The sequence below is a fragment of the Oreochromis niloticus genome, linkage group LG11, assembly GCF_001858045.2.
Source record: "Oreochromis niloticus isolate F11D_XX linkage group LG11, O_niloticus_UMD_NMBU, whole genome shotgun sequence".
NCBI lineage: Eukaryota > Metazoa > Chordata > Actinopteri > Cichliformes > Cichlidae > Oreochromis > Oreochromis niloticus.
The window spans coordinates 2,079,324-2,223,502 of NC_031976.2; the positions used below are offsets into that span (position 1 = coordinate 2,079,324).

A 144,179-nucleotide genomic window follows, 5' to 3' on the forward strand; every position below is an offset into this window, starting at 1 on the left:
GGACACACAGAGCAGCTGTTCAGTCAGTCACATTATTTTCACTTTGATCTGTGACAAATTAAAGTGATTTCCACATTTTCTTTATCAGCCTGTGGGACAGTTTAGCTTTCCATCACCTTAAAAGTAAACAGCAGCACTGAGAGCACGCTCAGTGATAAAATAATTAACTGGAATTAAAGTGTTTATTTTGCTGCTCTGTGTGCTAAATCACCAGATGAACGATTCATCTCTCGTCCTTTTAATAAACCTGTGGTGTTTTACTGGTATATTTCTTTTTGTTCTTTACAGGTGACACTCAGAGGAATCGTTTTCTGTGAAAGAAAAGTGTTATGAACTGTGAGACGCTCTTTTAGATTGGTCAGCTGTTGTCACACCAGCCCTTTCAAGCAAACATACAGGGAAAAGCCTGGGTTAACATAACAAACTGGGTACCAGCTTTTTGTAACCGTGAATCCAAGATTGATGAGGTAATATATAACAGGTGCTTCCAAACCCAGAAAAGGGAAACTCTGCCTATAAGTGGAGTCACAGACCCATCATCCAGCTGAGAAAGAGAAAAGATTATAAAATTGACTGTGTGAGAAGAAGAAAGCAGGAAAACCCCTCAAACTGGTCCAGAGTATAACAATTTGAACATCTTATGTATTTAAATGTTTATTTTATTTATCAACCACTTTCAAGATACACATCAAGATACACAGTTACAGCTGTAATATCAGTGTTTGCTTCAGCTTCACTAATCCTGCAGCCGATGATTTTCCAAATGAGCAATTCTAATACATGTGAGCTTGACTTGTCTGTGCTGGTGTCAGTAACATGTGTACTGGGATATGAACATGTGGAGGAACAGTCTGTCAGCAAGGAGTCCAGATTCTGCCTATGGCAGTTTGATCATACGGTCAAAGTGTGAGGAAGGCTCGGAGAACAACAGCTTTTGGTGGAGGCAGCGTAATAATGCAGGGTAGCATAGTCCTTACTGGAAAAATGAGGCTTGTCATTAATCTCACTCAAGAAAGATATCAGTGGAAATCTTGTGTTTCCATCGTCTGGGACCAAGCTCCATCCTCCAAGATGGCAACACTTGCCCCACAGAGGGTTTGATCCCCTGGGTAGCAAACACCCAGGGGTCATGCTGCACTTTGCTTGATGCAGCAGTGGTGCCTTTATTGCATTCTTTACATTCTTGCATTAGTAAATTATGTTAGCACGCTGAAACGTTTATTATGGTCCTAAAATAGTGCAAAAGTTATTATTGGTAATGCAGATAAAATATGTAGACTGATTAAACGACACATTATGTAGTACAACAAACTAATGTCTTGGGTCAAAATGTAGCAGTAGTATTAAAATGTCAAATGTTAAAGCTTCAATTTTAAAACTATTTATTATTTTGAATACATAAATTTCAAGTTAGCAACACGTTTCAGAAATGTTAGGACAGAAGCCTGTGGGCAGCTGGGAGCTGAGGAGACCAACTACTGTAGCTGTTCAAACAAAATGTTGACGTTCTGGTGGCTGTGGCTCCGTGGCAGAGCTGGTGGTCTACCAGGTCGGCGGCTTGATGCCTGGCTCCACCTGTCCATGTGTCAAAGTATCCTTCAAGAAGATAATGAACACCGAGGTCCCCTCATGGATCTCCCATCAAAGTGTGTGCGATTGTTATGTAAATAAAGGTATTGTGCATGACTGGGTAAATGAAACGTGTAGAAAAAGTGCTTTGACAGCTCACATTGAGTAGTCCATTTACCATAATGTGCTAATACTTTTATTTATTCTTTTCCAAGATACAGTAAGAGAATTAGCAAGCAAGAAGAAAATAAACAGACAAAAAGCAAACAATGAATAAACTGAAACCTAGCAGCTTTTAACCTTTACCACTTCTGTGTTACCAATATACAATCCACTTTATAGTGCATCAGCCAGTATCATGACTTCCAGTTTATTTTATCTTCAGCAATGACAACAGTACAGAACATGTACTGTCTAACAAGGAAACCCGTCATCACGCTCTGCCACTATCCATCCATTCGCTTCCGCTTATCCTTTTCAGGGTCGCGGGGGGCGCTGGAGCCTATCCCAGCTGTCATAGGGCGCTCTGCCACTATTCAACACAATAAAAGCTTTTAAAAACATTTCTGTACTTGTCATCATAAAATCTTAGTATACATAACAGTGAGTGTATTCATGTTTGGATACTGTTTAAAAATTAATGCTTTAGAAGGATTCTAGAGCTGAACCTGGTCTTGATGGCTGAGGTAGTAGGCTTGGCCTGGAGAAGCCCCTCTTTGGCAGTGCTACAGTGACTGATAGTAAGTGCACCATCCTTGCATGTGTCCTTTGTGGTGCTCATTGAAGATCGTTTTGTAGCACTTTTGGATTCATGGGCACTGTTGGTGCCGGCTCGTAAACTACTCTTCTTAATTTTCTTGCTGTTATTAGTACCCTTGGCACTGTGCCTGGAAAAGGAATTGGCTGGTGGGTCAGATGTAACTGAGTTAATAGCAGCTGTAGTTACACTAGTCCTAGTGGCAGCAGCCCTGGACTCATTAGCCCTGGTAGGTGGCTTTAAGATTGTAGTGTTCTGATGTTTTTGGAGCGTTTTCTCTCTCGGGTGTTTCCATACAACCTCACTAGCAGTCATGAGGTTATAGCTAGTGCTGACATTAGTAAGGCTTTCCCTTTGATCAGAGGCCTCCAAAGCAGCTGTGTTTGCCACAGGCAGTTTTCCTTCTCCCCTCTCAAGTTTCACATCTCCAACATGCCCGTATCTTTTTTCTACAACTTTCATATCGTGGTTATCAGAGTGTTTACACATGTTCACATAATCCTCTCTAGCATTGTCCCCTTTCTGCTGAATCTCATAAATATTACTCTCCTGTGAGACATGAGCATCTTTGTCCTGAAATGTCTGGCACTCATTTGATGAGTTTTTGTCCAAGGGAACCCGATTCGGAAGGACAGGACTGGTGTCTGGTGGAAGGCCTCTCCTCCGTCTGGATAACCTCAGGACCACAGGGTTCTCATTCAGCCGTCTATAAACTGAACGTTTATTTAAACAAGGAGTTTGGTATGAATTTCTTCCTGAATTGTGGAGAATACTGAAGGTCGTGTGGATGCTATAGTATTTAGAAAGTGTTGGGTGGTGAAGGTGCTGATTGTTAGCCCGATGGTGGTTGTGATGTAGGGGGTGGTACCTGTTGCTGCTTTCCTGGGCTCTGCTTTGGGGATGGCACCTTGATTTGTATGTATTGCTTGGCCTTGTGCCTTGTTTGTTACCAACACCAGTTCTCTGCGTTAAAGGAATGACTGACGCTACACAGGAGGTTCTTTGCTCAGAGATTTTAGTTACCATGGCAACCTGCAACAGAAAGAAATTGTGATAGTCTGCATACTTCTGTGGATAATCATTTTTGTAGTCCTGAAGTTAGCATCACCCTGGTTTATGATGCTTAGATGTTTTGGTAAGCACAGTAACCATGCAATTTTTGTTTAAATGCATTTGGGAATATATGAAGTCAACGACGCATCCAAAGGAACAACGCCATCATCACATGACTTTAGTGTTGGCATCGCTGTGATGACATACAGCCCAGAGATTAAAACTAAATACGTTCACACACACAGACAAGGTGAGAGGATTTCAGTCTCATCATTCATTACATTAACTCACTTAAATTTTTAAAGTTTTAGTCACTTTCTGGACTGTTTTTTGTTTATGAGAGATCAGTGTATAAGATAATGAAAGTAGGTGTCATCACTACCTGTAGGTAGATACCTTCAGTGTTTGGGATTCCTGTGTCTCAGTCCATTTATTTTAAGTGCTGATCCAACTATAGCCAACTATGGGGGGGTACACAACAGATAGTTCCCACGTCCATCGGAGGACTAACCCATGGAGAAAAACATCCATCCTATCGACAATTTACATTAATTAGTGATCGTAATTCCATCAAACTAACACTGATGTCCTTGGATTGTGGGAGGAAATCAGAGCGTCTGGGGAGAATTATTCAACATCTGTGACAATGGGGGGAGGACGCTAAGGTGGCACCGAAGGACGGAGAGCTGGTAGGGCACGCCCACAGAGGCAACTTCAGGAGGAGGCCCTGCTAGGGCCGTAACACCCACCAAAACCTCCACAGTCTGTCTTGGGGATTTTTTTTTTTTTAACAAATGCTAATCTCAAATCCAAAAGGGTGCACACACACACGGGTGAAAAACTACTCCGATTGCCTTTGACATATAAGCTGTAGCAAAAATATACAAACACTAACACCAAATTTTACTCATTCCATTGTGCACAAAAATAATGCCATGTTGGTGTATGATAACAACAAACAAAAAGCAAAACAAACAAACAAATAAATACATCATTTGTGTACACTGAAGCTGATTCATATCTTCGTTTCTATGCTGCAGGCCCAGTGTTTGGACTGTTTGTATCACTCACCAGCAACTTTAACTTTAGCTCTAGATGTCATCAGAGAGGCGACAGCATTTGTATTTAATATTGCATTTGTCAAGTTTTGTAAAATGTCACTGTGACTGTTTTAGCTGTTTGGCAGCATTGAAAGCAGTGATGCGAGTGTCAAAGAGGAGCTTTATTAATCCACACACACTCCAGTCAGTAGTCCTCTTCAGCCACCATCATGTGATACTGACATGCACAATGTGTCCAAGACCTTTTACTCTTGTCATTGAACTTAGTTAAAAACTGTTGACAAGGCCCGAAAGGAACAACCCCGAGTGTTAACAGGACGTGTATGTTTATTAGTGTTTGGTTTCCATGCCGATGATACAACAACACACTTTTCACACAAGCAAACGTGTAGTAAAGCATGACCAGACCTTGTTAGCCCTCTTGACATGAAGTAAGTGCTGGCAAGGTCTCAGGAGGTGTATCTGAGCCCCCTCTCGCCTGTCCTCCTCCACTTCCTTCTTCTGTTGCTTCCCTTCTCTTTCATCCCTGTCCATCCTTTTCTGTGTTCGAGCTGTTAAAGGGCAGGTGGACCTGACCACAGCAGGGCTGGCAGGCCTCCTCCTCAGAGACCTGGAGTCTCTGTGCACTGCAGGACAGGTACAGGAAGTGAAACTATCATTTCAAATAGCAGCTAGAGTTTAAGGAGGAATAATATACGTGCAAAGAAAGATGCAATAGTTTACAAAAACATTCCCAGCAGGCGAGTACCTGTTCTTCTACATAACATCCTGATTTTCTTCTCCTCAGTTGTGGCCTTGTGACAGGAAGGCAAATGCTGACTGTCACCTGGCTCCCTGTCTCGCTTACTTGTTAAGAATGCCATGTTGTGTGGCAATGCTGCTGAACCTGAAGTGAAAGAGGAAATGTCATCATCGAGTGTGCGTGTCATGTCCCTTTTTTATTTGTAATCTCTGTAGTCTCTCACAGAGTTAAAGCTACTTCACCAAAACAGTTTAAAGAGGCAAAAAAATGCTCCGAGAAACACTGTACAGCCTGACTCTGGGCTATCAACGCAGTCTAAACAACTACGAGCTAACTTCACTGTTACACTTAACAGTGAGACTGATGTTCCACTAACTGCTTTAGCAACATAATGTAACATCTCTTCCAGCACTAGAGCTGGGCGATAAAACGATAACGATATGTATTGCGAAATAACTTTTTCTCGATAGAAAAATTAAACTATTGCGATAGACCTCATCTCTCTTGTCCTCTTAAAAAAAAAAAAAAAAGAACAGCCAATCCAAATTAAGTAGCGCAGAGCCGAACCAATCACAGCCGCAGCGTCACGTCACATGACTTGTTACGTACAGCACAAGTGCCAAGGCGCACATGTGTATTTGTTTTTGCAGCCGGGCCGCCCAGGTAATGAAGGAAGTGAGTTTGCCGACTACAGAAAAATCAACCGAGAGCGTGAGCGAAGGTTACCGAAGAAAAAACAGATGATGGTTCCAATGCTGGAGAGATTGTCAAACGGAAGGGCCACAGAAGTTCCGTAGTGTGAAGGTATTTCGGCTATTTCAAGTCTGACAAAAAACAGAGTAGTGCGCACTGTAAATTGTGCCGAAAGCAAGTCTGGATATACAATAAAGCGGTGCATGCTCAATCTCTGACTGAAAGCGCTAATTCGTCATTCGGCTTTTGTCAGACTAAAGTAACTGTTAAAACTGTTTGAAAAGCTAAGCTATACAACAAGGAGAGATTGATGCTACGTCCACACGTACCCGGGTATTTTTGAAAACGCAGATTTTTCTATGCGTTTGCACCTTTCGTCCACACGTAAACGGCGTTTTCAGTCACTGAAAACGGAGATTTCTAAAAACGCCTGCCAGGGTGGATATTTTCGAAAACTCCGTTTTTCCATTTACGTGTGGACAAGAAAAACGGAGAAAACGCAGCGTCAAAGGTGTGCGCCTTTTTTGACGTCACACTGTGCGCCACGTTATTGTTTCGGTGAAATGAATTTCTACAATACTGTTACTGTTAATTGTACTCTCTGCAGTGTTTAAATGCTTACATATACACACACAGTTACTGTCCCTCCACACATACGACTCGGTTCTGTTTCTATGCCCCATCTTTGTTTACTATTTCCTACCGAGGCTTCTAGACTTCTGATTGGCCAACATTTCTACACGGTTAGGAATATATCGCCACCTGTTGCTTTGGCATGTTCCTAGCAGCGTTTTCCTTCATTTCTGCGTTTACGTGTGGACGGGATTATTTTTTAAAACGAAAACGGAAAATCTCCGTTTTCAAAAATACCCGTGTACGTGTGGACATAGCCTGAGAATTTCCTTTTAGTTCTCAGTTTATTTGATATTGACAAAAGTTAGTCAATTTTGTCTGTTCTTCTGTAAAACAAACTAAGATTTATTTTTAGAATTAATATTTTGTTTCTAAGTGGAATTGACAATTTAGTCTGTTTTGTTTTTTCTGTTTTGAAACTTAAACGCTTTAGCGGCTGCCTTTTGTGTAGTTTACAATATTTGCCTTTATCTGAAACTGAAGTCTCATGTTCCTTAAGTACATCTACCCTGTTGAACTTATTATGGGAAATAAATATTTTAATTAAAACAAGCTGCTAATTATTTCACATTTTACTTGTGAGCAATGGCACATTTAAATCTTACAAATATAGTTATTTGGCTTATATCGTGATATATATCGTTATCGCCTGAGATGAAAAAAACATATCGTGATATGAAAAAATCTTATATCGCCCAGCTCTATCCAGCACTCATGCTCAACATGTGCTATGTGCATGAATACCAGCTGTTGTGATCATCACATGAGACATGTGATGACATTCTCTGATAAATCCATCAGAGGGAAACTTGGGGTTAGTATCTTGTCCAAGGGTATTTGGCATGCAGGCCGGAGCAGCCAGGGATCGGACCATCAACCCTCCAGTTAGTAGATGAGCTGTACAGGCCGGATAAAAGTTTTAAAACAATTTCATTTCCTGCATCCATTTTTTAAAATGTCAAACAGGGAACTCGGCGGAGCGGCAAAGGCAGGACAAACCAAGGATAGGCTGGAAATTACTACAACTGCAACAACATCAGGTTGTGTTGCTCGCAATAAATTAGAATATATTCTGTATGTTGGCAAATTATGTGAGTAGCGGATTTTTCTGTTAAAAGTGTGGAAAAAGACGAGGAAGCAGAGAGAGCTGAAAACTGGCAGTGTGCCCTCTCTCTCTGCTGATATGAGTGAATAGAGCTTAGTCTCAGTTTTTTCCTCACTTTCTCTCATGATGGTAATTATTCAAGTAACATATCTGCGTATTATTTATATGATGATTATATGAATAATATACAATATTTATGTGATTAATGTGTAATGAATAGAAGCAGAAGTATCAAACATTCATGCTGTAATTACAAGGCCCAGCCCAAATGAGGGGAAAATGGGAATCCTTGCCTAGAAGCAGCTATATTCCCTTGCACTGATTTATTTGGCACCACTGACAAGAAATGAGGTTACACTCTTTGTTGATGGCTTAAGCTAATGAAAGAGGGTTCACAGAGGGAATGTCAACAGATACAATTAACACCCACAAGCTGCCACACACAGCCCATCTTAATTGAATACCAAAATAAACCCATCAGAGAGTTACCAAAGAGCTTAGGAGCAGTCAGATCTACATTCTCAAAAAGGTGAATCCTGGCCCCCTCAGCAACATCAAAAGGCTTGGAAACCACAGAAAAAACCAAAGTGGATGATACAGAGACACAAATATACTACTAGGCTCTGAGAGTTCGAACAACCCATCGTCCAATTAGTAGATGACATCCTGAGCTACAGCCACCCCTGTGCACAGCCTGGTCACGTATGAGCAGCTTCCGTGTTTTCAGCTTACCTCTTAAACAGAGAAAAGACAAAAAGTCCTCAGTCTTAGGGCGACGTTTGGTCAGACAGGTGACTACAGCCAGGCTGTGGGAGTGGGTACTCTGTGCCGACGTCATCAGCACTAATGGTCCTGGAGAGCTGGGTGGGGACTGAGCAAACTTTCTCTGTGCGTGCAGCCGTGGTCTGCATACATACATCAAGTCAACTGAGCTCAGTGCATTTATTAATAATGCAACAAACATTTAATCTTAATATCTAGTAAGCCACAGTTCAGTGATGACAGAGACTTTAAATGAATTTAGTTCTCAAAGTTAAGGAACTGACCTCCCAGCCCATTGTTCCTTCAGTGGGCTGGTTTCAGTCATTATGCAAATGTCCTGTTTATAAGATTGTGGAAACCCGCAGTCAGCTGAGACTGAAGAAGTCACTTGGATGAGTGACGAAAAGTTTCTCCCACAAAACGCTTTTGGAGGTTCTCAAAGTGAATTTCATTTTCTTGATGAAACACAATGAGAGGATTAGTTTTAGAAACGGTTGTGTTGTTGAACACATACTTGGGAGCAAATCACAAAGTAGAAATAAATATTCATCTGTTGCACCAACTCACGTTCAGTGAGTGATATAGCATCACTGGAGTTGATATGCATGTCATGCGAAGGCAGATGAGTGTATACTTTTGGCAACACGGTGTTTATTAAAATCTATTCAAACCTCTTTGGATGTGATTTTTGTTTAAAAATCAGCTTCTGATGTCGGAACATGACAAGTTTGAGAAGCACTGCTGTATGACAGTACGAGCATTTTGTCCATCACAGGAATAATCACAACACACACAAAAACACACTTGTGCCTACCTGTTTTTGGCACAATCATCTTCATCACCACGATTGCTGGTAGGATGGCGTTGTCGAGGTCGCGTCTGTAAGGACCAACTCCATTTTGGACCAGCTGCCCGATGCTTGATCATAGTGTTAACTACAGAGCCTTAAGAGAACAGGCACAAGCCCAGCTGTGTGAGAACTGACCTCCACCCACAGTGTCATGACAATCAAAGTAATAACACGTGATGACCTAGACAATCGTGCTGCTAGTCGTGGCTAAAATTTGGGACCAAAATGGTGTGTTTACTTCCAGCGAGACTCCAAATAACCCAAAAAAACAATATTAGATACACATGCGTGCTTTTTACAGGTTTAGTAAACAATCCTGCAGAAGCAAACGTATTTGCAGTGTTAGAGTCATACGCCTGTTGTGTTACTCACCACAGACACTTGTTGGGGTGTGCGACCTCAGAGTCCTGGCTGAGAGAGCAGCTCTCAGTGGCGTCTTTGTGTTCTTAGATCTGCACATGCTGTTCAGTGAGTGTGTGTGCTGAGCAGTGTGTGTATGTTTTGCAGGTTTTGTGTATTTTGAGTTCCGCAGCGACAGCGTGTTTTGTGTTTTATTTGAGCGCAGTGTCCTGGTGGAAGACCTCTTCTGGTCCGTGCAAGTACGCTGCAGAGTGTGTGCAACTTTGCTTTTACACATTTTCGTCTGAGTTTGTGTGTTCCGTAGTATCCGAGTAGATTTACTGTCTGGAGATTGCGAGACCCGAGTCAAGTCAGTTGTCTGCCGTTTGTTTGTGTGTTCAGTGTGTAGGCGCTTTGAAACGTGCATGTTTTGTGCAGTATGTGTGTTCTCCTGTGTGGATGTATTAAGTGGTCTGCATGTGAGTCTTTGTTGTTGTGTGCGCATGTTTTTTCTTGCTTGTGTTTTCTTGTGTGTATTAGGTTTTGTCAGTGTCTTTTGCAGAGCATGTGAGTGTGTATTTTTTGACTTGCGTTTATGTGGACACTTGTGTGAGTGAATGTGTGCAGCACGGTGTTTGTCTCTGAATTCCCTGAGAGAAAGGAAGAGAACTTTGCGGACCAGACGTTCTTCACACCACGGCATCCCGTCACTGATGTCCTACACCACAAAAACAGTGTCTTCACATTTAGTTCCACATAGTTTGGGGCATCAACACAATTTTTATTTTATCTGTTTACTAAAACGTTTTGATGTTACAGGTACAAGTGAAATGTTTGATGAACCATCCTGAAATCTGAAACATACTTGGCCAGTGGGGAACATTCTGCCAACAGTGACTTCTCTGACTAGTCTGAAACTGAGTTATGTGGGGATTTACTTAAATACACTTTTCAATTCAGTTTTATTTATATAGCACCAAATCACAACAACAGTCGCCTCAAGGTGCTTTATATTGTACAGTAGATCCTACAATAATACATACAGAGAAAAACCCAACAATCATATGACCCCCTATGAACAAGCACTTTGGCGACAGTGGGAAGGAAAAACTCCCTTTTAACAGGAAGAAACCTCCAGCAGAACCAGGCTCAGGGAGGGGCGGGGCCATCTGCTGTGATTGGTTGGGGTGAGAATCCGATAATCTGAACATACCAGCAAGTCTACCTCTGAAAAGCTCAGAAAGTGGCCTTAAATCAAATTGAGATGCTTCGGTATGACCTTAAACAGGGCGTTCATGCCGAAAAAGCCCTCCAGTGAAGAGGCCCACAATCCTTCCACAGCCATGTGAAAAGACTCATTGTCTACGTTCACACTGCAGGTCTTAATGTTCAATTCCGATTTTTTGATCAAATCAGATTTTTTTGTCTGCTTGTTCACACTACAAATAAAATGCGTCAGCAAACGCGCTCTAGTGTGAACGCTCAAAGCGGCCCGCATGCGCAAAAGCAGATGTCACACACAACGTGCTCTGTTTAGACCCAGAGCAAACAGTATTGTTTGACTGTTGGCCCTTAATATAAAGACTTCGGACTTTACGTTTCCCAATTTTTGCTTTAAGTTATTTTGTTATTTACATAATAATGTAAATAACCTAATAATGATCCTTATTGCTGTTTTAGAGGAGCGGTGCTTCAAAGGATAATCTACAGATTTCTGTCAGAATCTGCAGATTATACAGTACAAATAAAATGTTCACGTTTCTCCAACGTTGTCTTCCCAACAGTTTCACTAACATCTACACTGGATGGCCAGGAAGCGTTCGCGATGTCTTCTCCGGCGCTGATAATTGGCGTCTGTCTCGTGTCAGTGACGTAAAAGACGGATTTAATGCGACATGACCGTTCACACAGCAGTCGCTTTCTAAAACATCGGATATGTATCGGATTCAGTACCACATACGAAAGTGACCCAGATCGGATTTGAAAATATCGGATTTGTGCCGTTCACACTGTCATACCATGATCGGATATGGGTCGCATAGGGTCAAAAAAGTCGGATTTGATGCGCTTTCGCCTGCAGTGTGAATGTAACCATTGCCTCAGACCTGATTGCAGTTCTTGCTGCTGAGGATGGCACAACCAATGTTTAGGTTTCAGGTGCAATGACTTTTTCCTCCATTAATAAATCAAATTATTATTTAAAAACTGCATTTCGGATTTACTTATATTATCTTTGTCTAATATTAAAATTCTTTGATGATCTGAAACAAAAAAAGTAATCAGGACGAGGCCACATATGCTGCACGTACACTTTAAAGAGGAAAGACATTTTACTTACATATCTTTTTCTGATGATATTCCGTTTGGGTCTGTCTGTACTCATACTGCCCAGCAGAAAGTCTCTGTGTTTTGCCTGTGCTATGTTTTCACTGCAGGTGCTGGAATAAACATTCGTCTGCTTCTTTCTAGATGAGAAGAATTAACAAATGCTCCAATTAAAAAAAGCCATTGGACAGGACAGCAGTAGAGAGCCACAGCATTCAATATGACTTCAAGTCATTTTAAAATCAGTCCATTTTGTGGCACAAAGTCACTTATGGTGTGCAAAACCACCAGAAGTTAGTCAAGAAACAGTCGTCTAAAGGAGCAGTGAATCTCACTGGAGACACAGCAGTACTGCATCTATCTGATGACACAGGTGAGCCAGCAAAAGCACACCGATTACTCTTCAATACCTCCAGGTTAAAGATTTAATTAGGATAAATTAGACAGCCTTGTTCAAATATAATTCCTAATGCAGTTTGCGTGGAATAAGACATGCAATTGCCACGGACACAGCCAATTCTTCAATAGACTTGTAGTCAAGACCGCCTAAACCAAGACCAAGACAAGACCAAGACAGACCGAGTCAAGACCAAGACAAAGTCGAGACGAGACAGAGACAAAAAAGTCTTTAAACTGCAGCCAGATGCTGTTTCGTTTACGGGTGTCAGGCATATTTATGTGTTTTTGCGATGCACGTCTCACCCTCTCTGTTTTTCACATAATGATATTATCCTATATCCTGGCATGTGATTGGCCACAATATGGAGGGATTGGAGCACAGCTGAGCCACTGTGTGAGAGCTGAGCAGCCAAAGGAAATTAAGTGAGGAGCCGGCTCTCGCTCAATGGGAGTCGACTCGTCCGATTCACTACAAAGCGCTCTCTAAGCACGGCTCTTAGAGCTGATGCTTTTGCGCATGACACATTATTGAAAGTTACGTTGTGTGTCATGGATACTGTTGACTCCAAATCTCCCGACCACTATGTCGATCTGAGACAGCAAGACCGAGACAGTGAGACCAAGACAAGACCAAGACCACATAAAAGTGGTCTCGAGACCGGTCTCGAGACATCCAACTCTACTGTGAAGATGAACATCTGTCTGATCAAGCCATCCTAATCATAAGGATTAGGTGACAATTACTACCCTAATTGTCACACGTCCGTTTTCCCGTGTAGGTCAAATTGACAAATAAATGTATCAATCATGATGAAGTTATCAAAAACACCAGGGTGACAGGCTGTAAACATGAAATCATGCAGCTGCTCAGAGTGTTGTCAAGCTGCAGGACGGTCGCTCTCCATTTCTCCTCTCACATGGTCTACTTCTGACAGGAAGTAACCATGGTTACAGGAGGATGCTCTCAAACCCTCGTGATCTAAAAGATCTAAGGTTATTGATGCAAAATCAAACTGTACCCCAGTAATAAAACCTCGTAAAAGAAGTATACTGTATCAGGGGCATAATTTCCAGGGGGCTTAGGGGGGTTATGACCCCCCCCCAATAATTAGACCCAACCAATATACGCCCCCCCCTCCCCAATAAAATCATGAAATATTTTGCATAAATAGGCTGTTGATTTTCTTTACTCTTTTCAGTTATTGCCAGCAAAATAGTTGCATGTTTAATCATCTGGGAATTTACCCAGATTTATTTGTTTATTTAGACAGAGATCTTGACCCCCCCCAATGTTCAGCACAAAGTTACGCCGATGTACTGTATGCATGTATTACTGCAGTAACCTTAATAATACTGGCTTTTTTAACGAGGTCAATCGATCATAATGTGTGCACTATGTCACTGATGTTAATGTACTACAGAGGTTCCCAAAGTGTGGGGCCCGCCCCCTAGGGGGGGCGCAGAGCCATTGCAGGGGGCGGTATGAAAACGAAAAAAAAAAAAAAAAGAGCGCTTGGACACTGTGGACAGGTTTTTGACGGGGCTCCCACATAAACGCAAAGCAGGAGATGAAGCATCGCCAAATATGTCTCCAAACCAACTTCCTTCCAAGCCAAAGACTAGAAAATATGGTGAAGCATATCTTCCCTTTGGCTTCACCTGCACAAGTGCCAAGGTAGGTCTCCCCTGCAAAATTAGTTTCCCTGCGTCGGGAGCAGCGCTGGGCTCTCCAAATCACGGACAAACAGTATCCAACAATGTTGATTTTTAGTTCACAAACACTTCTTGTAATAACTACTCCTGACATTTTGGACATGTTAGCTCTTTATGCAGTAAAGTTACAGCGGGATACAAATAATATCAGGCTGATCCTGCCGTAATTTGTTCCCCCGGTTCAAATCACGGACAAACAGGATCCCACAGCTGTTTATGTGTTTAAACCCATTTTGCACAGAGAGGCATTTTTTGAAAAATGTATTGACAGCAATGTTGAATATTATTACACAGTACATCTTTTTGTAGCCTAAGCCTGCTTTAAATTTCTCAATAACTTTATCCCTGACCTGTCTGGTGTGTTCTTTGGACTTCATGGTGTTGTTGCTCCCAATATTCTCTTAGACAACCTCTGAGGCCCTCACAGAGCAGCGGTATTTGTACTGACATTAGATTACACACAGGTGCACTCTATTTAGTCATTAGCACTCATCAGGCAATGTCTATGGGCAACTGACTGCACTCAGACCAAAGGGGGCTGAATAATTACGCCCACCCCACTTTGCAGTTATTTATTTGTAAAAAATGTTTGGAATCATGTATGATTTTCGTTCCACTTCTCACGTGTACACCACTTTGTGTTGGTCTTTCACCTGGAATTCCAATAAAATTGATTCATGTTTGTGGCTGTAATGTGACAAAATGTGGAAAAGTTCAAGGGGGCCGAATACTTTTGCAAGCCACTGTAGAGTACAAACAAAGCTCCATTCAGCTGACTTTCATTGTTTTGTCAGCGTTTTATGTGGGTTATAGCATACTGTTCAATTTAGAAAGCATATTTATACTGCCAAGTCAGTACATTAATTTAAACTCAATAGCTTACAGTGGGAAATATGAAATATGAATCAAATAATATCTCCCAACCCACTACTGCAACATCTCACTAAACCTCTGTCCTCGCTTAACACAAGAGCCCAGTTATACTGTACAAGAGTACAAATGCATTCAGCCAGATTTACAGCAACCATTACCCCAGGCTCAAGTTTGTTTCTTATAATGGAGGTAGCAAACCTACACTGTAAAATCTAATACTGTGTTTATTTAAAAACATTAAGTAGGCTGAACTCAATTTTTATCAATTTGTTATTAGAACTCAATTTAAATAAGTTACCAGTACTTCTTATGCAAAACCGCTGATCAACTCAATTTATTTGAGTTGTCTTAACTTAGAAAAACTAAGTAAGCTGGAAGTTTTGCTTCTCAGTGCGGAAGGATGAAAGATGTGTTTTGAAAATGCCACGTGACTACCGTCCTCCTCCCTCTCGGATCAGTCCGCATTTGTTATGGAATATGTTGAGCAAACCTGGAGAAGCTCAGCTCAAGATATTATTGTTGTCATTGCTGTGGATCTTTACCTGATACACTGACTTGGTGAGTAAATGTTTACTCTTATTCAAACTGATTTTGTGGCTTCTCTTAGTTTAGCACCAGGTTTATAATCTTGCTAGCTAGTTAGTGTTAGCCTAGCGTTGCTGCTACCGCTGGGCTCATGTTACTTAAAAATTAACACCACAGCCTTAAAAACCTTACATAAAACTATGTCTGTGAAATTTTCTGTTGATTGTTTGAAATAAAAAAAGTGAGAGAAGAGCCCAGACAAAATTCTTCGGGAGGTGCAGCCGTTAGGGGTGGGGTGTGGGGGGTATTTTCAATCCATAGCCATAACTAACTAACTAACTAACTAACTAGATATATCATGTTTAACCTGAGTAGCAGTAGACCGCAGGGGGGTTGAAAACGATATGCCAGGAGTTAGCTGTGCTCGCCGGCTCTATCGAGCCTTGACCTCCCGGTCAGCTATCTTTTAAATATTACTTTTTCTGGCTCACAAAATAAACTTTTAAGATATTTTCAGGCGAGAATGTAGCTGTGTAAAGTTCAAATATCTGCTCGATTTATCAAGACATCACATATTTGCAAAAATGCTCCGACGTTTTCGGAGACGTCTATTTTTTTTTCCAGTGCTTTGTGTCAGCTTTTGCCCATGTGTGGCATCTATTAATGTCAAATCTAGCCTTTCTTTAACAACATAAGCAAACTGCTTTTATATTTAACCGACTTTTCTGTTTAATTACATTTTAAATAATAATAATAATAATAATAATAATAACAATAGTATTTATTTTGTTAAAAAATGTGTTTAAAAACAAGTTTTGTTGTGAAAGCTATAATCCAGGTTAGTGGCCTGTTAAATGGTTAAAGTCTAGGTTGGCTTTATAGTTGAGAATAAAGTAATATAGCTTGTCCTTCTAAGGAATTCCACAGTTGAATCATAAGAAACATTATGTTACATATAAACCCTGCCATATGTTAGATCTGGTCATTTTGCTTATTAGAAACTTTATATATTGGAAGTTAACTTTTAACAAGCATGTAATGATTATATTTAAATTAGGTGGTCTTTTTTTAAACACATGGGGCGATCGTGGCTCAAGAGTTGGGAGTTCGCCTTGTAATCGGAAGGTTGCCGGTTCGAGCCCCAGCTTGGACAGTCTCGGTCGTTGTGTCCTTGGGCAAGACACTTCACCCGTTGCCTACTGGTGGTGGTCAGAGGGCCCGGTGGCGCCAGTGTCCGGCAGCCTCGCCTCTGTCAGTACGCCCCAGGGTGGCTGTGGCTACAACGTAGCTTGCCATCACCAGTGTGTGAATGTGTGCGTGAATGGGTGAATGACTGGATATGTAAAGCGCTTTGGGGTCCTTAGGGACTAGTAAGGCGCTATATAAATACAGGCCATTTACCATTTTATTTACATGTCTCTTTAGGCCTAAACTGACAGTGCCAATACCACACATTCAGACACAGTAGTAGATGGTGTTTTTAATACTATATGTGTTAGTCTAATTTGGTTGTATGGGGTCTACATTGACCTTCTGTGTTGTAAGTTATAATGATTGCACAGCCATTAAGGATCAAATCAGTTTCTGAAAAATGTTCTGTTTTTTCTCCCTCTGCTGGCTTCTTACTGTCTTTGAGGCTCGGGACCAGCACTCCTGTTGTTGGACAGAAAGACATCAGTAAGTATTTTGGTTTTCCAATATATTTGCAACTGTCAGTGACATTTATATTAATCAGGCTGAACTTTAATCATACTTTAGATCAGCCTGTTTTACTTATTGTTTTATTTGTGCTTTGGTTTGGGGAAGTTGTTTCTTTACTGATCTTTTCCTGTCTTCTGTTATTAGACTTGAGATATGACTGCACTATGCTGTTGCTGGTGACCACAGTTAATTCTACAAGACATGCTGTGTAAGTAAACAAACAACAACAGTTTGGTCTGCAAAGATCATATCCCACAGACTTATATACTGAAGTCTGCAAGTTTCTGAAAGTGAAATTTGTTTTGTGCACAAATCATTTTGCACATCATTAGAATGAAAGTTATTGGCCATGTTTGCATAGCCCTTTTTAAAATGATGCTTTCATGACATTATTGTGTGTTGGGTGGTGGTCACAGCTATCCAGACTGACAAGTGGGACATTGAATGTCACCTCTCCGGTGGGGAGGGGGCCTGAGATCGTCTAAAGTGGAGTCTGTTCTATACCAAATGCAGAAAAAAATGTTTTAAGAAAGCAATTAAGTTCATGTTCCAAAAAATATTATTGTTTGCTTGCAGGACACCAGGAGAGACGAGTCCTCCGTCACAGATGGTGTGGTCAGTGAAGATGGTCGCCTGCAGGTTCAAGCTCATTGCATCTCCAACCCACATCCACTGCCACTGTACTTAAGGGAAGTTAAAGACTTTCTTCTGCACCTACATTTGGATCACCTCGATCCATGACAGTCATTCAGGCAGTAATGCCTGGACTGGAAACAAGCATCCTTAAAATAATACAACATTCCAGCTCCTGTGTTGGAATGGAAAACAAATGTGTTGTTTAAATTAGAGACTGCACTTGTGACAGAACAATAAATATATTTTATTTTGATTATATAAGTAATGTAAGTACAAAACAAACTGTGGTAGACCTAAACTTATTTTCAGAATAATTACATCTGAGACTTTGTTTCATTGTAAGATTATAATTGTTTGTTGTTCAGCAGAACAGTGTCCAGTATGTTGGCAGTTATACTTTGTTGTGTTTGAAAATAAAAGTTGGGCTGATTTTAACATCATTACAAAAAGTGTTGTTAATTATTTTTAATCATATTCAGGTTACCACAAATTGTTTTTTCATTTAGTTGAACTTGAAATGTTTGTCAGTAGGTAAACAATTAGTTAGGGCTGCACGATTTTGCATAAAATGAGAATCACGATTTTTTTGCTTAGAATTGAGATCACGATTCTCTCACGATTTTCTTTTCCAATATAAATATTTATTGCACTTATTAACTGCACATCAACTTCGTAACAGTTGAGACTGAACATAAAAACAATAGATGTCTCACATTTTGTCGTTGCCGCAAAATGTTGTACTGCTTGTAATTCCGTCTCCATGTTGCTCGACACTGCGTGTATAGAGCAGGTAGTGCAACAATAGAAAAATAGTTGCGGGACGGCACTGTGTAGCGTTTGTCTAGGGTGTTGATCATTTTCCTAAATCCCTCGTTTTGCACAGTGTTGATATATCTTTAGCCAGGTGATAAGTGATAGCCTCCGTAATTTCTTTGTGCCTGCAGGAGTTTGACGGGTATGGGGAAGCGCTGTATAAAGTTCCCGTTATTGATGTTTGGGTGGTTGACCGGGACGGATTTTCTCCTGTCACTTTCTTGGCCTTTACAGCTTCGTCATCTCTCACGTGCTCTCCGTTGTTTTTTCCCTGCCAGCTGGCTTCGGTATCACGTGGTATAAGGCTCCGCCCTTGTCATTTGTTGAGCAGGAAGAGTGAGCGCTTGTTTTCATGCAGATTATGTCCCGGATCAAAATGCGGTACAATCGTCATCTTTTTTTTCTTTCTTTTCTTTTTTTTTAAATCGTTGTCATTTGGAAATGAGATCGCACATAAGTATGAATTGAGATCGCGATTTTCTAACGATTAATTGTGCAGCCCTACAATTAGTATTGTACAGTCAGAAATATCAAGTTATTCTTAATACTGCAGACTTGCAAATAATAAGTTGTCCTAACAGTCGTCTTAAGTAAGCTTTACTTAGTTTTTTTGAGGCAACGAGTTTGCATATTTTTTTCGAGTTCTGGAAACTAAATAGGTTTTTACTCTGTACTCAAAGTGAATAAGTTGCCTTAACTTAGTCACCTTAAGTAAACTTTACTCAATTTTTTTGAGGCAATGAGTTTGCATAGTTTTTTTGAGTTCTGTGAAGTAATTAGATTTTACAGTGTAAGGCAGTTAAACCATCATGAGATTATGCTGTGATTAATTCTCTCATTAGCAGCAATAATGCCAGGCACTCCTCTAGAATCCCCGTGGAAAGGACTAGAGATGGCATGATACCACTTTTCTTTATGTCCGATACCGATATCATAAATTTGCATATCTGTCAATACTGATATGAATCCGATATGGTTCATTTTATAATCAATAAAACTGTTTTTTTAATATCTTGCTGCATTTTGTATAAGTTCATACTCAAGTTTAAATAAACAACAACACTAAAGCTATTCTGTTATACCTGTGTGTAAAAAATACACTGCACCCAAAATATTTAATAGTTCAGCAACACTGATCAATCTAATAAACTTAAACCTGCTCCATCCTCCCTATTCTGGTATTTTAAAGAGTACTTAGTAGAAAAATTAAACAACCTAACTAATAGGGTTGCAAACTCCCTACAAAAAAAATAGGGAACCACCCCCCACCCTCCACCTGATGATGCTTAATCGATGTAATCAACTTTAATTTAATGCACGTGTAAAAAAAAAAAAATGCACAGAAATCAATTATTTTTCTACAATAATTAAATAGATTCAACATCTTTCTTCAACAGAATTGCAGACTGCACAGATGGTACCTTCCCAAAGGAAAAAGTACTATAGCTTACTAGGGTATATTAGACTTAACAGTTACTATATACAGTAATGGACTTCTATACATTTTAAATCAGATTCAAACTTTGGTTGTAAGATTCAGATAATTATTTATTAAAAGCTAGACATTTAAAATGAGAATACGAAAGGAAAGTATGTCTTTGTGCCCCCTTTTCCCTGTTCATGCCCTATCGGCCCCCCTGGCTAAACTTTGCTAGATCCGCCCCTGCACAGTTACCAGCCGTCAGCTACGTAGAAAAGGATCCTGGTGTAGAAAGTAATATTAAATACATTCTAACAACAGCTTATCAAGCTTAAACGTGCTGCTGTTGTTCAGCCGCTGGTTTCCTCTTTCTGGTGCAAAGTGGGCCAAAAACAAAGAAGAGAGACGGACTCGCGACAGAAAAGCCGATCAGCTGATCATTGATCAGTTTCATGACTGAAGTAGCGGCAGCAGAGGGAGAGAGAGAGGCAGTCGCTCCATATATCGGTTGTTAAGCTTAACGTGGGAACGCTTTACAAACATTCAGAGATGAACTTACACACTTGCTTTACTTCTCTCTGGGATAACTTCCTCGGAGATGAAATGCTGGTTTGGTAGCGAGGCTACAAATGCTCAACCAGACCGCGGAGAGGTCTCGCACGCCACAGCCGCTCTATCACGCATACTGCTCCGACGTACTAAGGTTATGAGCTGAGTTATGTCGCAAGTTTTGTGAGGCGCTTTTGTAATATTTAATGGATATCCGATCCAGTAATTTAGGTCAGTATCGGACTGATACCAATACGTAATATCGGATCGGTCCATCCCTAGAAAGGACCACGCTTTGTGTCTCTCACTGTGACTCACTGATTTTGCACTTCATGTAATCCTACCACCTACACTCACTCAGCACCTGTAACAAACCACACATGCAGTGTGCAGTACAACATGCTGCAAATAGCCGAGTACCGGCCTGCAGTCCTCTGGCTTCTCCCACACCCTGACGCGGACACTCCCGTGCCGCTACAGCGGGAACTAACATGCGCGGGTGGATGGATTTATTTCTGCGGCGCTTCCAGCCCTGACGACTGAGCAGTCTGCGGATCATTAAACAAACGCAGATGACCGAACAATACACAATGTGTCTTCCACTGAGCATGTTCCCTTTAACAAAGCAGGCATTAATAAAAGAGACCACGCACCCCATCCAGGATCCCCGGCCTGCAGTATGGACACATCTAGGACCTGAAAGAACGGGACACTGACCAGCATACAGCTTCACCGACTAACAGCAGCTCATGTCAACTGTCCCCCCGGTCCCCTGGGCTGTTATTCCCGTAGAGCTGGTGCTTGGAGCCCCTGCACGGCTCCTCAGCGCAGTGAGGAAGCACCGACTGCGGTCATATAAGCCGCAGTTACCAGACAGGCTAGAGCCGCTGAACTGAGAGTCGCGTCAGCAGACGCTCAGAACGCAGAGTCGTCACGTGGTTCACCCCTCTGAGAGGGCTAACGGTTAGTCACTAAGTATATCTACAAAATATTTTTATACCACACTGAAGTGCATGTAGTTAATCTTTGTAAAACTCAGGATCAACAAGAAAGACTTACTAGCCTTCTTGATATAGTTCCATTTGTATTACAGTCAGAGATGCTGCTGTTGTTGTTTTATTATTTGCAACACTGTGATTTTTTATTGGTTGATTAAAAATAACAAACTTGGGGGAGTTCGTTTTGGGGTGTCTTCTTACTGCAGGGAGTCTTCAGGTTGAATCCTCCTTTCAGGTTCCTGAACTCACAGTTAGAAATACCTGTTCAGGTTTGGACAGGTAAATGCATCAGAAGATCAGGAATGGTTTTTATTATTAAAAATATGTAACTTAATTAGCTGCTGATTTTGAACAGTGACACAAATGCCATCAGTTCCTTTGAATTTATGCTGTCAATATATACAAATACTGTAACACAGGATTAGTGTGGTAATATACATAAGTGTACATGATTATTTTTTCAGAGCTGGTGTCAGATAGGTTGGCTGTAGCTCAGGAGGTAGAGGAGGTCATCTACTAACTGTGTAACACAAATATAGCTAGTTTCCTTGATTGTTGTGCAGTTATCATACCAGGTCATAGAGTGGATAGATTTTAAACAGAACACACAGCTACACATCAGTGTTACATGAAGAACCTTGAAGTCATTCTGTTGTTGCCAAAGAACTGATGAGAAAGATGTTTGACGAGCTTAATCTATGTGTTAGGCAATAGTTTGGATATAGCGAATGTTGGTGGCATGAATTAAAATTTTTGTAGCTTCGTCCAGCGATGAAATTGAAATCATAATAGGGAGGGATTCTTCTATCAGATGGAAAGATGAATTAATGTAAGTGGCTTTATACGTTACTTTGAATTTAAAGATCTCAAATAGCTCTTTCACACTACATATGACCATTTCACATTTGTACATGTATATTTTGGTGATCTCTTTCTCAGTATGTTTTTCTTCTTATGTTAGCTTGGAAATAAGCTAAGATTAAACCAGTTAATGTTAGGCTCCAGTGTCCTAAAAATCACACTTTGCCCCGATAAACAAATTGATTGTATTCTCGCATTGTGTGGGAATTTATTTTCAATTACAACTTCGATGAGCCACTTCAAAGAAAGTTTCACCTACGTGGGCAGCAACAGAAAAGTCCAGTGCATAATAACAGCTGACCTCAGTATTGCTGCCAGTGGACAGAATTGAGTGTCACTGACTCGTGGGGCGATCGTGGCTCAAGAGTTGGCAGTTTGTCTTGTAATCGGAAGGTTGCCGGTTCGAGCCCCGGCTCTGACAGTCTCGGTCGTTGTGTCCTTGGGCAAGACACTTCACCTGTTGCCTACTGGTGGTGGTCAGAGGGCCCGGTGGCGCCAGTGTCTGGCAGCCTCGCCTCTGTCAGTGGGCAGCTGTGGCTGCAATGTAGCTGCCATCACCAGTGTGTGAATGTGTGTGTGGATGGGTGGATGACTGAATGTAGTGTAAAGCGCTTTGGGGTCCTTAGGGACTAAGTAAAGCGCTATACAAATACAGGCCATTTACCATTCATATCAGACTCCTTTTATGGTTCCTTCAAATCCCAAGAAACAAAGGACACATTTTCGGGATGCATTTGGAGGGTTCTTTGAATCTGGACAGTATTCATTGTAACCATGTCGTTTAAATGATACCCTTGAATTTGGACACAGTCCTAGAGTTTTAAATAAGAAGGCTTCTGACACAGTCTACATAACTTGTGCAGTGAACAGATTAGCCATATAACTTTAACATGGTAATTCAAGCCTGTTGGGTGACTGATGCTTCACCTTGGAAACTCTTTTATTCCTTAGCATTTTAAGGACTACCCCACACCCAGGCAGCTGCTTGCTAAATGTGAAAGAGCTCCTGGGCAGGGGGTTTCCATGGTGACTGCCTCAACTTTTTGTGTGTCACTACACAAACACATACACCTACCACACAGGTGTCACAATGTACAGTGCAGGGAGAGCAATGACAAACAGCATTGATGTCTGCCCTGAGTAACTCCTTCACTTTACTGGTAAAAATAAGCGCTCCATTAGAGTGGAGGGATGGTGCAGAAAACAACGTCACAACAATCCTGCCGACACACACACAAACACACTTCTGCCATTAGCACACACAGATGTTAGAGGTGGGGCTGTTGGGAGTCACTGAATTTATTTGGAGGTGTTTTCACAGCGTGCATATGAAGTTTGTAGGCTGCATGATTAATGCAGGAATCCCTCACATAGAAGAAAAAGAGAGAAAGATTTGCATACAGCATAAATTTGATACTGGACATAATAATATAACACATGTCAACAATACTGAGAGACGTTGCACTGTGGTGAAACTATAAATACGTGTAACACTGTATAATGCCGTTTCAGATCATACCTGTACTATAAGTGCGCTGCATCAGTTCTGCAGAACATTTAAGCAAAAATATTTCAAGACACTACAAAAGAAGCTCGAGTAGCTGTATCATGTGGCTGTAGCCTATCACAAGCAGGCTCAAAGCCAGTACAACCAAACGTGATCACACGTCAGGCCAAGCTGGAACTGATTCCCATCTTCTGTAACTTCTACAACACTGTTCAATAGAGACACATGAATGAAATGCAGTGTCATTAAAAACACTGATGATTTTTTTCATATTCTTCAGTGATCTTTATTTAAAAATGTCATCTGAATAAACTTTCAGGCATTACGCTGACTGATGGATGGACTGCATGAATGCTTTCTCATCCTTCTTGGAAGTGTCTGAGGGGCTTTTCCACTTGGAATCGGGATTCTGTGTCCACACTTCAGAGGTGGAGTTTCCAGCATCTCACCTGGGCCTGCAAACAATCAGCAGGAGGGCTTCTTAAACCAGCGCTGCCTGCTACTCCTCGCCAGTTTGTTCTGCCATCTCCAGTGGTAACTAGGCTTCACCTCTGCTCCAGTTCTGGCTTGCTCCTTCCTTGTGTTTAACCTTGTTTTCCCTGTGTTTAGATCTGCCGACATACTCATCCTACCCTCAAACTCCCCTACCCGTCCAGCAACTTCTTCTCCCTCTGTTGCAGAATTCCCGTTGGATTGTTCCCATCAGGACCCAGGTGATCAGTCTCTCGATAGCTTTTCCTCTGGTTCCTGCTCTCTGCTGACACTCCTAGCTCGAGCCACGTTCTCCATTCCCTCTCTTTAAACAAAGTCTTATAAATAGTTTAACCATGTGCATTGAATCTGCATTTGGGTCTAAGCCTTCTATGGAGGGAATATCTCTTCACAGTGACATCTATTCAATTTTCAATTCAATTCAATTTTATTTATAGAGCGCCAACTGACAGCAACAGTCACCTCAAGGCGCTTTATATTGTAAGGTATACTTACAGAGAAAAACCCAACAATCATATGACCCCCTATGAGCAAGCACTTTGGCGACAGTGGGAAGGAAAAACTCCCTTTTAACAGGAAGAAACCTTCAGCAGAACCAGGCTCAGGGAGGGGCGGCCATCTGCTGCGACCGGTTGGGGAGGAGCAAGGAAAACAGGATAAAGACATGCTGTGGAAGAGAGACAGACATGAATAATAACAAGTACAATTCAGCAGAGAGGTCTGTTAACACATAGTGGGTGAAGAAGAAACACCCAGTGCATGATGGGAATCCCCCGGCAGCCTAATGCTGGGCATACACTGTGCGATTTTTGGCCCATTTTGAGCCGATTTTTCAGTCGTGCGACCGTTTTGGGGATCAGCCCGAGTTTGGCCTTAATCGTGTGCGGTGCATCGTATACATGGGATAACGAGAAGCGATTAACACCTCACGACCAGCTCCCGATCATCAATCGTTTGGTCGTAAGAAAATCAAACCCGTTTGAAATCCTGTCGACCGTTGTGAGGGTGTCAACGCAGCGTCTCACACTGCGCACGCGCAAACACAAATGAAAGTGAAAAGATGGAGCAGCACAGCAGTGCAGCGTGTGATCTGGAAGCAATGGAGGCACAACTTGTAGGACTTTGGCAAGCTCATCCGAGCCTCTTCGATGTGGCTTCACGAAATTATCACGACCGCAACAACCGTGAAAAGAGTGTAAAATTTTGTGTTATAATCTTCATGCTATGGACGCACAGTGTGAGCACTCAGGTCACACAGAGCATCGGGCCGTATAGTGTGAGACTCTGCATCGTACCTACAAACTTCAATCGTGCAGTTTGAGCAGGAGCTGAATAACGCGACTGAAACATCGCACAGTGTATGTCCAGCTTATTGCAGCATAACCAAGGAAGGATTCAGGGTCAGCTGAGTAGGCCATCAGCCTACGAAAAGGATACTGAAAAAACCTGTCGAAATAGTGTTAGTCGTCATCACTGGTGCTGGTGGACTCATTTGAACACCTCTGAAATTTGCAAACACGCCAGAATTCCTCTTCTTCCTCAAAATCCTCTCAGGACCGCTTCCTCGAGCCTCCAGTTTCATGGTTGTCAAGCTCTTCAAGTGCATCTTCAAAAAGGTCATCACTCCTGCTCTCAGAGTGATCATACACAGCTGAGCTAGTCCCCGAATCAGAGTTTGCAAGCCTGGATTTTTGCTATTACGCTCTTCTTCATCTACATCTTCCTCTCTGGACCTTTTCGTGGATCCACCAGGCAGCAGTTCTTCTTCTGTTACCTGCTGAGGGCTGTCCTCATCAGCAATATTACCAACATGAGGACAGCCCTCGCTATCAGTGTCACAAGCAGAGAAGAAGTCAGAGTCATCATCAGAAAACTCCTCGCTCCATCTGATTCTTTTGTTTGGTTCCACATCTTCTTCATCCATCTCTCTACACCTCCTCCTGGATACACCTGGCTGAGGGTCCTCTTCTGGGATGTACTGGTGAACATCCACACACTCTTCAAATGCCTCATCAGAATCATCATTTTCAATGCCAACAACAACAGCAGCATTGTGATCATCGTGCTGTTCATTGTTGTCAGCATTGGCATTATTGTCCCTCACAATAATATTGTGAATGTCATCATATCGTTCCTCTAATTCATCTATTAGCTCATCCATCCTCCAAAAAATATTATAGAGACCAAGATAAAGATTGTTCAGGAAGCCCCGGAGTCCACCAATAGGTTCAGTAGCTGGTTCATAAGCTGATTCCTGATCTCCACTTGGAAAGATTTCTGGGTTAACCTGTCGGCCTGCAAGATCATTTTATCTTTTAATTAGCATTCATAACTATCTGCTGAAAATCAGTTTTTCATCAATTTCAAGACTGAGTACATGTGCTTACCATTACGGTTATTTTGTGATTCATCTCCTCTTCCACTCATTTTGACTACAAGGAACACAAAACAACAATGATCACAACCTCAACTCAGAATGTTCAGCGAATTTGCTTTTTTTGTGATAACTTTGGGCTGCGTCCACACGTACACGGCTATTTTTGAAAACGGAAATTTTCCTTTTTCGTTTAAAAAAAAAATCCCATCCACGTGTGCAGTTTTGAAAAAATATCTCCTTCCACATGTAAACGCTAAAAACAAAGTCAAACGCTGTCAAGAACATGCCAAATCCTAACCGTGTAGAAATGCTGGCCAATCAGAAGTCTAGAAGCCTGGGAGGAAAACCTCACAAAACCTTACGTACTTCTGAAAAGTTTTTGTCTTTCTCTGGAAAGGCAGCTCATTTTGTGTTACTTTCAAGTGCCTTCATCATTTCCAATGTTAATAACTAAAGACAGCATTTTGGCTGGAACAGACTCACAACTTTGGAATGGACAAAATGCATACAGCATACATAAATGTAATTTTTTTAAATTACATTTATTCCAAACCGACGTCAGGATTTGGGTTGTGAGAGCGTCTGTGTTGAATGTAGAAGCCACGTCTGATGCTCACTCTGATGCCTCTGTCTTTCTAACTGTGTGTATATGTAAGTGTGTAAAAACTGCAGATACTAAGATTAACAGCAACAGTATTTTGTCTACATCTGCCATTGTGGAAACTGATCTCACGTAAACAATAACGTGGCCACAGCGCACACTTTTGACATTGCCTGAGTAAATCTCTGTTTTCCTCGTCCACACCTAAACAAAAAAACCTAGTTTTCAAAAATCTCCACCCTGGCAGACTTTTTAAAAATCTCACCTTTCAGTGACTCAATATGCTGTTTAGGTGTGGACGAAAGGCCCAAATGCATAGAAAAAGCTGTGTTTTCAAAAATACCTGCGTACACGTGGACGTAGCCTCAGTTTCTCAAAAAATGCTCTCAGAAATTCTGTTTGTTTGAGACAAAAATTAAGTGTTCTCTATTTTCCTAAATGAACAAGATAATCTCAGAAATAATCATGTTAAAAAGAGCTTCTGTCACTCTAAGATATGATTAACAACATTTTCTACTTTATGTATAATTTGTCAAATATTACAACAGCTGACAAATAGTTAAGTCTTCATTTGTTTCCCTGAATAACAGATCCACATCATCCTCTCTATGATGGAAAATATAGTCTAGACTTGCACAATGTAAAGTACATAAATACTGTCCTGGCAGGCAGGAAAATCGGGCTTTATATTTAAGTAAATGATCTTAAGTTTATAAACTGAAATTTGAGCTTACTTTAGTTCTTGGTAAATTACAGAGCAGTTAATCCTCAGTGAAACGTAGAAATGTCACTAAATAGTCGTCTGCTTTCATACGCTTGCAGTGTCTCTTCAGTTTTGTGTTCATATGCTGATGTTTTCATTCAAAACATGTTTAAATGCTGTGATGTCATTTTAGCATCAAAGACTGCAGAATGTACAGAGATTCTTTTTACATCAACTTGTTTGCTCAGATTTTCATATCTTTTATATGGAGACAGAAAAATACTCAAGACAGAAGTGAATCTAAAAAACTAAATCAGTCAGTGTGTCATTTTTTTATTTATTCTAATAGTTACTGTAAAGTTCTCCTCTAAGAGCTTCATCTTGGCCTTCATGCAGGATTAAGGCTCAATAATGAGCACACACACAAAATATAATACATTTCTTTATGATTGTTAGGCAAAAACAAAGAGAACCCAAAGTTATCAAAACATATATCCACTAATATGGTCTCATTCTTGCTCTGCTCCCTAATTTTCCCTGGAGGCATCACTATGGCAACAAAACAACAAGCATTAAATGACGTTTCAAACAACAACAACCAAGCTGTTTTCAGTGCTTAATATTTAACATGTCTTTGTTATAAACTTTGTTTGTACAAATGTGTGATGTTGATGTGCACAACCTGGGATTCTGGTGTGAGTGGCAAGATGAAACAATCCACTCCTGACGATTACAAGTCAGCCTTCTGAAAGTGGAAAATGCACATAGACACAACTTGGCACATATGAGACCGGTCTGATAAAAACTCGTGTTTTTGCAAAAGTGATAATGGAGAATTTATGTCCCGAATGGACTTCAGTGTAGCTTAGCAGATTCTCTTAATAACCTGTTGTGACAGGTGAGACCTGAGACTGGGACCTGCCCCTGGTAGGCGGGGCTGGGTTTTGTCCCTTTTATAAGCACAGGTGCAGGCAGGGATTCTCTCCAGCAAACCTGAAGCTGTGAGTGCCTGGTCCAAGCTGTGCTATTTGGTACTTTGAACTGTTTTTATGACAGGCAGTCCCTGAAGATGAAGGAGATTGCCCCCTGCTGCAATCTCCTTCATCTTCAGGGACTGCCTGTCCTTCATCTCAGGACTTCACACCTCTCAGCTTCACACCTCCCAGCTCCCAGTCATCACACCCTCCCCCGGCTTCTGTGGACTCCAACATACACCCCCCTCCCCCAAAATCCACTCTTTCTATCTCAGCACTTCAAGTGAGGAATGAGCTTCGCAAGATCAAGGTGTGGAAGGCTGCAGGTCCAGATGGCATCAGCTCCAGGCTCCTGAGATGCTGCGCAGATGAACTGTGTGGCATCCTAGGTTATCTGTTCAACCTGAGCCTGTCACTGGCACCGTTCCTCTTCACCCTCTACACTGCAGACTTCTCCATCAACTCCCCACGCTGCCTCCTACAGAAGTTCTCTGACGACTCTGCCATAGTCGGCCTCATCACAGGTGAGGACGACTCAGAGTACAGACAGTGGACTCCAAGGAGTTGGTGGTGGACTTCCGGAGACGCAGACCCACCACACTGACACCGGTGAACATCCAGGGAGTGGACATTGAGATAGTGGACTCTTATAGGTACCTGGGTGTTCACCTGAATAATAGTTGCTGTCGATATTGTTGTCTTGTTTATTTTTATTTTACTGTATCAGCAGGCACCTCATGCATTGATTGGATTTGAGAGTGGTTTACCCTTTTTTTAAATATATAGTTGCAGACAGTAAAGGCGCTGCGTGGAAAACTCATCTTTTTTTCTTGCTGCTTTTTGCATGCACCGCGGTGAGCTTGAGTGGAGAGGGCACTGAAGATTTTCCTTTGTATAGTGTTTTGCCCAGTTGGAGTTCAGTGTGAGTTGCCGTCCCTTTTTAACGTGGGTCATATGTTGATTTGTTTTTAACAGGTTCCTCGCCGCGCTTATCCTGTCTCCCACGTACAGTCATACAATTTTATAGTTTTAACCGTATTTAATAAAGGAAAGCTTTTAATTGTTTTTAGGTGCTACTGTTACATGTTTAATTTTATTTTGTATTAACATTAAACCCATTTTAACTGGCTGTATGCCTACGGCTCTGTCCTATTGATATAGGTACCTACCACGGGTCACACTGTGGTTATTAAGACAAATGTGATGAGCATTTTGGCATGTGTGCTGAGATGCTGCATATATTTTATCACACTGTGGTGGGCAGTGCTCTCTATTATACTGCTGTGTGTTGGTGGTGCAGCGTGACAAAAACACCAAGCAGCTGGGCAAGCTGGTGAAAAACGCCAGCTCAGTGCTTGGCAGGAGGCTTGCTGGTCTTACAAAGGACTGTGGTGGAGACCCCCAAAGCCCCAAACCTCAGATGAAGTCCCTCTATCTTAAAAAAAATGGGGTTTTTTTTCTGTTCATCTTGTATTTATTGCATTTTTTCCCCCCAATTTCATGGTTTTATTATATTTTCTTCAAGGAGTTAAGCAGAAACTATCTTTTTTTAAGTAAGTAAAATTATATTTATTTAGCAGCTTTCAAGACAGAGATCACAAGTGCTTCACAAAAAATACCAGAGCATTTAAAACAAAGCAAACAAAAGAAAGTTAACCAAATGCAACTCCAGAAGATGATTTTTTTTAGTTGAGACCATCCAGCAAACAGTATACAGAGGCTAAGACAAACCAAAAAGAATCGGGTGTTGAACAGAGATAAAAATGTCCTCAAAATAAATAGAAACAATATTTAAATCCAAAGTAAAAACAAGGTCCTGTGTGTGTCCTTTGCGTTGTGTGGGGCTGGACACATGCTGGCCAAAATGAACAGAATCCATAATGCTGATAAAACCTCTGGCAAAGGGGTTGGCGTCATCATCAACGTGTATGATTAAAATATAAGTAATACATTCAATATAAACAACTATAAGCAGTCTGGAGGATTCATAGTGGAGGATAAGAAGTCAGTGAACTCCAAAAAAAGCTACTTGGGCCGAGTGGACGATACACCACAGCATAATAAAAAGGATCCTTATTCTTGACTTTAATCAGCTCTAGTTCAAATGAAAGAAAATGTTTCGTTTCGCTGAACGGCAGGAGAAACGGCCGTGAAAAAAACCACAGCAAGACCTCCTCCATGACCAGACACCCGAGGCTTGCTGATGAAGAAATAGCTATCTGGGCAAAGTTCAATGAGGGACAAATAGTCTAAGTCACCCTGCCAGTGCTCACTCAGAAATAAATAATGATTTTTTTGGGAAAAATATCAAATAATTCAGCAAGAAAGATTTATTAGTTATGCATAGAGCATTAAAAAGCACCATGGTGTGCGAGGTAGAAGCCTCATTATTAGCAGGATCTGGAGTTAGGGTGTGTAAATACTCAGAGTTTGGGCTCATAGATTCCACTCACCAAGGGGATAAAAGGCCAGCCAGGAGGAGAGCCTGTATGTACCCTCTTGAGGCAGCAGGATCCCAGAGACCCGAGCCCTGTGTATCCAAGCAGGGGCGTGAAAGACAAATTCCCCTCCACGAAAATTTTCTGAGTACAGGTAACAAGACACGCTCGATGTTGCGTATCAGCCACACCCTGCTGCCAGAACAGGCTGAGGTTCACATGGACACCTGCTCTTCTCCCTCTCCATGGTCTGAGGACACCGCTGAGGTCACCGGACAAGGATCCAGCCACCGGCAGAGGATGGAAAATGCTGACACCAGAGGATGAGACCCATCATTGAAGATCGGATAGATAACAGCGTCTATCGGAGGCAGCCAATACATCATACATATATACACATATATATACACACACATATATACATACATATATATATACACATATATACATATATATATATATATATATATATATATATATACATATATACACATATATACATATATATATATAGACATATATATGTATATATGTATATATATACATATATATACATATACATATATATGTATATATATGTGTATATATACATATATATACACTATCGAGAGGAGAAATATTTTACTGCTATTATTTGCTGCTATTTTTATAATCATCATTACCATTTCCTGTTAATAGTGATGTTGCATTTAGATGCATTCAGATGTTCAAATATATGGTTATAGTCTTTATTACAGGTTGTTATAACCACTTCAAACTGTGGAGTTGAATCTATAATTTAAAGGTTTTTGAATGTTTTTATATTCTTATACTGAAGTCTTCAGTGGGTGAGAAACTGACTGCAGGGACAGGAAATACACGCTGTGCCAAAATGAGACAGGAAACACGTCTGCAGGGCATGCTTTTGCAGAAGTGAAACCGAAAGCAGAGTGAGTGCAAGCCAAAGAGTAGGGTGTTTATTATGCATTTATTGCGGATTAAGCCTTAAGTAGTTGTGTTAGATTGAAACAGTTGTTTTATATATTTTACATAAGTCAAGATCATTACACACAGGATGGCCTTAGCCTGGTTGCTTGAGTTGAGGTTGTGGTGGATTTTTGTTTGATATGTATAACTATGTAACTATATACACTATATATCTATGCACACTGAACATGTATATTTTAACTTTCATGTAGAGTCTTAAGCACAAGACATTTTGCTTCACCGAGGTTTATTAAGTTGGTACAGTAACAGGGCAGTTAATGTAGGGGGAGAGTTCTCTTGAATAATTTACTTAATAATTAATTAATTTAACGTCTTTAATGCAGCACAACCAAAACAGTAACATTGTAATAGAGATCCTGAACACATCACGATAAAATATCATTCAAAATACACACACACACACACACACACACACACACACACACACACACACACTTTGAACCCACACTGAAGTGTTTTTAAGCATGTAACCTGTGTATTATATAAGATTGTGCCACTTGCTGTATAAGATTTAATAATTAGGATTAATGTGTGACCTTTGACCATGTTGTGACCTATTGTCAGAGGGTAAAGCAAAGGGTTAACCTATTGGTGTCACTTTGGACCGGGCCCTCAGCCAGCGCCAGGTGTGAACTCTGGCCGCTATCTGACCCCAGCAGCTGTGCTGGGCGTGTGGGAAAGTTACCCAGCAGCAGGGGGCGGCGATACTGGTCCCTATATTAGGGGACCAGAGGACGCCCCCAGAGCTCTTTTCCTCCTGCTGCTGCTACCTGTACGTCTCTGTGTTGCTCTGTCTGTGCTTAAGGCTGTACACCCCGGGATTTTGCTTTGCTTGCTTTCTGCTTTGTAATTTTCTTGCTAAATGTCTGTATGTATTTTTCCTGCTGTTCATATGATTCAGTGTATTAAACTCTGTTCCAAGAATTCTACTCTTTTACAGAGCATCTTTTTGAGTGTCTTGGTTTTAATTGGATTTGGATCTCCACATCGTTGGTGGAAGAAGGTTATCAGAATGGCTTCAAAATTTGCGACCACAAGGTCAACTAAGGTGCAGAGAGCATCTGCGCACAGACAGACGAGACATACACACACATACAGACACGAACAGTGAGAGAGGTCACGACACGTATGCAGTACACAGCACGCACGCGCCCCCGCACGTGCACGCACACACCTATTAGATAGACTCATTTAGGTAAGAGTTTATAACTGCAAAGTTTGGGTGCGTACGTGGTAGTCTGTTCCAGGAAGTACACCAGATGTCCCAGAAGATAAGCGATAGTGAAGGCGGGCTGAGAGGAAGCACCTGGCTTCGACCCGAAGAAGATGTTCTGTTTTAAACTATGTTAAAAGTCATTGTGGTTTTGGAGTGACGTATGCTTTGTTTAAGTCTGCCTGGTAACAGGAAGACTGCCAACCCTATAAAACCTTTGTCTAATTATTGTAAGTTCAGTTCGACGCTGAAATCTGCACAGCGTTCGGACTCACACATGTGTATTCATTAAAATGCCGTCTAATTGCACACGCCCGGATCAGTGCTTATTTATGGATTCCTCCTCAACATTTTTGAACCTTAATATTTGGGGGCATCGTCCGGTGAGAGAGAGGGATGGTTTTGGTGTAGACGGAGAGATCCGGGGTCCGTGGTGATTAGACGGGCAGATACGAGTCAGTGGTGGAAAGTGAGTGACAAGCCGGCTTATACAAAGGTAAGGCACATACCTGTTGAATTTTCCAAAGTGTGCCAAATTGAATATGACAAATTAAAGTCTACTCACTGGAAACTACTGGTGAATGTCTGTTTTGATTTTGATGGTAATCTTATGAGCATGCTGGTTGAAGTAATGATGAGTTAAAAGTAAAAGTACTGGGTTCAAGTCCCAAAGAAAAGGAAAAGAATTAAAGTGAGTTCGAGTCTCACGTAGAAAGTAGGGAAATTGGTCATTTCTGTGGGTTCAAGTCCCGCTGGACATTGGGTCTATCTTGTGATGGTCATTTTGTGGGTTCAAGTCCCCTATGTCCACAAAGGTAGATCTGCCTCAATCTTAATCCTGTTTTGGGCTTAGATTGTTGTTTCAAATTATTCTAAATTTTTCTAGAACGACAGCGGCGTCTGTTAAGAAGTGCATTTTTCTCCTTGGTAACGCTTGCGCCTGGGCAGGACGCTGACCCTTGACCTACCGGCGAGTAGGGATAGTACCGTCGACAGCGGGGAAGAACTTGGGAAACTTCGAAATTGCTAGAGGTTCAAGTCCTCTATCTGCGCTTTTTTGGCTACTGGTAAATTGAGTTAGGTTTAGAAAATCTGGACAGAGCAGTTCGAGTCTGGTCTGGTGAATTGGTCGCAAAAAACCTGGGGTTTGCCCGTTCGAGTCGGTTATGGTAAATTTATTGAAATTGGTAGGAGCTACAAGGCCTAAAAAATCTGTGCAGTTGTAATTAATAAGACGTCCGTAATATAAAATATGAGATCTATGAGTAAGATCAGTCTCTGTGTCAGCAATGCACGGCTGGATGTGCACTGATGGTGTGTAAATGCAAATGAGGAGCGGTGACGCGCAGAGAGGGTGGTTTCAGTTTCGAGAGTATTGAGCTTTATGACTATTGTTTGCCAATTTTGCTAAATGCCTGTATATAAGAGGTTGGTTTTGCTTATTACGAGAGTATAAATACAGTTTGAATATATTAGTGTGGATGTATAGTAATTGACTGAATTTTGATAGATGTATATATCTTGAGCCATAAATGCTGGTGTGTTTTATTTTTTCAGTTATGTGTGTGTGGTGAGAAGCTGTGAGAGTGATGAGAGGTTTCAGTTTCTTTTTCTTTTGACTTGCTCTTTCTGATTATGGAAGGCATGTCCAAAATACGCATAGGAAAGTGTATTTTGAGTGATTTTAACTGTGTGAATGCTGTCAGTATTTGATTTGAGTGACTCTGCATGATTTGTCTGAGTGAGTGAAAAAGGGAGAAGTTTGAGAGAAAAGGCAGTGTGTGTGAGACGATTCATGGCGTCTGAAAGAGGTTAGAACATTTAAAAAAGTGTGTATGAAAGAAAGGAGTGTGAAATATATTTCTTTTGTGATGTAAAGTAGGATGTTTTAAAGTTTGAAAGTGCTTTAATTCAAGAAACGCATGAGTGATGTTATGAGAGGTTGAGTTTATTTTTCTGATTGAAAACACATAAGTGTATACGCTACAAACTGACCTAAAGAATGGTGATGTGTGTGGAGAAGTGTTAGTTGTCCTGATGTTGGAAAGAGCTCTATTTAAAAAGTGCGTGAGTGAAATGAAGGTGTATTGTTTTTAAATCAAGATTTAGGAGAATTACTGATTGTTTGTAGACTGTGAAATTTAAGGGGAGATAGAGTCTGCCTGTTGCCTGCAGAGTCTGCACAAACAGGAAGTGTGTGTGTGTGTGGGACAGGAAACGCATGCCCATAAAAGGTAACTGAGTGTGTAAAGAGAGAACACAGAGAGACAGATGAGTTAAACTCGAGGGAGATGAAGCAAATGCAGGTTTTAAGATAAAAATGAATATGATACTAATTATATGCTTTAGTGTGCCAATACAGGTGGACTTCTCTCAACATTGGAACCTTGAGTACAGCGGCAGAACAATAGATTAACAGAATTGGGAGAAAATAAGCCAGTCTTTGGCTCGAAATTGTGCAGCTTGATCTCTCACTTTGTCCCTGAAACTGAGAAGAAACTCAAAGGACAGTCAAGGACAGTCAATTTCCTGATGAAGACCGACAGAACATCGTGGACTTGAAGAATTAACTGAAGCTAAAAGCAGTGCAAGCGAAAGCAGTAACACTGACGACGACTGATGAGTCCAGCAGTATGAAAGAAAGCACGTGATGTGACATGCATGCTGGTGAAGAACAGTGTGATGTGTCTGCTTGAAGGCACTGACTCTCATATTTGCTATGCTTGGAGCAATCTTGGAAGAGAAGACTGAAAGGATGAATGGAGAAGAAAACAGAGCAAATGAAAATAAGACTGAAGGCACTGAATGTGATATTTTGCCATGCTGGGACTTAACTTAAAAGAAAGACTGTAAAGAAACAGAGAAGAAGACAACAGCTGAGTTGAGACTGTGTTTGTTGGAGCTTTGAAGCCCGAATGGGACACTGTGAATGAAAAAGGGACCGGTGAGAGATGAAGCTGGACGAGTTAGACTGCGAGAATATAGGATATAATTGGATTGGAAAAATTGAAGCCTGAACTCATGATTGTTTAGGGATGTCCACCACATCACAACAAAGAGGTAAACAATACAAAAGGTAAAAATAATGAAAGAAAATAACTGACAACTATATTAATGAATCGAAAACACACACACACAAGTTGTTACATGTGAGATTATTTTTGAAATGAATCAGAAGTGAGATAGTTTGAATCTAAAGCTCAGTGAAAAATGCATGAAGTAAAACTGATTATAATTTAAGATGCAATGAAGAAACAGCTTACACGTAGAGTACATTAACATGAATACATAGAAATGCAACGAAGAACTCAATGAATTAATTCAATGAAGAAGCAGTTTACACTCAATTAACATAAAATGCAAGGAAGAACACGTTTACATGCATGGCATAATTGGTATTTCTGACCAGAGACAGAGAAATGGGTCATTTAAGCACTTGTGATAATCATGAAAATGTCTTAGTTTTGTTATTTTCAGGAGTAAAGCAGAACCGGATCAACTTTCCACGGCCGCAGTCGGAAGAAAATTATAGGTTAACATCACTGGATATGTTAAGGCAAGTTTCTGGTTGAATTGTTCACAGAATGATGTGTCCATGAACCTGAAAAGCAAGCCCTAACACCTGGCTGAAGACCAGGAGGGCTGTTATTTAAGGTGGGAAATCAAAAATTTGGGTTAGTAATTCGGGAAAGAGAAAACTGACTGTTTAAGTGGGGAATTGTCAAGGAGTCTGAAGACTGTAAAGCAACATATGCAAAACCACACACACAAACAGAGAATGCATTAACCTTACAAAGACAAGCTCATGAAGATTAATGAATAGATATTGAATAAACCTGGCTAAGAACACAAGCATACGCAATGAAGATCAGCTTGCTACTTGTATGAGTGATAGAATGGTGTGAATGTTTAATAAAATAGACTTAAAGCTTGAAGTTGAAGTTGACTCAGAGGAGTTATATGACAGGGGAGTGAGTTATGGAAATTAACAGAAGAAAAGGGATTAAAGCAGTTTTAAAAGAGTGACTTAGGAGTGCTCTCGTACTGAGTGATCAAAACCAGTGATTATTATAGAGAGAAAATGAAAATAATTCAATAATGTGATAAGGTTTAAACATGTATTTCTCTTGTCAAGTTGGCTGTTGAGCTGTGAGTCACTATGCAAATTAGCTGGAGTGAGTGAGTGACAAAGACACTTCCTGTGTCTGTGTCTCGGAGGCTTTCAGTTCAAGAGAGAGCGGTGGCTGTTGTGTTGAGGATTATTGGGCGAAATATATAATGGTGAAGTATCAGGATATTTGATTACGGTGGTCAGGTCTGTTCAGAGGTGCAGATTTGGACAAGAAATTTATAATTTAGGGATGATACGTTGTTGAAATCGGTTTATATTTTATGCTGAATGAAAACATGGCAAAGTGAGGAAGGGTGACATTGTGCAAACGGTCTTTGATCTTTTGACGAGGTTTTCGGTGTGTTGAAAGGGTGAACTTTGAGATTGTTTCTGATTTTGGAGGCTGTTGTTTTATTTCAAGAGAGGGAGTTTGATTAAGACATGGATATGTCTGAGAGGGGCCCGAGAAATTTTGTAGTAGTGCACTCAGAAAAAACCTGTCAGGTGATTTTGTTTGGTACTTTGATGAGCTAATAATCAGCTCTCTTTTTTCATTTTTGTTCTAAGCAGGCCTGGAAGAGAGTGAACTGACAGCGCTGACAAAATTACCAAGTACGAAAATCAGGTGGGCTTTACAGATTATAATTGATTACAATCAGAGACTGATTGGCGGCGAGTCTCTGTCTAAAAAGGATTGCAGCGAGTCAATCCAGTCAAAAGTATAGAGAACTATTTTCCTAAAAAGTATAACGAAATAAAATAAATGATTGAGCTCATTTTGCTGATGTGGAGCATTTCATTAGGCTGCAGTATCAGCAAAAATATCATGTGTGAATGCATGTGAGTGAATGTGAGTGACTGGACTAAGGTGGGGATGAATAAATGTGGACAAATGTACCATGTGAGGAAAAGAAAGGGGATGCTTTGTTTTGCTTTTGCCATAAGCAGGACAAGTGGGAGACTTAAATCAGGGGATGCTGATGTTCCTTTGAGTGAATTTCTGTTTTATTGATTTGGGTTAGACCATATTATTACATTATAAAATGCTAAAAGGGAAACATTGTTTGATGAAATTCAAGTTACCATTAACTGAGGTAACTCATGATTAATAACTGTTCTGTTTAAGTTTATTTTTGTCATGACACAGACTGGATCATATAGGGGGAGAGTTGAGTAAAGGTTTTGTTTCCAGGAAATTCCAAGGATCCTTCGAAGGGAGCAGGAGTTCAAGAAGATTTGACATGATGATTAAATTGATTTTATTCCTTAAACACAGGTTTTCAGGTCTGGAGCAAAATACCGGAGAGGAGGATGGCTGAAGTGTTCTGAGAAATGATATGATATGACTAACCTTTTTTCCCTTTTAATTTCCTAACCTTGGGTGAAGCATTTTGAGTTTTTTGCCACATGAGATGTGTCAAAAAAGAGAGGGGTTTAAGATTTAATTTGTTTAATTTGAAATGGGTTTTAGTATGATTTTATAACTATTGGGGTTTTGTTTGATAATTTAGAGATGGTAAAATTCTTTAAATTCTTTAAAGAAAGGATTAAAATGAACTTTTATGAGTAGAAAATGTGTGATTTCTTTTTGATTTTTAGGATAAGTTGGCACAGTGACATAATGTTATAATGTTATAATGTTGTTATAATGTAGGCTTTAGAAACAGAAATTAAATAGATTTACACATTGCATTCTGTGCCTTTAACGGAGTTGTGGCTCAGAGAGTCGTCTCTTGAGGGTCACAAACTTTTGGTTAGCGTTATGATTAGCCAATCTACTGTGAGAATGACCTGAGTTATTGAAGGATTGCACACGCTTACAGACATATAGAGTTCATCAACACACAGGACAGTATTGATTTGAGGCCTAGGGCCTGAAATTCATTTAGCTTTTAACTGAATTTGAGTTGGCCCTGTAACAAGTGACAGACAAGAGGAACTGAATAGGAGTTTGGTTGTGACTAAACTGTGTGACATGTAAAATATTGGGATAACACATGCAGCTCTAAATTAGTCTTATTACATAAAATGCAGTTACAGAATACCAAATGCTGGTTGAAGTGACCAAGTTTTTTGTTTAAAACAGAAGCAAATGGGAGAAAGTTTATATATTTTGGTTAAGTCTGATAAAGTATAAATTAGAATGTATCATAACATTAAGAGCAGCAAAAATGAAATAAAATGGTATACCAAGAACAGGGTATAACACGGGAAATGTGGGTTCTGAAATGCAGTTAGAGTTCAGCTTTTAGCTATGATGAAATTTACTTAGGAGCAATTAACTATGTGCTTACACTTAGTGATTAAAGTGGTTGTTTTTTCTTTGATCCTTTAGTAGAATAAGCAGTTATAATGATTTTCTATACATTTTCTTGTGATAGGTGACTTTAGATGAGAGTTAGGCACTTGCAGCAGCGACAGTTTGTGCACAGGATGTTGGTGATCAGATAAGGAACAACAGGAAGCACATGCAGAGACGTGCTTCCTTTGATCCTCTTAAAGGCAGTGCGTTTAAGAGTTTTACAAATGCTGAGTACGGTTGAATGAGATATAAAAATAAAAGTCAAAAACCAAATACGAAATTAGGTTCATGTTTTGAGTAATATTAGGTTGAATCAGGTTCGAATAAAGAGAACTAGAGAGGGTCAGAGTGGGAAAAGTGATCCTAATGTACATGACGTCAGGGGTGGACAGGGAAGCAGCTGAAGGGGCCAAGGAGTGACCCAACATAATGTATGGCGACCTCTGGTGGTCCAGAGGTCGAGAGAGGGAGTATCGAGAGGAGAAATATTTTACTGCTATTATTTGCTGCTATTTTTATAATCATCATTACCATTTCCTGTTAATAGTGATGTTGCATTTAGATGCATTCAGATGTTCAAATATATGGTTATAGTCTTTATTACAGGTTGTTATAACCACTTCAAACTGTGGAGTTGAATCTATAATTTAAAGGTTTTTGAATGTTTTTATATTCTTATACTGAAGTCCTCAGTGGGTGAGAAACTGACTGCAGGGACAGGAAATACACGCTGTGCCAAAATGAGACAGGAAACACGTCTGCAGGGCATGCTTTTGCAGAAGTGAAACCGAAAGCAGAGTGAGTGCAAGCCAAAGAGTAGGGTGTTTATTATGCATTTATTGCGGATTAAGCCTTAAGTAGTTGTGTTAGATTGAAACAGTTGTTTTATATATTTTACATAAGTCAAGATCATTACACACAGGATGGCCTTAGCCTGGTTGCTTGAGTTGAGGTCAACTAAGGTGCAGAGAGCATCTGCGCACAGACAGACAAGACATACACACACATACAGACACGAACAGTGAGAGAGGTCACGACACGTATGCAGTACACAGCACGCACGCGCCCCCGCACGTGCACGCACACACCTATTAGATAGACTCATTTAGGTAAGAGTTTATAACTGCAAAGTTTGGGTGCGTACGTGGTAGTCTGTTCCAGGAAGTACACCAGATGTCCCAGAAGATAAGCGATAGCGAAGGCGGGCTGAGAGGAAGCACCTGGCTTCGACCTGAAGAAGATGTTCTGTTTTAAACTATGTTAAAAGTCATTGTGGTTTTGGAGTGACGTATGCTTTGTTTAAGTCTGCCTGGTAACAGGAAGACTGCCAACCCTATAAAACCTTTGTCTAATTATTGTAAGTTCAGTTCGACGCTGAAATCTGCACAGCGTTCGGACTCACACATGTGTATTCATTAAAATGCCGTCTAATTGCACACGCCCGGATCAGTGCTTATTTATGGATTCCTCCACAACATTTTTGAACCTTAATAACACTTATATATGTATATATATACACACACATATATACATATATGTATATATATGTGTATATATATGTATACATGTGTGTATATATATACACACATATATACATATATATATATGTATATATATACACATATATATAACGGTCTTTTGGATTTGATGTTTGTTAAGCTGTATGTCTGGATTTTGTTCTTTGCGCCCTCTGGTGGTGAGCTGTGTAGGGTACAGTTGGGTCTCCTCCCAGTCCCTTTTTTGTTAGCGCACATGGTGTCTGCATTCTGCAACTCACGGTTAGCTCCACACATGGAGAAAGTAATGTTTAAAGTTAGAGAAAGAGAAGAAATAAGTGAGAAAGAAGATGGAGAATAAGGCCATAAAGGACTATTTAGGACCTCCTGGATGTCAGCTCGCAAGGTTTGTGTATTTTAAATGTGTTATTTTCTGGACTTTTGATTGATTGACACTAAGTACAAGAGCGCATTTTGATGTGATGTTTTTGTTTTATTGTTATCGTGAGCAGTTCTCACGGGTTGTCAAGACCAGAATAAACCCTGTTTTACAATTCTACATCGTGCCTATGTCAATTCTTGAGGGTGCTACAAGCATTGTTAATGTTATTTCTTTAAGTATTCCTCAGGAATAGCTCTCCTGGCTTCTTCAAGGACAGTCTGAGCTTTTCTCTGGATATTGGCTGCCTTTTTTCTGTTCCCTGTCAAGATGATACCACACTGCTTCAAAACTGTTGAGGTGCAACAAAGAGTGAAGATAAACAGATAAATAGACAATAGATTGTTTAAATTTAGCATAATATATGAATCATTTATTTGAATAATCCAAGTATGCAAACTAAAAATCCCGGGAGAGCTTATGAGACCACAAACACTGTTGAGGTGCACTTCACAGACACAGGTTTGCAGAGGTGAAGCCTAGAGGACAGCTGGCAGCTACTCCCATGTATGTCAGCACCCACCTGTCACACAGTGTCACGGCTGGGGCAGCAGTCATGTAGTGAAGTGAAGGAGGACCCAAGTTGCAGACAGCGGCGGTGATGCGAGTGAGTTTATTTACAGTGAACACTAAATAACAAAGGTGAGAGCAGAACTAAACATAAACCTAAACTGGGGAAAACTAATAATAAACAAAACCCGAAACCACAAAATCACATGTAGGGGAAAACATAAGGAGGTTACGCGGCGGATGAAGAGCAGGGAATGGAGAGCAGAATGAGGAGCAGAGAGATGCAGAGACGACCAAATAACACAGACGAACCGACGATGAACACAGGTAACCAGACACTATATATACACACCGAGGAACACAAAATGGCAAACTGGAGGTGTCACGGCGAGTAGAGTGAGCCGTGTAGAAATAGTAAGGAGGATCCAAACGCAGGCAGTCGTGAAGGTGTGAAGGTGATTTATTGAATACACGGCACAGGGAAGAAATGGCAAATGGAGACAAACTAAACTATACTGGAAACAACTAAACTTACAGAGCAGAAACCAGAACATGAATGAGGGCGAGCAGTGGCGGACGACGATTGATAGCAGGGATAACACACAGAAGGAGCACGGTGGACACACAGACGGACCAGCAACTACAAAGACAGAAGACGCGACTTAAATACACACAGAGAAACACAGGGAGATTACACACAGGTGGGGGACACAGCTGGGAGTAATCAACAGCAGAGGTAAAACTGAACACACGAGACGCAGACCTTCACAATAAAACAGGAAACAAGAAACCATCACACAAAGACGCAGACTCGACACTGAGGGACAGACAGAAAATGACACATGGAACTAGACCTATACCAAGCAGACACGACCGAAGAACAAATCCTTAAACATGAACAAACAGAAACATGGAACTCTAATAATACTCTATCATCATCATAATCATCACCACCACCACCAGTATACAGGAATAATCCATCATTCAAAACCAAAACATAACATGCTGGGTTGAACCGACCCAGAACCGTGACAGGAGGGAGGCACAGCTGATCAGACCAGACAGGGAGAGCACAAAACTGAACACAGTAAGGTCACACATGGATCTACAAAGTAAAACAAGAAGTATACACTGACGAAACAAAGAACACGAAACTGACCGGGAGCATAAACTATAACCAAAGAACTAGAACATCCAACCTCAAATATATATAGTCAGAATACCCCAGAACATAAGATAATACTACTACTATTAATAATAATAATAATAAGCACAAAATGCTGGGTCAACCACCCAGGACCATGACACAAAGAGCAGCCTTTCATGCCTAACTCTGCATAACTGTAAGAACCGAAGCATTTTAATTGAAGAGTCATCTAAAGAAATCATCCTGTGCACAGTGGCTATGAAGGGAAAAATAAACGCTGGTGATTTGCTGATCTGCTTTTCCCCCACAGTTTCAACATTATGAGTAAACTAATGCAGGTATGAGAATCAGGCTGTTGTTGTCTCATACTGTTGCGTCCCTGCCTGTTAGCCGGTGGATCTTTTTCCTTTTTCTTGCTTTTTGATTGTTGTTGCCTCTAAGCTGTTTTATCCAGACTTATTTATGTTTTAATTTGCTTGTATGGAGTACTTGAGTATTTTTGAAAGGTGTCAATTAAAAACTGTATTAAATGTATGTATTACAATTTTTAAAATTAGAATACAAATTTCATGCCACAAACTTGAGTTGTCATATTAAACATCTGTGAGTTTATGTGCACAACATTATGCACATGTGGTCTGTGCATGTACACACATGAAGAGTTTGACATAACAGCATCTATAAAAGTGTTGTAGAAGTCACAACCCAAACCTCGACTAGAAAACTGTCTGAAAGAGTGTCTCAGACTAGACACTCAATATTTAAACTGTCATTTCTAAGCAAAATCCCCAGCTGTTAAGATCTCAGTGATAGTCCACTTGAAAAAAAATCATATTTTACATGATAATACATTATGTTGTAAACTTACCTTTTATTGCAACTTAAATCTATGATAATACAGGAGTTACCAATTCCATAGGTACTAATGAACGCCCATACAATCAGAGATGCAGTCTTTTAACATCAGTGCTGGTAACATGCTGGATGCTCCTTTTGCTTCTTAGTCTGGAGGGCGTGGTATCCAAGTTTTCCAACAGTATTCCAAATTTTGATTTGTCTGACCACAGAAGAGTTTCCCACTTTGTCTCAGTCTATTTTAATTGAGCTTTGACCCGGAGAAAACAGTGATGAGATTATGTTTACATGTGGCTTTTCCTTTACATGGTAACACAAGTCCTCCTGCAGTGATTTCCATGTCAGAATCATGACTGTTTTAAATTCAGTGCTGCTGGAGAGGCTGAAGATCCGAGGGATTCAAAATGAATGGGACCAAGCTGTTGGTATTTTTTCATGATACTGTTCACTGTAGATGATGATTATTCATTCTGTCTATCCTCCAGCTGTTTCTTTTCAGTAACACTTCCTTTTCCAGTCTGTTGTTGCTGGAAAAGGAACAACATTTGTTACAATGCTACATTTTGTGTTCCATTATAAATAAAATATGGTGAGATTTGTAAATGATTGCATTCTGTTTTTAATTTACATTTAACACAGCGTCCCAACTTTTCTGGAACTTGGTTTCTGATAACTATGCTTTCCTGCAATACATTTGCCAAGGTTGAAGTACACAGATGAATAATAGAGATATTATTATAATTTATTATAATTACCAGAAGTTAGAAGTTGTTGATGAATCACTGAGGATGTTACTCTTGAACTGCAGAAGAATTTACCAATTCTATTCATGACTGGCTTCTCAGTTCCAACTGAGGTGCAGAAGGTTTCCTGTCACTGTCAGAGTCAGGTTTGTTACCACCACGGCTCAAACTGTTCAGACAACCTTCAGGTTTGATAGATTTATCTCCACGGTTGGATTCATACCGTTTGACTTAGACAGTTTTGGTTCATCGCCAGGACTGCACTTGTTCAGATTTCCCCTTGCTGTGTTCTTAATGTGGTGTGTAGTCTTTGAGTTTCTTTGCTTTTCTGCTGTGGTTTTTAACATTTCCATAACTATACATGTGTGACCTCTGTATCTGAACATTTCATAGTACTTAACAAAATTACCTTTATCTGGGTCCAGAATGCGAAGTGGTTCTACATCTCTAACCTGACATCTCAGATTTCTTTGTCTTTTGTCATCTTGGTTACTATCAGCCTCGTCTTTCACCTTATTTTCACGTTTTGCCTTCCATAAAGGAATCCACATGTACCTGGACCCCAACAGGTGATGAAGATGCTGCAGTCATAATGTTTTTACTTGGAAAAGACGTCTTCACTGGAACAGCAGGTATTGGTAAATATTGAGTAAAATAAAAATCACAGAATCACAGTTCAGAATGATCACATATAATTGATCACATTAATCCTGACACACTGCTCTCTCTTCCACCAGCCACCTTTATATGTTAAAAGTATGATGGAGGTGATGGAGGCAGGGGTAAGGTGATAGAGCTCACAGTCCGGGTGTGTTTTCCTCCTCTCAGACTGTGCGCGCAGGTGACGATGAGTAACGGCGGCTACATGGGGACGCTTTATCAGAGTGACCCGCTGTGGTGGGTAGCTTGGTGTTTCCGATGTGACTTCGCTGTGATAGGCAGATGTCTGAACACACTTTTCCTTTACTAAACATTTCTTTTTACTGAAAAACCCGAGAAGGCAGAGAGGAGAACACTCAGGGCCAACCACGCGCCTGAGAGGACGGTGACAATGTTAATCAAATTAGCAGGTCTATTATAAAAGAAGTCCCATTTCAACTTCAGCTGATATCTATGCAATACAATACATTGGACTTAGTGTTGACTCTTATTCAAATTCTAATACATTTATGCCATTTTAAAGATTTTAAACAAGGGCTTATTTACACATGTATTTATGTATTTATGCATTCATTTATAGATACACATACACGACCTGTTCAAGGTGTACCACCACCCCGTCACCTCTCCTGCAGCAATTGGATAAGAGAATTTAAAAAAGAGAGAGATGGGTGGACATACTAAACGTGCAGGACTCCACATCTTTAGCGGGACCTTGAACGCAGCACGCATAGGTTGAGAAACCCCGTGAAAAAAGGACGCACCCATTCACAGCGCTTTGACTTCCTGCATCTGTGGCTACAGCTGATGCTTTCTAAGGGGCGGCACATGCACTTCACTAACTGTAGCCTAATGGGCTGTCGTGCATTTTAACCGAAGTTAGTTCCTTTTAGTTTTCTTTTCTAACCCGGCTGTAACTTTGGTGTGGACCCAGCACAATGGTAGGATTCATTTATGGTTCTGTACCCACGATACCGTCCAGTACGGGCAACTTTTCTGTGGGCTGGAATGAGTTTCGGAGACATCATTTTTTCTTATTGGCAACTTTTAGGGCGCCTTTGCTTTCAGGTGCTCTTTAACAGGGTCAGCACGGCTGAGTGGAAGACAGGTCTGTCACTTTACAGACTCTTCTTCACTACGTTTCTATTTCCGTAAACAAAACAGAGCCATTCCAAGATCGAGGGCACGGATTTGTTAGACAGTAAAAGCGGGGAAACACGTCCAAATGTTGTGTTACTTTGTGACTAAAGATGCGAAAGATATTTGTAGCACGAACTTCGGAAGTGATAACTCTGTAAACAGCGTTTGAAGAGCTGCAGGTCAGACTTGCCAGCCTTTGTGTGTTTACAGTATTTGTGAAATGCAGCTGCCAGTACTCAGTGTTTCAGACCGACGTCAGGAGTGTAGGCTACTTACGTGTGTTAAGAATCGAAAAATCAAGGAATTGGTAAGTTACCCAGCAAACGGCAACCTTCACGGAACGTTCCCTGAAGGCTATAGAACCCTCGGACATTCAGGGAACGGTTCCTTGTGTTATGGGTTACAGTGTCTGTATCTCTGTGATGATAGCGTCCTTGTTTGTTATTGGGCCACTGCTGACATTGGCAGGTGCTGATGTTTTTTTTGTTATGTTTTTTTTTTTTAGCTAATTTTCTTTTAGGTGACATTTTTATGAAAAAACAAACAAATACATGTTACAAAAACATTTTGGCAGGACAAACAAAAACACAACCAGCTGATCCAGCAGAGTTGGCTGGAGCATAAACCGGTAAATAAATAACTACACATAACACATGTTTGAGGAATCTGTGTGTTTGGAAGAAAAAAATAGCCAATGTCTGCAATATCCTTTTTAAAAAAAACATATAATCAAATATTGGTATTGCTATCAATCTTAAAGACACTTTATTGATTGGCCTGTAATTTTACCTGCTGATGTAATGATATTTTTTTATATTTGAGTTAGTTGAACAGTTAAAAATAAAAAAATTGTGATAGGTCATGAACTGGTTCATAGTAATCTGGGTAAAATAATGGCCTTTCTGTGGTGTAGTTTGGTGTGTATGAGTGGAGACCACAGCTAGATCTGGGCAGGCCACTGTTTAGAACGAGGAGTTAAATTCAGCTTCGTAGGCCTTGATTTTGATAGATATGGACTAAAGAAAACAAGCAATTTGACAGATTTTGACTTGGATTTCCTTTTTACACACACAGAAAAATCAATCATCAGACTTTATTGATAATGAAAAGGGCAATTAGTCTGAAATGTTAAAGTGCTCTGAACACAGGTTTAAAAGAAAGGAGCCAATAAAACAGTTCTTACATTTACACAAAGGTTCTGTTTTAACACTGGGCTGAAAGCATGAAAGAGACCTCTGCTGTTTGTACTCGAGCAATTTTGTAACTAAATTGTCATCAGTTTTAAATGATAAGAAGTGAACCTGTGTGAGTCCATTTGATTTAACAAAAATCGCGTCACAGTGGCTAGGTGGTTAACACATGTTCCAAACATGAAGGGTGATGACGGGGTTCAAGAAATTCCAATATCTGGGACAGCTGTGTCAGGAAGGGCATCAGGTGTGAAAATCTGTGTCATGTGCAAATCACAAAGGTGACCCCCTGTGAATAAGGAAGGAGTAGAAAGAAGCTTACCATGTGATGTTAAAATGCTGTCAACAGTGTAGTTTCTGTCTTTTGTTCCACAGAGGTGACTGCTGTCCTGTAAATATGGATCAGATAAAAGAAGCCAGGGTGCCGTGCTCCAGCCTCCTCACCTACCACAGAGAGCTGCTCGTGACCAGGCTGAGGAGCATTCAGTGCATCCTGGACAACCTGTTCACCTGTGGCTTCTTCTGTCAGGAGGATGTTGAGATTGTTCAGCAAACTGCCACCAAGGCTGATCAGGTAGAAAAAAGAACATCCGAGACAAAAACCGTGCTTAAAAATCTCTGAATTTAAAAACCACTCCTGCTTCCACCGAGGAGGTGATGTTTGTGATAGCGTCTGCATGAGTGCGTGTCATCATTCTGTGTGTAAACATGACAGTTTGGATTGCATGTTGGTAAAACCGTGTGGAGGGTGAGGTCATACTAACGATCTATGACACGTTAGCTATCGTCCATCAAGGTCTTCAAGGTCAACTTAGTAATTTATTGGTGGACAGCTATCATTCCTACAGGTGTTGTGTGTTTTGTGAATATATAGAAAGTACTGTATAAAATATCATGTGACATTTGACCTCTGAACTCTCCTTCGAGGTCAGTAGATTGCATACATACTACACAATTTAAAAAATGTAAATATAAGTTTGAATTTCTTTCATGATTTTTTTTTTTAGGTGCGCAAAATCCTGGAGCTAGTCCAGTGCAAAGGGGAGGAGGCCTGTGAATATTTAATCTTCATAATTTATAAAGTATGTGATGCATACATAGACCTGCAGCCATGGCTGAAAGAAATCAACTACAACCCAAGTGAAGATGTAACAGTGATGAAGGTGGTTAACACTGATCCAAGTAGGTGTCATTATCTTTGACCTCTTTCATACTTTACAGCTCTCACATCTGTATCACTAGAAGTCAGTCTGCTGTTTACCAGTTGAGCAGTTATGGTCGAATATAAAAATCTATTACAAGAATAACAGCATCGTTTCTATTTGATTACACAGAAAGTGTAGTAATATTTCAAACTGAAATAGTAGAAATCAGCAGGACTGGAGTTTTTTTGAGCGACTGAAGTTATATGTAGAGTATGTGGGTGTTTTAAATAACAACAGTAACTATCAGGCTGATGTAGCAGGATTAAAGGAGTCCCTGAGTGTTCTTGACTTAAAAAAACGTTTTATTTGTTATTTTTTACTTGAACTTGTAGAATTTTTGTTTGTGAGAGCATGAAACATGCACGACCTTACCACCTGCTAAAGTCTCAGAATATCTCAAAAGGACTTGAAAAGCAAAATATGTTCAGTATGCAAAGGTCTTAAATGTTAATAGTGATGCCACAATTTCAGTGCACATTTCTGCCCACACAGATTTGGATGATGTAACATGTATTGTAAAAGTAAATGATTTAGCTGGACATGAGACAAACGTTGTAAAATGGCTCTGTCAGCCCTTACAGTTTATTTGTGTGTGGATAAAACAGGGTAACAGATACAGTAAGATAAGCTAGAATAACTAACGCAGTGGTTAAAGCCAATATCTAAGAAACAACTAATAACAGAAGGCAACCTGCACTCTGTCACAAAACAATATTTGATACAAAATATCCAGACAGCTGGCCATTTTTTAGGTAGGCACACTATTTTTTTTAAAATTTCTTTTCACATTATTAAACACATTTGGACACATTTGTAACATTTTACCTTATTATTCATTTGAACTGATATCAATTATGTTTAACTTTTGTTTGTATATTTTCAGGCATTTGGTCTAAATTTTGTGTAAGTTTAACTAAATGTAATTAAGCCACACAAAAGCTTCCCTACCTGGAACCAGTCGACTTCACCCTGCAGTTCTCCCTTAAATAAAGTCATGTGATGACCAATAAAACACAGTGCACTGAAATCATAAAGAAAGCACTTTTTTTGTCTTTACAAGCCCAGAAGAAATCCCCCCCGTCTGTAGCTACAGATAATGCAACACACACACACACACACACACACACACACACACACACACACACACACACACACACACACACACACACACTTCTGACAAGGCTCCACAGCAGCGCTGTAAGATGAATGGACAATTTACACTGAATGTTCTACTTTTGGAGCTTTCTCACACCCGGGCCAGTTACTCAACTCTCGTGTTTACTTTTTTAATCTGATACATTTTTCTTGCTATTTTTGGTCATTTATGAAACAGCTGAGCAGTGGTGGGCACTCAGGTTGTAAACACTCCACTCCCTCAGTTCTCACTGCTTCACCTTTTTGTAGTTCTTACAAAGAACAAAACCTCCTTATAAAACAGACACAGAGCCAATCACCTTTTACGTTTCAAGAAAGCAAAATGCCATGCTTATGCATTCTCTACCCCTGTAAAAACTCACATTTAGCACTGATGATAGGATTTATCTTATATATAGTAATTCATGGCAACCATCCCAACGAAAGTTCAAATTTAAAATGATACAAAAACAATAAATCTTCCAGCCATCCAGGGGCAGCAGCCTAAGCAGTCTCAGAGCTCTGTGGTGAAAGTGGTGGAAAATTGAATTGCTATGTTAGTACACATACACTGACAACAAACAAATAGATAATTCCAGCTTTTTGTCTTTCTAGAGGTGTTTTGTCTTCTACAGTTAGATTAGAAGATGATAGTATTGCTGTGCTGTGCTATTATTGTGGTAGTGTTGTGAGTTACAGTGCATTTGGAAAGTATTCGCAGTGCTTCACTGTGCAATCATGTCTCAGAGGCCTGAAGATAATTCATTCATTGGACTTCATGGCTTGCTCTGACATGCTTATACAGACAGCTGTGTACCGAACCATGTCCAATCAGCTGAGTTTACCGCAGTGGAAACAGGATGCACCTGAGTGTCATGGAAAAGGTTGCACATGTCAAGTTTTGTTTTTTATTTTTAATACATTTGCACCAGTTCTGAGTTTTTTCAGTCATTAGGGACTACTGTGTTGAGAAATTTGAGGTGAACTTGAATGGAATTATTTTGTTATCAGGCTGTAACATGGCAGCATGTGGAACCAGTGAAGTGTTGTGAATCCTGCACAGATGCACTGATCTAGATCGGTTTAAGAATGAGTTTGGCTGCGATCAAAGCTTTGACATTTTTTAAATGTGCACTAAGTCAGCAGATACTGTGAGAAGCTGAGACATGACATGAGCCGGGACACCAGCTTCATCATGTCCTATGGCCAGCAAGAGGAGACGCGGCTGGAGGACCTCTACACTGACACTGTGATGGAACTGTTAAATGACTGCAACGAAAGCTTGGGCTTCTTAGAGAGTGTGGACCAGCTCCTGGGAGATCACGCAGTTTTCAACCCCCAAGGTGAAATCACCTACATAATGGGGGATGCTGGTGTGGGAAAATCCATCCTTCTGCAGAAGCTCCAGAACCTCTGGTCCACAAAAGAGTTGCAGACGGATGCCATCTTCTTCTTTAAGTTTCGCTGTAGGATGTTCAGCACCTTCAAGGACGCAGAACAGATCTCTCTCAGAGACCTTTTGTTCAAACACAACTGCTACCCAGATCACGATCCAGACAATGAAGTGTTTGATTACATCCTGCGCTTCCCTGAGAAAGTCGTTTTTACCTTTGACGGCTACGATGAGATTCAGGAGGACGTGGACCTGATGAACCTGCCTGAGGTGGTTTCACCGGAGGATAAGGCCAACCCGCTGCAGCTGCTTATCAGCTTGCTCTGTGGGAAATTACTCAAGGGCTCTCAAAAAGTGCTGACGGCCCGGACAGGGATTGAGATCCAAAGCAAGGTGATCAGAAAGAAGGTGGCTCTGCGTGGGTTCTCCCCAGATCACCTGAAGACTTACACTGACTTGCACTTTAAGGAGCAGGAGCACAGAGAGCTGGTATCCATTCAGCTGGATGCCAGCCCCCACCTCTGGGGACTGTGCTCCACCCCGCTGTTCTGCTGGATTGTATTTAAGAGCTTTGGACACCTGCACACAATGCACGACAGCTTTCATCTGCCCGAAACCTGCATCACGCTCACCGATATCTTCCTCCTGCTGTCCGAAGTGTTCCTCAGTCGCTCCGCTACACCTGCTCCGTCTTTGCTAAAGAAAAGCACCCGCTGCACCTCGGAGACGTTCAAAGCAGGGCTCAGGCCTCTTGTTGCGTTTGCCAAGTTGGCGCTGCAGGGTATGGAGAGAGGTAGCTTCATTTCCAGCCAAGAGGAGATCAGTGAGTGCGGTGTGACAGAGGAAGATCTGACTCTCGGCTTTCTCAGACCTCTTAGTGAGGAGGATACCAGCGGGAGCTCCGCTACCTTTGAGTTCCTCCACATGACCCTTCAGTCTTTCCTGGCAGCTTTTGCTCTGGTGTTGGATGAGCAGGCTGCTGCCAGCTCCATCCTCAAGTTCTTCACAGAGTGCAGCAGGAGAAGGAAGGTGTCTTGTCTGCCTCTTGATTCCTGCATAAGTAGCTCTTCAAAGCCCAGCGAAAAGAAGCCGTTTGCAAGCAACGAACACCTGCAGTTCACTAATCTGTTCCTGTGCGGCCTGCTGTCCAAGAGTCAAAGAAGCTTGATGGGACATCTGGTGTCTCCCGTCTTACTGAAGAAGAAACGAGCCCTGCTGAAGTCGTACCTTTCCACTAGTGTCAAGTTCCACCTGCGTGGCTTACCCCACTACGACGGCCAAGAAGGCAAGAAAGTTCATGTCTTGCCCAACTTCCTGTGGATGCTGAGGTGCATATTCGAGACGGGAAGCAAAGACATTGCTGAGATGACGGCGAAAGGCATCACGGCCGGCTTCATCAAGCTGGGCTACTGTAACGTGTACTCGGGTGACTGCACCGCCCTGAACTTTGTGCTGCAGCACCGTCAGAAACTCCTGGGGCTCGACATGGATAACAACAACATCAGCGACTATGGGGTGAAGCAGCTCAAGCCTTCCTTTTGCAAGATGACAGTAGTGAGGTGAGTGCGGCCGTGCTTTCAAACACGTGTTTCGTTTAACTCTGAACCATAATAAATAATAAAACTGTTCCCCTGCAGACTGTGTGTGAATCACCTGTCCGACCGCAGCATTGAGATTCTTGCAGAGGAGCTGTGCAAACACAAAGTTGTGGAGGTTTTGGGGTGAGTAAACGTTGTAAACCCAGTAATTCTCGTTACTCCTCGATATAGTTAGACTATATCGAGGGTTTTGGACGTGATTACGTCAACATTTGAGACGGACTGATCTGATATTTGGATCAGATTGGGATCGGTGACACCTGGCCTCAGTAGCACCCAGGGGCTCAGACTGTTCAGTTCAGTTTTACATTGTGTGCTCACTTCTTCACACTTCAGCAGCTGTGCACTGTTTGCTAATGATGTGAAAGTACTAACATAGCATGGAGGAATCTGAAAGTAAAGGCTCAGCACTTTAAAGGTATTTCAACAGTGAATAGCTTGGTACTTGGATAGCACTGTACTGCTCTTACTCAGCATTCAAACTCTCTCTGATCCAGTTAACCGGTTGGATGAGGTAGTTGTATAAAGTTATAAACTGATTTGTGTGTCATTGAGCGAAGTAAGTGCTTGATGCCCAACAACCCACACAGACACACTGCTCCTGAGCTAATTCTGCTGTATGAGCATGCAGTGTCCCTTGGTTTCACAGTCAGATACACTCTGTGCTCGACACGTCTTGTTTCACAATGCTCAGCGCGTCAGAAATGTTACTAAACAATGGGTTGGCTCACTGTTCCTACAACAGTCTGTGTAGGTATTGCTGTCGTGACAGGATTTGTTCAGGGATACATTTTAGCCTTTTAGGATCCACTTCCATGTTCCGCGTTGAACAGGCCACAGTGAATATATAACATATAACATGTGATGAGCAGAAGATCCAGGTGGATGCCGGGATGGTGGAAGGGTTGTAGACGTGATGCAGGGCAGCAGCAGCACTGCTGACGTTTCTGAGGCAGAGATAGAAATCTGCTCAGCTCAGGCTGGTGTGTTTGGTGTCAGACGTCAGAGCAGAGCGAGGATGTTGGTGTTTACACTGCAGCGCAGCTTCAGTTGCCTGCCTGAAGCAGCTTGCTATGTTATTCCATTTTCTCTAAAACCTGTCTGAATCTTATGTTCTTTATGAATTTATAATTATCTTATTAAAAACGCAAACACTGACTGTGATTTTTGTATTTGTGTCCTCAGGCTTTACAACAATAACATCACAGATGCTGGAGCCAGGCTTGTTGCTCAGATCATTGAAGAATGTCCCAAACTGCGAGTTCTCAAGTAAGTTAAAAATACCTCCGTTGGGGGAAAAAAACAACATACCTTACTAACTTTGAATACGTTGACATTACTTTGTAGGATTGGTAAAAACAAGATCACCAGTGTTGGTGGGAGGCATCTGGCCAACGCCATAAAGAAGAGCTCGTCAATATTTGACGTGGGGTAAGAATTCAGTGTTCATCCAGGAAATTCAGCAAATTGGTGAGGTGTAAGAAACAAAGTAAAAAGGCAGCTTTAATGGTGACAGAGGAAGTTTCCAGCATTTATTCTGAGCATTTAGGCACAACAGAAATATACCCTGATGACTGAAACCAGATGTGACGAAGAGAGAAATCCCACCGAGATGCATTTTTAGCTGTGTTGTTTAGCCCAGCTGAAAACATTTGAGGAAGGACATGATAACCATGTGCCTGATCAGGCTTTCTGTGCATTTTTGCAGGATGTGGGGGAACAGTATTGGCGATGAGGGAGCAGAAGCATTTGGAGAAGCTTTGAGGAACCACCCGAGCCTTACCAACCTCAGGTAGGAAGTTGCAAAAACGGCACAAAAATAAAAATGCCCATCCAGACTTCTTGACTAAAATCTTTCCTCTTTTTCTGTCTTCTAGTCTGTCGGCCAATTGCATTACATCCAGAGGTGGGCGGGGCCTGGCTGAAGCACTGAAAGAGAACACGGCACTCAGGATATTTTGGTATGTGCAGTCCGTGCCCCTGTGTCGACATCAGTAAGGTAGAAGGAGAGCTGGGATGTGCCTCCTCCACCTGTATTTAGTTATAAATTTAGTTGCATTCTGAAAGAACTTGCAGCCCAACACTTAAACACATGGTCGACCTTGTGGATGTGGAGCTACACCACAGTCAATGCTGCCTCTTCAGACTGATTATAGTCTCACGGCTGTTTGTGCTTTTTAGGTTGGTGGAGAATGAAATGACTGATGATGCGGCTCCACACCTGGCTGACATGATTCAGGCAAACACTGGTCTGACCCACCTGTGGTAAGGACAACGCAGCATCACTCTGCACCCTGTTTACACAGCATGGATTGGAACCATTGACTGTAGAAAACATGGACGACGGGACAGCTCCCCAAAAATGAAGCCAAAACGTCTCTATCGCCCCCTGGTGTCTGGCTGCAGTATAGGTCATAAACCCCGCCTCCTCCATGTTAGCGGATGGGACTGGGGTCAGACTAAAATAAATTTATTCTCCTTAGATAATTTTTTTTCCAAAGATTCTTTCTTTTGTTATCAATAGTTCTCATCATGCTGATTGATGTCCAAGGGGTCTCCTTTCCCATAAGTTTGATTCTAATTCCTACCGCGGCGATGTTAAATTGGGGTGAAACGTCATCATAGCAGCTTTGACTGGCAGCTGCAGTCACGGAGAAACTTGGGTATCTGTGTTCAAGAATAGCAGATAGAGCGTAGGCTCTGAGAGGAGGGCCAGCGTTTACGCTACGAAAACACGACCGAGTGTTTTAACCTGACAGCCTGAGGTGTTCTTCAGTAAACTGGACAACCCGACAGAAGGACCCGAGGCCCGGCTGCACTTTTTCGGTAAGTTAAACGTGTTTGTAAGCTAATCCGTAACTACTGTCCTTAGCTATGTCCTGAGACCTAGCTAGCTAAAATGAGCACTCGGCTGTCAGGGTTCGTTTAGCTAATCTGTGCAGGTGAATGAACTTACTAAAGAAATCAAGAGAAACGTTCCGGGCTACTCAGTCACTAATTACTGTTACTGTACTTTTATTACAAGTATTATACTGTAAAAGCAACAGGCTGCACCCTGCTGCAGCTCCTGTGCAGAACTGAATATTAAATATATGCAAACAACAGCATGTTTTCAGGCTCTTGCCACATCTGTAAAGACAGTAACATCTTTTTTAAAAGCTTGTACTTCAGTAACTCCTCATTAATCAGGAACTATGGATTAAAGTACTGTAGTGTACTGTAATACTGAAAAAATGTAAGAGAAGAACTTCAGATCCTGAGTGTGTGAGGACAGAAGAATCAGCTTTATTTCAATTTTGAGGGATAAAATTTATATTTGAGTTTGATGGTTCTGTTCTCTTTGTGATTACAGGAGCTGCCCTCAGATTCAGACCTCAGCACCACCCAGTGACAGCAGACAGATCATCCAACATGTTCACATGTTAACTGCAAAATGAACTGATGAAAACAGTACAAAGGTTAAAGTACCACATGTGCTGTAGTGAAAGCTGCAGCTTTATTGATAAAGTTAAAGACAAAAAAACAAAAGGATTAATCACTCATGTAACTGTGTCACTATATATCAGCATTAACAGGACCTCAGTTTGGTGTTTCACAAAGCTGCTGATCTCAGACCTGCACAGCTTCCGCTTTAAACACTTGATGTACTCAGCTGCATGAAGAGCACATGAGATTTTCTCTAACACAATTAAATAAAACCTGATGAAGGTCAAACGTCATCACTTGTATGTTGAACTACAAACTTGTCATCTGGAATTTTTTCACAGTTTTTTGCAGATAGTGTGTTATTTACCATAAAGTGATGCAGAGTTATTCATACCAGAGTAACCACAGAGGATCATATATTTTTAAATATATAACTTTCTACAGGACTGAATATAATATCTTTATGTAAAAGTCCGGAGCCTCTGGGGAGTATCCGAGTATTTATAACATTAGACAAACCAAAGGTCTCCATCACAGTGTTCATGAAATGCTGGGTTTATCCATCTCCTGGGGCGGGCCTACGGAGGAGTGCTGAAGATTTCCCTGTGAGGGAGCTGCTGGTGAAGATCATGAGTCCTGCTTGAGCTATGCGATGAGCTTCAGTCTTCCTGGTGTTTCTTAAATGATGCCTCTCTCAGTGGGTCAACAGAACTTCTGGCACAGGACAGCTGTGATGAAAGAAAGGGAAGAAGTTTCTCCAAACATCTGGACCCAGGAAACCCAGCTTGGTCCTGATGGTCTCCCTCACTAGTTTCTCCCCAGGGTGAATGTAGCTGTTGATAAAATATGGACTCTATTATTAAATGAAAAGAACAAATTAGACTACACTACTGAAACGTTCTGCTGCTGTTTTTAAAGTCTCCATGTTACCAGGCTGTAGAGGGCTCTGAAGATTTAAACAGTTTTAGATCCATTACACTCACAGTCTTATGTTAAAATCTCAAAGGACAGCATTATATTTTTGATATTAACAGTAACTCTGGGCCTCTGTAGAGTGTGCAGATGATCTCATCGCTGTCTAAAAATGGATAAAAACAAACATAAGAAGTGCTGAATCCTTCAATAACACAGACTATTAGAGTAGCAGGTGTGTAGCATCGCTAACTAGCTAGCAACAAGCCTCCAACACAGTGCGTATGCTAGCGGCTAATCTAGCTAACGAATTAACAACAGAGTGACTTTAGAACTATAAGATGATAAACTGTGCGTCTTTTTTTAATAACAATGACATGGTTGTATTTACCTTAATTAAAGGAGTCGTCAGTCGCGGTAAACCAGCAAAAGAACTGGAGCAGCCGGGCTACGTAAAAAGTGTAGGGGGGCGTGTTTGCGGTCACGTCCAGCGGGTGTGTGGGCGGGAGCGTTACACAGTCGCTCCACCTCAAGTCACTACTGCGCAGACTCTGGCTCCAAATTTGCAAGATGGCAGCCTCCACAAGCGGGATATTTTGGCTTCATTTTTGCACAATGGGAGGAGGCGGAGTCGCGTCGTCCATGTTTTCTACAGTCAATGATTGGAACTCTTACACAGCTCAGTGTCCTTTGTCAGTCACTGCTTGTTTGTCTGCAGGTTAATCAGCAACCAGTTCACTGTGGAAGGGATCAGGCAGCTCGCTGAGGCCCTCACTCACAACAAAGGACTCAAAGAGATATGGTGAGCATCAGTTCAAATTGACAATTTGGCATCTAGGTGTTTTGTTCTCCCGCCTAAGGTTATGTCAGACCAAGCAGAGGGTGGGTGTCCACGTTGTGAGAATGATTATTTGAAGTTCAACTTATTCTGGACACAAACTTAAGCTAGTTAGGGACGGATTGGTAACTGTAAGGCTGTTAAATGCAAGTGGAATAAGCTAGTACAATCCCTTACAGCAGTGGTTCTCAAACTGTGGTATGTGTACCACTGGTGGTACATGGGCTCCCTCTAGTGGTAGACAGGAAGTCTCCCAAAAAATTTTTTAAGATTAAATAATATAGCATGTTCTGACTGAGGGATTTCTGAGAGAATTCAAACGTACAGCTCTGCTATCACTTCCAACATAAATGAAGACAGGAAACTAAACAGCAGTGACGTTTGTAGGGTTACTGAAGTTGGGCTAGCTGGTATATAATGATGTGCTACGTGATCGCTAGCGACACAGCTATGTTAGCATAACATAAACACAGTGAAGCTGGAGGATGAACGCTAACTTTTTTCTACTGGATAAAAGTTAGCGTGAGGGTTCCCGATGGTTAGGGACAAATGCAATCGCATGGCAGGATGCTGTAAACGGACCAAACTTCAGTCAGGAGAACAACTGAGATAATCCATCCACAATACGAGGTTAGTCATTAATATACTGCTGCATGGGCTGGGCTGTAGTTACAGTGTAAGGGTTTAAAACTGAGCTTTAAAATGATTAGCGGTAATAAAAACAGAGAGAGGCCGACAGTGATCACTGACTGTTTTTAGGGGCTTGTTCAGATTAAATAGAACAAGATACAACGAAACATGTTAAAAACACAACAGCCTTAATAAACTCAGAGTAGTTTGTACTGAAGCAGGATTCATACGTCATCACTTAAAGATTGGATATCCCACCTGCTGTGAATGTTTTAATGCAGTACAGTTGTTATTATTATCATTATGTCACATCCTGTTTATAACAGTTAAAATAAATACCATTCTTATAAGACATAAAATTGTCTTGTGTAAACTGTATGTGGTGTTAAATAGGCCTACACTACTGTACTTTAATGTCGATCATAAGGGTGGTACTTCAAGAGCCATATATTATATGAGGTGGTACTCACTGTGAAAAGTTTGAGAACCACTGATCTACTGATCAACAGGCGCCACTGTTGTAACGTAGACCCTACAGTAATGGATTAGCACGTAAATAAGCTCAAAGGGTGTAGCTCTGCTGATGGCTCTCATGTCTCTCTGTTGAAACAGACAGTGAGCTAATAAAATAGAGGAATTAAGCTTTCCCAAGTCATTTCAGTAAAAAACAGGAAATTTCTGCTTTCTTTATTACTGGGAAGGAAGAAAAAATCATCATTCAGATGTTCAGCTGAAACAGAAAATATCAGATTCATCGGTAAAGGGTCTATTGAGATATTACAGATGATGAATGAAAGGAAAAAACAACATAACCTAAAGCAGGGGTCCCCAATCCCAGTCCGCAAGGGCCGGTGTCCTGCAGGTTTTAGATCTCACCCTGGGTCAACACACCTGAATCGCATGATTAGTTCATTACCAGGCCTCTGGAGAACTGCAAGAATGTTGAGAAGGTAATTTATCCATTTAAATCAGCTGTGATGGATCAAGGACACATCTGAAACCTGCAGGGACACCGGCGGACTGGGATTGGGGACCCCTGACCTAAAGTGTCGGGCCAGTACGTGCCGCCAGAAGTAACGCTGGTGGTGGAGGATGTGTTGATCTCTTCGATCTGGAGCTGAACTGGATTCACACTGGACCCAGACTAGCAGGGAGATGCCCTCTACAGCACTAGGTCCAGCTTTTCCCTGTCACCCGTCTTTGAAAGCATCCACAGAGTGAATTGCAGGTTACGTTGGGCAGCCGGTAACGTTGTCCCTGTGAATGCATGACTGGAATCTGATTGTATTTCTACAGCGTGAAAGGAAACCGGCTCTCTGAAGAGGAAGAGCAGCAGTTTGTGTCAGAGAAGCGGCTGCGGTTCCACTGACTGGGCACCTCACATGACGCATGCACAGAGCTGTGTGAAGGAGGAAGTGTGTGCACTCGGTCCGTGTGCGCGATGCTGGTGTCAGCAAACGGATTTGGTGCAGTTTCACCCGATGCTGTGGGGATAAAGTCGCACCACCTCCATAGTCTGTTTTTATTTATTTATTATTCTTAATGGAAGAAAAAACAGAATGTTTGTTTTTTAAATCCCTGAACGACATCACTGCGTTTCATTTTGGGGACACTACCCTAAAATTTCAACAAGTGTTTCACAGTTTTCCACAAAAATTAGGAAGTGGGAACTTAAACAAGAAGTATACACTATGCTGACTTCCTCACATGCACACCTTGTTTTCTGTGTGCATTTCTGTGTACTGTAAATGCTTTTTCTTATTTATTATCTGACTGTTATACAAGATGCTGTTTTCCACATACTTAATGGTGGTTCAAAGGTCTGGAACTCTTTAGAGTTTCCTGTTTCTGTGTAGATGTGACCTAAAATGTTAAAAGTGTTACAACAATAAATAAATACACTATATCTGTGAGTGGCAAATGTGTGAACCTTTCATCCAGTTCCTCTGTGTCGAGCACGGGCTTTCCTCGCTGCTTTCTTCAGACATTTCTGTTGGAATAAAGTGAAGACTTTGATTTGGCTGTTTCAGACGTGGCCAACACTTCATTATATCACTACCAGCGTGTTTTACACATGGGATCAGGTCCTTGTGTTGGAATGTTTGTGTGTGTTTGTTTAGGAAGAAAACGAAGCAAAATGCTTTATTTTGGTCGATTCAGTTAAAAAACATTGTCCAAGCAGCCGTCTGATTGGCCCAGGTAATCTTTAATAAACAAACAGGCAGCGTGGTCATTTCAGAGAGCCGGCGCTCCTTACACACAGGTGCAATAATATGCATACCAGTGTTGTTCAGTATGAACATTAACCCATGTGAGAGAGGCTGCTTGGACCCCACAGGCTAACAGACCTACATGCTGTAAAATCCTGTTTTTATATGGATGACATACAGAAATATTCAAGCTTGCTATGATTTCTTTTGTTGTACAGATTCTTTGTGTTTGCTGGGGCTCAAACCCGACACAGTCGCAGATATGAAGCATGCTGGGACCGCGTCTTCTCTCGGTGCACACTATCAAATATACATACCTAACAAATACAGCAGTAACCAGCAGCTCTCAGAGCCTCAAGTTTGATCTTTGAGTGATTTATTCTTTTTCTTAGTTGGTTCATTTGTCTCAGTTTTCTGCCACTTACCTGAGTTCAGGTATAAACACACCACGCCTTCCCTCAGCAGGCTGTGGTCTGCACCACCTTCTGCTTTCACTTGTCTTACTTTATTTTAGCTTCGGGTTCGTTCTCCTCCCTCGCTCACCATGTCTGGTTTCAAAATGAGAAGATGATGATGATGATGGCCAAAATGCTGGGAGCGTCATGAACCCAGCACATTTACCTTGTGCTTCTTCAGACCGTAGAGGCCAGTTAACTGGATAATGTCTGAGACAGGACAGTCTCATATATTCACATTAGAACTGTTTTATTCTTTGGAATAAGCAAAGATCCAGTATTGATCAGCCTCCATGTACCTACAGTAATAAATAATTGCCAGATTTTCTTTTCTTTCTTTCCAGCGAGTTGCAGGCTGTGCAGGGGATTTCTGACTGCCAGTGCAAACAGGGGAAGCCCCATCGTGATGACCCAAGTTACACAATAATACAAAAAAGCCATTGGAGAACTGAGAGTCTGAGGCTGGTCACTGAAAGAGTTCACCCAGCTCTCACCATGGTGTGAACTGTCATTTAGCATCTAATGGGGTGTCACCACAACTAATACACCTGTCATTAGTTTAACTTTATTAACAATGACTCTGTAAAAAATCTTGCTCCTCACATACAAGGTCTTAAATAATCAGGCCCCATCTTATCTTAATGACCTTGGGGCGATCGTGGCTCAAGAGTTGGGAGTTCGCCTTGTAATCGGAAGGTTGCCGGTTCGAGCCCCGGCTCGGACAGTCTCGGTCGTTGTGTCCTTGGGCAAGACACTTCACCCGTTGCCTACTGGTGGTGGTCAGAGGGCCCGGTGGTGCCAGTGTCCGGCAGCCTCGCCTCTGTCAGTGCGCCCCAGGGTGGCTGTGGCTACAACGTAGCTTGCCATCACCAGTGTGTGAATGTATGGGTGAATGACTGGATATGTAAAGCGCTTTGGGGTCCTTAGGGACTATTAAAGCGCTATATAAATACAGGCCATTTACCTTGTAGTACCATATCACCCTATTAGAGCACTTCGCTCTCGCACTGCAGGCTTACTTGTTATTCCTAGAGTATTTAAAAGTAGAATGGGAGGCAGAGCCTTCAGTTTTCAGGCCCCTCTTCTGTGGAACCAGCTTCCAGTTTGGATTCAGGAGACAGACACTATCTCTACTTTCAAGATTAGGCTTCAAACTTTCCTTTTTGCTAAAGCGTATAGTTAGGGCTGGACCAGGTGACCCTGAATCCTCCCTTAGTTATGCTGCAATAGACGTAGGCTGCCGGGGAGTCCCATGATGCATTGAGTTTTTCCTTTCCAGTCACCTTTCTCACTCACTATGTGTTAATAGACCTCTCTGCATCGAATCATATCTGTTATTAATCTCTGTCTCTCTTCCACAGCATGTCTTTATCCTGTCTTCCTTCTTTCACCCCAACCGGTCGCAGCAGATGGCCCCGCCCCTCCCTGAGCCTGGTTCTGTCGGAGGTTTCTTCCTGTTAAAAGGGAGTTTTTCCTTCCCACTGTCGCCAAAGTGCTTGTTCATAGGGGGTCATATGATTGTTGGGTTTTTCTCTGTATTTATTATTGTGCTATCTACTGTACAATATAAAGCACCTTGAGGCGACTTTTGTTGTGATTTGGCGCTATATAAATAAAATTGAATTGAATTGAATTGAATTAAGACAGATTTACAGTGCTCTGATTGGATGGAGTTGCTCAGCTGACATTAGGGTAGATCACAGATGCGTACAGCCCGAGCTGGGCCAGTCAGACACCTCCGTCAGTGTAAATGTATTTAACCATGCAATGAATCCCTCACATATGTTCTTATATGAAAAAAGAAGAAGACATATTTCAACATTATGTCTCAGTTTATCTATACGACCTTTATTGTGGACCCATTATAAAAAAAATTTAACTTTTCTATCATTTAATTGTTTATCTGTGGAGGTCTTTCTCACTTGGAAAGCTGTAAAATGTCAGAAAACAGTTTGTGGTTACAGTGTCAGCTAGGACGTAGATCAGCCGCAGAAGTCTGAATCAAGTTTAAAGGGCATCAGAGGATGAAAGGTCACTGACACTGGGTGATTTCGAGTGACGACGGGTGAAATGACAGCTGCTGACTCCTGAGAACTTTCCTCAACTTGCTTCTGTACCAGGCTGTAAAGATGTGCTACTGCAGCAGAGCGGGACATGTTTACACGGGGGTCTGAACGGGAACGAGCCTCAAGTGACATTTACAGAAACTGTAGTTTTTGGAACTTTGCCTTCAGTCTGTACTGATATTACCCAAGTTCCATACTGAGCTCACAGACAACGTCATCTCCTGAGGAAGACCACGCCACGTGGCAGAAAGCTCTGGAAATGTTTTACTACAGAGTCTAAGTTGCAACTATAATTGAAGCTTTTCTAAAACTCCACTCGTAACATGCTCTCATTTAACACCAGCCTTCCCTGTAAACCTTTTCAAGTTCAAGGATCCAGCGTGGTGTCAGAGCCACAGCGGTATTAGAGGTGTCTGTGTTATTGTGAAACGATGGAAATACAAAAACCCACACGGACAGGAGAGTGAAATGTCAGAGTCATCTATTAAGGCCAGATCTGTTGCACATTTCCTCATAAATTCACAGACAAAAATGAAAAGACAGTCAGACCTGCTCACAGGAATCAGCTGCATGATCAGTTAGGAAAAAGTGGTTGTAATGTCTTGCAGTATTCAGATCAGAGTGAGAGATGACGGTACAGTCAAAGCCCTGTGAGATGTCCATCAAGCAGCCACATGGTCGCTCTGTCGCTACGACCGATCCCGCCTCCACGCACTGCGTGGAACCGCAGGCCCACTGTGCGACGGGAGCGCGTCACCGGGCTCGGTTAATCTCTGTGTGGCCGTCTGATTTCCAGAATACAGTGTGATGATTCAGTAGTCATGAATGTGCGGGGGTGGATCCCAAAACTCCAAATTTTGATCCGTTTGCATTCCAGGTTACACCAACGCCCACCAGAGAACCACACAGGTTTCAATACATTCAACAACGACAGTAAAGCAGCTCGTATATCAGCAGGACTCCCAGCTGACCCACGAGAGATCGGCTCAAACACTCAGTCTGTGTTCAATAAGGGACTGTGTGAAAATGGTTAGTGAGAGGAGGGGCTACAGGGGTCGACGTGTTCTGCAGTTCTGTCATTTGCTCATGAAAACTTTTAATGACGTAAAAAGTTTACATTTCACAGAGTCCAGTGTTTCACCTTAAAAAACGTCATACTTTTACATAACAAACCCCCCAACACACACACACACACACACACACACACACACACACACACACACGTCATGGAAGACACGGTAAACGCAGCAAGAGTCACAATAAAAAGCAAACTTATCATGATCATAAAAAACATCATTAGAAAATCTTTTCAGCCATTAAATCATTTTTGGGAGATAGAAAAACCAAACAAACTGCTGCCTGTGATTCTTTTTACATATTTATATAAGCACAAAATGAATGTTGACTTCGCACACCTAAAATCAGTCGGCGTCTGAGGAATGTGTAGGAAACCAATAATAAAACGTTTACCAAGGTTGTTCTATTAATAAGAAAAACAAAAGATTTTTCCTCCCTCTGCACCACAATCATTCTCTCACAGTCCCTGGGATTACTGAGGCCACACAGGAACCTTTCCTGTCCTGCTTTCACGATAAAGATCTCAAAAATAAGGTCAAGCACATCAAGATCATAAGTGAGAGTGCACTGCCTCCCAGTGGTGGAGAGCAGTAACTACAGAAACTGCAAAACAAAAAAAGGATCATGTCTCTACAAACTAGAAGGCACACATCTAAACACAGACATGTTTCCATTATTCTCATATTTAAAACAATATATTAATGTTTGATTTCAAACACTTTACTATGTAAATAAGTTCAATTACCAAAATGACAAATCTTAAAAAACTGGTTTGTAGCCATTGTTTCCACCTCCCTAACATGATGCAGCTTCTGCATGATTTCAAGCATAAACTGAATAATAAACTGCATATTGTTCATTTAATGATGATAATTACAAGATGAGAAGCCTGGAGATCACTGTGTGGCTGCCTGGTGGCAAACGTGTGTTCTCTGATTGGTGGGTGAGTGGTAGTGGTAGTCAGTGGTCACAGAGAGGTACAGGCTGCTGCCTTGGTCACTAACAGACTGCTGTGGTCACTCATAGTTTGTATGGAGTTTGCTGACCTGTCTTCAGACGGTCACTAACGACTCACCGATCATCTAAAGGTGACCACGGCAATCTGCTCGCAACCAAAGCAACCGGAAGGAGGTTTTTGGTGTAGCATCCTCTTTGCAACCCCCAGCAAACGCTCGCCAACTGGTTGGGCAATTAGGAAGGGGCGGATTTAGTCTTGGAGTCACAGGCAAAAGAGACTGCGGGAAAAGGATGACAAGTTTCAGATGTTTTGGAGCTTTGGGATCCACACAAGCCCTGGATCAGTAGATGGGTTTGAGCTTAGCTCGTCCTCTAAGGCTGAATGTGAGCTTGTTGGTGAAATCAGTATCAAGGAGTTTTTTTGTTTTGTTTTTCTTAAACTGAAAGTCTGTCCACACTGTTCCTCAGTGAGGTCTTCAGGCACACCTAACCCCAAACAGACAGGTCCAGTTAGTCCCTCCAGTTCTGTTTAGTTTAAGTTTCCTCAGCCTCAGCACCTGGACTGCTGCATTTGCCAGGATCGAGATCAAGTTGCTGACTCCCAGTGTGAGCGGTCAGTGCCTGGAAAAACCTCACAGAGCTCACAGTGTTTTCCTGGTACCTTTATAGTCCTGCAGCTCCACACAAGTAAACTGTCTCAGTCTGGTGTCCCAAACAACAAAGACATAACACTGTACTCTGAGCGGCTCGGTTTACCTGCAGCTGCTACGGTTATGATGCAGAAATGAACACAGAGCTGACGGATGTGATCAAAAAACTGAAGCTAATTCTTACAGGAAGGAACACAAAGCTAAGAACTTAACTGAAGGTCTTCAAAGGTTTTCCCACATTGCCTCGTTACCAGATCCCGTCCATGATGGAACGAGACATTATTTATGTCATGACATATTCTGTTCACACGCTTTTTACCCTGGTGTTGAATAAGCGATCCTGCAGGTTCATGCAGGTTCTGCAGCATGCACTGGAGCCGTTTGCAGCCACATGTACGGCAGCCTGGATGTTATACCTCAAGATCCTGGTGCTTTGCTGGAAAACTACAGACTGACATCTGCTGGTGGGGACAAAGTATTTCAGGTTCTGATGAAGACGGGTCTGGTCTGTGAACGTGACGCTGAGTTAAAGTCTTTACTAGCAGAGGGTTAAAATATCCATCCATCCATTTTCTTAACCACATATCCAAAAGTCGGGCTGTAGCCTTTTCCAGCCAGGAAAGTGGGCTAACTTGAGGGAAAGAAGAGACTCAGACTGCTCCCTGTGTGGACGCGGCTGAAGTCGGATAAGCAGTTAAAAAACAGGATGGCTGGATTATTAATTTAGTCTCATTTTTCCACATGCTGTTGTGCGTCACATTATTCTGGCAAACAGAACAATTATCGTGTTAGAGAAGTAGCAGCAATGTGCTGCAGTGGGTTCAGGCTGGTGAGAGATGGACTGGGCTCCTGTACCTGAAGACCTTCACTGTGTGGGCGGGGTCTAAAAAGCACTGATGACTGAGTCTTAGACAGTATTCACAGTTGATTGGCACCGTTTTTGCAGCAGCACTGTCAGCTGCGAGAAGCTGCAGACGCAGACACGCCGTCTCTGGCTTGTTTCTCCTGCTCGGGTAGAATGGCAGTTGTGGTAAGATGGTCCTGGTGGTGGTGGGGGTTGTAGGGCGTTGGGTGGAGGACAGCCGGCTCGGCCGTAGTCTGGACTCCCCTCTGTCCTACCTGCTGCGTGCCGAGCGTCGCTACAACAAGGCACTGGGAGACACTGATGGTGACGGAGGAGGGGAGGGGGCGAGTCGGAGCGTGTCAGCCAACAGTCTCCCTCCAACTCCCCTCCTCCTCCTCCTCCATACTGGTGTACAAACTGCTGATACGTCCCTGTCAGGAAGTAGAGCCCTGCCTGCTGTCATGCCCCGACTGTCAGGGCTGGAAAGGGTCCGATGTGGAGATGGAGGAGTCTGTCAACTCTGACGCTGAGTGTAGATGTGCAACTTAAACATAAAACACAAGTTTGTATCCCTGAAGATTGCTTAAATGAGATTTGGCACACTGTGGTACTACATTATTGGGTGGGTGGGTTGTGGGAGGAAGGGTGTTAACCGATCACAGTGGTCATAGAGTCCAGCAGAGTCCCTGAATCCAGGGATTTCATTTTTGCAGATCCCTCTGTGGGACCGCTCATGTACCTGAAATCACACAGGAAAGTATCAGATGCTGACATTTAAAAAAAAAATACTATCTTACGTCTGTGGATGTGGATTTTACCTGTGCAATGAAAAAGCTTTAATCCGATGGATGCTCAGGACAGGACCTGTTCACCTCAAACCACTCGTCGATACAGCTGCAGGAGAAAAAACAAGACGGGAGGAGTCTGTGAGACAGCGTGGAGCGCGAGAAGAGCGATGCTGCCCGAGTCATTCCGCCACGATGCGCCTCATCAAACTTTACACCTTACCACACCTACGGCTATTTTCACTTGTTCATGTGGTACAAAGCATATTAATAAAGGAAACCTGGAGCTCATGAAGTCCACTTTGCTGCCTCTGGCGACACCTGCTGGTGTGCAGTAGTCTCGTCACGCGTATTTTTATTATATGTCATTTGTAATGAAGTGGACTGAGTTGGACTTGACCCACTGAGGCTAAGGAAAGCACAGGTGTTTTCTCTTTCACCTTCAGAACACCACAGTGGGTTCTAACGTGATCTGACAATGTCAGGAAAGAACAAAGCAGTTAAACACTTGAAGACCTACCATAGAACCAAGTCCGCCAGAGCTTATATTATATTTTTACATGCTGTGGAGCCATTTTTGGGAGCATTTCAAGTTGATATACATCAATACAACCATTATAGCCCAAATTTTAATAATATGTATGCATTAAGTGCATAATAATTACATAAATTGCAAAAAAGTGCAATAAACTACAAAAAAATTGAAAATCGTTTTTCTTTTTTTAACATATATTTCTACTTAGAGAAATTTAAGAGGCTTATCCCTCAAAACTGTAAATACAAAAAAGTTGCACAAACTAGTTTCCCTCCACAGGAAATCTATTTTAAGTGTCTTCATAGTTTTATTTTTGAAATACACCAATTTTCATATACTGCAGGAAAAACGAAAATAAATATTATAATGCAAATTTGCAAAATAACAGCATGTGCATCAAAATAAACTATTTCCAGCAGTGCAATATGAGTCCTAAGCATCCCAGAAATGACACAGAAAGTCATAAAGTCAAACATAACTTAAAAAAAAACAGTATAGGCTCATGAGGCGCCGATGGTAAAAAACTACATTTCCGCAAAATGACGTCACTTCCGGTTTCGGGCAGGTCATGGCGGACATGCAATAGTTCACGCTGATGGACGTAGGAAGTATTATGAACAGCTGATCGGATCGGCAAAGCCTGTTTCTGGAATATTATGTTTTTGTTGCTGCAAGTGCTTTTTATGCAGTTTTTGCAAAGCTATATGTGGAAGGAAACCGTGACCTAGGACAAGCTGATGGCTTAAGATGTAAGAACAACTCCTCCGGTTTCATATGCAAAAAAATTATTGCGCTAGCTTACGTGGTTGCAGTGCTACCGGGATTTAAAAATAGTTACGCAAAATGGAGCGTGTCCGCTCCGACCGGCTTTAAAGGGTTAAACACTTTCCTCCTTCAAATGACTTGAATTCGAAACATTATTAATAACTATCAGCAAAACATGCTTTACATACTTATAATATCCTAATGTATTTATGTATGTAGATCCACACTTTAGGAGGAATCAAAACGACCTCTGTCCAGTTCATTAAAAACACAGACAGTGTTTATATGAAAAACAGCTGAAACATAAACTGCATATAAAAGGTGGACGGCCACTGTGGCTTCCTCTTGGTTAGTGAAGCCTCAAAACCTCAAGCTGACGGTTTTCACCGCTGCTCTTGGTGCCTTGAAGGCTGATGCAAGACTCACATTTCATTAGCCAATGAGCACACTCCGGTTTATCCTGCTTTCTGACTATAACTTACAAAATGAACCTCATGTTTTCCACTGTCTGACCTCACACTACCAGCTGAAACCATAAAGTCACCTGGGCAGTGTTTGCTGAGGTCAAGCTCGGAGAAAGAGTCACCCATCGCTGGCCTTTAAAGCATTTTAGTACTCATAGGTCAGACTTGTCCATCTTTTACATACAGTCTTTACCTGAAACTAATGAAAGCTCAAAGGTGAAGAAGTAATGTTCAGTGGTGTGAGTGCTGTCATATTAAAGGATGTCTGTGTGTCCTGGTCTAAACTTTAAGCTTGTAGCATCTCTGAAAGGGCAGCAGCCAGAAAAGGCCACATTCATATTCAGTTATTAAAAGAAGGACTAAAGTTACCATGTGGCTATAAAACTGCAGCCAAGACATTATAAAGTCTGGGGCTCATCTTAAAACAGTGAGCTGATACCAGCTGACAGGCCAGTTCAGTAAATACTGAAACTAATATCAATAAATCCACTTTAAGCCCAATCTAGGCCCTCTGTGACATAATGTGACAGCGTGACTCAAGTACTCGTCCCACTCGTCCCTCGCTGTCAGCATGACTGTTCTTTTTTAACCCTGAACCTCAATTTTGCATCAGTTTAAACTGACACTGCTGCTTCCTCTTTCTGTTATAGCCATGTTTGTGTGCTGTTCTCATTTCTCCTGTTCATGATGAGGGACAAGAGCCACATACCACTATGCAAAACACATCCCTCCTCTGAAGCTCGCTTAGGCTTCAGCAGTCAAATCAAGTGGGTATCTTCCAAAGTTCGCTCTTCTGTTTTACCGTCTCTCTGACTGATCTCAGCACAGGAACACTTTCAGGGGGTGAACTAAAGAGCGGACTGGTTTGTTCAGTGCAGCCAAATATGAGTGTGAGACTGTAATCAGTAAGATCAATAAGAACATCTCTGCCTGGACACCCAGCATTTGTTTGCCTAATCTTCACAAGTCCTCACTGTGATGGAAATGCAGGCAGTGAAGTGGCTGAAGGAAGCTTGTAATCCCTTACAAAGACTTCCTGGCACTTATCTGTGTCACTAAGGCCACACCACAGCTGGGACCACTGTACTATTAGATGGAAAGGAAAACAAACGAGGCTCCAACCCTTTATGGTAGATGCAGAGGCAGGGCAGGCGAGCGATGGTGTCTCCCTGTTGCAGCTCCTCCAGGCAGATGGCACATTCTCCTGCATCCCGAGGCAGGACGTCCTCTGGAACAAACACACAGCACCACAGACATGACTGGGATTATAGGACGACTCATAACACAACACACAGCCTCTGTTGGCAAAACAGAACTGCAGTAAAATCTAGTGTGTTTAAACCAACGTGAACATGTGATCTGTTAGAGCTTTCTTAATTAGTGGTAGCGTCAGTGTAAAAGCAGAGACGGCGCGCAGCTTTCAGTTGCACTGTAAGTTAGTATTACAGCGCAGCCACACGTCCTCCATACTGATTTTGACAGTTCAACAATTATATTTACATGAAAATAAAGGTCGTCCTGGCAAAATTATTCAGTATAGCGACAGTGGTGTTTCTGTTTACTAGACGTGCACTGTGCTACTCTTATATCTCAGTCGGGACCATTGTGTTTTGGGAAACGCAGCTCTGTCTTTGGTCCGCTCTGTAAGAAAATCCCAGCACAGAACACAGCAGTCATCAGTGGTAATGATATGATTACTGACAGCATCAAAAGAGGTGGAGCTGGGCTGCAAAGTGGCTTGCACATATGCATCAACTGCTGGTAGACTAAAACAGCTTAAAAAGCACAACCTGTGTGAGGTGTATGCAGGAGGGGATCAGCTGTTTCATCAGCTGATATGGCCAGGCTCTGGGATCAGCTCGACTTCATGAAGTGTTTGAACTGAAGCTTTGCCTGATTTAAATAACATACAAACACATTCTCCGTGAGATCACTCCATGTATTCTTTTAAAACTTTTAAGATCTTGGAAATGGCACAACATAAATGCGGGAACGCAAACACATGAGAAGGGTTTTTGGTGGCAATCAGAGGCAATATGATTAGGAGGTGTGTTGCATGCTGTGCTGGATTAAATGAATGTATCTGGATGATATTCTGGATGATCATAACGTGTAGAGAGCTAAGGTCATGCTGTTCAAGCAGCTGAAATTTCTAGATTTCCCTGAAGGCAGCACGACTTTGTCAGAAGTATTTAAATCTTTATCCATCAGTGTTTCCACACTCAGTTTTGTACTGTGGGTAGGAGCCCACCAGATAGCCTCCACCTCTGCTCAGCGCCCCTTACAGTGTGTGATGTTACTGTGTGTGTGTTCATGCTATGAATAGCATGGGTCCGGCTCTAGAGTGGAACTCAGCATGTGCACCATTAAACCCATCACCTGCAGCAAAACACACAGTCATTAGGATTGGCCTTATGTAACAGTGGATTAACCCACATAGGCCTGCAAAAGCCTGTTATTATGGGCAGCAGCACATGGCACCCAGCTCAGCCGAGGGCAAAAGCATCTTTAACACACTGACAGTCTGGGCCGGGCAGCCAGTCAGTGAGAGGTTTGTAATACTCATGTAGATGATGCTGTCCCATCAGTGAGACGCTGTCTGTCTGTGCTTCCACATGTATGTTTGTGAATTCTGCACATTTAAGCGCACGTGCAAAACAGTGTGGACGAGCATGAGAAGCTAAAATGAAAATACTGGTGGCTGTCAGTTCTCCCTCTCAGACTCCTGGCAGATGCACTTATCGTATCAATTTTTAAAATCCTAGATGAGGAGATGACGTCTTCTTGAGTTGTCGGATATTCTGCATTTTTAGACAACTGGTATTTAGTAGATAATAATAATAATGTACACTTTTTATTGATCCCCGTGGGGAAATTCTTCTCTGCATTTAACCCATTCACTCAGTGAAGCAGTGGGCAGCCACCAGTGCAGCGCCCGGGGAGCAGTGTGTAGGGACGGTAACTTGCTCAGGGGTACCGAACCCCTGACCTTCCGATCATGGGGCAACCGCTTTTACCTACTGAGCTATCCCTGCCCCCATAGATGCAACTATGGTTTCAATGTGAAAATCCTACGTCACCTTGTTCCTAAGTTGTGATGTTCACAAACATGGTTTCCACCCACATTAATACCCCACCTTTACAGGTGAGGGGCAAAAACTGATGCACACTATGTCGAGTCAAAACCAGTAATCTGTTGTTACCATGCCCCTGGGACTGTGATGCACACGACCCAAAAACCACAGCTTGCATGATGAGAATTTGATAGATTGGGTTCCATAACATTTGTGTCAAAGAGCTGCCCTTCATGTCATATTCCATTAGCTGCTGATATATTTACCCTTTGCAAAGAAGTCAGAACTTCCTTTCATTCCAGCTCTTCATCCTCCAGCATTAATGTCTTTAACTGCAGAACTGCCTATTGTCTTCATACTGGTTTGCACACTGGGATGAACCACAGACTGTATCTAAAGGTTGGAAGGGGAAATCTCTAGAGCTAAAACATGAGCCATCGCAGACACAGAACACACCGCAGTTCCTTTAGTGCCACTCAGGGGTGGCTCCTACAGAGAGTGGGTCTCCACAGACTCCAGTGTTAAAAAGCATTCAAAAGCATTAGGGCAAAACAACTAAAACAAGACGCGAAAAACACTTTAGCCTCGGAGGATAGTTTTCCACTCTAACATGCACAAGATCTCCAGTTTGAGACTGGGAGGAAACAAAAAACCCAGATACACAAGAGAGCTGTGTGAGGAAGGACACGCAGAGTAAAATCTGTGCCAAATCAAATATGTAGATCCATCCGCCGTGGATGGATCTCACTGCAGCAGGCTGACCTCTGAGCTGCAGCTTCTGTCTCTCGGGATGGGGATATGGGCCCTACATAATATCACGATACTTCAGAGGATTCTCACCATAATGATAAATTTGACGATGTGGGTGTTATTAATTCGACAGCATAAACATAACAGGCTGCCTTGAAATATTTTATAAAAACTTAAAAAATATAAATCATACATGTAACTTTTAGTGGAATAGTTTATTCAGCAGCGTATTCAAGTATAAAAATACAAATTCTCCCTCTGTTCTTTGAATTGAAAAAGTCAACATAAAACATAAATAGTATTACAAAATAAAATCCATCATCTTCTGCTTCTGGTCACGGGGGCAGCAGCCTAAGCAGAGAAACCCAGACCTCCCTCTCTCCAGCCAACTCCTCCAGCTTGTCCGAGGGAACACCACGGTGTTCCCAGGCCATCTCTCCAGCGTGCCCTGGGTCTGCCCTGGGGCCTCCTCCTTGTGGGACCTGCCCGTAACTCACCCAGGAGGCGTCCTTATCAGATGCCCAAACTACCTCAACTGGCTCCTACAAAATAAAATCCACTACCGAATCTAAGATGTGTGATCCTTGGGAAAGTAGCTGGTCTCGAGGTTTGAGGCGCACAGCTCCCACCTGCTGTTAATATAGTGCACAGTCAGACTGAGGTAAGGCTCTGTCGTCCTACTTGACCATAACTCCGTGGTCGATGCAGAGTGATCCACCACCCAGAGTGTTCCTCACATCCTTTCAGACAGTCCTGGCACAGACTACGATGGTTGAGACTAGAGCTGGGCGATAGAACGATAACGATATGTATTGCGAAATAACTTTTTCTCGACAGAAAAATTTAACTATTGCGATAGGCCTCATCTCTCTTGTCCTCTTAAAAGAAAAAACAGAACAGCCAATCCAAATTAAGTAGCGCAGAGCCGAACCAATCACAGCCGCAGCGTCACGTCACGTGACTTGTTACGTGCAGCACAAGCGCCAAGGCGCACATGTGTATTTGTTTTTGCAGCCGTGCAGCCCGGGTAATGAAGGAAAGGAGTTTGCCGACTAGAGAAAAATGAACCGAGAGCGTGAGCGAAGGTTACCGAAGAAAAAACGATGATGGTTCCAATGCCGGAGAGCTTGTCGAACGGAAGGGCCACAGAAGTTCCGTAGTGTGAAGGTATTTCGGCTATTTCAAGTCTGACAAAAAACAGAGTAGCGCGCACTGTAAATTGTGCCGAAAGCAAGTCTGGAAATACAATAAAGCGGTGCATGCTCAATCTCTGACTGAAAGCGCTGATTCGTCATTCGGCTTTTGTCAGACTAAAGTCACTGTTAAAACTGTTTGAAAAGCTAAGCTATACAACAAGGAGAGATTGAGAATTTCCTTTTAGTTCTCAGTTTATTTGATATTGACAAAAGTTAGTCAATTTTGTCTGTTCTTCTGTAAAACGACCTAAGATTTATTTTTAGAATTAATATTTTGTTTCTAAGTGGAATCGACAATTTAGTCTGTTTGTTTTTTCTGTTTTGAAACTTAAACGCTTTAGCGGCTGCCTTTTGTGTAGTTTGCAATATTTGCCTTTATTTATCTGAAACTGAAGTCTCATGTTCCTTAAGTACATCTGCCCTGTTGAACTTATTATGGGAAATAAATATTTAAATCAAAACAAGCTGCTGATTATTTCACATTTTACTTGTGAGCAACGGCACATTTAAATCTTACAAATATAGTTATTTGGCTTATATCATGATATATATCGTTATCGCCTGAAATGAAAAAACATATCGTGATATGAAAAAATCTTATATCGCCCAGCTCTAGTTGAGATAGTGAAATAAGTTAGCAGTGTTTCCCCCTCTCGATGCACTACTTGCATATTATAGTGTTCTGTTCTGTACCTGCTTGTTGATATCCAAAATCATTTCCCACACACTGAAGCAGCTGCTCTTTTGGGGATTAAATCTTCGGCAGTAAAGCTTCCAGACATATTTGCCTTCACCTTCACAACTTAAATAACTTTGTGCTGCGTGACACACATGAGCGTAATCAACTGCTTAATGGGGTGACGTGTTTACGCCATGAAATGAGCACATGATGATAGAAGTATATGATGTGAATAATGTGATATGGCCCATGCTTCGAGCACTTTCTCTGACAGTGTCTTCAGTCTGTCTCACTGCAGGTTAGAAACCAGGAACGAGGTCAAGGGAGCATCGCCGGCTTCAGCCGGGCAGCACCTGTCATCTTATAAACATGTAACAGCTGCTGTGGTTGTGTGTCTGTGTCATGAAGCAGAGCCACATGCATTTAGCGAGCACAGGTCTGTGTGCATGTGTGTGAAAATAAACAGCAGTTCAAGGCCAAGCCCCAGCGTGCAACGACACGAGGCCTTCACCTTTACTCTGTCTCTGCTGTGCTGCTGCTTTCGACACACTCACAGCACCAGCGCCAAACAAAACAACAGACTCAATACTCCAGTCAATGGTTACACTATTGTTACCTGCACCTGCTAGTGTGTGTTTGTGAGTGTGTGTGACATAATGAAGGGTTGTCCTTGAGCGACCAAAAGCAAACAACTGAAAGGAATATAAACATGCTGATTACAGATCTTCACGGTCATGTGACTGTGTGTGAGTGTGTGGTAAGAGTGGAAAGACTTGAACAGCTTATTATTTTCCTAGAAAGGCACAAACAGCAGGGAGCAGCTGTGATCACTCAGACAAAATCACGCAGGGTAATAAGAAACATGGCAAGCTTAGCAGAGCTGCTATGCTTTACTTTACTTTTTGATACACGTGTAATGTCACAAAATTAAAATATCCCTGCTCAGGCTTTAGACTGTGCCATTTTTACATCATATAAAAATGTCATAATACAATATCATTGCTATAGCAACACCATGCATTTACTTTCCCCAGTCAGTGTAACGAGACAAGCATGGGCATGTCTGAAAGCAAGAGCCATGTTAGTACCTAAAAAGGCAGCTAGCTATGACTCTATGCAGCGATCTCCTAAATGCACCAGGTGATGCCACCAGCTAACAGAAAACAGCAGTGAGCAATAATCAGGCCCCATCTCACAGCTCTACATTATCCCAGTAGATCACCTCGCAGCTTGATCACCATTTTTCTGGCACATTCAACTGGACAAAGATCCCAGTGGAGAGATTATATATCTTATCTGGCCTGGGAATGCTTTGAGATCATCTGGAATACCCTGCTGCATTTTTAACCCAACTTTGGATCATTGCAAGAAGATGGGTGCATGGACGCATGGCTGGAGGATCAAAGATAGACAGATAGTGTTCATTGTTTGCATTCCTTCTTTAGCTGACAGCGTTCTCCATATTGCAGCATCTGCTCAGACAGGGACTATCACATGACTGAGAGACAGGAAGACAGAGAGGAATCAGTCCCAGCTGAACAGGAAGTGGGCTTACTCAAAGAGGAACTCAACTTGGCCTGAAAGCACTCAGCTGAAAGGGAAACACTGAGCAGAGTGTTGGTATGAGCTGAGATGTGTTCAGACTTAGAGAGAGAGGAGAAGTGAGAAATAAGGCTTTGTCAAACAGAGACATGGCATGAACACACCAGAGATGCTGCTGTACTACGCTCACTGCGCTTGATGCCTGTTAAACTTCACTACTGTCAAGATCCTGAATCAGGAAATGAAAGTGGGTCCATGCTGTGAAACAAGTACGAGATGAGGTTTTGTTGTGTGTGTAAAGAATGCTTTTATAAAACAGACATGATCCCTGCTGCTCTCACTGCACTTAGGCGTTAGGGTTGGGACGGACCTGCTCATGACCACGATGCACATACATCGAGCATCGAGCCAGGGCGGCAGATCACAGAACAGTCACGTTACCTGCGTGATTAACTGATTTTGCATGACACAAAAATAACTCAGAAGTCAAGGAAGTCATATGGAAAAGCAGCTGACTTCCTGCTTATATCTGATGATCAAAATCCTTTCAATCATCAGAACGGTTTCTCTATGTGCCACTCAGTGGTGATGTCCACCTGCTCGTCAGGCTGGATTTTTTTATCTTCTTTCAGAATAAAATGATTACCAATGATCAGCTGCTGCCAGCCCTCTCTGAAGAACTGCTGCTGGTCTCTTGTGCTCATCGACAGCATTTCTAATTGGCAGTGATGACTGGATATAAGTCATATCCATCCATTGTCTTTGATGGGAGGCTGGAGCCTATCCCAGCTATCGTAGGGCGAGAGGCAGGTATAGGTCATATAACCAATCAAAAATGTATTCTTTATATCAGGATATGGACAACTGCAGACAACAGCAACAAACATGTTCCATTTAGAATTTTTTCACCTAAACATCTCAAGTATCTCCACAGATTCACATAAATACTGGTGGCTGCCAGTGCTACGCTCAGTCTCTCAGCAGATACACCAAAGGTATAAATGTGAAAATCCTGCGTAGCCTCATTCTCGGGTTATCGTCGTTACAAACTTGGGCGTTCATGTCGGCAGGGTGACGACAATACAGTCTTTAATGCCTGAGGGGTAAAAAAAATGGAGGGCATGGATTTTTTTAACAGCAAAATTTTTGCCAGTGGAACCAAAAGTATAACTTTTCAAAGGTCTACTTCCCCACAGTTTCAGATAATACCCAAGCTAATGTTCATAAATAAAGTAGCCACAGAATTTCTATGATATTTTAACTGTAATGATGTAAATGGCAAGACAAAATGGAACCTGGAACACAGTGGCACAGTGATTAGCAATGCTGCCTCACACTGAGTTGGAGTTCATAATCTGTTTGGAGTGTGGATGTACCCCCCTTACTGGGGCGTCCCTCCACAGTTCAAAAACATCCATTTATTGGCGTTAGGCTAATTGGTGATTAACGAATGATTCAAAGAAGACAAAGCATGACCATCATCAAGTCCTGCATTAGATCGTTGACAATGTGCATCATCTGTGACAGAATTTTGTTGAATTACCACTAAACACGTAATGAAGACTTGAAAATGGGCCGCATCCATTTTTAGAGCAGGCTAGTTTAAAAAGATGAACACAGATATGAATAACGGCAATCACCAAATCTAACAGAGCTCAGTTTGTCAGCCCTGATTTTTGTGTTGTTCATGTGTAGGAAACCCAAGAAGAAGTGAGATAAGCCAAAAATATGATCAGACATTGCATATGTGCCCAATCAGCAACTATTAGGAGGAATATAAGACAAGACAAACACACCGCTGATGCTGACTTCCAGCATGAAACAGGCTCCCTGTCAAATCCACATCCTGACAAATGAATTTAAAAACCTTCTTTTACAAATTCCTGAATGATCAGACTGCATCATATTTTAGGACCCATGGTAACACAATCACAGGGGCATCAAGAGTATCTTACTTGTGATTCCTAGAGTGTCTCAAAGTAGAACATTTGATTTATGCAAATCATTGCATTTTGTTTTTATTAACATTTGAAACAGCACTGGCTTTGTATCACGGGGGGCGGAGCCTTCTTTTTGTGGATTCCCATGATCCACTCCTATGGGTTTCTTTTTAGTGGTATAGTGCCTATCAACTCTTAACTGTGCATGCTTCACTACAAGCCTCATTAGTGCACTCATGAAGCATTCATGAAGCAATTTAGTTCTTAAGTTGTTATTTATTTAAGAACTTTCTCTAATGGATGCACTGGGGTTCGGTATTTTGTCCAAGGACTTTTTGACATAATAACAGTACGAGCTGACCTCCGACCTCTGAGCCACATATTTCCATCGTTCCTCTTTATTCTGTATTCTGTTGCAGGGCTAACACACAGAGACAAACACCAATCACACTGGTTGTCAAATGGTGCTATATAAAAAAAACTGAAGTGAACTACAGGTTAGTTACTGCTGATTAAATGATCATATAAATGTAGGCGATGGTGTTACACAGAGTGAGTTTTCATGTTTATTTTGGAACAGTAATAAGGTCCTCTCAGCTCAGAAAACCAAATTTAAGAAATCTTTATCAAAACAGATCACCCTTTGCTGACAGTGGCAGCAGAGCGCATCTGTAAAATCTGCAGGGAAACGTGATTGCATCTCGTAGCTTCCTGTAACTTCACTGTGGGCAGTATTTTAAAAGCCCATACTCATGTTTAGCAGAGGAAACAACGAAACATTTGATATCCTTAAATACAGAAGAGATATCTGCCTAATGCAAGAAGCAACCCTCAGGCAACCACAGCTATGCAGTTTGGGAAATATTACATGAAGATTATACTAAATTTTTCAAACTGCAAGAGGAAGATCCTGTTACATAAGCAGAGAGCTGACTGGCTAATTCATATAAAAGTTTCATCTTGAGGATAATTATAAGTCTTCTGGAAGGAAGAGAGTGACATTATTAAGCTCGCATAACTTCCGTTAAGTTCTTTTCGTTATTTCAGTCTGACAGCTCTATTTTGGTTTGGTACAGTTAGTTTAATTTACATTTATGTACATCATAATTAGAAGTCAAAGCAAGCATCAGGCTGCAGGGACTCTTGTTTTTCTTATCTACGGGGTGGAAAGGTGACATCTTATAACATCGTATAACTCTTTACAGAAAAAATATAAGCCATGTCACCTACATGTGCATGGCTCTTGGTGAATAATCCACAAGCTGCCTCATCGCCTCACCAACGTAAATGAAGCAGCTAAGGTGGATATCGCTGTTTCATCCAATCACGTTTCATGCACATGGCTACAGACTGGTCACATGATTGGCCACCGTTATTGGCCCTGCAGCGGCCACCTCAGCTAGGCTAATGCACTTGAATTGTGAGCGGTAAGAAAACAGAATTCAGTTTACTCAATCTGCAGTCTACTGACATCTAGTGGTGACATTTTACACACTGTAACTTTAAGAATCTCGGGATCTTACTCGCGAGTGATGAGAAGCTAGCAGAGAGGTGCTGCATCAGCCATAGTGTGAGAGCTGTAGAAATGATTGTTTTAACTTCCAGGTCTGAAAAGTAAAGCCAGTATAGAAGTCCAATTGAAGCAGGGGGCAACTCCACATATTTTTGTTACCTCAGCAAACATTTTCCTGATGACCTTATGGCCTCCGTCGGTGATTTCAGGTCACACTGAACAGAACATGAAGTTCACTTTTGTTGCTTATGGTCATTATAAGAGGCAGACAGTAGGATGATCCCGTACGGTGAGTCGGCTGCTAAGTTGTCACAAGTTGTTAGGCAGTGAGTGTGCTTAGTCAGTGTCGCAGTCAGAGCCACCCCTTGCTCATCATATCTGCTTTCAAAACACCAAGATGGAGATGGCTGATAATGCTCAGGTCAAGGTTTTAAAACAGGTCTCCACTGACCAGCAGGTGACATCATGGTGGCTACTTGCATCTTTTAAAGTACTCATGAGGCCAGCTATCATCTATTACACTGAGCTCTAGGTAGAAACAGAATGTGGGAGTGGCTGAAAAACTGGGCTCAGCCTCAGACGTTACAGAGGAGCTCAAACACGCACAGGGAACTTGGACGTGAGAGTGATTTAACACACAGAATCTGCTGTAACTACACAACAAACAGGCATGGTTAAACTCTGTTCAACGCACTTTTGTCTAGCTTCAGATTTCCCCCTTTGCCTGTACATTGAAGGTAGCCATGAGATTCTATAAAATGGCCTAAACACACACTGCAGGACACCGGCCCTCGAGGCATGGAGTTGAACACCCCTGACTTAGACCCTTCATAACTGCTTGTTCTACTTATCTAGGGGAATTGCAGATTCAGCTACACCATACCCTCACATGCTGGTATATGTTGTAAAGTCAATAAAGGAAGTCCTACCATTGTATGTCACTCTGGGTTTGGTTAAACACAACACAAGGTGAAGATCCATCTCATCTGAGGCCAAAAACTTGGAGCACACAGGGCACTTGAAGCCTGGAAGAGAGAAAGACACCAGCAGTGAGTAAAACATGGAAAGTGGAAGATTAAAAAAACAAAACGAATGTGCAACAGCATTAAAGTGGCAAACACTGAGTCTTTTCTTCTCTCCTCACTCAGCACAAGTTGGTGTTGTGTTGTTGCATTTCATTTCCACTTTGTCCAGTGCTGTGAAAGAGACTGTGAACACTCTTTTTCTGCCCAGACTGGGTAGAAATTATTGCTACAGCCAGTTCTTGACTTAACTGCAACAAAACCTGCGCTACCAGAAGATTTCACCTAATAATGCATTACCAGACACGTTACTGCACGAGATAACCAGTGTGTCAGAGCACACTGTGATGGTCGGTGTGCCTGATTATTGAAGAGAAGGTTATAATCTTTCAGCAATGACATATAGTTTCATACATTTGGTTTATTTCTGTGCACAGACTGCTAGTTTCATTATATCACTGCTCCCACCCAGGATTTAGTCCGCCCCACATTACTGCACAGACATACACTCATCACTGTTAGACTTACAAATATTTAAAGCCCATCCTGTACAAACAGTACTAATACTGAATCGTGGGAGTGACCTGTAAACTGCTTTGCAGGTTTTTTTTCCTTATAATTGCTTTTCAGTTGCAGTACCAGAAGGCTGCAGCATCATATTGTGGATATATGAGTGCTGTTTATCTTTCTCTGAAAACAGAAACAAAGGTTTGATGGGACTGAAGTTTCCTGGCTGGAACACTAAAGCGGTAAGCTGAGAGGAACAAAAATGCTATTTAGAGCTCAGCACAGTTACTGTAGGTGATAACTCGACAGATAAATGAGTCGCAAGTACCACAAATGTATTTCAGTAATAACCCCATTTAATAAAAATAATGATGGAACAAAACACTATTTGAAATAGCGAGGCCAATTATTTGTTTGTGCTATGCCCCGAAGACATTTGAGTGTGAGATCAAAAGATTTACATGAGGAAAGAGTTGCTTTGCATCGTGTCATATGAGATTGTTTAATTATTAAGTAGCCCTAAAAATCTATTCTCAGTTTAAACTGTGGCTTTCACATGTGACGACGGCATTTGTAATTAAAAAGGGCAGCGAGCGGTCTCTGAGAGAAAAGCTGAAGCTGTGCTGGACTTTTCACCCCTGCACTGTTTTCCCCAGTGTGCCTGTAACATTAAAGAGATACCAACTGAAGTTCAGCTGAAGACCGACTGAACTTCTGTGTAGTATCACATAGTGCCATGAAATAAGATGGTGCAGAATCAAAGTAATGTTTCTTTATCCATGAAAGTGGTGACATGGTGGTTTGGCAAAAAGCCAAAGGCCTATTAGGCCTTACTGTTCCAAGACTGCGCTGTTCTGGACAGACAATCTTCTCGAGTTCTTCTGTCAGCCCTTGGTATACAGGACGTTCCTAACTCACTGCAGGTATTTGGTGGTTGCAGCTTTTGTAGCGGCCTGTTCGTGGTTCCCATTTGCCTGCGGGATCACCAGGTACTTGTAGCTGTCCTCAATGTCTACAATGCTGCCTTCTGGTAGTTCGATCCCCTCAGTTCTGCCTACCTTTCCTCACTTTGTTACCATCCAACTACACTTCTCCAGTGTGAATGACATTCTGATATCGTTGCTGTAGGTCCTAGTGGTGTGCATCAGGGAATTGATGTCTCGGGTATGGGCAGCTTGCAGGTTCCCTCAGTACTGCCTTGCTCTTGGCCTCTAGTCTCGTTCTCCGTGGAGGGTACTCCTCCTTGTGGCTGTTCATCTTGTAGCCATTCATCACTGCTGACATAGTGCAGATCAGCTGATTAGTGTTGGTGATGGTCAGAGTAAGGATTGTCCGTGATGCTGCATTCACATCTTCTAGCAGACCTTCAGAGAGTACTTCACGTAGCCTTGGTAATTGGCTACGGAGGGTCCAGGTTTCCAGCTTCACCATGAGCCTCTTTTTCAGTACTTGGAGCTTGGTACCCAATCTCAGGTGGAGGTGATAATCACCTGACCTGATGTCCTGGCTCCCCCTTTTTGTAGCATTTGTGTTGCACCTCAATGATCTGAATGTTGGAACACTGAGTGTTTTGCGGTCCGTTCTCTGGGTATCGAAGATTCCAGAGGTCCCATATCATGTAACCCCTTCAGCTGGGGATACATGTGTAGTAGCATTCCAACAGCGCCCTGATTTCATCCCTTGCACACTTCCTTCTTGTTCCAGTAGGCAACTTCTCATCAGTATGTCCTGGTTCCTCAACACCTGACGCAGACCTTGTTGATCCCAGCGACATCCGAGCCAGTATGGTTCGGTTATCTCTCTCGCGCTCGTATTCGAGGTAGGCTTGGTTAGCATAGTACCGTGAACGTGTCTGTATATTGTGCTTTGTCTTATGTTGATGGGATTATTTTTATGTGGTGTGTACAAATGCCAGGTGACTCTGCTGCAATCAAACATCCCCTCTGGGACAAATAAATGTCATTTATGTGCAATATGTGAACTGTACAGCAGTGACAGCAGTGTTTACACACAGACAGCCATGGATTCAATCACTACATGTATTAATAAATGATTAATCAGAGACAGTTGGAAGCAGATAATTACATAAATTATGCTGCATACTGTACATCACACCCCCCACATCCAGTAATTATCCCTTTGTTCCAACGTCCATCACAATCTTGTTGTCAGAATCTCAGTGGAGACAGCAAATTCTGCAGTTTCCCGTCACATTGCAGATTTCCTCCTCCACTATCCATCAGCAGTTCTGCAGCAGGGGGCAGAGTGTGACATATCACAGCCAGGTGACAGAGTATACGTGTGTGTGTGTGTGTGTGTGTGTGTGTGTTTGGAGCTTCCTACAATGTTAAAATCTGTCCACTGAAAGGATAAATGGATTAAGGCAGTCAAAAACACTGTTTGCCTGACCGCTGATTCACAGCACATGCACACACACATGCACATCTTTTAAGACCTGCTGGCCATATGCTGACAATTAGGCATGTACAGTCTAGGTGTGTCTATCTGAAACAGAGAAATGCGGATGGATCCAGCTCTGCACGGCTCCACCGCTCATTCTGAAAAATGCTAAAAGCCAGAGCTGAGCCCTCCCTGTGAGGCTGCGATGACTCATCCACTATTCTGTATGGGCTGCTCTCTCCGCTACATTCAATTGCTGCACATGTCCTCGTGCGTGTCTTTCTGAGGTCATACCTGCTGTTGGTCGCATTTAAACTCTCAAACAATATGCCTCCTAGTATGAGTTGCACAGACTGAAATAATGACATGAGTGTTATTTATCACCCAGTCCGATGTGCATCTTTTACTTTCCTGTAAAGTGCTGCAGTCAACAAAGTCACATGATGTGAAACATCTGTTTCCTCCAGATAGGAAGTTTGAAATTTCTGAATTCCCCAAAACAAACCAGAAGAGAAGTAGAATTTACATATATATATATGAAAAATCATCATCATTCTGATAAAAGCAGGGGTGTAAAACAGCTCTGACACAAAGAGGGGAACACTTTGTTTCTGCTTGCTGCTCCTGCTTTCAGCCACAGCACAACACTGCTGTAATAAGGATGCCTGTAAATGTTAGTGAAAGAAAAAAAGCATACAAACTATCACATGATATGTTTGGGGAAACTGTTTGACTGCTTTCTCTGATGAAACCCTCAAAAACTTCAGCTACTTTTCCTCTTTAGTTCAAATAAGACTGGATGACTTTGATCTTGAAAACCCCCCCACTGTGAAATATTTTAAAGTGGACCCATTAGGCTGTACCTTTTTGTTACTTTCACAGAGATGGATGTTCATTTTAAACATGGCAACATTTCAAATAATAAAGCCAGTGTACAATAATCCCTGTGAGCCAAAAGCTCAGGCTTCACACTGTTTTTTCTACTCGACTCTCTGTGATGTCAGAGAGAGGATATCCTTAATCACCTTTGGGCATCTCCTGGTATAAAGTCCTGATCTGGTACTAGTGTTAATTTAAAAAGGCTGCATTTCTCACTGTGAGGAAGCCGCTTTATATGTAAGGCAACATCAGAATCGACAGAAAAAATAACTTTAAATAAATCCACCCAAGAGTCTGTATTTTCTGAATTGGTATTTATTAGCAAAACAATCAATAACAATGCATTTGCCTTATTGACTTAATTGATTTGCTCTTGTGTTATCACAGCTCAGTGTGAGAGTCACACTCGTTTCTCCTGTAGCTGTTCTCCCTCACAAGTCAGGTGAGGTCAAAAACCGACCAAATGTCAAGTTACACTGGGTGGAGCTTAAGCTCACAGGACTGCAGTTAAGGTGTTGTCGGAGCTTTGCAGTTGTGTCGTTTGACTTGACCACAAACATATAAAGGAAAGCTGTTATTTTCTGCTGATCCTTATCTATTAGCTTCCTTCCCACTAACAACTGCTGTGTGACATTATGGTAGGCATTCCAGCTGTGACCCCTGAAGCACTTCCCACCTAATTTTTTTTTTTTTTTTTTGCTGTTGTTTTGTTTGTTGGGACCAGCCAATCAAAAAATGGTGAGCTTTAAGGGGGAGGAGCTAAAACTGCTTTTTTGAGGCAGGAGATGAATTCTGGTCTTATTACTGTACATGGAAATGAACTTAGTATGTCTCCTTTTATTATTTCATTATACAGACAATGCTCCTGTGGACACATTTACAAAGAGGATATGTAAAGGCATAAAACAAACTTTTATATGCATGTATATGTGTCCATCTAACCATCGACATTTGTTTATGCACAGCTCCCTTAAGCTCACCTGTCACAGTCTTTCAATCAGGTTGAGGTCTGGCCTTTGACTGAGCCACTGTAACACCTTGATAGCTTGTTTGTGGATCACTGTCCTGCTGCCTAACCCAGTTTGGTCAAGCTTTAGCTTTTGGACAGATGGCCTCACATTTGAGTCTAGAAAACTTTGGCATAGAGTTGACGGTCAACTCACTGACTGCAAGTTGCCCAGGTCATAAATCATTATGCACCACCATGGTCTACACCTGGTATGAGGATTTAGTGTTGTTTGTTGTCTCTAATTGTGACGCTCTGCCTTATAACCAAATATCTCAACACACATAAAACTCATTGGTATAAAAATGTCAAATTGGGGTAATGACATTCATAGCATCCTTTCTTAGATTTTACCCAGCACCTGAGCTGACAACTGTATACAAAAATCTGTAATGGTCAACAGATTAGCCAATAATAAACTGTTCATATTTCATACTTAACAAATCTACGACATGTGCAGAAGTCTGCACGGTTTGAAATCTCCCCTCATTTCTCAACGCTGTAGTCTACAATCACATTGTAGTTTAATGAGTTTTGCTTGGAGTATTAAGCCTAAGATTGCATAATTCTCTCAATTTTTATTGAAGTAGTTATGAGTCTCATGGTATAAAAGAAAAGGTTAAATGGCAATAAAAATCTCAGGCTACTGCGCTTTATAATAAAGACATAAATAGTATCTAGTGACCAAGTTTTATTTGCAGAAACACAAAAAGAATCAGCTTTCCTGACCGCATAAATGTAAATAAATGTAAAATAAAGGGCAACCTTATTCTCCTTGCACCATTCTCTGTGCTTACTATCTGACACACCTACAAGAATAAAGGACTGATATTAATTAGCCTCTTAACCTGCTTAAAGCTGATATTTTCCAGGACACACCACTGTAAATAATGTATTTATATTTGTAAATGTCAAAGTTTAGTGTTTAGTGAATTAAAATTAGCTGGTTGAAAAGGGCTAAAAGCAGTACATTAAAATGCATCAGATGAAACTGGGTTAATGCCTTACTCACATCGTCCTTGCTGGTTTTAGTTGCCAGGACATGAGCTCACCTCATGTCATATCATTTGGAGAAGGACCTGCTCTAGCTGTTTCTCAAATTTTGGACCGTGTGTTTCTTGGTGTTAGGTTGTGCAAATTTGATGAATACAGTGCTACAGATGACACTAGCTCGTTGTCTTTAACAACTGTTAGTTTTGCTCTGCTCACCATTCTTTTGATAGAAATTTGTTAACAGCTGACTTCCCTCAGTTGCTTTATTTCTTATGATTTTGCTTTCTAAGAGAAAGACATGAGTCACAGTGCACATCAGCAGTTGTCGGCTAGAATAAATTCATAACACCTAAAAGCCTGTCCAGCTCCGGATGGACTAAACCAATCTGGGTAAAAATGAGTGTCTCCATTACTTTTTGGAATTAAAGTTCATTCACACGACTGATTTATTGAGGAAATTTCATTATGACACTAATTACTTTGAAATGAAAAATGAAAACAAAACCAAATTTTTCATTCTAGGCTTGCAAGGGCCCTTCCCACCATTGGGGCCCTGGGTAGTCAGTTCCACTTTTTTCGCCACTTTAAAGTTCCTGGTTATGAAGGCTTGAAATGTGGTGAGTGAGGGAGCAGATGTAAGTGTGAGACTGCACAGTTAGATCCTGGAAAAAACTCCTTTCTGGCACTGAGAGGGATCAAAATTGACATATTTAAAAACATTTATTCAGTATGACCCGAAACAAGTGACTAGTTAGAAACTTCACTGATGGACATAACAACCTAAGGTTCTCATTGACACCACTATGATCACCAGCTGTCCAGTAAAGCACAAGGAGATGATCAGCTTTAAATTTGATATGGTTTTTGCTTTCCATGCGCAGTTTTCGGCTCTTTTTCTTGCTTGTCTTTTGCCCCGTCTCCCTCTTCAACCGGTCGCGGCAGATGGCCCCACCCCTCCCTGAGCCTGGTTCTGCCGGAGGTTTCTTCCTGTTAAAAGGGAGTTTTTCCTTCCCACTGTCACCAAAGTGCTTGCTCATAGGGGGTCATGTGATTGTTGGGTTTTTCTCCATATGTATTATTGTAGGGTCTACCTTACAGTATAAAGCACCTTGAGGCGACTGTTGTTGGGATTTGGCGCTGTATAAATAACATTGAATTAAAATTAATTGAATTAAGACTTACTGCAGGATTGTTGTCAACAGTATGTTGTACACATGCAACATTTTTTTGTAATCTTGGTTTTTATGTATTATCCACTGATTATTAAAGAAGATTTAGCATGTGTTGAGTGGAAGAGAACCTCAGTACCTCTGACCCTCCTTCACTGTAGTCCAAAGACTACCATGACACAAAGTTCTCCTGAAAAGCTGCAAGCCAGCAGCTTCTTGGCTACAGACTCAAAGCTTCACACACTGTTACCCATGCTTCATACTTTTGACTGTATAAGCACCTTATCTTTGTTCCCATCTAATCTGCTGTTTGGAGAGCATCCCTGAGCCCCGTGTTCATTACCCACTGTCCTTAACTCAGCTCTCCTGCAGCCCCTGTGTCAGCACATCTTGCACACCATGCTATTAAAAGGGATTTATGAATCGGCAGTTTATTGATCACTTCCCTGATCATCCAACCGGTGTGGCTGCACTTCAGTACCTCAGCTCATCGTACACAAACGCCTTCCATGAATCCATCAGCATATGCATGAACACCACTGCTCACAATCTTTTTAATATTAACTTCAGGTTTTTCCAGAGCTAGGCAGATTCTTAAGCTGAGAACTGGCAGGGATAAGAAACTGGTAATCAATCATGACCAAGTAAATCCCTTTTGTCTTTTTTCACTGCTCTTCTTTGTCACCTGAACTGACAGTCTGGGGAATGAGGGCAGCATACAGATTCATAAATACATAGGAACCTAAGGCTCCTGAAACAAGGCCAGAGAAAAGGTCTGCGCTCCCAATTGCTACTCGATAGTTTGATTTGAATCCACTGAGGTGTTGTACACAGGCAAGATTAAACAAACTATTTTTATAAACACTTATGGGCCCGGCTGTACAACACAGAGACCGCTCTCCATAGCATCACTCTGTTATCACAAGCAGCCTGAATTCCACAGAGATTACAAACTTTAAATTAGCTATGATTTTTGCTTTTTATGGACACAGTTGCAAAACTGTTTGACTGCACCATGAATTTTGGTGATTTAACTTGCACAGAAGGTGCATTTCAGGGAACGAGCAGCAATTACAAAAACATCTGGATTAGAGTTTGGAAGGAAACAACAATATTAGCCTTGTGAGATCCTTAATGCTGTTAACATTAATAAGGATCTAGTTGCACTGACATATGATAATCACCTGCTGTTTTGCCCATGTCCTCATTGCAGTAACCATCCACAGTAATGGAAACATACTTGACTGAAATAATACTTCTGCATGAATCAATAATGAAATGACTGAATGAGGAACTTACGCCGGCTTCAAGTAACAAAGTAGCTACAGACAGTCAGTATAAGGCTTTGATTCTCTCTTGGCCAACAAATTCTTAGATCGTTTGAAACCTTGGGGTTTATGTCTGTGGAAGTTCTCAGTCATTCAGGTCATGATAGTATAAGCGCTTGGAAAGAAAGCGAATGGACTTCTTTAAGTTTCTTGAAGACGTTTCACCTTTCGTCCGAGCAGCTTTTTCCATTCTAAAACCAAATGGTGGAGAGTCCCTGGTATATAAGGGAGCTGTCCTTAACAGGGTCATTAACCCATACTGATCATGTGCCTCACCACATGCACCAGGGTCATCAATCACCTGAGAGGTGAAATGTCTTGAAGAAAATACAGTCGGTCCTTAGACTTTGGGGTTTAGGTATTTAAAACATGCAGAACACTAAAAATAAATCGACATGATCGGGGATTCTAAATGTTTCAAAGTAAGTCAGTGGATCTAGATAAGATGCAAGGGAGCCCCATCCTTAGACAGAAAGCTGTGAGGGAGCAGAGCTGTACTGATGCTGGACACCACTGAGGGTCATCCTTTTGACAGCTGGGCTGAAAAACTGTTGACCCATTGATGTATATATAGTTCATGTTACTGGCACTTTCACTCCAAGGCAGAGGGTAAAAAAGGAAGTGAGTGGAATAAAAAGAATATAGAGATGAGTGGGCAGGAGAGAGCAGCAACAACAGGGGTATAAATAAACATGCTTGCTGAGGAAAGAGCTGGATGTAGTGGAGATGATGCGAGGCAGACCTCCTGTCTAATGCAGCACTGCCTTCTTGTTACGTCAGCCTGAGTCTTTCTGTCCTTCCCTCAGTAAATTTTAGTATCACACACAAACACAGAGCACGAGGAGGACATGGCGTCGGGTCAGTGTGTAAAATCATGGTCAGGTTCTAGTTTACAGAGTTAGCAGACTGAAAATGGCCAGCTACGTTACCAGATCAGCCCTGGAAGTTTGGATGAATTAGCTGAGGTTTAACACCGTATGTTGTTATGTGAGATAGCTTCTGTGTTGGCTTATACGCTGCATTTAGCTAACATCAGCTAGAAGAAAGACGGGTCAGAAAACTAAAACTGTTGTCACAATGAAACAACTAAATAAAGTTCTCTAAAACAGCTCATACAGCCTGTTAGGAGGAGATGTTGTGTCATAAAGAACCATTACATACATGTGAAACAGCAAAAAAGAAGCTCTTTAGAGGTCAACATCTTAATAAAAGTATGTGTGACTGCTTCATAGATGGAGTACTGAATGGCTGTACTTATTTCCCATCTTGTGAATACATGCAGTATTTTGAAAGTCTTATCTGTCAGAAACACACCACCAGTACCATAAACTTCTGTGGGCTTTAAAGGGGCTTTCCGCTGTTTCCACTTACAAGTCAAAGTGTGAGGAAAGGTTTCAGCAGGTGCTGTGTGCTGTAATCATCTGCCCTCAGAAGAACAGCATGGGGCGGTTAAAAAAACAAAACAGTGGCAAACACTGTCTCTTTATGCTTCACATGTGGAGTATGAGGGGATAACCGTGTGTACTAGAAGAATAAGACAGTTAAAAGCCACTTTCATTTTCTCTGTGATGTCCCTTCACACACTATCAGATGCTGTATAGACTGTACAAATGAGAAATCGTGAGAAGTAAGATATAAGATCATCTTTACTGTCACTGCTGCAGGAGCAACGAAAAACTGTTCAGCCGCATAAATCCAAAATGTAAAACAATAACAATATAATATAGTGCAAAGTGGAGTCAGTGGAGTGTACACTACCTGCTCTACTACAGTTACAATGTTCACCAGGTCCACCACGGACATGTTTCTGAGAAATCACTGGCACTCCAAAGACAACTCGAAGGACAATGAACGTCTGTTTGCATTTATCGAATAGCGAGAAACATAACCCTAAGTTAATATTCATTAATACAGCAGCGATACAATGATTAGAGGACTATGCATCAGCTTTGAGATTACAGGTTGTTCTTCTATTCAAGGTGAGAGGACAACACTGTGAACCAATAAACGCATATCAGTGATCTTCAGTGAAACATTCGTACCAGTATTATAAATATATTCCTCTAATCTATTCACGCTGCACAGCTGTGCACAGCTGTGGCAGTTTCACTCACATGACGTTGCATATTTCTCCTGTTTGGACAACAAAATAAAGGCTGGCAAATAGGGCTGGGCCATATTATACTGTTCACAGTAATACCGGTACAATGATAGGCAATGATAAGAAAATGAAATGCATGCGCAGTGCCTTTGTTTTCATACACACATGGCCGAAAAAGCACGGCGGCAACGGAGAATGAGAAGGGGGAAAGTGGATTGTTGAGTGAAACGGATGAACCAGAATTGGTTTGTAAAAATGGTGCCACTTCAGTGATGTGGAACTGGTTTGGTGTTTGTCCGTCAGATACACAACAAAGCACTTTTTTTTATGTAGAACATGCAAGCGGGCCTCGTTATTGCCGTATTTGTCGGACTAAGGTGCTTGTAAATCTGGGAGTAACCTGGGTCCTAAACTCCGTCACTTGAGGTCCCAAAGTCAAACGAACACTGCAGCATCACTGAGAGTTACAAACTGTCTAAATTCTTTCATCTTTAATAAAACGATCAGCATTGCTGCTCTACCAGGTGTAACTATTAAGTTTAACATCCAGGCATCAATGAAAACCGAATTTATTACATTTAACGGAGTTAGAAGTTAGCACCAAGTTAGCAGGAAGTTAGCTCGCTAGTTTCCACCTAAACATGATATAGCATGTTCTGACTGAGAGATTTCTGAAACATTCAAACGTACAGCTCTGCTATCACTTCCAACATAAATGAAGACAGAAAACTAAACAGCAGTGACGTTTGTAGGGTTACTGAAGTTGGGCTAGCTGGTATATAATGATGTGCTACGTGATCGCTAGCGACACAGCTATGTTAGCATAACATAAACACAGTGAAGCTGGAGGATGAAGGCTAACACTTTCCCACTCGATAAAAGTTAACGTGAGGGTTCCTGATGGTTAGGGACAAATGCACTCGCATGGCAGGATGCTGTAAACGGACCAAACTTCAGTCAGGAGAACAACTGAGATAATCCATCCACAATACCAGGTTAGTCATTAATATACTGCAACAACATGGGAATAGAGCAGCTGTGATGGAATACAGCATTAATGAATCAATGGTACAGAAGTGGAGGAAGCAAGAAGTTGAATAAAGTTTGATTTATCTGACTGTTTTGTTTCGCTTAATCTGCCTTATAATCCCGTGCACCTTATGGTCCGAAAAATACATATTTGACTTTTTTATTTGGCACACTGCAGTTTAATGTTGCAAAGCATCTCTTTTTAACTTCAGTGGATATTATACATGGTTATGCTGAGGATATGTCAGCCCATTTCTACTGGAAATGCCTTTTGGTTAAACTGTCAGCAAGGAATTTGCATTTGCACTGTTAAATTTTTATATAGCTTTAATGCACATAAAAAACAGCTGCTTGTTTATGTGAAAATAAATGGATGGGGTTTTTTTGCGCTAGTAAAGTTGTGGAGTTTTGTCTGGCAAAAATTATATAGTCAGTTAAATCGTTATCGTAAATTTTCAAATATATATCGTGATATATATATTTGGTCATATCGCTCTGCTCTACTGGCAAACATCACTTGTTGCTATAGAATACTCTAAGCTCTGCGAACCATGGATGGTCGTGCTGACAGAATAGGCTGTTGACAACGAAACAAGTTTCATTCCATCTTGAACTATAGCCTTGATTAATGTGATTAGTCACCTGTGTTTATTTATTATTACATATTAACATGGCTGCTGTAAAACAGATCTATTGGCTGATCACAGATGTACTGCTGACATGCAGTGATATGAAAACGTTTCTTTGCTTTACTGAAGGAAAAAGTTGAATTTATTTGGGTCATAGACTATGGATCATGAAAATGAAACAAACAAAAACATTACTATTCTAGTCAATCTGTGATTATATTGCAGGTTGGTAACACAGCAGAAACATCAAATATATTATCCTGGTTGAGGGATAAACCTATTCTAACCTATTCTTAGTGAAACAATAAGTCAAATGATTAAGGTCATTGTTTTACGGTTAAATAGATGACAAAGTAAATGAATCTGTTTGTCAAAGACTGCACTGTGAAATAACAGGGTTACATTAAATATATTCCTTTCAGTTTCTCTTTATGTGCACTTTGCCTCTCTGTACCAGTAAATTAAAACAAAAGTCTATGTGAATGATGCAACTCAAATGTGGCTATTCTGGGGTTTTTGGCCTTTAAGTGCTTGTCTTCATGCAGCAGGAGGTACATTGAGGCACAATGGGGCAGAGACTGCAGGATCGGCACCTGTCCAGCTGACACCTGCCTATTTATTGAATAAGATGGCGAGGAGGTGCAGAATCTCTGCAGGAAGAAGAGGCTCAGACATTTACAAAGTATACTGATGTGGGGTTTGGTCACGTTACCATGCTACTGTGGAAAAAAACTATCTTGCTATTGCAAATGTCAGAAGATTTCAAGAAAAGTTAACCTGCCTAAGCTGAATGACAGAATGAGGCATGTTTTATGAAATACTTTGTGATTTCAAGTAGAGCAGCAAGTCCACTGCCCATTACAGTGTGACTAAAATCATTGGAAAGTGTTCTGAATGGTGGAGACCATTTACACCCAAACTACAAAAATGTTACAAGTTTGTTCAGGAGAAACAGAGTAATATAGCTCTTTATCCCACTGTGGTTGCTCTTTCTAGGTGCAAAGTTCTTCATGTAGGCCAGCTTTAAACACTGAGCGGTTAGCAGCTGCTAATCCCAGTGACTAAAGTCTCAGCCAGCCAGCACTTCTAACTAGAGATTTTAGGAAATACATTGTTACAAAGTACCCCAAGTCTGCAGTCAGAACTATGTTGTATATGGAGATATTTAAATATTTTCAGTCAGGTAATTAGTTTTGCTGTTGAACACAACCAAATGCCAGGATGCAAATAGTCAGTGAAACGTATAAAAGCAGCACTCCACACAGAATTCAAGGTCTGTGAGAAATCAGCTGCATTCAGAACAAAGGTTACAAAGTCTAATGTTAGTTTGTCCAGTAGTTCTTCAGCTTGAAGCCCAGCCACATGAAACCTTATGTGATATCTCACAGGAATCCAGCTGCTTTGTAAGTATATGGTACTAGGCTAACGATATAAATTTCTGGTACTATGAAACCCTTTTTGTGAACGACATGACTAACAATCAATCAAGTCATGTCAATAATAATAATAATAATAATATGTAACTTTATATGTAATTGCAGCACAAACTTGCTCTGACTCTTCACTTTGAAGCCTTAACATTAGTGTTTTGGCTTCTGCTTGATTTTGGATCCAGAAGTTCCCATATTTACACCAGAAGGTGGTAAAGCACCAAGTTATCAGCTAACAGTCACAAGAACAGTCCAAATCCTTCTAAAAATGAGACAGTTATGACTTTATCATGGTGGAGATTACAAATTATACAAAATCACCGTTGGAGTCAACCACTTCAAGAAGAGGACATGAGATGATACCTTAAACTTCCAGATGTATATTCCATCACAGTCTCAGATCAAGAGTCTGCTGGATAACCTAAGAGTGTGGAGAAACTCTTCGTCCTATGGACATTTTACAGTGTAAAGGTCAGCAGGAAACCTAATCCGAGCTTCACAACACCTTTTTACAAACCTGTCGCTGACGTCACGTCCATGCAGTTAATCACCAAAACACATCTGCTGCTGTATTCAGATGAAGGCACAGATTAAGAAAGCAGGTTAAGTAGCTGATAGCTTATCTCTTCAAGGAAGATTTCTGCTAACCTGGACTGACTTGACCACAGAACTGAGCCCCTGTGATGTGTAATCATCTGGAACCTCATGCTGACCTGTTAAACAGTTCTCCAGTAAGACACAATATTATCAATCTTGGGAGCAGAGAGTGTGTAGGATTTAGATCGCCGTGTCCTTACGCATGAATAATGACAGCAAGGATGGAAAAAGATAACTGTCAGGGACTGGTCTCTTTCTGCAGGGGTTTCTGTTCCAGCTCCAATCTGGCTTTAGGTCTTTGCAGAAAACAGATGAGCAACAAATCCATCCTTCTTTGCAGATGGAACACATTCAATCCCAGAGCAGGAGAGGCCTCCTGCTGATGGTCCAGACCACAGTACTGACTGCGGTAGTGCTACGACATATGTAAACAGATATGTGCTGTAAAAAAAAAAAAAAAACTGATCACAAACTGACCACAAAACCTTTATCTATCTATTGTGAGTGAATGCTAACAAGTACAGCCCGCTCTATCATCCTCAACCAAAATGCTCATAAATATTATCACTGCACAATGAGTCTTTTTTATTTAGGAGTCAAGCTCATAAACGAAAGCTCAAATGACCTCAAATCAAAGTCATCATTAACTAAACCTGTGATTTTCTTCAAAGGTGCCCCTTAATAACTCTATTTGTTGAAAAATACATGCCAACAGTACCCAGACTGTTCAAAATCTAAGACAGGATATCCTGAGTAAATACACCAAACACCAGCAGTGTGGCCCAAACAGCTGTACTTTGAGCCTTTGGAGTAAGTATGGTCCCCAAAAACAAAAACTAGAACTACTTTTTCCTTTTCAGGGCCACATTTTGCAGTAACAACTGGAATCAAGCACATGTGATAACTGTCACTGAGTCTTTTACAGCTCTGTGAAGGAATTCTGGCCCATTCATCTTTGCAGAATTGTTGCAATTCAGCCACACAGGAGGGTTTTTGAGCATGAACCGCCTTTTTAAGGTCACAGCATCTAAATCGGATTCATGTCCAAAGCCTTCATTTTCTTTTTCTTAAGCCAATCATAGGTGGACTTGCTGATGTATTTTGGATCGTTGTCTTGCTGAGGAACCCAAACGCACTTCAGCTTGAGGTCACGAACAGATGGACGGACATAGACGGCAAGTCTTTCACGTCCTGAGGCAACAAAGCAGACCCCACACACACACTAACACCATCCTGTTTTTTTGTTGGTATGATGCTCCTTTTCTGAAATGCTGTGTTAGTTTTATGCCAGACACCGGACACACCTTCCAAAAAGTTCAGCTTTTGTCTCATCAGTTCACAGACGAGGCTTTATGATCCTTTTGCTGAGCAGTGGTTTTCGTCTTGGAACGCAGCCACGCATGCCATTTTTGGCCTGACTCTCTTTGTCATGGTGCAGTCATGAACACTGAGGCAAGTGAGGTCTACAGTTTGGAAGATGTTCTGGGGTCTTTTGTGAACTCTTGGATGAGTCATCACTGCACTCTTGGGGTAATTTTGGTGGGCAAGCCACCCCTGGGTGGGTTCACCACTGTTCCATGTTTTTGGCATTTGTAGATAATGGCTCCCATTGTGGTTCACTGGAGTCCCACAGCTTTAGAAATGACTTTGTAACCTTTTCAGTAATGAATCCTACTACTACTTCATTAGATCTGTGTAGTTTCTACATGAATCTAACCTGGTGGGATACAATGTCTAAATCTAAGCAGGTAGTGAAAGCCACAGTTCAAAACACACAGGTCCTGATGGGAGGCATTTCAGGGTCTCCTGGCTGAAGGTCTTGTTGTCCTAAAGAGGACATCCCTCTTAGAGCTGGGCGATATAAGATTTTTTCATATCACGATATGTTTTTTTCATTTCAGGCGATAACGATATATATCACGATATAAGCCAAATAACTATATTTGTAAGATTTAAATGTGCCGTTGCTCACAAGTAAAATGTGAAATAATTAGCAGCTTGTTTTAATTAAAATATTTATTTCCCATAATAAGTTCAACAGGGTAGATGTACTTAAGGAACATGAGACTTCAGTTTCAGATAAAGGCAAATATTGTAAACTACACAAAAGGCAGCCGCTAAAGCGTTTAAGTTTCAAAATAGAACAAACAAAACAGACTAAATTGTCAATTCCACTTAGAAACAAAATTTTAATTCTAAAAATAAATCTTAGGTCGTTTTACAGAAGAACAGACAAAATTGACTAACTTTTGTCAATATCAAATAAACTGAGAACTAAAAGGAAATTCTCAGGCTACGTCCACACGTACACGGGTATTTTTGAAAACGGAGATTTTCCGTTTTCGTTTTAAAAAATAATCCCGTCCACACGTAAACGCAGAAATGAAGGAAAACGCTGCTAGGAACATGCCAAAGCAACAGGTGGCGATATATTCCTAACCGTGTAGAAATGTTGGCCAATCAGAAGTCTAGAAGCCTCGGTAGGAAATAGTAAACAAAGATGGGGCATAGAAACAGAACCGAGTCGTATGTGTGGAGGGACAGTAACTGTGTGTGTATATGTAAGCATTTAAACACTGCAGAGAGGACAATTAACAGTAACAGTATTGTAGAAATTCATTTCACCGAAACAATAACGTGGCGCACAGTGTGACGTCAAAAAAGGCGCACACCTTTGACGCTGCGTTTTCTCCGTTTTTCTTGTCCACACGTAAATGCAAAAACGGAGTTTTCGAAAATATCCACCCTGGCAGGCGTTTTTAGAAATCTCCGTTTTCAGTGACTGAAAACGCCGTTTACGTGTGGACGAAAGGTGCAAACGCATAGAAAAATCTGCGTTTTCAAAAATACCCGGGTACGTGTGGACGTAGCATCAATCTCTCCTTGTTGTATAGCTTAGCTTTTCAAACAGTTTTAACAGTTACTTTAGTCTGACAAAAGCCGAATGACGAATTAGCGCTTTCAGTCAGAGATTGAGCATGCACCGTTTTATTGTATTTCCAGACTTGCTTTCGGCACAATTTACAGTGCGCGCTACTCTGTTTTTTGTCAGACTTGAAATAGCCGAAATACCTTCACACTACGGAGCTTCTGTGGCCCTTCCGTTTGACAAGCTCTCCAGCATTGGAACCATCATCTGTTTTTTCTTCGGTAACCTTCGCTCACGCTCTCGGTTGATTTTTCTCTAGTCGGCAAACTCATTTCCTTCATTACCTGGGCGGCCCGGCTGCAAAAACAAATACACATGTGCGCCTTGGCGCTTGTGCTGTACGTAACAAGTCATGTGACGTGACGCTGCGGCTGTGATTGGTTCGGCTCTGCGCTACTTAATTTGGATTGGCTGTTCTTTTTTTTTTTTTAAGAGGACAAGAGAGATGAGGCCTATCGCAATAGTTTAATTTTTCTATCGAGAAAAAGTTATTTCGCAATACATATCGTTATCGTTTTATCGCCCAGCTCTAATCCCTCTGCAGCTAATGATGTCCCAGCCAGTGCATCAGGCCACTGACACTAAAGGAGACTTTGTGTACAACAGGACACAGGAGGCTTCTGTCAACACTAATCATTGCTAGTTCCCAGAATAAGAATGTGATGTCCTATCAGAGGGATTTCTTCATGTAACCTATTTACAGACAGAGTCAGCAGCATTGTGAGTGGATATAAGCTGGATCGTAAGCACATCTGAAAATATTAAGTAAACTTGAAATGAAATGACTTCATTAGGAATCACCAAACATCAAAGTACAGTATAAAGAATCTTAGATTGATTGAAAGCACCTGAGCCCGCCTCACAGTCACCATGGCAACCTCTGACTGATGTCATGTTTAGCTTCTCTGAATTTTAACTACAAACAAATCAAAAAACACTTTGTATCACATTTTATAACCACTGATCTTACCAGCCAGAATTTGACTAAAGTGACTCTCAGTGTTGCACAGGAGCGCAGAGATACTGCACTGTTTAACCAAAGGTCAAACAGGGACAAATGCTGCATGTGCTGTTTGCAGTCGGGCCTGGTGTAATAATCCACCTGCTTCACTTTAGCACTTGTTGTGGATTCACTGCTACAAAGTCATCCCTGCTCTACTTTATATCTAGAAAGACTTCCAAAGTTTCTTCTTTAAAATATTGTAAAAATCACCCTGTGTTGATGTGTGGAGAACTGACTAATGTGTTTTGCGGTTGTCACACCAAATTTAAAAGACAAAGTGAATCAGTTATCGTAACAATGCCGCAGAGGTGAGACTGGCTCTTTTTGCAGGGGTCTTTTTGTTTTTGCAGACATACAAATGCACTGTCTGTGCACTGTGGACAGTAGCTGGCATTTCTATTATTGTAAAGAGACGCGTAGAGAAGCAAAGAATTTACAACCCCGTGCAATATTTAAGACCTTTGACCCCACTATAATTGCTTTTCACTGGGATACAGGAAGAAGCAAGAGAATAGCCGAGTTGGAGATGGGATATCTTTGATTGCCCACATAAAAGTCTCTCAAAGGTCCTAAAATCCAATTTCTCCACCTGGTCACAGGCCAGTCAGTATCTGCATGAAACTAGAGTTTGGTACAATTCAGAACTGTGCCTCTCTGCTGCCAAGCATTTTATCAAACTGATTGAGAGTTATAGCCACACTATAATCAATAGGTGGTCATTTCCTTCATGAGTTTACAGCTTGCACATAGTGACAGAAATATAGACGCCTCAAACAATACACGTTCACACTACAACTATGTCAGTATGTCTCTGGACACACTGAGTGCAACCACTTTCAGCAATAAGGTGTCTTTCTCTAATTTGATATAATCTCGAGTTCTGAACAGCCTTACTGCTCACAAGCGAGTGTACACCAAGCGCCAGTCCTAAGCCCGGATAAATGGGAAGGGTTGTGCCAGTAAGGGTATAAAATAATGGCCAGTGCGGATCATAAAGAATGACATTTCCACATTGGAATAGTTTGAGCCCAGGTTTACAACAACCATCTCTGGTGCTGTTGGTTTACAGGTTAACGGTGGAAACTTTGCTACTGTTGGCAGACAGAGAAGGGATAGGGGATATTCTGGCCAAAGGATACTGAAGATGCAGCTACGAGACAGGAGGATAAGAGGAAGACCACAGAGGACGTTCATGAATGTAGTAAGGAAGGATGTTCAGAGGTTTAGCGTGACAGAAGAGGATGCTAGGGACAGGGTGAGATGGAGACAGCTGATCCGGTCTGAAGAGAACAGCCAAAAGAAGAAGAAGGAGGAGTAGCAGCAGCCTAATGTCTACGATGGTGTGGAACAACTGTCTAGAACTGCTGTAGAGATGGACCATGCTCCAAACTACACAATACCTGGTGGGTTCTTTCTCCGTCTTTGCTGCTTCAGGAACTCTTACACACAAGAAGGGAACCTGAAGCCATGCACATATAAACTCCCTCCTGTATAAAGTCTGTGTCGACCAACAATGGACCTGAGCTAAGAACAACAACAAAAAAAACCAACACTAAAAGGAGTATTGCAAAAGGCCGGCCCTTTAAATTTCAATTCAATTCAATTCAATTTTATTTATAAGGTGGTAAAATCACACCAATAGTCACATCAAGGCAGGTTATATTGTAAGACTCAACAATACAGAGAAAATCTGACGACAAATCAGACGAGCCCCTACGAGCAAACACTTGGTGAAAGTGGGATGGAAACCCTTTGAACAGGACCAGGTTCAGGGTGGGGCAGCCGTCTGCTGCAATAGCTCTAATAGACAGGATAATAGTTTATAATGACTGATAACATCACCCTGCCAATAAACCTGTTGGGCTCTAAAAGTTAACAATGTTAATGCTCAGGATACTCCAACGGGTAATGCTAATGCTATTAAGGTGAAGTAAAACTCCAAGGACAAGGTACCTGACTGAACATGGTGCTAAAGCGCCCGTGCTGGTGGTGACAGAGGATGAGGGGCATGTTGTGGGGACAAGAGAATACACCTAATACATCAAAACAAAATCACTGATACATGTTAGTGAAGTGACAAGGAATAGGAACAGGAGCTTTGTAGTTGGAGGAGAATGACAGAGGAAAAAAATGGGCGATGAAATCCATGTAGGTCACAAGTAGTATCTCATATTTCATGGCTCTGTGTAGCTAAAATATGAATATTGTTATTTTTTACTCCCATAAAATCTGTATCTGCATCAGCACCAAAATGCCACAAACCAGCGCATTAAATGCCATTCTGACAGATGCTGCTGGTGTGTCAGATATGAACGTGTTCTTTGACAGCAAACGTTTGCAGAAACCTTTGTTTTTGACCACCCCCTCTGTGGTTTAACGCTCTGTCGTCATCTCTTTATTTTAATGTTTTGTTCTGCTTGTGTATTTTATTTATTCATTATATAGGAGGAAATTAAGTAAATGCAAGTTTGGTAATCAAAGGTAACTTTGGCCATAACTGACTCAACCATTTATCTGAGGGAAAACAACCACAGCCATGATGCTAGTTTGAAGGTACTCTGCATATTGTTAAATGAAATGTGTGTAAATGTGTGTGAGGTATCCTGTTTGATGAAAACAGCCACTTGAATACATTTAAATGAAGTATATGAACAAATTTACAAACTGATGTCAGGAAAATAAAAAAGCTCAATTTGTAAAGATAATGAGTTTGTTATATATTATTCATGTATCAGCTGTTTAGTCATTTTATGGCAAAATGGATTCTGTCGTTTAATTTTGGTATTGTTTTTGAGTTGAAAAGAATAAAAAGATAATTCACATTAAACATACGAGTCATTAAATGTACCAGTGTTGTGTACTAAGCACAGATTAATTTAAGAGTTTTCGAGCAAATGGTGTATTAGGTTGTAACTGTAACATATATTTAAAGAGTTACAGTGAAAGGAAACACCTGCAAGTGGTAGTATAAACAGAGTTTCACATTTTACTATTACAGAAAGGTCCGTTAATGGAACAGAAAACATGTTAAAGTTAAAGGGAATATCCGTAAGCAGCACAGACGATACATACTGCCAATCTACAGAATTTTCTGTTTTATCATTTACAGAAAAGTCTATACTCCTAGCAGAAAGTTACAGGATTCTTTGGGAAATACTTTGTAAAAACAAAGATTTTTTCTTTTCTTTTTTTTTTTTTTTTTTACAGTGAGGATTTGAATATATACCTGACTCGGCCTTACAGAAGCTGTCAGTCAGTAGTTGTGCAGTGGTTTGTGAAAAATGACCAGTGCTCGTTGGAATTAAAGGATTTTTATTGAGAACCTTACATGCACTGGATAGTTCTGTGCCAAATCATATCATCTGTGACAATATACATTTTTTAAATAGTATAAAAATGTCAAATTATTATGTCATATGGCTTTACACTCCATAGTACCCTCAACAACAGCACAAGCCTGGGCATGTCTGAGAGCCAAGTATCAGCCTCTGATGATGACTCAGTACCTAAAGGGAGCGAGCAACAACCTCCAGCAAAGCCCAGCACTTTGCAAAACATGCAAAGCATTCTACCTTTAGGTGGAAACAACAAACGTGTTTGACCACTTCAGGCAAAAACACAATGATGAGTAAAACCAGGATACGAAGGAGATGCTAGCAGCTGGTGATATGCAACCAAAATGTAAACAAATGACCAAACACCGCTGGAACCCTGGCTAGCTGCGCTCCATATCACAGGAAGAGCAAAGGGTGGATGGAAATGACTGACAAACAGGGCTTTAAGCAGCTGGTTAAGAAGCTTCACCCAAGACACAACATCCCAGGTAAAAACTCATTTTCAGTGTTATTATGAGACAATATTGTGCAGATCCTGCAAAATTACAAGTTTATCTTATTTTAGCTATTGTTAAATGTTAAGCAGTGTCACTACTAATAATAGTAATGATGCTACTGCTGCTGGCACCTGGTTCAATCAGACTCAAACTTCACATTACAAGTGTCACTAAAAGTAGCTTATTGGGAAAAAAGGATGCACATAAAGGCTGCTCCCTGGAAGCATCAATAAAACATGAGCTTCCACTGAGACCAGACTGGAATATGCAATTTTGCTGGTAGGTGTGTCAGCTGGGACCCACTCTAATCTCTTTTCCACAAGTACCTCCTCAGCTGTTATGGTCGCTTTCCATTATAACTGAGTAGCTGCTCTGTGTGCGTGGGGTCATTATAGCTATGTGTCCAAAAGCCTGTGACATCATTTGTATGCAACACAAACACAAAACGATGGAGGAGGCCGAGGCGATGGTATACCTGCTGCTTGGACCACGGTGTTGACTTTTTGCAGCTGTTTCCCTCGTTGCCGGGTTTCAAAAATGGCGGTTCTGTTTTCTGTAAAGGAGTCGCTCTCGTGAATCTTCGACTTGCGCTGCGTACTGGCCAATCAGTGGCATGCAGTCTCTTGAGGTCACATTTTTATCAACTTGGAACCCCAGCTGAGTAGGCTGGTACTGCCACCTAATGCAAACCCCGAAAAAACTGAGTCGAGCTGAGCAGAGCAGGTACTAGTGAAAAAAAGAGTATACGTGGCAGCTTTTATCTGCTTGCTTGGATTGGCAGAAAGAGGCTCGATTATTGACTGATCCCACTGTGAGGGTGACCATCTTTAAAGGTTTTAATGTCAAAATGCTGCGTGGTATTTGTAATCCAGAGCAGGAAACAGCCACTTAAATTCACAAACTATTATACCACACAATCTGGAAGGAAAAACCAACACAGGTCACTGTGCACAGCAAAATGTGAAACAAGGTATTCACAAAGTGCAATTCCATACAACATCTAGGCAATGTAGTACTCTAGTCCTCACCCCGATGGCTTTTAGGGGTGAATATGCTATTCAGGCAAATGCCAATTAGCAAAGATCTTATGAATGCAGCATGCTAACCAAGACTGACAGCATTATCAAATTTAATTTCTAATGTCCAATCTCACCCACTGGCCCAACAGTGACATTCCAAAATACAGGGGCCAAAACCATGGGCTATGTCCATCTTTTATATACAGTCTATGGTTCTGACACTAGGAAACAAACACATCCGTTTGTCCATTTGAGACAAACACAGAATGAATGCGTTATGCTGCTCGTCAGACCATTGTAGAAGTTATTTAAAGCTCTCTTTCTCATTTGCATTACATTTCTGTCAGCGTTGCATACTCTTCAGCAAAAACACTCCTTCACACAGTTTTTGGCTTGAATGTGGCAAAGCTGCTCTGCTGCATATCCACCAGCCTGTTCTTTAAATGAAGATCCAGCACCTTTAATAAAGCCATCACGCCACCTGCTAACAAGTTTAAATGTGTGTGTATGTATGTGCACACTACTGATGCATGCATGTGGCCATCATAGAAGGATACTGAACGAGCCAAGTTAATTATTACGCTCCTGTCTGCTGACTCACACTCGCATTAACAACCTGTGCACACAACCTGCCACATGTGTGCGTGGTGCTCTGTGCATGAATGTGTTTGTTTTAGTAAACACGCTCACATGCACTCGCATACAGCGCCAAAATAATAAAGACTAAAGGTACTACGAAAAATGTGCTTTTACGTATAAAATCTGGTTCGGTAAATGTTCGGTTCACAGGTTTTACAGATACTGTACTGTTTGTTTCACTCCTCCCGCGCACAGACAAATTCAAGTAGGAAGTTGGTGGGAAGGCGGGTTGGCTAAGACTCATTTAAAATGAGCCAAGCCTGTGCAGAAAGCAGTGATCACCACAGTGTGCGTGCTGTTTTTCTTTCTCTTTGACATTCTCCTATTTTGAATGAAAAGCTGCGAGTCCAAATAAATCAGTTCAAATTCTCTGATACATGAACATGTTCTCCCCGTGGATAATAATGAGGGAGTTCTTTAAAAGGTGTTCAATCTACTCTGGTGATGTAGGTCTGATTGCTGCTCTGAATGAATTGCAGGTAAACACCACAGCATGTTTTGCAAAGCCTGCATGCCATCCACTCATGCAACAATCACCTCCTCTTTCCTAATAACTGAAATATAGAGAAAACGATCACAGTCTGAACCACTGATGCAGACACAGTTGGTAGGAGGTGTAGGTAGGGGTGGTGATATAGCCTCCAAGTTCTTTCACAATCACCAGCTTGCTGGCATATCCTCCTGGTTGGGCCTGACAGCGATTCCACCTCAAAGGATGAAACAAGTTTCCATCTTTAACATGAACAATTTTCTTCCATATTTTGCACAAATCTTTGTGCTTTGTTGGAGGTTCTTGGAGTAGTTTAATAATTCATCAGAGCCACTGCTGACTGACATGCATGGGCTTGTCTGCTATCTGTCTGTTTGTGTTTGTCCATCCCAGAGAACATAAACGCATGGTCGCTATGTAATTAATATATTGATAAGAAACTTTTATATCATGTAAAAGTTTATATTCAGCATTATGGATGTGATGATATGGAACAGCGCTAACTTGCAGTAGAAATTTCAATGCGGACACGACAGGTTTCAGATAAGTGTTTCTCTGCTTCCTGCCATTAAATCTCCAAGGCTTTGCAACACTACAGGAAGGATGTGTACGATTCTTCCAGAAGATATTCCTCCATTTGGTCTTTTCATGAAGAGCACTGTCAAACACAATGACCCAAAACTTCCTGATTCAGTTCATTCAGTACCCTGGCATTATGATTCACAGCATTTCCATTGACAGCACATTGGTCAATGGATGGAGGGACTCGGAGCGGCGTCCTGTCTTGAGGCTAAAGCTTAGAATGGTGAGACACACTGGCCCTAATGGTTGGGGTGCTATGTGTCAAACGTTGAGGGAGTCTCATGTAAAAAGATATGCTTCTTATATTACTACGAATGTGTGATGTGAAGTTACAGTGTTTTAGCTCTTGGTTTATTTGATAATAGGGCTGGGAGATATGACCCAAAATTCATGTCTCGATATTTTTTAGCTGGATGGCGATATAAGATATATATCTCGATATTTTTTAAAGCCATAAAATAAGAACAAAAAGAGAGTTCTTAGTCAAAGCTGTGTCCCAGATGTCACACAGGCACTTTTATTAACATACAGCATAGATGTACATGAAAAAAACTACTCAAAAATAAATTATGAGCATTTATTAAATAATGATGCTCTATGAATAAAAGAAAACAATGATGTTTTTGTGCATAACAAAGAGCTCACAATTGTGCAGTCAAAATGTAAACTAACAGACGCTGAGCATAATAACAAAGACAGATTTCACAGCTGCTCTGTTCCCAACTTCTACTGCGTGACTGACAGCCTGGAGTTTGAAATCCGCTTCGTAACCATGGCCGTTTTTCAATATGCGTACTTGTGCGTACTTGCGTTCTCGTGTACTCGTGATACGTCATCAGTCGGAGACCAAGTACTGTTCCAATTCGAAGTACGCATCAAACCGAGAACGCGAAAAAGTCCCGGATGTGTTCTCGCTCCGCCCGTTTTATCGAGCATGCATCGGTGGTGACTTGTGTGGACTTGGTACAGCTAAATATCCCAGAATGCATTTCGTCCGAAACTCAGACAAAGGCCGTTTCTCAATTCTCAAGTACGTGAGTACGTACTCGCATTCTCGCCAGTACGTACTCGCCGAGAATGCGAGTACGTACTCACATACTTGAGAATTGAGAAACGGCAATTGTCTCTGAACAGGAGCCATTTATGGTCCTTATACACACACAGTACGGTAATATTACGTTGAAGCACAGTACGTATCACTCCGCGAGGCTCCTCGGTAGCCGTAATGCTCCGACAATCCATCAAGCGGTGCAGCTCCGTAGCTTAGCAAAGTCGTACTAAAACATTTTTGACAGATTGCTGAGCGCTGTGTATCACATAAAATCGGTTGGCGGTCATCAAGCACAACCAGAATTCATACAAAAGGCGCGCAGTCAACTTTTGAGAGAATGAAAGGATTTCAGGCCGTGCATGGCGTTAGCGTGGCTAGCTCGTTAGCGTGGTTAGCTCGTTAACACGTTGACGCCGTCCAGCCCCACGCACGGGGCGATGCACAGTAACTCATTAACGGAGATTTGCCGTATCCATCTTGTTGCTGCCTGCAGGTGAAGCGATGGGGGAGGAGGGGGAGTTGTGTTCAGTGAAGGAGAGGCGAGGTCGAGTAACGTTGCGTAAAGACAAAAGTGGACGAAAGAGAGGCAAACTTGCGGCTCCGCAACTATGATTATAACATAACATAGACTATATCGATATAAAGGATATTGTCACATCTTATATCTTGTATAAAAATATATCGATATTTTTAAAAAACTCGCTATATCGCCCAGTCCTATTTGATAATAATTTATGCATATAGATATTTTTCATACCTTGTAAACATTTGATAGCTCCACGTCGCTAACACAGATTAGCAACTTAAAGAAGATGGAAATGTATAATCTGTGAACTCTTTCCTCGTATTTATCTGTTTAATGCAGACTTTTACAACTCTAACATTATTATTATTGTTCATGTTTAGATGCACAATCATCCATCATGTTATCCACCTGCTGCTGACAGTCCCAGATAAATTCTTGGATCCAGTGTTTAAAAACAGCCTCGACCATAACTGCTGTCTTTTTAAATATTACTGCAACAAACTTTTAATATGCTGATAATGTGATTACTAACTCTATTATTAAACAGATTAAATAATAATTCAATAATATTATTATTAAATGGAGTCTGATAGGTGGAACCACCATGTGGATGGATCAGCTGACAGCAGATTTACCAGCATTAGTGTAAATGTCAATGATAAATGCCAAGAGTGTGAAGTACAGAAATGCCAGAGTCAAGCTTTCAGACAGTAACGTGTCCACAGGAGGGGTTTGTTTTCTGACACTGTAAAATTCTGTTGCTCAGTTTTTCCTCTTTCAAATCAAATAAAAACATTGATTTATATTAAAGGCTGTTATAATCAGATTGTTTAAAGTGAGCCTGATCATTTCCACCTCCACATTTTTTTACTTGGACTACACTAAAGCGCTTGGCCTTTAGTCTGAAACAGCAGGATTGTTACTGACCAGTCCAGATCCAAAATACACACTGTACCTTTGTACTGGTAGCAGTGTAAGCATTCTCTAGATGTTGGAGTGCAGATTTATTTAATTCAGTTTTATTTATATACTGCCAAATCAAAACAAGGGTCACCTCAAGGCACTTTATACTGTAAGGTAAAGACTCTACAATGATACTGAGTAAATGCCCCAAACATGCCCACCTCCGAACAACAAGCACCTGGGGACAGCGGGAAGAAAAAACTCCCTTTTAACAGGAAGAAACTTCCAGAAGAACCAGACTCAGGGAGGGGCGGGGCCATCTGCTGTGATCAGTTGAGGGTGAGGGGAATAAACAGGACAAAAGACACACTGTGGAAAAGCGTCCGAGATGAATAATAATGATAAAATGCAAAGTGGTATATAAACACAGAGAGTGGAAAGCAGCGGCTGCACGTGGATCAAACGGTATGAAACCAAAGAAATGTTGGCATGCTTCAGCTTCTACAAACTGTCAGGGTCCAACAAGTTGCAGTGTTGTTTTTGCCCTCCAGGGCTCAGCGCTCATTACGTGACTCACCGGCCGAATCATCTGAACATTTCTGAGCAGCACACCACAAACATCTATTTCAAAGACAGGATCTATTTTGACTGTTAAACATACAGAGGGCATTTCACACACCTTCACAGCACCTGAACTTAACATGCATTTATCTGCTTATATCACTGACGTTAAACTTTCCGGCTCTCAGTGTCAACGTCGAGCTGTGACCACGTTATTATTTCCTCCTTGGCCTTTTTCAGTCCTACATTTCTGACCTCACACACAGAAGACGACAAGCCCACATGTAGTGAGTAGTCCTGAGGCAGAGGTCTTTTATCAGAGCATTTGCAGCTGGAGCCCCCGGGCCTGCCTGAGGACACGAGACCGGCTGAGTCTAGGACTTCTTTTAAATCTTTTCTTAAAAGGTACTTTTATCAGACAACTAGGGATGGGTATTGATAAGATTTTCACGATTCCGATTCCATTTTAACGATTCCTGTTTAACGATTCGATTCTTTATCGATTCTTTTAAAAAAGGAGAACACTAAGGTCGATTAGCTTAGAACTTTGTTTTATATCTTCTCTTTGAACAAGATAGAAATTTAGGAGTAACATGGCCTTACAAACCCAACAGTGAGATCTTAAGAGATCCACAGCCTACGGCTCTTCAATGGGGTGTCACAGGGTCCCCGGGGAAAATTGTAAACGTAAAATAATAAAATAAATATTCTTCTGTAGCAATAAGAAAGTATAACATAAATTATTCTGTAGCAATTACACAAGAATATCCAGTAATGTCCCTGCCTACAATTAAACACATTCACTTACCGGAAATCGGGGCATCTGCTGTGGCAAATGGGTGCAAGCCTTTGACCACAAACTTAGTCACTGCTCGGTGACATTCGTCTATCCTGGACTGAAAGGAGACGCTAACGGTAGACTGCAGCGAGAACTGCCAGCCAGACTCTGTCTGTCTCATCATGGTCACCTAAATGCACAGTAACGGCAGGTTTTGTAATAAAGCAGATCGCGCTAACATAATATGCACTGTTAGTTGATTATTTACCTGCCGCATTAACGGGAGAGGACGTGCAAACGTTACCGCTGCTGCTGGGTTGAGATTCACGAGTCCGGAGCGGAATTAAAAACACGACATTCATTTAAGGTCATCGCGTGTTTTGTGAGCAAATGCTTTTGCATATTCGTAGTGTTTCCTCCTTTAAATGAAATATCTACTTTGCAAGTATTGCAAGTTGCCCTGTTGTCATCTGTTCTCGTAAAGTATAACCAAACTTTTGAGCATTTGAGCCGCTTAGGCGCCCTGCCAGGTAAATGACGCTCCACAACGTGGTGACGTCATTCGGGGCGACTGGAATCGATACGGGAATCGTTTGCAAAAATGACAAACGATTCCAAGGAATTGAAACAGTGGGAACCGGTTCTCAACAAGAACCGGTTTTCGATACCCATCCCTACAGACAGCTGAATGATTTTATTTTACTTGAGGTTATTTTCGCCTGGATTGGTTTGATCTGTCTTAACATCTTCTGATTCTGTGAGCGTGCTATTATCACTTCAGCTATAGATTATAAAATGATCAGATCAAGGCATAAAACCTGCCACTGTTCTGACAGACAGCATACACAACAGCAAACGCTAGTAAATAAATATAAAAATGATGCCTTCTGGAAACTGTCCAGCCTGAACCGCCTGCTGCTAAATGCTCTCCAGGAGAAGGGCAATGCATCTCAAATGGCTCTATTGTCTTCCCCGAATGAACTCAGCGTTTCTGTCTTCCTTCTGTGAACAGACACAAGCACACACACTCACTGTGCTCGTGCTGGATGATCTGCTGCGCCATGTGAATCGTTTTCACCGAGAGCATCACCCAGCCGACCCTCACCTGCACTGACAATCAGCTCCCTGACCGACTCCCTCTGTGCCACATGCCGAGCTGTGTATCTGACCTCTGCCCCAGTTCCCCGATCAACCTCGGGTCACGAAGCATTAGAGCGTTTGTAGATTAGTCACTACAGCCCTCACAGCAGATCAATGAAACCAAGAAGAGAGCATTCACAAGGAGGCTCGCGCTGTTTATCTTAGCACTTGGCTCAAATGAGTCATCATCATCACACATTATTTGTTATTAAAGCCAGCAGGAGCCGCTCACTCAGGGGCCAGCATCTTCATCGCTGTCTGTGTCTAATTCATACAGCTGCTTTGAAGCTAAGCTATGGATCGCCTTTTGATCATTTCAACTGGTATTTTCTACTATCACTGTAACTAAGTCGAGCTTAGAATAAGGCGCTGTTTTACCTCATAAAAACATTAACACTGACACTGTTCAGAGAACTGCAGTCAGCTTTCTGACTTGTGCTCAGTCAAAACTGTGACACAAACACGAGACTGTTCACAAACATATTTGGCAGTAAAGATACAGCTGGGTGACCAACTTCCTCCATGTTGGCCCTTACGTTTGATGTGTGCCACAGATCACATTAACTAGTCTTAACAAGTCATTTGGCAAGCTGGTCAGATCAGCACAGACAGTTTAGAAGGTGAACGTAGAAACAGAAATGCCAAAAATCAGCATTTTTTTAATGGCCACACAGTCAAATACCTGCAGCTTAACAACACTTCTGGGAAAACAGTGGTTGGCCGTGACCTTTGTAAACACTTTCCAGAGTCTTAGACTTTGATTTTGTATCATTCTGAATAAAACATCAAGTCCACGTTGTAAATTTTTTGTAGAGCTGGGCAGAGCATAAACGAGTAAATAAATAACTGCAATCACGGGCATAACTTTATGGCTATAACAAATGTTAGGCAAATATGTTTATGGTTTGTGTGTCTGTGTGCTTCATGTGTCTGACAGAAAGAGATTCTAAGAAGACACCCAATGTATCAGAATACTGAAATGGTATCGCTCTTAAAACTCCTGTATTAGTCTGGCCCTACCATCGCCAGTATAAAAGAGCTTTAACCAGCATTCCCAACCCCTATCCAAAAGACCCATGACTGACATGTTATTAGCCAATAAATGTCCATCCCTCCCTCCTCACATGGCAAAAGCAAAAGCAGCTTTAGGCTTCTGCTGACGGTTTCTAATGTTAGCTGATAAAGTCATTTGTTTAGTTGGCAGGTTTCACATTCACAGGTACCACTGACAATACTGGGTAACGACTTGTGATGGATAATGAGCCCATCTTTGATCATTCTCCTTCCTCACTCTAATGATGACCACTTAATGTTCCACCTGACCATAACTTTTGCTCATCGCATATTTACTCTAACTGGAATCAAACCTTTTAATGCATCTTTTTCATTCATTACAAAAATTCAATACTGAAGACTCAACAGTAACACCCGAGAAACAGTATGTAACATCTGCGCAGCTCAATTAAGGTCATCATTTATTATGATTAGGCCAAAATACTGCTCCTGTCACTTGTAATTGAAAGATAATTGCGCAGAGGCTTTACCAAGACAGATGCGGGCATTTATTTGAGTCTTGCTTCTAGAGGGACTGCAAAAGAAACCAACCATCCATCCATCCATCCATCCATTCGCTTCCGCTTATCCTTTCCAGGGTCGCGGGGGGCGCTGGAGCCTATCCCAGCTGTCATAGGGCGAGAGGCGGGGTACACCCTGGACAGGTCGCCAGTCTGTCGGAGGGCCAACACACAGGGACAGACAACCATTCACGCTCACATTCACTCACACATTCACACCTAGTGACAATTTGGATTATCCAATTAACCTATCCCCACAAGCTGCATGTCTTTGGACGGTGGGAGGAAGCCGGAGTACCCGGAGGGAACCCACGCAAACACGGGGAGAACATGCAAACTCCACACAGAAAGACCCTGGCCTGATGGTGGAATTGAACTCAGGACCTTCTTGCTGTGCGGCAACAGTGCTAACCACCATGCCACCGTGCTGCAAAAGAAACCAACATGTTTTATTTAAGCTTCACATTCATTTAAACCTGCTCCACTCCGTCAAACATCACTGTCACGTTTAGTCTGATCATTTTTCTTGGAAGGAGCTGACCCCTGGTTTTCTTTAATCTTGTAAAGTTTAGATGAGGTAACGAACACGGTGTGTGTTCACCGGTGATCCGGTGACTGTATCTGCGATCACATGACTCTTCCTCGGATTGAGGAGCACCTTGGTATAACGCTAACCGACCTACATCAGTTATGCTTCGTGTCGTACCAGCTGACTGTAATACTACGTTTCTAGGAATCAATGAACCCTGTTTGATTACCACTGCCCCCGTCCTAACCTCTCCGCCGTACCCTGCTGTAAACAGCCGTGCGTCAGCGTCACCACAGCAGCGGAGCGGCTCTGCGCTCTTACCTCCGAACAGATGAGGCGAAAGGTGTGCTGGTAACGATCCAATCAATAGCCGGGGAACTTCTTGCCCTCCGCCCGAGCGCTCCCTGTCCGCCGCCTCCTCCGGGCTGCTGCCGCCGGACTCCGGGGAGCTGTAGCCCCCGCCGCTGTTGGGAATGTTAATGCCAGAGTGGGGTCTTAAACTCGAGCCCCCAACAGACCTGGCCCTGGCTCCGATCTGCTGGCTGGTGCTGGGTCCGGAGGCTCCGGACGCACCGTGGTACCTCGCCCCCGGGCGGCAGTCCTGCCAGCGCTGCTACCGGACGTGCTGGAGGGCAGGTCCGAGCCGGAGTAGGCTCTGGTCCGTCCGTTAGCAGCTGGGTTAGCAGTGGGGCTGCTCTGCTTTGCCCCCATGTTAACCTCTACTGATTCGGCTTTGAAATATTAACGAGGCGCTGTGCGAGCTCACTGCGGGACAGTACGCCAGATTTCCGCCCGAGGCAGATGGCTTTACAGGACACACGTCCTGGAAGAAGAGAAAAGCACACCAAACTCCGCGTCGCTACGATACCATCGAGAATCGACAACTGCCAGTTGGTGAAAAGTTAAAGCGGCCGCGCGTGACCAAAGCTGAGGATGTGCGGAAAAGTTTAGCAGACGTCACCATTGTATTCCGTCAGTAACGGTTCTAGAGGCTGGGCTGCAGGTGAGAACGTGGGTCCTTCCTTGTGTGCTGAGCCGCTCCTGGTGACCCGCTGTGCTCCGGCCGCTGGGTCGTCCTCAGTACCCCCTCCGCCATGGCTCCCGAGCCGCGTGAAGCAGTGAAGAGTGGCGCTCCTCACACCCCCCTGCCTCACAACACATTGCTCAGTAGAAGGAAGTGATGGAGGAGATAGTCCTGCACTGAACCGTTTTAGCGGCGGCGGCGGCGGCAAGGAGACTTGCTGCGCAGGCTAGCTGCCAAGCTAGGTAGGCTCACGGGGACTTCCGCCCAGAAGTTTCAAAATAAAGCCTTTGAGGAGTTTAAATTCCCACTGCACAGCACAGAGCCCCACTAGGCACCAAAGCCTCCTTAGCAGTAGTTTTATGTTATTAAATAACTGTTTTACAAAGTGGCAATTTATGCATTTATATAAGTAAGCATAAGTAATAATATACATTTCAAGTATCTCAAACAAAAGTACTTCTTATTCAGCACTCTGTTGTTGATTTTATATGCTGTATATACTTCTGAGTTATCTGTAACACTATAGACTCATACAGAGTGTATCAAAAAGAATCATCCGATGTCAAGAGGTGCTTGCATACAGAACATACAATGTTCGCCAGCGCTCGATGTATCCCCCTCTGGACACACAGCATATGTCCAAACTTACAACTTTTGAGAGCATATCTGGAGTCACTGCAGCCACCGCTGTTGTAATGCTACCTACCGGCAACCACGTGAAACTCACAAATCCCCTCTTTCTCAAAGAACGATTTATCAGTGGAATTAAAGTTAAAGTTATATTTCACAGCTGGTCCTATCCATCCTCATCTCTTGGTTTTGGACAAACTAACAGGAACTCACTAGAAGCAGAGACATTATAAGATAGAGACATAGCCCTCAGAGAATCCTGAAGTTCATCAGAGATGACGGTAGATGATGGCATTTTTTCAGAGATAAAGTCAGAGTGCAACAAAATGAGAGTTTTGCCTACTTTTGTAACCTGCTTACATGTGCATGTTGCACATGTCAGTGATGATGCTATAGCAGTTTTTTTTAAGTGACCCCTTTGGGGTTAACATGTTCCTATTCAAATTAAAGTTTAGATGATGCTTCAACAGGTTTGCTTCTAGAAAGACTGCAAGAGTAACCAATACCTCCAAGTTTTATCCAAGCTTTATATTTATTTTTAAGTATTTACTTTGAAGATGAACACTAATAAAGTGATAATTTAAAAAAACACAGAAAAAACAAACATTTTCTGCTTGAAATGTAACTTTCCTCATTATCTATTTCCAAGTTTCTTATGTTTATGACTCAGTAATTCAGTTAAATTAGCCAGGGTTGTATTTTATTACACTGAATTCCAGACAAAGAGATGAATTTTGATATGTGGCAAGCTGAAAGCTTTTACTGTTTATTTCACACTGAGCCTTGTTCTCACACCAAACAACTCATCTTCATGTCGCTTGCAATGTGTGCTGTTTAATAATGCAGAGACAGTAGAATATGCAACGTATATGCTCGCCTTTTCAGCACTGCATACCATAAAGCCTGGAAGCCCTTGAATTACATTTATGCACTCATCAAATCTAGTTAGTAACATACAACATATTAAGCACAAATTTAATATGAATATAGTGGTGTCTTCTGTAAGAGGCATGCTCACTTGGCACTTACAGTTTCACATCACATAATGAAAGTGTTGTGATTTCTGCCTGATGCCTGACCCTTCATTGATCCTGGATGAAGGGGCGTAGCTGCCTTTTGTGTCAGGTGTGCACTAGGCCTGATCAGATTCACCAAACTTGACCAAAGGGACGTTTCTACTACAGGTGAAATACTGAGACTCGTGGTTTTAGAACTGAAGAATCCTCTTCAATCCTCTTCAATGAGCGGTGAAATGTGTTCACAAGTTAAAGGAAGGCCGGTTTACAACATTCAGAAAGTAAGTGCTACAGTTTTGGTGAGTGAAATTCTAGAAGTTTCCTGGCCGGTTACTTAAGCTTCATCCACATTGGAAGTGATGAGACAATAAAAAGAAAACTTCAGCAAAATAACTGCAGGTAAAGGGAATAAAGTGGCACCAAAGAAACCAACTTTCCCAGCTTCCAGGTGTGTGATTGAAGCAACTACGAATGAGGGTGACATACACCGCTGATCAACATATGACCTGGTAGTAAATACATTAGAAGGTTACCTAGGCAACCGGAGCCTAGAAACTCTGTAAGCGACTGAGAAAAAACAGTGACCTGCAATCAGATTAGATGCAGCTTTAGCAATAACTAGTAAATATGTGTGTCTGTGTGAGGCATCCATGCAGGTTTTGGGTGCAGCTTGTGAACCAAGAATGGGAACTTTAAATAAACTTAGTTTGGTACCCTATTGTCTAAATAGGGTCACAGTCGTCCCACGACATGCTGTCAGACAAAACAGGAATGATTCAAATCTAGAGGTCAGAGTCATGGGAGTGATGTCATGGTGGCAACACTGATCTTTTTTCCCACATGATTTGACTTGCAGACTTTAAAAGACGTGACCTTGTGAAATCGTCACTGAGAACTCGTTCTTTTTTTGATATGACTGTGTAAACCTTAGACAATTTTACCTATTTTAGTGTTGTAATTTTGAATGTGGATGGTAGTGTTAATGTTGTAACACTGAGTTCTCCTCAGTCTGTTTCATCGTGGCCTTTCTCAGCTTCCATGCACAGCTGACTGGGAGTGACATTTTGGTACAGCACACAGACACATACCAGTGAAATTAGATGCAAGGAGCAGGACACTCTATACAGCATCCTCTAAATAACCACCAAGGATCTCTGTTGGGTGGTTGATGGAAAAAAAACGGTTGTTTAAGTTTCTTTCTATTGTGAGGCTTTATCTTACAGTACAAAGTGCCTTGAGGTGACTGTTGTTGTAAATTGGCAGGTTATAGTTCTATGAGAGTATAACTGTTAGTGTGTGTAGATAAAATTGAAATACACTGCTAAAAAAACAACAACAACAAAAAAGGAAGGAACACTTGAATAATCTGACCTTTTAATTTTTCATATGATTTTGAATCCAGCCCTAAAGCGACTGAAACTGATCTGATGTGTGATTCAACTGGTTTTTTTTTTTAGCTTTATATGTTCAGTCTCAGGTAATTTTACCTGGATACACTATTTGCAATCTTTCTGGCTGGTTTAAATGAAATAGTACTGATTGTACTTGCTTTGAGTTATCAGTATTTTTTGCCTGGATATTAAGAAGTAAAGCGGTGCATACTTGTTTCTTTTATGTTTGATTTTCCTAAGCAGAGAACATTTATCTAATGGCAGGTGCAAAGGCTAAAAGTTTGTGTTTGGCTTAATTTGGCTGAGCCGTGATCAATATTTCCCTTTGTGTGTTTGCTAGAAACAAGCCAAAACTGAGACTCGTGATTAAAAATGCATTTTTACTGTAATTTAAAGCTAACTTGACAAATCCTTAAGTTTTGCACATGCCAAATAAAGAAGTCATAAGTTATAACGTGTTCTTCTTTTACTATTATTATAATTGTTGTTGTTGTGATCATTATCTCTGCTGTTATTTTACATGTTTAAATGTTCTTAAGAAAAGTTAACTTATCAAATTGTGGAGACATTTTTTGCAGCATTATTATACAGTGTGCAAGTCTGCCCAATATACAACAGTATGTGATGTTGTGCATGTGTGCTATCTGCTGAGCTATCAGCTGTCAATTAAAGAGCTCCCCTTAGGAAACTTTTGCATCCAGCAGTCGTATCTTCATAATAAAAGATACATTTTAATCCCTTTATTTTAGGTATTTTTTTTTTAAAGAAAAATCACGCCAGCTGAGACTGAATCTTCTGCTTTATTGAAATAATACAGCACACACGTCATAGCAGTGTCATCTTTGCTTAAGACTTCATGCGCATTTATCGGTACATGTACTAAACACTTCCCATAGTACAGTGTAAAAACAGTACTATGACACTTCCACAGAATAAGAACTACAGAAGTGTTTATTCTGTTCAGCCTAGGCATAACACACGGAAGTGGTGCTTTTATTTTGAAAACCAACGTGCTTGTTTTGGGTCTGACGGCGTAAACAAAAGAAGGCTTTAATAAATTTAGGACTACCACGTCGGCGACGTCAGCAGCAGCGCAGCAACGTCAATAACAACCTGAGAGTGTCGCGGTACATTTATGGTCTTCCTTGTGAATTCCTCGGTCACGTTTGCAGCAGCATGCAGGAGGTGTTTGCCACTGAGACGCTTTTTCTGTAATTACCTTGCTTCATGTCAGCCCTCAAAGCTCTCACTGTACAGAGATACATTTAGACCGTGGTCATAAATCATAAACAGTCTGTGTCATAGAATTTAAGTTATTTGCCAGGAATTAACTGCAGATGTTCAGGAACGTAAACCTGTGGAAGCAAAGTGAAAACATAAAGATTTAACAGCAGGCAGATATAGAAGTTCATATAGGCTCCTTTAAAAATGCATGAACCTCTGAGTATTTAATATTTAAATTCAAATAATTTATAGCACAGGGGTGTCAGAACATATGACCCAGAGGCTAGAGCTTGCTATCAATAATTATTAAAAATAAAATGCAATACTGTTCCTGGTGTAATCAAGCTAGCATTACTACAATGGAGTGTGTTTTTTAAAAATGTACTTCTTGATTTTAATAGTCTGAATCATAAAAATAAAAACAGAAATAAAATAAATACTGTACACTCTTACATTGTGCTTGTACAGATTGAGCTGGGCTGTACAGTGAGTTTGATACCCCTGGTTTAAAGGAACCTTCCAGGTTATTTTGACATGGCAGTAGATCTGGTGGCTCTTGGTCATGCTGAATTTTACACCGAGAACGGAATCAGTCCCTCTGTTTCATTTCACATCAACTCTGCAAACTTTAAAAGCCACACTGAATGAAACAAACCAGAATTATCCGTTGACTTCCTGTCTTTAAGATGATTGGTGATTAGGGTGCATGCATGCAATAGTGTTTTGGATAAAACTACATTCTGTTTGTTGACATTTGATTCGGCGCCGGACGTTAACATTTACCATGAATGGACGAACTGCACTAAGTGTAGTTTGTTCAGGCTGCATGGTGACATGATCGTGTGATAGTAAGTGATGTTGCCTCACCGCAGGAAGGTCGGCCGGGGTCCTTCTGTGTGGAGTTTGCATTTTCTCCTCTTGAGTTTTCTGGCTTCATCACAATCCAAAGACATACATTAGGCTAGTTGGTGATAGTGTGGCTGCTGGTGTGAGTGGCTGTCTCTATGTGTTCACCCTGGGACAGTCTGGGAACCTGTTCAGGGTGTACCCTGCCACTCTCCCTGTTACACCTGTCAGGATTGTGGATGGTAGTGTTTATATTCAGTTCTCTTCAGTCTGTTTCATCATGGCGTTTCTCAGCTTCCGTGTAGAGCTGACTGGCTGTGAGATTTTGGCACAGCGCACAGACACATACCAGTGAAATTAGAGCAGGAAGGAGAGGAATGGCACACTATACATCCTCTTAACTCTGATCTCTGTTGGGTGGTTGACGGAAAAATGGTTGTTGTTTGGCAGTGTAGTTCTATTGCAGTATAACTGACTGTGTGAAGATAAAATTGAAATGAATTGAAACATGCTGCTAAAACCAACACACAAAAAAGAAGGGGACACTTGAATAATCTTAACTCTGATTTTTCATATGATTTTGATTCCAGACAGTTGATTCTGGTTTCCACTGAAACTGATCCGATGTGTGTTTTAACTGTTTCTTTCCTTTACATAGCAGCATATGTTGAGTATCAGGTAATTCTACCAGGATACAGCTTTTGCAGTTGTTCTGATTGGTTTCAGTTGAACTGAAAGCAAAAGAGCTGTTCAAAGATTTGACTTCCCTTCAAGTGCTTGTTTTGTGTGGTTGACAGTGCTGCGGTTTGTTTTCGAGAGACCTAAACCACCAAATGAATGTAAATGAAATGGTGGCGAGTGCATCTTCTGAAAACACGTTAGGGATGATTTGTTGAGGTTTTCTGAAAGCCTCGAGTGTCGAATATGCTTCTGCCCACAACAGTGGTCTCTTTATGCACAGAGCATGGAAGGTGAGTCATGTTTTCAGCCTCAACCGCATTAATCCTCTTAATCAATAGGCCGGACCGATGGTTGATCAGTGGCCACAGCATCCATCTCCACCTGCATAATGAAGAGGAGGATGAAGAAGTGTAGCAGCCATGCAGCAAATTGCCTTAATGGGATTGTTTCCATAAACTATCAGTATTATTGTGCTCCAAGCAAAACGTGTTAAAAAATGTTATGTATCAACCATGCCTATGCACATATGCACACCATGTTCCATTTATGAATCACACTCCATATAGAAATGTGCACATGTGGATCACGTCCCATTCTCTACCTGACTCTTTACCACCACATTAATCTTGATACACACTGCAATGATGCACGATGTAGTACTGTACAAATTAGACTGTATAGAAGGTTGGTGTCGCTTATGCGCTTCAAAAGTAAAGCTAAAGTGGAAGTGTGTTAAACCTGCAGTGTTTCTATTGGCCAGTATGGGCAGACTCCTTTGGTTGTAGAGGGACAGAGCTCTGAGACAACAGCCCTCAGTTCTCTGCATCTATGACCTCAGAAATACTTTTCTGGTGAGTTCAGGGGTTCAAGTCTTGGTGATTAAACCTTAAAATTGATTTTACAGGATAAAGCGAGTTGTATTTAGAGGTGGGCACAGCTGTGGACCGATGGTGATTTTTCATTTTTATGGGCCAATGTTTTTGTTTTTGTCTTTTGGAAAGACAAAAACAGACCCAAAACAATGAAAGGTGGTGGATTGGCCAATTGGTCGTGATCGACATGGTGTAATGCCCCTTGCTTGGGCAACGCTCTGAAAGCCGTCGTACCACAGACAAACAGAAGAAAATGGTATTGAGGTGAAAAGGAACACAGTTTGTCCCGGACTTCAGCTAGAATGAAAAAAAGACACAAAGCTGGAGTTATTCTGCGTCTTTACGCGGTCAGCTGCCTCTTCTCTCATTCTCTCCCCCTCCCTCTCCTGTTGCTACTTCAATCATGAAACTGATCAATGATCAGCTGATCGGCTTTTCTCTCTTGTTTATTTATCGCCCACTTTGCGCCAGAAAGAGGAAACCGGCGGATGTCGCACTAAACAACAGCAGCACGTTTAAGCTTGATCAGCTGTTGTTAGAATTTATTTAATATTAATTTCTAGTATCAGCTGATGTTTGCTGGAGCCACAGCTGTAAAGCTGCTGGTCATGATATCGGTTTGGATATGTGGTGAGAGGGAAACATGAAGATGAAACCAGGAGATGTCCTTACTGAATCATCAGAGCTGAACAGGTGATGGAGAAACAGGTTTACCTTTTAGGTGACATGAATGAGTTGAAGGGAAGTTATGAACTGTTTCTGAGAGACAAATAACACCAGCATCCTTTTCTATGTAGCTGACAGCTGGTAACTGTGCAGGGGCGGGTCTAGCAAAGTGTTGCCAGGGGGGCAGGTAGGGCATTAACAGGGAAAGGGGGGCACAAAGAAATACTTTCTTATTCTCATTTAAAATGTCTGGCTGTTATTAAATAATTTAGTTATTAAATAATTATCTGAATCTTAAAACCACCCATCCACATTAAAGGGACGGCTGTGGAGCGTGTGAGCAGCTTCAAGTTCCTGGGTGTCCACATCTCTGAGGATCTCACCTGGACGACCAACTGCTCCAAGCTGGTCAAGAAGGCTCACCAGTGCCTCTTCTTCTTGAGGACTCTGAGGAAGAACCACCTGTCCTCAGACATCCTGGTGAACTTCTATCGCTGCACCATCGAGAGCATCCTGACCAACTGTATAACAGTCTGGTACGGGAACTGCTCTGCCTCGGACCGGAAGGTGTTGCAGAGGGTCGTGAAAACTGCCCAGCGCATCGCCGGAGCACCACTTCCTGCCATAAAGGACATCTACAGGAAGCGGTGTCTGAAAAGGGCTGGGAAAATCATCAGACCCCAGTCACCCAGCACATAGACTCTTCACCCTCCTGCCCTCTGGGAGGCGCTACAGGAGCCTCCGGACTAAGACCACCAGGTACCGGAACAGCTTCTTCCCCACAACTGTCAGACTCCTGAACTCTGCCTCCTGACATCTGACCCACGTTAAACTCATGGACTGAACATACACACACCCACAACCACCTACACACACACACACACACAATGGACAACCGTACCCTCAAACACACAATAATAACATGGACTGAACCACCACTCACAACCACTAGCACTTTATATAGCCTCTGTAGAAATTATCCACATATCTCACTTATCTTAACTGCACTACTGTATAGTTCTGTGTAAATAATCATTCTGTACATACAATAATTTTTAATCCGACAACTGTTTATAACTTGCATAGTTCACATTTCTGTATAACTGTATATCTCATATTTCTGTATAGTTTTTTATTTCATATTTATATCCTGTTCATAGCCTGTACATAGCTTGTACTCACTACAGCCTGTACATACTTATAGTTATAGCATATTCATAACATACTTCATACCGTGTACATTATAACATACCATAATAGACCCATTTCTGTAATATACTCACATATCTATATTATTGCTAATATATATTGTAATATATCTATATCACGGCTAAAGCACTTCTGGATGGATGCAAACTGCATTTCGTTGCCCTGTACCTGTGACATGTGCAATGACAATAAAGTTGAATTCTATTCTATTCAAACTGGTCATCTGATGTAAATAGTATAGAAATCATACATATATACCAACACAACAGTGTACATCACTGTCACAGCAGCGTTCGTTTTCATTCAAAGGCTTTATGGCTTTTCCTATAATACCTGGTGGGCTGGTCACTGGTCAAAATGCCCCGGCCGATTTTTTGTCCCAGTCCAGCCCTGGAGGTGGGTCTACCTACTGATTAAGAAAGTTGCTACCATATCATTATGCCTTGTTTCCAAAATGTCAAAGGACTCAGCTCAAGGCTTCCTCACAAATGTTAGTTTGTAACTGACAGCATGAAACAGCATGTGTGATCATCTGTACCACTGATAGACTAGTTACAAAGTCTAGGCTTCAGTAAAACACTTGTTGGAATATTGAGACCATCACATTTTGGTTTATCAGTGGACTAATTGGCTAATTATCTCTTTCAGTGATTTTAACAGGTGGAAATACAAATGGCAATGCAATGGAAGGACTGCTACCAGTAGGGAAGTTTCTGGAAAAGAGTTTTCCTTGAAAGAATGGTTGAAAAACTTTCTAATTTTAGCATGAGTCAGGGTCTGGGTTGCAGTCCCAAAGGACACTTTTACACTGGACCAGACAAACAGGATACAAAGCAGTTGTGTAAACACATTTTTTTCAGTGTATAAAGTGACAATAAGCAGTATTTCAGCCTGACCTTTTCCAAGAAAACAACAATAGAGGTGGAAGATTCCAGGATTCAAATAATGGATGTACTGTGTTAAAACTGCCAATTTTTATTTGTGTCACTAGCAGCTCACTACCTGCAACCACCAAACACACAGCTCACTACCTGCAACCACCAAACACACAGCTCACTAGCTGTAACCATTCACATGGCACTCTGGCACAGAGCTCACCTTTCCCTGGGCTTAAATACTTTTAATTACTGATGTGGGTCAGCTGTGTAAAAGAGCAAGGCAGCACCTCAGGCAGAAGAGGTTGTAGGACACGCCCACACAGGCACCTTCAGGAGGAGGCCCTGCTAGGGCCGTAACAATTTGGTTCTTATTATGCAGAAACAGAAAATTCTCAAGAGTTGACAAACTTTTAAGGTAGAATGTGTCACATTGGTACAGTGATGTTCAACTGTAGCATGTTGCTAATCTAAACTATGATTTTCCCTTACAGACCCCCACCAAGGCGTTTCACAGTAACAGTAAAAGGCCGTATTTACTTTCATCCTTCTCTCCCCGAATGACCGGGGCTGCCACCATCACCAGCCGCAAACCTCACGGAAACTGTTTTGGAGTCAATCATCGTGTTTTGTTACTTCCGTATGTAAATGTGATGCTCTGCCTGCATGATCCAGTACAGCTGTCACAACTCTTTTATTCCTCCATTGATATTCTACCCCATACCTTAAACACACACACACACGTATTAATAATAAAATATACTTTTTAAAGAGTATACATGCATTAATAGAGTGCAGCATGTATTAAAGCAGCTGCATCCATGCTGAATGGAAAAATCATCGCCTAATGGTGTGTGGATGCAGCCATGCAATCCAAATATTTGTGTCTTCACTGATGATAAGCCTTTGGAACGGAAAGAAAAGTAGGATCAAGGTATCAGGCAGACATTAAATAACCAAGCGTTTCATCATATGGAGAGGCGTGGAAGCGGGTTTCTGTGAATCCTCACATCCGTGTGATCCTATCCACTCTTTGACTAAACTGAGCGGCAACGCTTCGAGATCGTGAAGCGAGTGCAGATACCTTTTTTCAAATCCTTCACCTAATCAGGAACAGAGTGCACCTTTACTGAGGCAGGAATTTCAAGTTGCATCACACAACAGCACAACATTGCATCATTCATGCATCACACAATGGAAGCCTTTGTCTCTGCTTGGAGTTAAAGTGAAATCTGTGCTGTATTGTGATTCTTATTGTTGATGTTCCTGGAATAAAACTGAGCAGCCACTTTTGTATTACTTACCCCTGCTGGCCTAAAGAAGACGCTGCACCCAGCAGCAGTCTTTCTAAAGCAGCAGTACTTCTAATCCTTTATCTGATCAAATACCACCTCATTTAAACTCTTACCAGGGAATGAAAGCATTCACGCTGGCAATTAGATGCAATTTGCTGGTGATAATTTGGCAATTTACTGTGATAAATGGGTGAAAACTGAATCACACAGGAATTCACTTTAAACAGAAATTCACATTCAGTGCTTACATTCAGAGTCCAGGCAGAACATGGATTTGAAACAATTGCTGCAGGACAGCGATTGAACTGCAAAATGACAAAATGAGCTCACTTTGATAGAGGAAATACAACCAGTTGAGTTGAATCCACTATTGCAAAGATTGCAGATGATATCGGCTTATTAACACACACTGACTCCAATGAATTACAACGTCTTGCAAGCAATTTCCTGCAACTTTTTGCTGAGAGGGAGTGCAGTCAGTCTGAGTGTGCGTGTTAGAGACAGGTTGCCTCCCGCCTGTGAAAGTCGGGACCAGTCGGTCCACTCCACAACAGCCTGCAATTTAACGTGAAAATAATTCATTTCAGTCACCGGATAACCACATAGTTTTCCCAGTTTCAAGAAGGTTGCTGTCTTATTTATACTTTAGCCATAAAGTAGACAAAAGCTTTGCTGCTTCCAGGTTCGGCTGGGATTTGTTTCATACTGACAGTCAAAGTGGAAAAAAGAAAAAAGTTAAACCTGGACTTCAAATTGTTGAGGATGAAGTCAGCACATAGTGCTACCACTTATTTCACTCCTGTGTTTCTGTGAAAACTTGCAATTTAGATTTTATAAATTAAACCCCCACTCCTGTGTCCCCACAGCATCAAACTGATGTGAACCAAAGCGGAGCTAAAGGTTGGGTTATATAATCGAAATACTCTAAATCGATTCATGTCACCTTTGAGTTAAAAGAATAAAAGGTAGCACATTTTCTTTTCTTCTTTTCTTTTTTTGACAGTTGTAATCCGAAGTATTAAAACAGGTACCCTCTCCACCACCCGTACCCGTCTTCTCCTGCAGCTGCGTCCTCTCACAGGTCCAGCCTGAGGACAAAGTCTCAGACAAGAAGAAAAACATCCTCCAGGCTCCAGCCAGTAATCGTGGAGACAATGCCAGAGAGAGCAGACAACACCTGAATGCAGCTCATCCAGCCAGTGTGGAAATATCTCCTCGAGGCTATGAGAATCTCCTGAGCACAGTCAGAGGAAATGTGCGTGCCATACTCTAAGTCACCACCAGCTGGCAGTGTTGCTTTAATTAAAACAAGCTTAGAGACTGGCACGAAACAAAAGAATGCCTCCGTCTGTGTTTAGCCATGCCCCAGTGACAAAGTACAGTAGCACACCAGTTACTGCTAAGCATCTGTCACCGTGGTGATGGTGTTATTGTGTACAGCAGTGAGAGTCAAACACAACACAGGGTGCACGGCTTCCACTCAAATCAACAAAATGGCTGTGCGGTTACTATTATTCTAAAATGATTTCACGTCCATATTCATGGAAAACTGAATCTTAAACCTACAAATGCAAGTACAAATGCACGGTGATGAGCACTGTTGCCTCACAGCAAGAAGGTCCCGAGTTTGATTCCACCCCTGGCTGGGGCCTTTCTGTGTGGAGTTTGCATGTTCTCCCTGTGTTTGTGTGGGTTCTCTCCAGGTGCTTCCTCCCACAGTCCACAGACAGTTAGTCGGTTAGGTTAACTGGTCATTCTAAATTGCTAAATTGTGAGTGTGAATGGTTGTCTGTCTCTGTGTGTTACCCTGCAACAGACTGGCGACCACGTCTGACAATGCCAGGATGCACCCTGCCTCTGGGATAGGCTCCAGCCCCCCACCCCCGCCTCCCCGCAACCCGGACAAGGATAAGCAGAAGAGAATGGATGGATACACATTCGCATTGTAACTACTGAGTTTTTGATAAGGCTTTTAGCTAGACAACCTATCTGTCCTTTGCTTTAGGATACACATGTTTACTGGATTAATGTACCGTTCAGTTTCTAGTTGTTTCAGGAGACTAGTTTGGGTAAGAGGCTGGGTAATATTAAAGCTGTTTTGAAAATAAAAACAAAATAAATAAAAAGTTCCCAGCTTTGGGATAAATAAAATGTACCTTATCATATCTTTTGTATGTGTCCGTGTTTATATCTCCAAGCTGACTGTTGTTGTGATTTAGCACTATATAAATAAATCTGACAATGACGCAGATGCATGGTTATAATATATATACAAATTGTTGTTACCTTTATGTGTTATTAATTTTTTCCTGTTTCTAAACTCTCTTACAAACAATTTCATTTTGGGGTTTCTTTTTTGGACTCATGCTAAATAAGCACCGTTTCACAAGATACAACATGTTATCCTGCAAATGATGTTTCTTACATGTATTCTTACATGTTTTTTGAATAATATACTAACTGTAAAAAATAAAACGACATTAAAAAATGTGTAGAAAATCGAATATGTCCTGGTAATTTTCAGCTAGTACATAATCTCACTCTTTTTCTTTATGTTCATGACTGTTTACATTATTGATTCTCACTGAAGCCATCAAGACTATGAATGAACACATATGAAATTATGTAGTAAAAAAAGGGTTAAATAACTCAGAACATGTTCTATAATTTAAATCCTTCTAAACAGCCTTCCTTTGCTTTGATTACTGCTTCGCACACTCTTGTCATTCTCTCCATGAGCTTCATGAGGTCGTCACCTGAAATGGTTTCCAACAGTCTTGAAGGAGTTCCCAGAGATGCTGAGCACTTGTTGGTCCTTTTGGCTTCACTCTGTGGTCCATCTCATCCCAAACCATCTCCATTCTGTTTAGGTCAGGTGACTGTGGAGGCCGGGCCATCAGCACTCCATCACTCTACTTCTTGGTCACAGAGCCCTTACACAGCCTGGAGGTGTGTTTGAGGTCATTGTTCTGTTAAAAAATAAATGATGGGATGGCATGTGGCTGCAGGATGCTGTGGTAGCCATGCTGGTTCAGTGTGTCTTCAGTTTTAAATAAATCTCCATCAGTGTCACCAGCAAAGCTTCCCCACACCATCACACCTCCTCCTCCATGCTTCACAGTGGGAACCATGCATGTAGAGACCATCCATTCGCCTTTTCTGTGTCACACAAAGACACGGCGGGAGGAACCAAAGATCTCAAACTTGGACTCATCAGACCAAAGCACAGACGTCCACTGGTCTAATGTCCACTCCCTGTGTTTCTTGGCCCAAACAAATCTCTTCTGCTTGTTGCTTTTCCTCAGTCGTGGTTTCTTAGCAGCTATTTGACATAAAGGCCTGATTCACACAGTCTCCACTGAACATGTAGAGATGTGTCTGCTACTGGAGCTCTGTGTGGCATCTATCTGGGCTCTAATCTGAGCTGCTGTTAACTTGGGATTTCTGAGGCTGGTGACTTGGATGAATGTATCCTCAGCAGCAGAGGTGACTTGGTCTTCCTTTCCTGGAGCGCTCCTCATGTGAGCCAGTTTCATCGTAGCACTTGATGGTTTTTGCGACTGCACTTGGGGACACATTCAAAGTTTTAGCAATTTTCCAGACTGACTGACCTTCAGTTCTTAAAGTAATGTTAGACTGTTGCTTCTCTTTTCTTAGCTGATTGGTTCTTGCCATAATATGAACCCTGACAGGCACACCTGTGAAATAGAAACCATTCCAGGTGACGAGATCATGAAGCTCATTGAGAGAAGGCTGAGGGTTTGCAGCGCTGTCAACAAAGCAAAGGGTGGCTACTTTGAGGAATCTAAAATACAAGACATATTTAGAGTTATTTATCAAATTGTATTTGCTATATAATTCCATATATTATATAGATCCTCCATGTGGATCTATATAATATATGGTACTGACCATGTGAGATCCATGTGGAGGATCTCACATGGTCAGTACACACAAACAAAACAGTGAAGAAGGCGCAGCAGCGCCTCTTCTTTCTCAGGAGACTGAAGAGATTTGGTATGAGCCCCCGCATCCTCAGGACCTTCTACCGCTGCGCCATTGAAAGCATCCTCACTGGATGCATCACCACCTGGTATGGCAATAGCACCGCCTACAACCGCAAAGCTCTCCAGAGAGTGGTGCGGTGTGCTGAAAGGATAATGAGCCTGTTCTCATTCTGACGCCGTAATATACCGACTATTTGTCATGTCCTGAGGGATCCCTCAGGACGTGAAAGGTAACCTTCCGCGTTTCCATGATATGCGCTGGGTTGTGGATAGAATCCAATAGATTGACACTCCCAGCTGTAATACACGTTCCAGCCGTGTATGAGTGAAACTGAAATATTTCCAAACGAGACATAATCTCTTCAGCATGTCCTGGGCCAGCTGTGGGGATCTCCATCCAATTGGCTGAAACTCCTCACCTAGGAGAGCCTAGGTCAGATACCTGAACCACCTCAACTGGCTCCTTGCCTTGTCTCTGAAGCCCAAACACCCTTTGGAGGGTCACTTGTGCCCACAGTTCATGGCCACAGGTAAGGGTAGGTATGCTGGTAACCTTTCAATCAGTCACCTGTATGCTCAGCTCTCTGTTACCACAATAAAGTGTTATAGCATCAGCATTGCTACAGACACTGCACCAGTCCAGTGTGAAAATCCAGTAAAAAGGGCAAAGTCCAGTACCACAGGACACGCCAAGGCCAACATGTCATCTCCAAGTCCACAGAGCACATGCAGACCGGTTGGACAAACTTCCTGTATCCTCAAGTATTCGTGAGAGGATAAAGAGCTGAGAGTGACATGTACTGACCCCTGCATTTCCTTTGGTCCTCAGCTCTAAACCGATAATGACTGATGGATTGGATCAGGGACAAGGAAAATCATCAAATTAATCCTATTGATAGAATAATGATGATTTGGGCTTGGTTTTCTCAGAACCTGAGAAACTTGAACTCATTGAGTCAACTATGAACTCAAGTTCCTCTATACCATGCGTCCAACAGCAAAAGCTTGGCTGAAACATTGTCGTGCAACTCGATGATGGTAATGAGCTCAGCAGTAAATCTGTCACCGAATTGCTAAAGAACAAAAAAGAATTAAACTGCTGCAACACCACAGTCAAAGTCCAGACCTCAACCTGATTTAATGCTGGGGTGGGACCTTAAGAAAGCTGTGTGTAAATGAGTGCCTGCCAAACTCAATAAACTGAAGCAACATTGTAAAGAAGTTATACGAGAGGCTGATGAAGTCATAGAGAGACGATTACTTCAAGTTTGCTAAATGCTAAACGCGGCTCTGCAGCCTATCACAGGGCACCGCTCAGAGTCCGGTGAAAACTGTATGTTTTGATTGAACCTCAAACCGCGGTCGCACAAACTTCTTGATCTCTCTCTCGTTTTCACTCTTATGTTCAACATTTGCTGAACACTTGTTGGGATGATGGTTTTGCTCTTACATAACTTGCTGCCATCAATTGTGATTCATATTGTTTCTCTTTCCCTGTTTTTTTTTATCAGCTTTGGTCGACACCTGACATGCAAGCTGTGAGGAGATGGACCCACAGAACTATCATGACCATAAATAACAGCAGGACTAAAGCTGCCACACATGCTCTGAATTACTAGATGTTAGACCCAATGCAAAATATTCTTTCTTAAAATTTTCCAACAGACTTGTGTCCTGATTCGTGTTTGAGGTGGAAGACAAACGACTGCAGAGTCCCAGTGAGATGCGTCAAAACAATGATTTTATTGAAACACATACACGTGGGAAGTCGAGCACGATCACCCAAAAAGCATCGATCTTCCCAGAACAATAAATGGGGTGTGATATATATAACATATGATGACAAGTAATATGCGTCACAGCAGATAAAAAACATGCATGTTCCAGTCATTCCAACCTTGAACATCTTCTAAAATAGAACAGTTCCTTCCTCTGTTCCTCTACTAGATGTTTCCTGTTATTTTACCTGTTACACTTATTTGTGGAACTGAACTGTCACGTATGCAGGTAAAACAACTTCGCAGTTTCAAGCAAAACAAGTCTAGACACTGTGTATGTGTGTTCAGGCAGCCCATGTGTCTTAGCCTCAGTGCATGACCTTACTCTGAGTCATCTGTTACCAGGCAGAACTCCACTGCAGCCGGTTGCTGAACACACAGGCCTCTATTCAGTTTCTAAGTTGTGTGTGATGTATTGTAAGCATGTATGCAATTCTGTCATAGCTCGGGTCACCTTAACTTACTCCATAGATCGGCCAGACCTCGCGCTGCCCGTAGCTTCAGACCACTAATTAACTTGACCGAGCTTCAACTCTTTAATTAGCACAAAAATGCAATGTGTATAACATGAATACAGTTGCACCTGCAATGAAAGATTATCATGTGATTATGAAATGCTTTGATGAAATGATAATGATAAATGATAAGTGATGCAACAGTAGTAATACTGATTATGAATAGTAACAGTAAAATAATATTCATTTTCCACACTTGCTAAACCAGAAACTGCAAAGATGGGTGTGTCGATTGATCAGCCGCTCCTGGGTCTCACTTAAAAAAAAGAAAAACTATATTCCAATAATCAATATTATGTTACCTGCCGAGGACCAATCAGCAGACAGATACAGCTGTGAGAAGCTGGTGACCAGACTGGAGCAGCTATGTCCGGCTATCTGAAATGACCACCGACTGACCCTCGGTGATAAACCAACGCCGCCTCTGTGCGCTCCGCTCCGATCGCTCTGCACTCCAGACAAAAACTTGAAAAGAGGGGAAAAAAATGCACTTAATTAATTGCCTGACATATTATCCAGTCTTTCTTCCAGCCAATTTCGTGGGAGATGTCAATCAGGTGGATTAGACTTGTTTTTCTCTTAGCCTTGTGCTGACAGTGGAAAATGATTAAAGGGAGAGATTACGTGACAGCAAATTTGTGTTGATATCATTAAACTTTCATCACGGACTGGGTTTAAAGCTCTAAATTGCTTATTAACTCAGCTTTTTGTGGCTGTTCGCCTATCAACACTTCAAATGAGCCAGATATCAGAGCAGCTTCTCCCCCACCAAACCCGTCAGACTAGCTGCTCTTATTCTATAGTGGATGCATCCTTTGTATGATGGCGAGCGGGAAAATACGGTCACGCTGAGAAAGAGTGAGTATGTTATTTATTCAGGTCAAGGTGCAGCTAACTCTTCTCCTTTCATGTTTAAGTCATTTCTCCACCCTGTGCTGGGTTATTTCAAACTTTGAAGCATAAGATATGAAAAAAAAGTTTGCAGATCTTCCTTCGTTGCTGCTCTGTTGCACCATAATCTTTCTGAAGGTCAGTGAACCTGCGGGTCTGTGATACAGATATCACAGCAGATCCACTTTTCCTTTAGTGGTGTGATGCAGCCGTCTGTGAATCAATAACACTGTGGAGAAGACTCAAAACACCGTTACATCAATAAGATCAAATAACAGTGCGCACACACATACACATATGTATATATGTTTCTGACATAGTTAGGCTGATGTGTTACAATATAAAGAATAGAAGCACTTTCAAATTATTTAAACTCCATATTTATTTTGAAAGGTTACAAAAAGCACAAAATCCTGAACCAGAAATTTGATTGTTCAGTGTTTACGGCTGAGTTGCATCACTTCTTCTTTGAACAACACTGCAAGTATTTTAGAACTCAGGAGACCAATTGCTGCAGTTTTGGAATCCAAATGTTTTCCCATCGTGCTTCATAAAGGATCGCTCAGCAGGCGAGGAGCTCCTTTGTCACAGCTTTTGATAAAACACCAGTGGGTGATGGTTTGGACTACAGACACCTTCTACAGAGCTATTAGCATTGTCCTGCTGAAATAAACAAGACCATCTTTTCTTCCCTGAAAAGATGAAGAGGTTATCTGGATGGGAGTATAATGTTGCTCCAAAATGTCATATTCAGTATGACTTTTCTTCATATTTCACCCATTGCCGAATCTTTTGGGTTTATTGCACTAAGGAGGTCAATCAATGCATCAGACTCCTCACCAGCAACGTCAGACCACCTGCTAAGAATCTCGATATTATGTTTTGACCAGTATTTGAATGTTGAATCTGTCACGTCTGGCGAGGCAGAGGGCATGGCGTGAGGAGATTGAGGACCCAAATACAGGCACATGGAGATGGGGGTGGATGATAACCAGAAACGAGCCTTTAATGTCGGCTGTGCCAAAACTACAAACAGGAGGAACTGAGGAAACTAACCAAAGACTAGACTGGGAAAACTAAACGTTTAACCTGAGGATGGAGACCAGAGGGACGAGGAACCAGGAAACAGGGAAAGCTGACACAGTAAAAGTAGGGGCAACACGGAGGAAGACACGCAGACGGTCCGACGAGGGACGCGCGCACTATGAATACACACAGAGGGAACCGAGGGGATAGGAAACAGGAGGGGAACACAGGGGTTCACAGGTATGCAGGGGCTTGGGTAGCTACCTTGAATTGGACCACTATCTACTAGATGCATCTGTCATTTCAAGTGACTGTGCATCATCTAGTTCACAAAGGTACATCTCTGTATAAGTATATTACAAAAAACACCAATTATATGGTCTGCTTGAGAGGAAAACTAGGAAGTGGAATATATAAGCTAAAAACAGCAGGCCTGGGTAACACACCTAACAATCGTCCCCTTTAATGTGAAACGAAGAGCAGGGTAGCTTTGTGAGAGTGAGGTGGATTATGTGGACAGGGCAGAGTTTGCTTTGCAGCTTCCTCTCGAGGGTTCTGGTTTAGCTTGAAATTTTATGTCAAAATGTCATAAACACAACGATTCTCCACTGCGCTCCGTGTCCTCGCCCACTTTCACCTTGTTCCAAAAGCCGGTTTGTAGCATGAAGTTCAAAAACGAGTGGAGACTTTCCCGAAAACTCAAACATTTCATAGCTTAGATCTTGGTTTAATTTGCAACCGCAATGTTTGCAAATTAAATTCTTGGTTTCGATATATGTTAAACTGCTTTTTGGATAGAAGGTCTTTTTATTTACATATACAAGTTTTTCTCTGGTATCTTACAGGCTGGAAAACTCTAATTGTTAGCAAACAAAAAACTGTTAGCAGCCTTCTAAGAAAAAAAAACCTGTCAGCAGTCTGCATCAAATCTGACTTGACTTTAATGACACTCGCAGACACGCTTTTGACTTTTGTAATGACTGGAGCTTCTTCACAGCTGATCTGAGGAATAGAGTTTTGAAGTTTATAAGCTGTTGCAATGTTAGAGTAGTGAGATTTAGAAGAAGAAAGTCAGTCAGAAATAAAATATGGCACAATAAAATATATACATGTGTGACACCATGACTGTATGACCTCAGTTCCACATATATACTTAGACATACATAAATATACATTCCTATTTATGTATTCATGCTCCATTTTGAGTTTCACATTGTGCTTTCAAAATCTGACAGAATTGTACAAAAATAAAATATTCATGAAACTATCACACTAGGTGGTGCCTCGCAAGGAGCTGAGCATTCGACTGTCTGAATACATTGAGCTAAAAGAGGAAAGGAGCAGAGGGAAATATAATGTCCAAGCAGAGATGTTATAATCATCTGCTGTGTTTTCAGAACTGGATTTGACCTGTTAATTCTCACAAAATGCACGTTTCAGAAAGGAGCCAGTTACAGGAAACGGAGGAAAAGCTTGTTGCTGGTGGGAGAAGTGATGTGCTGCTTATGGTATGAAAGTCTATTGCTACCATAGACTGGATGTAAAATGTGGATGTCATCCTTTGGTTTCTGGAGCCACTTTGAAGCTTCAACCTCAGGATTTTGGCTGCCCCCATGAAAGCTTTTGCAGCCAGAGGTGACCACATTTAGACTGGAGGACGGACTGCTGAGTTATCAGCTGGCAAACTTCAGCCATAAAGGTTTATTTTGTGATGAAAAGACTGATTAAAGGTTAGAATTTCATCCATCAAAAGTGAAACACGGACGTCTTGGTTGATGTGATCATTACAGGTAATATTATTTGTTAGAAAAATGCATTAAAAATCCTCCAGAATGCACCAGCAGCACAGAAACGTCTGTTTTAGTGCAGCTGCAACTCCCAGTGACAGCACCTGGTAAAGTAAAGCATTCTGACTGACAGACTTCACCAATCGGAAGAGTTATAAACAAAGAAAAAATCCTACCCATACAAATGTTATGAACCAGAACCATGTTTGGGCCGAGCTGGAAACATTTTTAACATTTTTACTTTGCAATTTTAACAAGTCTGTAAACACTGACGTCCTTTTGGCCATTAGAGATACTGCAGATTTAGGCACCTGAGCGCAACCTACACATGGTTCCTTTCATTATAAGTTTAATGGAAGAAAGTCTAGCTTTCACCTTATGCCCCTCCTCTGAATGTTCATTGTACTGATCCAGCCCCACCAGGTCCACCAGTGCTGGGATTATTACAAGTGTCACTGTACCATGTCTTTGTTTTCTTTTTAGAAGTCACTGGCAACTGAGCTGTCTGCAGGTATGAGCATGTGTTAACCTGCACGTCTTTCTGAATCCATATGAAAAACATTTTATCGTCTCCCATAGGAGAAAAAACATCTTAGATTAGCCATGTGCTGCCTAATCTGTCTAAAAACAGACAGTATTAAACATCAAAATAAAACACAGTGTAGGCACATTAATAAACCCCTACAGGTCCTGTAGGCTCGTTTCTATGACGACCTGATCGAAACATGTATAATGTATACATTTGTGTCTATAAATATAAACTAAATTGAAAACAACATGATGGCAGCGAAAGACAACAAATGAAGTCTTTTGCAGTCTTTATAAAGTTAGAATTACAGCTAGGCTGAACTGCTACACTGAGCTAACGTGAACTGCCTTTAATTTCATTCATGTAATCCTAACTTTCCTAACTTGCAATTAACTCTGTATGGGAACACACAGTGTTTGGTGAGCTAAGCCTGCAGGCTGTCCATCCTACACCATGGGAACATCTCTCTGCCTTTGTTTGGACTGTCAACACATCATGTCATAATTTACTTAAGACAAGAGTTCCTCTGCACAGAAGTTCCCCTGGTGTAGGCTACAGGTCCCAGTACTCACACACACACAGAAACACTATCACAGCTGGAGGTGGGAAAACCTGCAGGTTCATCCTCAGGAATATAATACAACACCAGGGACAGGAACGGAAACTGCGCTCCTGTAGAGCCACTATTGTTCTCTGAAACATGAGAGCGAGAGAGCAATGGGGAGCGTTCATGAGAAAAGCACGGATACACAGCTCTGAGGTTAACAGTGATCACTAATTACATCTCACTAACTAAACAAAGCTGGATGACTGAGCTCCATGTGGAACCTAAATTACTTTCACATTTAGCAGAAAAGCACATCAGACTCATGACAACAGCCAAATAAAAGCATCGACATGTGTGCAGTGATTGGTAACTCACTGACTGTCAGTGGGGCCACTGTGTTAATGTAATCACACGTACCATTACTATTACCACAGTTTTGCTTTCATTCACTTTTCACTCTTGTTCACTTTGCATCAGGGGTAAACCCTGAACCCACCATAGTTTATTTTGACACTTTTTCCTCATTTTCTCAGCTTGGTGTGTTAAATATGTATCTGCACAAAAACCACGCACACTCCTTTTCCCATACATATATATAGAATATGCACGCCTTTGACATAATTCACACACTTCAAAAGACTTCTTGTTAATCTTTTGCAAGCAAACAGTTTAACCAGTTTATGTTTGCAGGTAGGGTAAGAGGTGGGGTACACCTTGGCCAATCAGCAGCCAAATGCTGATGATTTCATAGTCAAATGCTCTGCTGGGATTATCCACTGTGGCATGTACCACCAGGGACATGTTTATGGGGTAGGCTAGAGTGGATGTTGCCCAATTAACCACTGCCAGGTGAGAGTGGGGAACGATAAGTCAGCAGATAAGTTGAATCGCTCTTCGTTTGCATCCATTGGCAGCTTTTGTTATGGGACCCTAATTGTAGTTTTCCATATGGATGAAGCGAAGTACGCAACACCAAAAACAAACAATCACACAAACAAACGTTTCAGCTTCAGCTTATGACACACTCAGCTTGTGTTGCCTACATTAGCCTCACAGTCTGTATAGCCTGTACATTGACTTTCTCCCACAGCCCAAAGACGTTCTTGTCAGGCTGATTAGTGATTCTAAAATGACTGTGCACACAGCTGTCTGTCTCTGTGTTAGCCTTTGAAAGACTGATAACCTGTCCAGGGCTGTCCCAGCTTGCTTTTTGTCCTATGTCAGCTTTCACTGTGTCTGCCATTAGGCCCAAGATTTCCAGTGATAGTGAGGAGGTTAGCTGGATAATGATTTGGGGGAAAATGCTGTGTTATTTATTTATTATTTGTGCATCAGACGTTTTTCAATAAACCACATAGTTCTGAAAGCCACCGCAGTGAAGTTAAACAGTGGAAATACTGGAAAGTCCAGTTGTTGCTATTTGAGTCATTTCCTGGCTGTTGTTGTGCAAAGCCAGGATTCTCAGTCTGTGACGTTGGCTCTTCACGTGCTGCATCACATACAGCAAGTTTTGTGCAGGTTTTCAGTTACTGCCTGGAACCCAAAAGGGTTGAGAGGACAAACATTTATTATATTAATTTTACTAGGTCAGCTGGCATGAAAACTATAAATCGGACTCAGCTCCCAACTCCATGCTGCTAGCATCGTCATTCCTGACATGGCGTATTCTTGGGGTCAAAGTCTAAAAGCTTGTTGCATTTCAGAATAAAAGGAGATGAGAGAAAATGTGCAAGTTTACAGCACAAAACACTGAAGGTATAATAATAAGTTATTGCAAGCTGTTCGTGTGACTACATCAAAAAATATAAATCCATACGTGTATGTTTCTCACGCTCTGTGTTGCAGCACATCGCAATGTAAAACGTGAGAACAATACCACAGTTTCCAGCTGTGAAGCTGCATTGCGTGACAGTTCTGCAATGTATTATGGATGCAGTGAAAACACCTGCTAAAGGCAAGTATGTATGTGTGTTTAGTGTCAGCGATCAGTGGGAGAAAAGTGAGCACTGCTTTTTCTGTGACAGAGATTGGCTGAGGGCAGGAACTTTGCCAAGTGTGCCCTGTCTCATTTACATGCATAGATGGCATGGCATTAGCATAGTAACAGCCAAAAAAAAAAAGCTCAGAGAACTAACGGGAGATATTTGGCAGCTGATACTCAGGGCCCAATTACAATCGTTCGCCTGCATTCTCCTTTACTCAGGGGCTTTCTCATCTCACAGCCCTGCGCTCTGCTCGGCTCGGCACAGTGGGCCTATCTTCAAACTGTCAGCCTGTTTAGAGCTGGAGATTGGTGTGTGTGTGTGTGTGTGTGTATCTGTGGATGTGTGTGTGTGTGAGAGAGTGAAGAAACAGACTAGCTCTGCACTAATGAGGACAGGGACAGAGACAGCTAGAATCCTCTCTGCTGCCTTGCCTGCAGGATGGAGGAATGTAAATAAGCTCTCCATATTCTGACTAAACAGGCGCGCTGGAGACCTGGAAGCTGTTCCTTCGAGGAGGCAAAGAAACAGGTTGGACCTATCATGTAGAACCAGACTTCAGTTCATGCAAACTGCTCATTGCTTCCAATGAACAACAGTTCACTTTAGTTTGGAGCCACCATCACATGTGTCAAATGTTGTTGTTGAAACATAGAGACAATTTTTACTAAAAGTATCACAATATTTTGTCTAAATCTGTACCTGTTGTAATATCTGTAACCACCCAGATGGAGGGGAAATAACTACGATAAAGCCAAGGAAACTGCTAAACAGCACACAAATTAACATTTAACAGCAAACTTTGTTGCAGTGTCTCAGAACCATAGACTGTAAATAAAGGTTTAGACTGCTCCCATGTTATTCTTTGAAGCCAAAAAAACACCAGAGGCCAAAACAGGGAAAAATAGTGTGTAAGTGCAATCCAATATGGCTCTCATGGTTGTGGTACAATCGGTTTATTTCAATACTGAGCGCAAAACATAAGACAGGCTTTTGTTTTCTGTTTTTCTGTGGAATTTATAAGAATTCAGCAATTCCATTATTGCGATCAGTCATCTGTTCGATTCCTAATCTATTCTCTAATCGATTCTCATTGGCTCCACTTTAAGTCAGCCATGACTAAGCAGGATATCAATCACATTATTTTCATTCAGTTTATTTGAATGCTGTGTGGTCAAATGTTTGAGTCTGTTGCAGGTATTTCCTCTCTTTGTTGTGATCAGTGTTGAAGTCGTTCCTCAAAAATAGTAATATATTACAAATATTACATTGAACACTTTTCTTAAAAGTAATGCAGTACATTACTTAATCAGTACCAGGAGAAAGTAATTTGTTATAGTGCTCGTTACTTTTGTGTTTCTCTGTAAAATGACCTGAAACGCATTGTCTCATAATTACCATTTAACAATTGTGGAATTACAGGGATTATTTTACATAACCATCATCTTTATCATTGCATTAATTATCATTTCATCCAAGCATTTATTGAAGTTGCTGGCATTATGTTATAATTTGTATTACAGGTGTTATCATAATCACATATTAACATGTTTATTACAGGTGCAGTTAGAACCACTTTAAATCGTTGAGTTAAATCTATAATCTTAAAAGCTTATATGCTGAGTATATTGTTACAGTAAAATAGTAGCTGAGCAAAGGCCTGAATGTATTCAGCTTCTTGTTGCATTTGAGTTTGCCTAGCAACAGGTGACAGAAGGAGGACAAGTTCATGGGGAACTCAAAGGCCTGACCTCATCACCATATTTGGAAGAGGATGCCAGAAAGGGGAACTTCTGTGTCTGCATTTATCTCTTAGAATTGACCATTGTCTGTAGAAGAGGCAAATAATGTTCTTAAGATGCAAATTATGTGCTTGTAAACGCAAGAGGGGGCGTTACAATACCCTGATATTATAAAAGCAATCTGAAGTGTATTTTCGAACGGGGATTTACAACCGATGGTTTCCAGTGTACGTCTCCCCACGCTGCGTGTATTCATTAAAATCAATTGTTTGATCGACCTCTACTGGACCATCATTGTTTTACTCTCGTCCTCAATTTCGGACCCGTAACACAATGTAAACCTATAGGCTACAGTCAGCACACCATCACAAATCCCTATACTAATGAGGGTGCGTATTATGCAGGATGATCTCTTAGTATTTAGGTATGAACACAAAGCTGACAGCACACAGCAAAGATGAAAACCAGCACAGAGATAGTTCAGGAATATGAACAGGTAGAAACAGAGGCTGTAGCCAGACTCCTCGTCCATTTGTTCAGGGTCTGGCTGCTGGGCTGGGATCAGCATTCACTCAGCTTTAACATCAGTATGGGCTCTTTGCTAGCTTAGCATTAGTATGCTTCTGAAGAGCCGAAGTTATGTTAGCAGCATAATGCAGTTGGTGGTTTCCATGTTCCATCGTGCTCTCAGCCTTTTGTGCAACAAAATATAAAAGAAATGCTCATATTTGATGTAGCTTATATCTGGGGCTGGTGACCCTGAACCCTGCAACAGGCCTGGGCTGCTGACAGCTTCTTTTTTCATTTTTGTTTTTAGACACCGCTCATGTCTTTTGTTCTGTCTTCCTTCCCTCATCCCCAACTTGTTGCAGACGGCCGCCCCTCCCTGAAACCGGGTCTGCGGGGGGTTCTTCCTGGTAAAAGAGAGTTTTTCTTTCCCTTTGTCACCAAGTGCTTGCTCATCACGGGTCGTCTGACTGTTGGGATTCTTGGGAACTGTGTGGTGAGTTAGTTAGTGTATGAACCCGTCACCTGATTTATTTTTATATTAAATTCAGTGTAAACCTCATCTGATGTAGTCCTACAGCTATCTCAAACAGCTAGAGAGATTTTGAAGGGCTGTAAGCAACATATTGATTGAACGTGTTCAGTATACTATAGCACATCACAGACCACAATCACAAAAACAAAAGGTCTCCTCCACCCGAGCATCTGACTGTAGATGGAATTCGAGCAAGCAGCAGGGTGGTGCTGTGGGGCAAGTCAGAATCCGCTTGTCTGGGTCACATGCTGTATCTTCTTCATCTCCATTTGAACAGCACGAAGAGCTCCCTGCAGCTCTACTGAGCAGAGAAATGACTGAGTCACCTGGGATCTCAGTAAAGAACAGAGAGAGAAGCTCCCAGAGGACTGCAGGTCAATATCATAACAGACAACTGCTCCTATTTACACACGATTGCCTGAAGGCTACATCCAGCTGACCTAGAAAGAGAAAGCTGGAACAAAAGACTGGAAAAAACATACTGAGTGGTATACCACTGCTCTATTTTAATTAAACCGTGAGCTAGTGTAGAACCAAGTGCACGCCCACGGGACAATTAATGTTCAGTGTTTTGACGAGCAGAGGCTCACATGCAGGCATGGAGTAAAAAAGTGAAAGTTACTCACCTATTCTTTTTGTCACATTTCCCCTGCTTTGTGTCTGCGTGCAGCCATATTTAACCATATTATTTACTACAGATAGCCAGGGCAATTCAATGTATTTAACATCACTACATGAATATACTGTGGTGAAATCACATAGTTTTACAACTCTCCATTAAAATGAATGTAAAAACATACTTGACTTAAATCTGTCGTTCACAGTCATCTCTGTGGACTGAGCTGCATTGTTTTTATTGTGGCTTGTAGTTCAGATCTCTACAAGTCATGTTCTGACACAGCTGAACACATCACAGTCTCCAGTCTGAGGATCGGGTTGTCAGCTTCATTAAATTCATTAAAGGGTTGTGGTGTGTTAGCAGGACACACTGCTGTTGCAAATCTTCAGTCTTCTTTCGGTAATTTCCCACATGCAGCAGTGCTCATCTGTTCGATTACTCTGGGAGTTTCAAACTAAAGTTCTCATTTTAATGGATTTTCATTTTTTTAGACAAAAAGTACAAATGTTGGATTAACTATTAGATATCAGCCATTAACCATGGCCTAATGTTCCCATGAACTATTTTTACACAAAAAGGCTAAAAAAAGTATAAATAAATTCAAAATGCAGCGTAAGCAAGCTCCAGCTCACGTGGTGTGATGGTGACTAAGTGGATGACCAATAGTTATCTAATGTCAGAGGACATTTTTGAACAATGCCTAATAATATATTTAATTAAATGTTAACAAAGCTGCTCTTCTTTTAAACTACAGCGGTACAGACCAATATCTTTTAGGTACCAGAACATAAATACACATGAAATAAATATTCATTTAGAGATTTTCTTTTCTGTTTAATGTACGTAAATACCTATGGCCACTTTAGACCTACAGACTGTTGCTTAATATGATTAAGTTAGTTCTGAAATGTTTCTTCAGGTCATTCTAACGCTGACCACACAAAGTAATCGATCTTGTGGAATCCTTGGACCATCTTCAACTGATCTCACTTTGTGTTTTTGGTTTTTCACTTTCCATCTTTGCCATGTGGTGCTAAAGCACACACTCTGGTATGTTATAAATCAATGGTGTTAGACACTCTGTCTGTTGTATGAGGATTGCAGTTCTATGTATTTATAGTAAAAATCAGTGCTTAATATGTAAACATAGTTTCCAGTAAATTGCTGCATTTTTCCTTTGGCCTGCCCCACATACAAATTACAGAAACAAGAGGACATTTAGTCTTCCACTGCTGTCTAAAGATTACTGGTATGATTAGGAACAGATCATACTTTATCTAGAGCTGGGCTTTGGCCTCTCTCTGTCACATATGTTCATAATTAGCCGGGAGACGAAGGTCCGGCTGTGGTCAGCCTGTGGGGAGGGAAACCGCGGGTTCATGATCTTTAACGGATTAAAGCTGCATGTGTGTGTCTGTGTGTGTATTGTATATGTGTGTATGTGTGTGTATTTGTGTGAGAGAGAGTGAGACAAGGAAGCTCCCATCTGTTTCTACATCAGTATTTTCATGAGGTCTTACAGTCTATACTGCACCTCATCACAGAGGGGTATAATTTAAAACACGGCTTACAGATCCAGATCTTTTTTCCACTGAGTGTCGGATCTGTTGGTTACATGTGCATATCTGCACATTGCTTATATTCCTATGGCTATATTCATTCAACATTTAAAGTGTGACTTCATAAGATGTTTGTGATGTGATGTATGTATCTTTATAAAACATAAAACATGCTTTGGATTATATGAGATCTTATATAGCATGCACACACACACACACACACACACACACACACACGCACACACACACGCACACACACGCACACACACACACACACGCACACACACGCACACACACACGCACACACACACACACACACACACACACCACACACACACCACACACACACACACACCACACACACACACACACACACACACACCACACACACACCACACACACACACCACACACACACACACACACACACACACACACGCACACACACACACACACACACACCTACACACACACACGCACACACACACACCTACACACACACACACACACACACACACACACACACACGCACACACACACACACACGCACACACACACACCTACACACACACACACACACACACACACACACACACACACACACACACACACACACACACACGCACACACACACACCTACACACACACACACACACACACACACACACACACACACGCACACACACACACACACGCACACACACACACCTACACACACACACACACACACACACACACGCACACACACACACACACACACACACACGCACACACACACACACACGCACACACACACACACACACACACACACACACACACACACACACACACACACAGTATCTGCTGTATCATGATGCACAGGTTATACAAATGCTAAACA

The 144,179-nt window shown here is 41.6% G+C and overlaps 4 protein-coding genes and 1 long non-coding RNA gene across 19 annotated transcripts in view; 1 reads left to right on the plus strand and 4 right to left on the minus strand.

Annotated features, from left to right (window-relative positions):
* LOC100695033 (dysbindin-A) overlaps positions 1–21,408 on the minus strand; it is a 38,666-nt gene extending 17,258 nt beyond the window's left edge. The window contains exons 1-9 of one of the 7 annotated variants that reach the window (XM_005472371.4): positions 21,172–21,388; positions 11,903–12,029; positions 9,598–10,282; positions 9,190–9,319; positions 8,346–8,518; positions 5,189–5,326; positions 4,849–5,066; positions 3,195–3,358; positions 2,899–3,039 (exon numbers count right to left, since the gene is read on the minus strand). In XM_005472371.4, coding sequence (XP_005472428.1) covers positions 3,033–3,039; positions 3,195–3,358; positions 4,849–5,066; positions 5,189–5,326; positions 8,346–8,518; positions 9,190–9,319; positions 9,598–10,282; positions 11,903–12,029; positions 21,172–21,176 — 1,647 coding nt within the window. In that variant the 5' untranslated portion in view covers positions 21,177–21,388 and the 3' untranslated portion in view covers positions 2,899–3,032. Of the gene's footprint in view, positions 1–1,747; positions 3,359–4,848; positions 5,067–5,188; positions 5,327–8,345; positions 8,519–9,189; positions 9,320–9,597; positions 10,283–11,902; positions 12,030–14,351; positions 14,412–21,171 lie in introns of those variants that run through there. The other 6 variants (XM_005472368.4, XM_005472369.4, XM_019364889.2 and 3 more) reach the window with 6 other exon arrangements.
* Positions 21,409–25,476: 4,068 nt separating this feature from the next.
* Positions 25,477–29,095, minus strand: LOC109204063 (uncharacterized). 4 transcript variants are annotated; one of them, XM_019364248.2, is made up of 3 exons: positions 28,740–29,095; positions 26,764–26,808; positions 25,477–26,671 (listed from the first exon to the last, which is right to left on the minus strand). In XM_019364248.2, the coding sequence occupies exons 2-3, from the start codon at positions 26,801–26,803 to the stop codon at positions 25,794–25,796; spliced, it is 918 nt and encodes a 305-aa protein (XP_019219793.1). In that variant the 5' UTR covers positions 26,804–26,808; positions 28,740–29,095; the 3' UTR covers positions 25,477–25,793. The 4 variants fall into 4 exon arrangements, with proteins under 4 accessions (XP_019219793.1, XP_019219792.1, XP_025766949.1 ...); XM_019364247.2 differs by having other exon boundaries at positions 28,089–29,095; XM_025911164.1 differs by having other exon boundaries at positions 27,698–29,095.
* A 17,576-nt stretch (positions 29,096–46,671) lies between these two features.
* Positions 46,672–61,311, plus strand: nod1 (nucleotide-binding oligomerization domain containing 1). 6 transcript variants are annotated; one of them, XR_003222263.1, is made up of 13 exons: positions 46,686–46,873; positions 48,638–48,836; positions 49,270–49,444; positions 51,741–53,553; positions 53,632–53,715; positions 54,778–54,861; positions 54,940–55,023; positions 55,301–55,384; positions 55,470–55,553; positions 55,774–55,857; positions 58,649–58,732; positions 60,406–60,572; positions 60,695–61,311. XR_003222263.1 is itself a non-coding variant. In XM_005472373.4 (12 exons), the coding sequence occupies exons 2-12, from the start codon at positions 48,660–48,662 to the stop codon at positions 60,765–60,767; spliced, it is 2,826 nt and encodes a 941-aa protein (XP_005472430.1). In that variant the 5' UTR covers positions 46,672–46,810; positions 48,638–48,659; the 3' UTR covers positions 60,768–61,311. The 6 variants fall into 6 exon arrangements, 5 of the variants coding, with proteins under 5 accessions (XP_005472430.1, XP_019220560.1, XP_005472429.1 ...); XM_005472373.4 differs by lacking the exon at positions 60,406–60,572 and having other exon boundaries at positions 46,672–46,810; XM_005472372.4 differs by lacking the exon at positions 60,406–60,572 and having other exon boundaries at positions 46,688–46,873.
* Positions 60,961–63,087, minus strand: LOC112848247 (uncharacterized). The gene is made up of 2 exons (XR_003222264.1): positions 63,028–63,087; positions 60,961–62,709 (listed from the first exon to the last, which is right to left on the minus strand). It is a non-coding gene; the product is annotated as an uncharacterized LOC112848247 (long non-coding RNA).
* Positions 63,088–64,593: 1,506 nt separating this feature from the next.
* znrf2b (zinc and ring finger 2b) lies at positions 64,594–115,288 on the minus strand. Its single transcript, XM_005472374.4, is given in 6 exon segments — positions 64,594–68,396; positions 68,476–68,551; positions 71,329–71,434; positions 81,830–81,925; positions 113,868–114,135; positions 114,138–115,288. Coding segments are annotated over 5 exon segments (648 nt in total). The 5' UTR covers positions 114,258–115,288; the 3' UTR covers positions 64,594–68,396; positions 68,476–68,493.
* Between the last annotated feature and the right edge of the window lie 28,891 nt (positions 115,289–144,179).

Coding starts and splice junctions, on each gene's coding strand:
- LOC109204063 (XM_019364248.2), bottom strand. CDS start 26,803: ATGAGTGGAAGAGGAGATGAATCACAAAATAACCGTAATG. Junction 26,672..26,763: donor ATCACAAAATAACCGTAATG/GTAAGCACATGT, acceptor ATGATCTTGCAG/GCCGACAGGTTAACCCAGAA.
- nod1 (XM_005472373.4), top strand. CDS start 48,660: ATGGATCAGATAAAAGAAGCCAGGGTGCCGTGCTCCAGCCTCCTCACC. Junction 55,024..55,300: donor TCGTCAATATTTGACGTGGG/GTAAGAATTCAG, acceptor GCATTTTTGCAG/GATGTGGGGGAACAGTATTG. Junction 58,733..60,694: donor AAAGGACTCAAAGAGATATG/GTGAGCATCAGT, acceptor GTATTTCTACAG/CGTGAAAGGAAACCGGCTCT.